Source organism: Saccopteryx leptura, chromosome 3 (genome assembly GCF_036850995.1).
Source record: "Saccopteryx leptura isolate mSacLep1 chromosome 3, mSacLep1_pri_phased_curated, whole genome shotgun sequence".
Taxonomy (NCBI): domain Eukaryota; kingdom Metazoa; phylum Chordata; class Mammalia; order Chiroptera; family Emballonuridae; genus Saccopteryx; species Saccopteryx leptura.
Genome location: NC_089505.1, coordinates 8957215 through 9100466, shown reverse-complemented (window position 1 = coordinate 9100466; position 143252 = coordinate 8957215). Strand labels below are relative to the sequence as shown.

General features: G+C 49.5%; 1 protein-coding gene across 2 annotated transcripts; it reads left to right on the top strand.

Annotated features, from left to right (window-relative positions):
- Positions 1-33803: 33803 nt before the first annotated feature.
- On the top strand, positions 33804-126412 carry FNDC1 (fibronectin type III domain containing 1). 2 transcript variants are annotated; one of them, XM_066372915.1, is made up of 23 exons: positions 33804-34128; positions 63417-63611; positions 65834-65920; positions 66353-66421; positions 80134-80340; positions 83176-83274; positions 84776-84893; positions 86826-87013; positions 87737-87844; positions 90365-90553; positions 92478-95015; positions 97277-97377; positions 99325-99436; positions 100352-100771; positions 107003-107071; positions 109263-109406; positions 111657-111887; positions 113730-113838; positions 118382-118461; positions 120148-120177; positions 120926-121087; positions 122392-122514; positions 125623-126412. In XM_066372915.1, the coding sequence occupies exons 1-23, from the start codon at positions 34020-34022 to the stop codon at positions 125736-125738; spliced, it is 5604 nt and encodes a 1867-aa protein (XP_066229012.1). In that variant the 5' UTR covers positions 33804-34019; the 3' UTR covers positions 125739-126412. The 2 variants fall into 2 exon arrangements, with proteins under 2 accessions (XP_066229012.1, XP_066229013.1); XM_066372916.1 differs by lacking the exon at positions 107003-107071.
- The last annotated feature ends 16840 nt before the right edge of the window (positions 126413-143252 follow it).

Genomic DNA, 143252 nt, shown 5'->3' with positions numbered 1-143252 from the left:
TTTTTATTACAGCATGGGGAGAAAATGGCTCAAGTCAAACCCACGGGCAAGATAACTTATTTCAAAGGGAAGTTTCCCTCTGTCTGTGGCGTAGAGGAAGCAGCCCTCTACCACCCGTTCTTGCACACCTACGAAACACAGGGCCCTTCAGTCATTCCTATAGTCAGCCTCTCCCTAGCTGCCTGCAGGACCCTGTGCGGACTCTTGTGTGGGGCGGTAATGGGGGGGGGGGGTGGCGGTGGGAGAAACGAGGCATATTCTTGTCCTCAGTGAGCTACATAAAGAGTAAGTACCCGACAGGCAGCATTGGAATAAGTGCCCAGCTGCGCAAAGACCAGTGTGAGCACATGTTCAGAAGAGGAGGAGTTTGATGGATTTGAAAGGTCAGGGAGAGCTTCCTGGAGGAGGTGACTTATGAGCTGGACCTAGAAATACCAGCAGGATGGGAGCAGCCCGGCCACAGCTTGACTGGGAAACGGTCTGGGCACGCTCACCTCCAGGGAATAGATGAACAGCCTGGCTGGAGGGGGAGATGGAAGGACAAACTGATAGAAAGAAGACTTTCTGGGGACCATATCCCATGTTCAGGAGGTGACACACAGGCTCAGCTGGGTGGATACATTTTAGCTCATTTGCAAAGAAATCAGAATAAAAAAAAAATACATGTATCACCCGCTACAAACCCAGCTTTCTCCTCCAGTGTCCCTGCTCCAGCCCCTCTGCTCACAGCCACCCTTGGCATCATGGCCAGTTCCAAACAGGTGATGGGCAGAGAGGAAGGTGCTGTCAAATGTTCCTCCAAGGCCCTGGCCGGTTGGCTCAGTGGTAGAGCGTCGGCCTGGCGTGCAGAAGTCCTGGGTTCGATTCCCGGCCAGGGCACACAGGAGAAGCGCCCATCTGCTTCTCCACCCCTCCCCCTCTCCTTCCTCTCTGTCTCTCTCTTCCCCTCCTGCAGCTGAGGCTCCATTGGAGCAAAGATGGCCCGGGCGCTGGGGATGGCTCCTTGGCCTCTAGCCCAGGTGCTAGAGTGGCTCTGGTCGCAACAGAGCAACGCCCCGGAGGGGCAGAGCATCGCCCCCTGGTGGGCAGAGCGTCGCCCCCTGGTGGGCGTGCCAGGTGGATCCCGGTCGGGCGCATGCGGGAGTCTGTCTGACTGTCTCTCCCCGTTTCCAGCTTCAGAAAAATACAATACAAAAAAAAAAATGTTTCTCCAATGTAACCTTTTCCAGAGTCCTTGTGGTGACCTTTATAACCTGGGGTTTTCTTGATATTTATAAACATACTTCACCCTTTCCCCCTAAACTGAATTCTCTATTCCTGGGCTCTGTCTGGAACGTAAGCTATCCACAACCCTGGAGGTTGAGCGCCTCATTCTGGTGAGAATTGGTAACTACAGCATCTGAATGGCTAAATGGACATTTTCCCAGACATTTCCAGGGTATAGAAGCCAGAAGAAAATTGGTCTTGAGGTGAGTAACTGTTAACATTACTGAGTGTTTTCTATATGCCAGGCACCTTCCTGGGGCTTATCTGGACTGAGTCATTTTTTTCCTCACAAGAGCCCTATGAGGTCGGTCCTGGTATCCCCATCAGACCCCAGAGGAAACTGAAGCACCAAGTTCAGAAAGCGCCCAGGCTGACACAGGCAGGAATCAGCCACCGTGCGCCTGCTGACATGAAGCTGACTCGGCGCTAGGATGCAGGACTTAAAGGAGTTCTAGCAATGGAAGTTTGTGCCATGGTCATCCTAGGTGTTTAAGGAGCTAATATTAAAATTCAGTTGTTTGGAAGTGTGCAAATTGTTCAACTCAATGAACTGGATACCAGAAAATGAAAGATGATGTTGGAATAACAGTTACAATAACTCACAGTGAGTTATCGATGCTAACACGTATTTAAATAATCACAATACAGAGAGAATGTTCTAGAACAGCAATTTTCAACTGGTGAGCTGCAAGAATTTTTAAAACATGCAACCCCTGACTAGTCAGGAGCACTCTTTCCCCTTAGATTATCAAATAAATTTTAAAAAATGACAACATCCAACACAACAATAGCCATTTGGTGTGAATGAATCAAAATGATACCTATTTCTTCTTCTTCTTTTTTCTTTTTGTCAAATCAACTATATATATATTTTTTGGTGTGCCACAGAATTTTAGTAATTAGCTTATGTAATTGGCCATGAGATGAAAAAGGTTGAAAATTGCTCTTCTAGAACAGGGTCGGGAACCTATGGCTCGCGAGCCAGATGTGGCTCTTTTGATGGCTGCATCTGGCTCACAGACAAATCTTCAATAAAAAAAATGATAACTTTAAAAATAAAAAACATTCTCATGTATTACAATCCATTTATTTCCTACCACTTATGTTCATGGTTGCGGGTGGCTGGAGCCAATCACAGCTGTCCTCCGGGACAACACCAAATTTTTATTGGATAATGCGTAATGTACATGGGTCATTGTATGGCTCTCACGGAATTACATTTTACAATATGTGGCGTTCATGGCTCTCTCAGCCAAAAAGGTTTCCAACCCCTGTTCTAGAAGAATGCCTTGAACACTATGGGAAGAGAAGGAGGAAACTCGATCTCTGGTGTGGAGTGCGGACTGATGGCAGCAGCAATGCAGATCTGACAGAATGTTCTAGAAGGGTGCCCTTTGAGCCTGGCCAATGATGGAGTAGATGATGGAGGAGGTGACCGAGATGGTGGGGGGGTGGGCAGGCGCATGCTTGTCGGTGGGGGGGCAGCACTAGCAAAGTGCACAGGACAGCAGAGGGGGGTCGGGAGGCCATTGGTGGGGAAGGCCGCTTGGAGCTTAAGTGGGAAGAATGAAGTGAGATTAGAAAATGAAGATGGGCCAGCTCCCTAAGGAGTTAAGAATTTCACATTGTGTGACGAACACTGAAAATCTCGGATCAGGAGAGTGCTGAAAGCAACCAATCTGATTGTGGGTGCAGACACAGTTGTGAGCAGAGCCAACGTTCAAGAAAGGTAGGAGGTTACCTAAGTAGCAGGTCACACTTGCAAGGACCCCACAGGGCGCTGTAAGTAGAACATCCACACACACGGTGATGCTTGACCAGTGCGGAGCAGCACACCGGGTCTCCAGAGCCCCCCGCCAACCTGACACTGCAGCTAGACTTCAACCCTGAGCACGCCGCAACACCGAGACTGCCTGGTAAGAAGGCCCCCGTTAAACTGCACCGTTGCTTTGGAGGCGCAGAACACAGGGGCCACGAACACGTTCGTGATGATGGGGATGACCGTAATGTCACCTGACAGTCATAAACCAGTTCCTCTGTGGGGCAGTGCTGCTGGGGTGATCTACAGACTAGCTTATCTTCAGCACAATCCTTTGCCGTAGGTACTATTATTAATTCCCCCATTTTACTGAGGAGGAAATTGAGCCCGAAGAGTCCAGACAACTAGGAGGTGGGAGAACTGGAATGTAGCCCCGGGTTGTCCGTCTCCCGTGTGCCGTGGGCTTAGCTACTGTGCCAGGTTATCGGTTTCTAGCGATAGCTATAGACCAGCAACAGAAGCAGGGCCACGAGGCGAGCACCACAGGCAGGTACATTTCAGAAGGACACAGACAGAAAATCCAGAATAGGACGGCTCTTAGAATGGTGGGTAGGTGCAAGGAAGCTCCAGGGAGCCTGGGGTGTCTGACGGGGGTCAGTGTACGCGCAACGCGTGTGCCGTGTGTGTGCAGCATGTGGGTGTGTGAACAAGGCAAGGTCATAAGCTTCCCAGATCGTGAACTCCAGAGGGCAGAGCCATGTCTGTGTGGGGGTCATTGCTGTTTGCTCTGATTGACATGTCCTGGATTTATATTTTATCCGGTCTGGTTCAATCTGAAATTATATTTTTCCTTAAAAGCATATTTTTTTATTCTAAGGGTCTTACTGTATTAGTTTAGTTAATGGACACAAAAATCTGTAAGTAAACATATTGGGGGTCAGATCAGCTAGTGTTCATATAACATACAAAATGACAATAATATTAAAAAAGACAACTTAAAATGTAGAGAGGTCACTTGGTTGGCCTGAGGTCACAACTATAAGTTATGGAAGACTATAGGTAGTTTCCTATGTCCTGAGATTTAATGGGTCTTCTAAATTTCCCATTTGAAATTCCCATTACCATATGGTCCAGCAATTCTACTCCTAGGTATAGACCCAAGAGAAATGAAAACATATGTCCACATGTAACCTTGCGATGAATGTTCACCACACCATTATCCACAACAGCCGGAAAATGGACACTATCCCAATGTCCGCCAACTGATGGAGGAATAAAACGTGGTCCACCCATACAACGAAATATTATCCAGCCATAAGAAGAAATGAAGTACTGATCAGTGCTACCACATTGATGAACCTTGGAAAGACTTTGCTGAGTGAAAGAAGCCAGTCACCAAAGATCGTATGTTGTATGATCTTGTTATATGAAACGTCCACAGTAAGCAGAGTGCGAAGCAGGTCAGAGGCCTCCAGTGGCTGGTAGGAATGGGAATGACCACTAATGGGTATGGAAATTCTTTTGGGGATGAGAAAAATGTTCTGGAATGGGGTTACAGTCTTCATGTCTTCCTTACTAGTCAGTAAAAACGCCCCTGCCGAAGGGGCGTTCGGTGGCCCAGGTGATTACAGAGCATCCCGGATGTTCTTTTGTGGCTTCCTGTGGCTTTCCTCGTGACTGCCACGGCTTTGGTTTCTTATTCTGAGCGCTATAGGATATCATAATGGAAAGAGAATGGCCACTTATGGGAAAAGACAGAGATGAGAGTTTATTATCAAAGAAAAGCACTGAGAAAGAGCAAGCTCTCCCCTGGAATCCGGTGGTGAGAGCGGGTGTGGGTGGAGGTGGGGTGGAGTGTGGGGGGGTCACAGAGCCCCTGCTGAAGGGTGAGGACCTCCTTCCTTCCCAACTAAACAGGCTTCCATACCCCCAGCATCCACATATCTTTTCTTCCAAAATCTGATACTGTTGCAATTTTGAGGTCATTTCCCTTAACAGAGAAATTGTTTAAAAAGCAAAGAAGAGAAAGTAAACATTTTGGCCATTTTTGCTTCCACCTCAAATATTGGGAATTACAGGGGTCCCCAAACTTTTTACACAGGGGGCCAGTTCACTGTCCCACAGACCGTTGGAGGGCCACCACATACAGTGCTCCTCTCACTGACCACCAATGAAAGAGGTGCCCCTTCCAGAAGTGCAGCAGGGGGCAGATAAATGGCCTCAGGGGGCCACTAGCTCATATTATTGGCCACATACGGCCCTTGCTTTTATAAGATGACCAGAACAGTGGAACTCCAACAAATGATTTTTTTTTTTTTTAATGTTTAGTTAGTTATTAGTTACTAATCAGTTTATTTACTTTTTTCCCCCGAAAGGCTTGTGCCCACCCAACGCCAGCGCATCTGATTCGCTGCCATCCAGTCTATGCTTTCACCAGAGTTACCGCTGCAAAAGGAAGTCAGAAGTGATACTATCTCTCCCCGGCATCTGACATGGGATTTTTGCTTTTGCAGAATAATCCTGGGGCTGGCCATGGAGATTTAGATACCCAATAAAAATAAATTATTTTTTAAGCCCCCCTAATAAAGTGACAGTAGTTCTTTTGACACTGGTTGAAAAACACAATATTCTTTTAGCACAGAAGGTGAACTTTTCATTATATACCCAAAGTTACAAATCAAGAATGATCATTCAAATACGTTTGGCTGGCTTAAGTGTTTAAAAAATACACAATAACAAAACTAGGAGAAGTTAAAATAACCCTAGGCTTTGTATATATTTTCTTAATTATAACAGCGCCTACGTGCACTCACAACACACAGGATGATATAAGAAGGGTGCCCACCAATCACACCCCAGTCCGGACGGCACGGCTGGGTTCCAGCAACTCTACTCCTAGGTATAGACTCAAGATCTTTTCTGCCACACCTTGTGCCTCGCTGAGAACCCAGGCCCATGGTCTGTCTGCTCTATTTGGGATTTTCCAATGATCAAGAGAATCACCTCATTGGTGGCATCCTGCCATCCCAAAGAAGACACTTGTTTCCTAAAACTAGGGGGCTTGTCATGGTTACTTTCTGTCACAGGCTGAATGGTGTCCTCTCCCAAAATCATGTTAAAGTCCTGACCCCCCCCCGCACCTCAGAATGTGACTGTATTTGGAGATTGGGCCTTTAAAGCGGTGACTGAGTTAAAACGGGGTCATACAGGTGGGCCCTAGTCCAATGAGATTGGTATCCTTCCAAGAAGAGGTTAGGACACAGACCTACACAGAGGGACGACCACGGGAAGACACGGAAAAGACGGCCCTACAAGCCAAGGAAGGGGTCATCAGCAGAAGCCAAACCTGTCGCCACCTTGATTTTGGACTTCCAGGCCCTGTATCTCTGAGAAAACAAACACCAGCTGTTTCCGTCGCCCCGGTCTGCGGCTCTTTGTTACGGCGGCCGAGCGGACTCATTACCCAACCTGACCTGCTCCCAGGAGACCTCAATGGGCGAGCAGAGCGGCTGGCTCCTCCGGTTCCCCTGCTGCGCTCTGCCCACCCCCAGGTGTGACTTATGAGCCCCATCTTCTTTGGTATTTCCAGCAGCTACTCCTTGGCATCTTTGCTGACTAGCGAAGCATGATTTTTGCCCCTTCCCCTGAAATGCTAAGTGAAGACGGGCAGGTTTGAGGAGCAGCCCGCCCCGCCTTCCTCTGGATCCCTGTTCAGCCTTCCCGGGGCACCGGATGCCCTTATTTACGACTTATTTGTGGGCGGCCCTTCGCTCTCCTGTTTGTGTTTGAATGTTTCCTATCTGAGACCACAGGGCAGTATCTGCATCTCTCGTGGTCCCTAGCTGTCTTGAATCATGTGATATGAAATAAAAGTCCCCACTACCATGGGAACAGAGTGCTGCGAACCTCTAGTTGTGGTTTATCTTAGACATACACACACATGCTTTTTGGTCAGATTATGATTTGTGGATGTGCCTGCCTTCCCTCCACAACTCGCTGAGCTTTCTAGGCTGGGGACTGTAGCTCCCGGCCTGGCAGGATGACTGGTATTTTGTAGATGCATGATCTTTTTCTTTCCTAAAAGGGAGGATGGATGTACAACCATGAGGGAATGGAAATTCCAAGTTTATAGAAGCAAAAGTATAACTTTTGTTCATTTAACATTACCAAACTTTCCTACCCCAAGGCAGAACTGATCTCTTGATGCAAAACATTGTGAGTAAACTTGGTCATTTGAAGTCACTCCTAGATCACTTGCAGGCACCCTGGATTGGAACGCCACCGTGATTTCCGTTCTTCACTCTTTCTCTTCTCTTTGCACTTGGCTCCTGTCATGGGGCCCAAACTCCGGTCAAGGACAGATTCATTTACAGTATCCACAATCAACTGTGTCCCCAGGGTCACACAGAAGTGCATAAGACACTTCGTGCTTCCTCGTGTGCTAAATGGGGGTGACGTTTTGTTTTGTAGCAGAAGGAGAGGAGAGGGGGACAGAGGAGCCTGGGTGGAGGGGGACATGCGCAGTGACAGGCTGTCTCTGGGGACAGGTCTAGAGAGAGGTGCTGTGGCTGAAGCTGGCAGTGGGTCAGAGGAACAGCTCTGGGAGTCCCGGGCTATTGCGTTTCAGCTTTGGGGACACAGAACGCACAATCTCCCAAAGATCATGGGAAGCCTTCTCGTTCCCCTTGCTGCCTGCCCTGTGCCAGGCTGAGCAGGAGGGAGCAGAGGGCACATGGAGTGAGAGGGCTCTGACACTGTGGCAGGTGGCCTCGGGGAGGATGCCATCATGCACATGGTGGGCGGGGCACACACAGGACGGTCAGTTCACGCACAGTCCACACGGGACACCCCTGGGGTTCCAGTCACACGAGGGAGAGCCCGTGAGGCAGGACGGAGGGGTGACTCCCGACTCCAGGGGCCTCGCTCTTCACGTCAGCACGGCGGGACCCCGGGGACGCTTCCCTTCCACGGGGGTGTGGCTGTTTTGTGTTTCAGGAGGGCCAATCAGTCTTGGCGATAGATCCGATAAAGCCACAGTATATCGTTATGAGGGGGCTGTATTTCAGTTATTATTTCCCCCTTTCCTCATCCCCTCCCAGGCCTTCCCCGTGTCCCCGTGTTCATAATAAACAAAGAGTTCCTCCTCTCCTCCCAACTCCTATTTCGTTTGTTTTCTACTCATGTCTTCACATTTTTCACGCCCAGTGTTGTTTACTCAGCCAGGGGAATTTGTTCTGTGAGGATGGGCAGCTGATCTCCCTTTTTTTCCAATTCCCCAAACACCGACCACATCCTGAGCGCTGACACCGACCACAGCCTGGGCGCTGCGCTGGTGTTCCAGCAGGGCTGGCTGCGTGGAAGTCTCAGAACACACAGCGATCTCCCGCCAGGGTGACCCCGAAGCGGAAGGCCCTGGGTGCCCCCACCCGGGGGCAGCTGCCCCTGGCACTGGCCTCTTTGCTATTTTCAAATGCTGGGTCCGTCTTTCTTCCCACGGAGTCCGTGCACTTTGCGGGGAGCCCAGCCAAGAAACCTTGAAGGGAGACTCTCTGAGAACTGTCGACCGGAATTAGATTAGACGTCATCTATTTAGAATTCTATGGGCAAAATTTTCTTTTCAAGTGTCTTTTTCTTGCACATGGTGGGCACTAGAAATGTGTTCAATAAATACAGAGAAATGAATAAAAATCCCTGTTACTTCAGATAAAAATGCACTTGTGACTCCAAAGGCGAGAGAAGTGAAGGCAAAGATAAATGAATGGGACTACATCAGACTAAAAAGTTTTTGCTCAGCAAGAGAAACTGACAACAAAATAAACAGACAGCCAACTAAATAGGAAATGATATTTTCAAACAACAGCTCAGATAAGGGCCTAATATCCAAAATTTACAAAGAACTCATAAAACTCAACAACAAACAAACAAACAATCCAATAAAAAAAATGGGAAGAGGGCCCTGGCCTGTTGGCTCAGTGGTAGAGCGTCGGCCTGGCGTGCAGAGGTCCCAGGTTCGATTCCTGGCCAGGGCACACAGGAGAAGCGCCCATCTGCTTCTCCACCCCTCCCCCTCTCCTTCCTCTCTGTCTCTCTCTTCCCCTCCCGCAGCCGAGGCTCCATTGGAGGAAAGATGGCCCGGGTGCTGGGGATGGCTCCTTGGCCTCTGCCCCAGGCTCTAGAGTGGCTCTGGTCGTGACAGAGCAACGCCCCGGAGGGGCAGAGCATCGCCCCCCTGGTGGGCAGAGCGTCGCCCGTGGTGGGCATGCCGGGTAGATCCCGGTCGGGCGCATGTGGGAGTCTGTCTGTCTCTCCCCCTTTCCAGCTTCAGAAAAAATACAAAAAAAAAAAAGGGGGGGAAGAGGACATGAACAGACAGTTCTCCCAGGAAAAAATACAAATGGCCAACAGATTTATGAAAAGATGCTCATCTTCATTAGTTATTAGAGAAATGCAAATCAAAACTACAATGAGATACCACCTCACACCTGTTAGATTAGCTATTATCAACAAGACAGGTAATAGCAAATGCTGGAGAGGCTGTGGAGAAAAAGGAACCCTCATTCACTGTTGGTGGGAATGTAAAGTAGTACAACCATTATGGAAGAAAGTATGGTGGTTCCTCAAAAAACTAAAAATAGAACTACTTTATGACCCAGCAATCCCTCTACTGGGTATATACCCCCAAAACTCAGAAACATTGATACGTAAAGACACATGTAGCCCCATGTTCATTGCGGCATTGTTCACAGTGGTCAAGACATGGAAACAACCAAAAAGCCCTTCAACAGAAGACTGGATAAAGAAGATGTGGCACATATACACTATGGAATACTACTCAGCCATAAGAAATGATGACATCGGATCATTTACAATGAAATGGTGGGATCTTGATAACATTATACAGAGTGAAATAAGTAAATCAGAAAAAACCAAAAACTACATGATTCCATATATTGGTGGGACATAAAAACGAGACTAAAAGACATGGACAAGAGTGTGGTGGTTGGGGGGGGGGAGGGGAGGGAGGGCGCGGGAGGGAAGGAGGGAGAGGGGAAGGGGAGGGGGAGGGGCACAAAGAAAACTAGATAGAAGGTGATGGAGGACAATCTGACTTTGGGTGATGGGTATGCAACATAATTGAATGACAAGAAAACCTGGACATGTTTTCTTTGAATATATGTACCCTGATTTGTTGATGTCACCCCATTAACATTAATAAAAATTTATATTAAAAAATAAATAAAACAAAAAAGCAAAAAAAAATGCACTTGTATTATTTGCACAGCTATCCTGTGTGTAGCTGGGATGAACTGTCTTATCTTGAGGACCCACAGGAAACAATGGTACACTAGTGACTAGTGCACTGAGCTCTGCTCACGGGAAGGGGGAGCTGGTGGCCGGTGGCCGGTGGCCTTTTCTTCTCTTCACCATGGTGGGTCTCTAGTTCCCTCTGGTGGCAGACCTGTGCACTGCTGTGGGTATTTCTAAGGCTCCCATGAGCGTTTCGGTTTTGTTTTTGTTTTTTTCACAGACAGAGTCAGAGAGAGGGATAGATAGGGACAGACAGACAGGAACAGAGAGAGATGAGAAGTATCAATCATCAGTTTTTCTTTGCAACACCTTAGTTGTTCATTGATTGTTTTCTCATATGTGCCTTGACCACGGGCCTTCAGCAGACTGAGTAACCCCTTGCTTGAGTCAGCGACCTTGGGTTCAAGCTGATGAGCTTTTGCTCAAACCAGATGAGCCCACGCTCAAGCTGGTGACCTCGGGGTCTCGAACCTGGGTCCTCCACATCCCAGTCTGATGCTCTATCCACTGCTCCACCGCCCGGTCAGGCCCATGAGCTTTCATTGTAGTCAGATGGCCTGTCAAAGCTTGAAGGGTCCACAGAAGTTTTTGATTCCATGATTTCTCCAGCTGGAGTGTTGGGACCCATTCTGAAAAGCCTCTGAATTCTCTATAAGCTTAAAACTTTGTTTGAATTTCGCTGATGATCTAAAATATAAGCATATCCTGGGTTGCACGCACGGATGGCCACTTTCTAACACAGGCTGCTCTGAAATTCTGTCTTCTCCTTTGCATTTGTGCTTGTGGTCGACTGGTGCTAAGTGCTACTAATTCAACCACCAAAGGAGGCCCAGGGGGGCTCGGACTCCCTGTACCAAGGACGGTTGTGCGGTTTGAGAACCACATGCGGCACACACTAGTATCAGCAAGCCCCGTGCAAAAGGCCTGCCTGTCACCACTGCAGGGAGGGGGAGGGGGAGGGGCAGTGTCATTCAGAAATGTGACATTCTCTCACATTAGTTTTTTTTTTTTTTGTATTTTTCCAAAGCTGGAAACGGGGAGAGACAGACAGACAGACTCCCGCATGTGCCCGACCGGGATCCACCCGGCACGTCCACCAGGGGCGACGCTCTGCCCACCAGGGGGCGATGCTCTGCCCCTCTGGGGCGTCGCTCTGCCGCGACCAGAGCCACTCTAGCGCCTGGGGCAGAGGCCGAGGAGCCATCCCCAGCGCCTGGGCCATCTTTGCTCCAATGGAGCCTTGGCTGCGGGAGGGGAAGAGAGAGACAGAGAGGAAGGGGGGGAGGGTGGAGAAGCAAATGGGCACTTCCCCTATGTGCCCTGGCCGGGAATCGAACCCGGGTCCCCCGCACGCCAGGCCGATGCTCTACCGCTGAGCCAACCGGCCAGGGCCTCACATTAGTTTTTTTGCCAATTGAGTCCTACCGATTTGTCGTGTTGTTATTCTCTATTTCAAAAATGTTTTTTAAATGTGCTTTGGTGACACTGAAGAGCTATAAGCCTAAATGGTTTACACCTTACCTTATAATTGTGTGTATTTATGAATTACAGTAAAAATGAAGCAACCCAACTGTGCAGGTCTGCAAAGTTTTCCCTAGAAAAGTGGTCCAAATCTTGCCCATGCCGAGATGATGCTACGGAGGCCCAGGCAAGGGACGTCGTTCCCCCAGCGTCACGCGGGCAGTTGGTGGCAGAACTGGAAGCGCACAGGAGGCAGGGCTTTGAGACCCGCAGTTCTGCGTTCTCTGCCCGGGACCACCTGAGCTATATACCTGGGTGTGAAACCTCTCCTGTGACATCCATAAACCCTGCTTTGCCAGTGAAGACCTGATCTGTAATCACTTAAAAATATACTGCTCACAAAAATTAGGGGATCTTTCAAAATCACTATGAATGAATATAAAAAAAGAAGCATTTGATTTTTTAAAAAATTAAACAAGAACATCAGAAAGCAAACGACAAGTCAAAGAAAGTTCAATTATGAAAATGAGATGCAAAACCAACTTTTATTTCCTTGGTGGAAATGCACTGTCCAAAAGGCTGAGAGTACTGGAGTGTCTGCACGTCCCCGATCCCCTCATTTTTTTTTTCTTCTTTTTTTGTATTTTTCCAAAGCTGGAAACAGGGAGAGACAGTCAGACAGACTCCCGCATGCGCCCGACCGGGATCCACCCAGCACGCCCACCAGGGGGCGATGCTATGCCCACCAGGGGGTGATGCTCTGCCCCTCCGGGGTGTCGCTCTGTTGCGACCAGAGTCACTCTAGCGCCTGGGGCAGAGGCCAAGGAGCCATCCGCAGCGCCCGGGCCATCTTTGCTCCAATGGAGCCTCGGCTGCAGGAGGGGAAGAGAGAGACAGAGAGGAAGGAGAGGGGGAGGGGTGGAGAAGCTGATGGGCGCCTCTCCTGTGTGCCCTGGCCAGAAATCGAACCCGGGACCTCTGCACGCCAGGCCGACGCTCTACCACTGAGCCAACCGGCCAGGGCCCCGATCCCCTCATTGTTGTGAGCCGTGTAACAGATGGTGGGTAGGGACTCCCTGTCAGGCTGGCTCAAGTCACAATGCATTCCACCTCGCTCGTTGCACTTTTCTTAGCACTGTAAAATATAACGTGTGATTCTTGCCCAAGAACATTTCATAATCAAATTCTGAAGAAAGGCGTAGATGGGATTTTTACATTAAGTGCAGCAAGGTAACGCTACAAACGAGCGGTACACTGTCACCTCTTGTCTCCCGGCCAGGTGTCCCTTAACCTCCGTTCTACCCTTGCATCCGGGCAGTAACCTTCCGGGGAAGTCTCCTAGGAAGGTGAGAGGGACCCCACCCCCTCGGCATCTCAGCTGTCTCTATCCGCCCAGGGCGTGGGGGCCTCCACGCCCGTCTTCCCCAGTGGCCCAGGAGAACGCCTCGGGTCCCGGGGGGAATGGGGCAGCTGGCCTCCCGGAGGAGCTCGGCCTCTGCTGAACAGGCCACTGACACGTGATGTTGTGAGCGGAGGAATCCAGGGGGGAAGGCAGGGTGCCTCCGACCGAGAGTTCCTTCTTCATCAGCAGTTTCTGTGCCATCAGCTCAGGCCGTTCGCCGGGCTAAGAGCAGCAAGCTCCCTGAGGTTGGCCACTGGCCCTGTCACCCCTGGGGCTGCACGTGCCCAAAGCATCGTTTCCAAGGAAGTTTGTGTGTGGGGGGGTAAGGGCAGCGTGTGCACGTGCCTGTGTGCCTGCGTGCACGTGGGCACATACATATGCACGCTCACGGGCGGCCTGGTGGTTCCAGCCATTATAGGGAGTGGAGCAGCGCTAGGTCAAGTTTGGGTTTTCTGGGGCAGTGAGGGATGCTCCACTGGGGACCCCGAGAGTCATGACGGGGGTACCCCTGACCTAATATGGCCTTTCAGAGAGGATATGACTCCAACCCAAACCCCCAAACACAGGTGTGTGGTGTTTCCTAATTCTAGGCTAGGTAGCTATGAGCCCAGGGCGTCCTTGGAAGGTCTATACATCCTGTATCTCTAACACAAGGAAGCGTGTAAGCGAAGGTGACAGAGCCTGTGAGATCTAGGACAGTCCCCATTCATTTCAAGTGTAAAGGGTCCATTAGCCTCCAAACAAGGGCGTTTTACTGTTTCTTACTGCTCCGGGTGAGCTGGGCCAGCTGGTTGTGGCCCACAGTGGGGCGGTGTCACCCTGACCTTCTGGCAGGTGGCCTGGGCTCCTTCACGAGGCACCGCTCACCTTTGCGGATGTCCCCTTGGCCCGGACACATCACAGGCCAAACCCAGCTTCAGGGGGGGAGGGGGAGTAGACACCACCTGCAGGCACAGGGGACAAAGAAGCTACAAAGTCACATGACAGAGGGCATGTATGGGTCAAGGGACTGGGGACTTTTGGGGAATCTCATGTCCAAAGAGCAAAGATGTCCTAAGAGGCACTGCCCCCACCTTCTTAGGATTCAGAGTCTGGGTGCCCATGACCCAGTGTCAGCTGGAGGGAACCCAAGGAGGCCTGTGGTGGGCAGAGGCCGCCAGCGGGCCGCCCAGGGAAGGTGACCCCGCGAGCCCCACCAGCGCCCCGAGAGGCAGGGCGGGTCTGCAGCACTGACAAAGCTGCACCCGGGGCAGGAGAGGCAGGGCGGGTCTGCAGCACTGACAAAGCTGCACCCGGGACAGGACAGGACGCGGTGTCCGGGCTGCGGGGACGCTGAGGTGGAGCCTGGAGGGCTGCAAGGAGAGGTGACAGAAGAGGCCACCGGCTCCCGCTCACCTGACGTCGCTACGGGAAAGGTGGGGCCACAGCATCATTCATCCTCAATCTTACATCCTTGCTCAGGTGACTCCCGAAACTTTACTGATAGTAGCCCTTGCAAGTGTATTAAAGTGTCGCACAACTCTTGCCCCCGTCCCTGGCATTTACCGGTGTGACACCATAGAGTGAACATATATGGATGAATTTATATCACTAGTCTAAGGACGGTTTATTGAATCCTTTTCCGATTTCAGGTGCATGCTGATATTTCTGTGCGCGTTACCCTTCTTGTCTCAATTATATGGTCGAAGGAAAAACACATTTAAAAAATTTGTAGCTGAGGTGGCTGCAACTTCAGCTTTTTGGATGAAATCTGGCCCCAGGATTCTGGCAACCCCGAGCCGAAACTGCTGGAGATGTGTTTATTATGGCCTGCAGCCACTGCAGCCCAAGTGGAATTCTGTTTGAGGCTGCAAAGAAGAAGGACTGGAGATTTACGGAGGCCCAGATTGCACGGGCACCTCCACGAGGGGACCGACTGTGACGGGTGCTCTGGGCGGTAGGGGCGCGTGGGGGGGCAGAGATTTATTTTGCTCTCTGCTCCCACGAGATCCAAGCCCCTCTGAAAAGTGCCTGCCCTCCTTCCCACCTCCCCCTCTCATTCTCCTCTTCCTTCACTCTCTTCAATTTCCCTCTCTGTTCCATCCCTCTCTTCTTTCCCCCTTCACCCTAAATGAGGAGCTAGCTGTTCCCGAACCCTTGGAAGCCCTGCCAGCAAACTGAATAGAGCAGGGATGGGACCCGCCTTGTGGGTCAGTCAGGGTAGGAAGAATGATGGGCTACGTTCCCCGAGGGGCAGGCAGGGGTCTCTCTCAGGACACACGGGGAAATAAGGCCGCGGCTCAGACGCTGGAGGGTTTCACATCATCTTGGAAACTATAGACTTTTACATATCATCATTTTCAGTTTTGCAACCTTCTCCTGCCGAGTTCCTGGCATCTGTTCTAGGGTTTGGCACAGAGTGGTGAAAAGGGAGAGAGAAAGCTGAGGGGAGGCGGCTTCCTCATTCTCAAAGCTTCTGTTTGTTTGAGAGAAACAAGGAGGGGTGGAGAGAGGGAGGGAGGGAGGAAGGGAGAGAGAATGAGAAAGAAGAACAGAGAGGAGCAGAGAGAATGAGGAGGAAGAACAGAGGGGAGCAGAGAGAATGAGGAGAACAGAGGGGAGGAGAGAGAATGAGGAGGAAGAACAGAGGGGAGGAGAGAGAATGAGGAGAACAGAGGGGAGGAGAGAGAATGAGGAGGACAGAGGGGAGCAGAGAGAATGAGGAGAACAGAGGGGAGGAGAGAGAATGAGGAGGAGGAACAGAGGGGAGGAGAGAGAATGAGGAGGAGGAACAGAGGGGAGCAGAGAGAATGAGGAGAACAGAGGGGAGGAGAGAGAATGAGGAGGAGGAACAGAGGGGAGGAGAGAGAATGAGGAGGAGGAACAGAGGGGAGGAGAGAGAATGAGGAGAACAGAGGGGAGGAGAGAGAATGAGGAGAACAGAGGGGAGGAGAGAGAATGAGGAGGACAGAGGGGAGCAGAGAGAATGAGGAGAACAGAGGGGAGGAGAGAATGAGGAGAACAGAGGGGAGGAGAGAGAATGAGGAGGAGGAACAGAGGGGAGGAGAGAGAATGAGGAGGAGGAACAGAGGGGAGGAGAGAGAATGAGGAGAACAGAGGGGAGGAGAGAGAATGAGGAGGAGGAACAGAGGGGAGGAGAGAGAATGAGGAGAACAGAGGGGAGGAGAGAGAATGAGGAGGAGGAACAGAGGGGAGGAGAGAGAATGAGGAGAACAGAGGGGAGGAGAGAGAATGAGGAGGAGGAACAGAGGGGAGGAGAGAGAATGAGGAGAACAGAGGGGAGGAGAGAGAATGAGGAGGAAGAACAGAGGGGAGGAGAGAGAATGAGGAGGAAGAACAGAGGGGAGGAGAGAGAATGAGGAGAGCAGAGGGGAGGAGAGAGAATGAGGAGAACAGAGGGGAGGAGAGAGAATGAGGAGGACAGAGGGGAGGAGAGAGAATGAGGAGAGCAGAGGGGAGGAGAGAGAATGAGGAGAACAGAGGGGAGGAGAGAGAATGAGGAGGACAGAGGGGAGGAGAGAGAATGAGGAGAGCAGAGGGGAGGAGAGAGAATGAGGAGAACAGAGGGGAGGAGAAAGAATGAGGAGGACAGAGGGGAGGAGAGAGAATGAGGAGAGCAGAGGGGAGGAGAGAGAATGAGGAGGACAGAGGGGAGGAGAGAGAATGAGGAGAGCAGAGGGGAGGAGAGAGAATGAGGAGAGCAGAGGGGAGGAGAGAGAATGAGGAGAACAGAGGGGAGGAGAGAGAATGAGGAGAACAGAGGGGAGGAGAGAGAATGAGGAGGAGGAACAGAGGGGAGGAGAGAGAATGAGGAGAACAGAGGGGAGGAGAGAGAATGAGGAGGAAGAACAGAGGGGAGCAGAGAGAATGAGGAGAACAGAGGGGAGCAGAGAAAATGAGGAGGAAGAACAGAGGGAGAGGAAGGGAGGGAGGAAGGCAGGCAGGAGGGGGCGGCCATGCCGGCAGAGTCAGAGGCTCTGAGACAGTGCTCCGGCCGGCACGGTGCATTTTGTGTGGAACGAGGACTGTATAACTGGGGAAGGAGGTTTGCAATGCGTCTATGTACTCAACTAAGCAGGCAGAGGTGTTAGTACAAGGATGTTCAATGCAGCATTGTTTAGAATAATGAAATGCTGGAAATATTCACATATGCAATAGTAAGGCAGTAGTTGAAAATTGTGGTTTTTCTTCCAATGGAGTACTGTGCAGGCATTAAAACAAGAGGTATTAAAATGTGGACCTTTACCTATTGACATTAAAACATATCTATGTTGTAAGGAGGACACTTACCATGATGTCAGGAATGTAACTTACCATGAAATAGGATTGCTACTCGCTTGTCAGACTCAGACTTAAGAAGCATGAGCACTCCATTACTCGTCCCTCCCCTGTACCCCCGCCCCCGTGATTACTCGTCCCTCCCCTGTACCCCCCCCCCCCCCCCCCCGTGATTACTGTTTCCTCTGAGTAGTAAGGCCACACTCCGCCCTCATTTGCAGGCCTTGCACATTTTGTGCGGTGCTTTGAAACCCAATTATCTCACTTATTTGTTAACAGGAAATCGTTACCCCAGTTTTAATAGTGGGACACTCAGCAAGGTCAGGCACCTGTCCGAACTTCCCAGCCACAGCACAGTTACAGCACAGCTGGAACTCGGTCTCCCGAGGCTCGGTCCAGTTTCCCTTGCAGAACAGTACCATGTGACCCGTTGCTCTGCATGATTGCATGAAACTAAACTATGGTGCTAACACTTTTTTTTTTTTTTTTTTTGCATTTTTCTGAAGCTGGAAACAGGGAGAGACAGTCAGACAGACTCCCGCATGCGCCCGACCGGGATCCACCCGGCACGCCCACCATGGGGTGACGCTCTGCCCACCAGGGGGCGATGCTCTGCCCATCCTGGGCGTCGCCATGTTGCGACCAGAGCCATTCTAGCACCTGAGGCAGAGGCCAAGGAGCCATCCCCAGCGCCCGGGCCATCTTTGCTCCAATGGAGCCTTGGCTGCGGGAGGGGAAGAGAGAGACAGAGAGGAAGGTGCAGTGGAGGGGTGGAGAAGCAAATGGGCGCTTCTCCTGTGTGCCCTGGCCGGGAATCGAACCCGGGTCCTCCGCACGCTAGGCCGACGCTCTACCGCTGAGCCAACCGGCCAGGGCGGTGCTAACACTTTTAATGAAACAAGTTACTTGTAGATGAACCTATTGAAATATAGTTAGTTCTGCTATAATGCAACATATATGTCCCTAAGGGGGGGAAAATATATATATATATATATATATATATATATATATATATCTTTGTGCTGAAATCGCAATAAAAACCACAGGACTTGTGACAAAAAAGAAGAATGAAGAGGGCATCACGCCCAAAAACCTTGTCAGTGATGTTGAATAAAAATGTATAGGAACTTAAGAGAAGTTGCAGCACAGTTTTAAACACACAGTGCACGGCTAAGTGGCACGTATATTCTGGAGTAAGGATGGCATTCACCTGGAAAATGAATGCGTGTGGACCTGGGCCCGAGGAGGCGTGTCTGAAGCGGAACAGGAAGCGGCGGCTGCTGACACACACTCCACGGGCTAAGGTAGCTGGCGGGTTTGAGACGTGTCTGCATGTGCGACGTGTGGATTCCCGAGTGGCTGGGTTGCCCGTCTCACCTAGTTTTTGGTGGATGACACAGCACTTGAGCAAGCATGAAATCTGTGTTATGCTCAGATAGTTTCCTGATGATCAGTTGTGCCGTAACAAGTTGTTTGAAAAACAAGCACGATCGCAGACCCGAGCGTACGTGGCGGTGTTTGGTGGGCGCTTTTGAAACACACACGTGGCACCGGATATGCGCACGGGTACCGCGCAAGTTGCTCCATGCGCCTGGCAGCTCCTGCCCTGACAGCACCCTAGTTTCCTCGATTACTGCGCATTCTTTTACGGAAGGGACATATATTTAGCAGCTCTCCTATCTCTGGAGATCGAGTCCTTTGTCGTTTTAAACCTTGTGAATATTGATAAAATAAACATCCTTTTAAAAAAAAAGTATTGTTTTGAAAATGAAGTCCGCTTGGTGCCTTGCCTCCGTGGAAGGTTACGTTTTATGAGAAACAAATAATTTGAAGTTAGTAAGTGGGGCCCTGTTCTGGGTCTTGGCTTCTCTTTCTGTAACGTGATGTTAAACTCGTGGGATTGGTTTTCCCTAAATCCACGGTTCTCACCCTTCAGTGTGCACCGAGCTGCCCGGGGCGTGTGAGAACCAGGCTCGCTGGGCCAACCCTGGTTTCTTAGGCAGCCTGTCTGCTGGGGTCCGAGAACTCGCCTTTCTAATGAGCCCCCAGGTGGGCTGACCCAGTGGCACTTTGAGAACCAGAGGCAGCTTTAACCAGGGGCACCGGGCACGTGCCCTGGGCCCTGACTTTGGAAGGGCCCCACAAAACCCCAACTTTACACTTTTTTCTAATGACACCAAGTTTGGTTTCGTATGTGCAATTTAAACATGACTAGTACATAACATTATTTATTTAAAAATATGGTTAACATGTATTTTTATTTTCCCTGCCCCTCTCCCCTTTTTAAGGGGCCCAATATTTTCTTCTGTGCCTGGGGCCTCAATCAACTTTAGTCCACCTCTGTTGAGAACCATCAGTCAAAGTGAGAAGTCACAATCTCCTTTCCAACTTGCCCAAATTTTCTAGAATAAGCAAGCATCCCTTTAAAAATTCTGCATACAAAAATTTCTGAATTTTTATGAGATCATTCCCCCCCCTTAAACTATGCACGACATCTGTATGAATCAATATTCTAAATATAATAGCCCTCCAAACGCCTGTAAATTGGACTGCAAGTAACACCAACTCTCTACCGTGTGTCATGGTATATGCCAACTGACATTGTTTGTATATTATATTGGCAACACTATTTGCATTGTGTAATATTTTTGCAGTTCTATTTGGTAAATTCTTGTCCCAAACCCATTGTGCCAAAAGTCACAATATTGCTGACATTGTATATTCAGAACTCTCAGTGAACCAGAGGGGTGCACACTCTTGTTTGGAGTTTTTCTAAACATTGTTTTTCTTTGTCTTACATGTGCAGCCACTGAGTGGCGGCATGCACGGGACGTCCGCTCAGGAGCTACCTTCAGAAGTTCGAGCCTCACCTGTCGGGTCAGTGGGGGGCACTGCACTACCGGTCAGTGCTCAGGCTCTGCTCAGATCCCTGGGACTCTGTCTCACCATGTCTGTGTGTCCCCACCCCTTTTTAAAGAACTGCCCTAGGGCTAGGACAGATCAGCCCCAACGCCCACAGGATCCAGCTCAGCTCCTGCGGGGTACAATGTATCCTCCTAGGTCTTGCTGCAGGGCCAGGCTGCAGATGCCTCCGTGGGCTTTGGCTGGAGACCGGGCCCTCGCAGGGGGCCCTGTCTTGCCTTCCTCACTTCCCGGTCAGCCCTGGGAGCGCTGCTTTCATCATCAACGCACCACCTGAGTCTTCCTCCCAGGGTCCGCTTCTGGGGAATTCTGACTGAAAGCATAGGTCCTCCATAAGGTGACGGTCGTCAGACGTACCTAAATGTGCACGATCTACAGAGGATCACTGTCAACAAGAAAACGTCCCGGTGGGCACTCTGCTGCCCAGGAAGGACATGCAGGAGTATCAGGCGAGACTGATGTTCTGGAAGGATCCCACTCTTATTGGGGAGAGGTAAAACTTCTCCCCGTGTAATAATTCCTGAGAAAAGAGTATTATTTGAGACCTATTCGCCCATGGTTTCCACTTCAGGTCATCCTCTGCACTCCTCCCCTTCCCAGGGGTGGGGGGTGCTCAGCAGCCACGTGGTCCCTCTGTTCCTTTTCTTCTCTTTCCTTTTAGTGGGAAGAGCCAACAGAGAGAGATGAGAAGCATCAACTCATAGTTGCGGCACCTTAGCTGTTCAGTGATTGCTTTCTCATATGTGCCTTGACTGGGGGGCTACAGCAGACCGAGTGACCCCTTGCTCAAGCCAGCAGCCTTGGGCTCAAGCCAGTGACCTTGGGCTCAAGCCAGCGACCATGGGATCATGTTGATGATCCCACGCTCAAGCTGGCGACCCCGCACTCAAGCCGGATGAGCCACGGAAAGAAGAGGGAGACTCTGGGTAGACTGAGATCACCTTCTCCTCACCGTGGCAGGATGGAGAGTCAGAAGACAAATCCAGCGGAAGCTCTGAAACAGGAGCTGAGACCCATGCCCACCGCACACCCAGGGTAAGGGCCAGATTGGCGGTGTGGGAGGCAGCGCGTGCTGTTTCACATGCACGGAAACCTTCACGAGGCCAGAGAGGCTGGGCTATGCATGCGTCCTCTTATGTAAAGTGGCTGATACCTTAGACCTTCAGGGAAGTAAAAGAGTTGGTGAAACGAAGAAATAAGGAAAACTTTATGTAAAATCACACCCTCATTTTATGCTTTGCTTTGACTTGCTTTACTTTTAAGTTTGCCCAAGGCCAAGTATTATAATAGCCAGTTCAAGACTGGTTAGGACTAAGCTGAAGAGTCTGAACAAAGCAGAGGGATGTCAGCCTTTTAAAAGCAAAATATTCAAGGGATTTAATTTTTTTTTAAGTAAGAGGAGGGGAGAGAGAGAGAGAGACAGACAGACTTCCATATGCACCCTGACTGGGATCCACCCAGCAACCCCCATCTGAGGCCGATGCTCGGACCAACTGAGCTATCCTCAATGCCTGGGGTGGATGCTTGAACCAATCGAGCCACTGGCTGTGGGAGGGGAAGAGGCACAACACCGATCTATCTTCCAGGTCCAGGTGTCAGAGAGAGCTACCAGAGATACACCACCGGTGGAGATTCTAAAAGAGATGGTCAAGAACTGGCTGAATGATTCACTTACACGAAGGGTGTGATAAATTTAATTTTGCAGATGAGAGAGCATTTCTCAGGAGGGTCACTTTGGAAAGATGTAACTCCAGTTGCTCTGAGTCCCAGCACTACCTCTTAGGGTAGGAGCAGAGCAGTGATTTCCTCTTGATCTCAAGTCAGCAGGAGCTTTAAAGGGGCCGTTCGGAATGCAGGTCTAGCATCAGATACACAGCTAAGTATGTAGAGAAGAGGCTTTTACTCTCAGCCCAAGGCAGCTGGGGAGAGAGGGAACCTGAACTCCCTGGAGGTGGTCCCGAATTCAGAGATGGTGGTGGGGAGGGAGGCAGGTGGGTCATGGGTGTTTCTCGAGGACCAGATGTGGACCACGCGGGAGGAAGAGTTGGCTACTTAAAACCCCCTCCAAGGACTGCCCAGGGTGGCAAGAGGTATCAACCGAGAGAATCTCAGAGAAACAGGCAAGAGGGGACCAGCCATCTGGAGGAGGAAACGTAGCCAACATCATGCACAGTGCCGCTAACGGGTTCCCGAGGAGGCCTGCGGAGAACCCACAAAGGCGCCTGGGACAGAGAGATGCCCGGCGGGCAGGAACTCTCCTGCTCCTTTCTCGCTGCGTTCTTTACCCTGGACCTGGCTGGCGGGGTCAGGATCCTTTAGCAACGAGGGCTGCGAACACCCCGGGGAAGAACAGCGGGCTAAGCAGCCTTCAGCATCCGCCTGCCACTAGGTCCCTATCACGTTTGGAACTTTTATTACACACGATGGGACAGGTTTTGTCATTGAATTGACATGATGTTTACGACTCAAGGCAACCATAGGGTTTGTTTATTACCTGTAGGTTCACAGAAGCCAGGAGGCTGCTGGAGTTTTGTCCCTGAGGCAGAGGAGGAGACAAAACTAAGGAGGTTTTCGTGATGATGACGGCTTACGACACTCTATTGTTCCACACACATCTTTTAAGTTTTTTTTTTTTTTTTTCTTTCATTTTTCTGAAGCTGGAAACAGGGAGAGACAGTCAGACAGACTCCCGCATGCGCCCGACCGGGATCCACCCGGCACGCCCACCAGGGGGCGACGCTCTGCCCACCAGGGGGCGATGCTCTGCCCATCCTGGGCGTCGCCATATTGCGACCAGAGCCACTCTAGCGCCTGGGGCAGAGGCCACAGAGCCATCCCCAGCGCCCGGGCCATCTTTGCTCCAATGGAGCCTCGGCTGCGGGAGGGGAAGAGAGAGACAGAGAGGAAGGAGGGGGAGGAGTGGAGAAGCAAATGGGCGCTTCTCCTGTGTGCCCTGGCCAGGAATCAAACCCGGGTCCTCCGCACGCTAGGCCGACGCTCTACCGCTGAGCCAACCGGCCAGGGCATCTTTTAAGTTTTTACGCGGCCGCTGTTGCACTTTATGTGCTGCTCTGAAACTTCCTTTCTTCACTGACCACCACTGTGTGTGGGAGATCCACAGGCCAGTGTCACTTCACCCCGTGGACCTTACCGGCCGCCAAGAATCCCAGTCTGGATATTCAACATTTTCTTTAACTGGTCCCTTATTGAGGGGCATTCCTATTACTTCTATTATTCACCCTTAAGAATAACATTGCAAAAACATTGCTCACCAGCTGTGTGATGAGGAGCAGACTCTTTGGATACATACACTGATGTGGAACTTCTGTTGGGAGACAGGACTTGGCTCCAGTCTCCTTTCTGATGGCAGCACCTCTATTTTCCTTCCAAGAAATGGAGATGTAATAAGAAAACATCTCAAATGTTTGTCTTCTGCTGGTTAAAAAAAAAATCCAAAAACGAAAACAACACAGTGGGGCCAATGCTTGTGGGAAAGGGAGTCATGTGACCCAACTGAGCCAATCAGGTGCTCCTTCCCGGGAACTTGCATCTTGGGCAGAGTGACACAAAAATGGAAAATGGTAGGACATGATTTGTCTCGGAAAGGGTGCCATCGGGAAGCTGGCCATAGTTTCTGGCTTGGAGCTCTTTCCTGAGACCTTGCTACCCAGCTTTTTCTTCATCCAGTGGACTATTACTCATTTTGCTTCTGTTTGTTTTTTGCTTATCCTAGCCTGAGTGTTCCTCTGTTGTCAACAATCTAAAGAATATGCCAATTTAATATTTTGGCAAATGCTCCTAGTTGGCCTCCAATCCAAGGTAGCAGTTTAAACTTCCGCCAACAGTTGGAAGTTTCTGGGCTTCTTTTTATATTGATTTGCTTGACATAGTTCTGTGGTATGGATGAGGCTTCTTTTATTTAATTTTCCTAATACAGTACTACTTTGATTTCCTGATAGAGTGATCCTGTCTACTTGTAAATAACTGCGATGTCATTTCCTACAGGGGGCTTGGCCAATAACTAACTCATTTATTATTGCTAGAACACAACTGGTTTGTATGAACTTGCCAGAGGCAGTTGATGACATGGCTCACTGTCAAATTAATTTTATTTATAAGCAGAGCGGTTCACAAGGACAGGAGCCACAAACTTGGACTCTAAGTATTCCAGAACTGAGCATTCTCACATGATCCCCTTAGCAACTATAAATAATGATGTAATTGTGAAACACCAGCAAAAAGAAAAAAGAAAAAAAGAAAGAAAAACAGTGAAGCATGCGACAAAAAGTTCCTTCAACACCATATTTACCAACAACTTCATTCTTAGTTTAAATATATCTATATTAGAGAAAGCAGCTGTTGAATTAGAACAATGTTATTTGAATTGAGGACATATGAAGAAGTCAGATTCTCCACCAGGCATATCCCATCATTAAAAGTAATCATGCAGGGTTTACTGCCCCATATGAAGGAAAATGTCCAGGTTATTTATGGACAGTAGGGACCATCAATAAAGATGGACAGTAAGCGCTTGGTCACCAAAAATTGTGTGTGCTAGGGAGAGTATGGAGAAATTAAATCACGCCCACCACCAACTTCCTGACACCCTTCTTGCAGTGCGAATAAAGGAAATACTGTACACTGCTGACTTCTACCTCCCTTGCTCCACCTACTTGTGCTGAAATGTAAAGAAGAGTGGGAAAGGACCAGAGGAGGAAGAATGCTAATGGTGGGATCAAGGGTTTTGAAAGGTTCAAAATTAAAAGTGGGGATGCTATTCAAAATATTTAACAGCCAGTATTTTAATGTAAATTATTATGCAAACCAGAATTAAACTGATTACCACCACGTGTTTTGCAGGACCTTAGAAAGGAAGATTACTTAAGTAAATAAAGTTGTGTTGTTTTGTTACTAAGATACGTGGAAAGAATTGCCTCTCATGTGCCAAGCAGAGCAACAGACAGTGGGAGAAATTGCCAAGTGCCTGAAATAGATAGAGGCGGGTTGTCAAGGCCCCCAGTAGGGTGGGCTGATGAGGGTGGGCTTCTCAAAATCTCAGTTAAGAGGGGTGTTTGCCATATGTAGGTACATTTAATAGATACTATTCTTCAGTTTATGCAGTATCTCTTTGTGTTTTGAATTTCTTAAAAAAAAATTTTTTTTAACATGAGGGGGATGATGGCCCTGGCAGATTAGCTAAAGTGGTTAGAGCATCATCCCAAAAAGCCGAGGTTGCAGGTTCGATCCCCGATCAGGGCACATACGGGGAACATGAGGGGGTGATGAATTCTATCCGATAGTTTTCTGAATCAAATAAGAAGACCACATGGCTTTTCTCCTCTCATCCATTCATGTGGTAAAACATATTCATTCTAAGGCTAAACCTCTCCTGATTTCCTGGGAAAGAGCAAATTTGGACAAAATATCTTTCTTTTTTTTTTATGTTTGGCTAGATTCAGTTTAATGTTGTTTAGGATTTCTGTAGCACTGTTTACCAGTTAGAGTGTAATTTTCCTTTATCACATCATCTTTGTCTACTTTTGGCATCAAGGTTACATTAACCTCATGGAATGTTACCGGGGGAGTAATATCTGCAGTTTTCATCTTTTAGAAAACTGGAACAAAATTTTTTTAAAAGTTATATAGAATTTTCTCATAAAATTGACTGGGCTTGCTATTTTATTTATGGGACAATGTTAAACTACTGATTAAATTTCTTCAATGATTGTAGGACCACTCAGGCATTCTTTTTCTTCTTAAGTCAAGTTTTCACCAGGTTATAATTTTCCAGGAACATGTTTATTTCATAGAAGTTCTCAAATTTATTGCCCTGGCCAGTTGGCTCAGCAGTAGAGCATCGGCCTGGTGTGCGGGGGACCCGGGTTCAATTCCCGGCCAGGGCACATAGGAGAAGCGCCCATTTGCTTCTCTACCCCCACCCCTCCTTCCTCTCTGTCTCTCTCTTCCCCTCCCGCAGCCAAGGCTCCATTGGAGCAAAGATGGCCCGGGCTCTGGGGATGGCTCCTTGGCCTCTGCCCCAGGCGTTAGAGTGGCTCTGGTCGCGACAGAGCGATGCCCCAGAGGGGCAGAGCATCGCCCCCTGGTGGGCAGAGCTTCACCCCTGGTGGGCGTGCCGGGTGGATCCTGGTCGGGCGCATGCGGGAGTCTGTCTGACTGTCTCTCCCCGTTTCCAGCTTCAGAAAAATACAAAAAAAAAAAAAAAAAAAAAAAGAAGTTCTCAAATTTATTAACATAATATTTATAAGCAGATCAAGTAATTATTTTGACCAGATAATACAATTTATATTTATATCTTTCCTTTTAATATATGCTGTTTGTGTAGTTGTGACTGTCTTCTATAACTATTAGTTTTATTTGCGCCTTTTTTTGTTGTTTTTTTCTTGATGAATCTCACTTAAGATTTGGTTATTTTATTATTCTTTTAAAAAAACCAAATTTTCAACATTTTCTCTTAGTTTTAACTTTGTGTTCCTTTTCATTAACATGTATCCATGACCTTATTATCTTTTATTTTATTTCTTTTAATGAGTTTATCCTCTGTTCTTCCCCTGCTAACTGAACATTCAGCTTACTTTCAATGTTACAATTTTAAATAGAATTGTTAGGCTATATGTTTTTTCTCAAATATAAGTAGGTGAGGGTATATATTTTTCACCATTGTAACACCCTACAAGTTATGATGTATAAGAGATTTATTATTGTTCAGTTCTGAGCATTTTAAAATTTCTATTATAATTTTGTCAATCTTGAATTTCCAAAAACATGTTAAAAATTATTTTTGACTTTGACTTCTGATTTCATTGTACTATGGTAAGAGAACATAATCTGTATGGTACCTATTTTTTTTTGAAATTTAATATGTTTTTTTTATGGCTTAATTCATTGATAATGTTTATAAATGTGCTGTGTCTGCTTAAGAATAATGTGTATTTGATATATGATTATTAACTCAAGCTTTATAATTATGTGATTCAAATTTCTACAGCTTTACTACTTTATCTGGTGTATCTATCTATAATTGAAGAAGAAATGTTGAAATTTCTCCTTCTGTTGGTTTAGAAGCTATACACTATATTTTCAGTTGTTACTCTTAAAAATTTTGTTACACTTAATTTAAAATTTAAAATTTAATTTTCCAAACTCTTTCCTCAATGGTAAAAAGTCATTTTAACAATTGTAACAATGATTAAGATTTCATTATTTTGTAATCGGTATCTTAGTTGTCTTTTTTTAACTCCATGATTAAACTCTACTTTATTATATTATACAACTGGTGTTTGTTTCAATTTACCTGTGTATTTCCAAATTCCTTGGCTCACCACTCCCCTTTGGATTGCAGACCTTTATTCTGAGTTCACTGTTTTCTTCCTGAAGTACTTTTAGAAGTTCCTGCAGTAAAGGTCTGTAGGTAGTAAGTACTCCCAAATTTTATTTATCTGCAAATGCCTTTATTTTACTTAATTCTTGAAAAATAATATTTCTGAGCACACAATTCTAGATTTGCAGTTATTTTATCTCAAATTCAAAAATATTGTCCCACCATCTTCAACATCCTGTGGTTGAGAAGACTTCTGATAAATTTAGTCCTTTTGTAGGTAGTCTCTCATCTATTCTTGGTTGCTTTTAATCATCTCTTTACATTGTGTGTTCTCAAAATCAGCCACCTTGGTATTTGTTTTGCTGCCTATTGCAACGGATTTGTATATTTCATCATTTCTCAGCCATTATTTCTTTGAACACTGCTTCCTATCTATTTTGTTTATTCTTTTCTTCTTGGATGCTTTTCTAATACATATTTTTCTTTCTTTATACATATTATCCATCTCCTTGTATCTCTGTGCTGCAATCTTGGTAATTTCTTATGACTAGTTTTCCAGTTCTCTAATTTTCTCTTCTGCCATGTCTAATCTACAATTTAACCATCCACTCAGCTTTTATTATCTATGGTAGTAGTTTTTTTTTTTATATTGTATTGGGTAGTATTCAAACCATTATTTATTTTTATTTATTTAAACATATCATATATAATTATTTTATATTTTGAATCTAATAATTGTATTATCTAAAGCACTTACGAGCCCAAAACTTGTTTCTGCTGACTTCTCTTACGGCATTTGCTTTTTTGGGGTTTATGAGCTTATATTTGATTGATCTTAAGCTGTAGAAATCTTGAGGGCCTAAATTGGGGATTCTTGCATCTGGAGAGGTTTTGTTTGTTCTGCCGGGACAGAAGATGTCTCTGACCTAGCTCACTCAGGACTCCAGGCGGATACAGGGTTTGGGAGTGCTCAGATTTAGTCTTTGCTGTGTGGGAAACCCAAAGATTAGTGATGGGGCCCACTAGAAGCCACTCTGCCATCACACATATACCGCATTCTGTTTCTACCTCTCAGTATTCTGTCTGTGGATTCATGTCTCTGCTGAAGCTCCCATTCAGGACCTCAGGTCTCTCATCTAAATTATTTCAGTAGCCTCCTACCTGCTTCTTTGCCTCACTCCTTCCCTATCCAATCAATTCTGCAGCCAGCTCTCTAATTGATCTTTCTCAGACAAAATTCTGATGTTTACCATGTAAATCCCTCAGGTTTGCAGTATTTGCCACCTTTTTGAAAGTACTACCATGGCCCTGGCCAGTTGGTTCAGTGGTAAAATGTCAGCCCGGCATGTGGAAGTCCCAGGTTTGGTTCCCGGTCAGGGCACACAGGAGAAGTGACCATCTGCTTCTCCAACCCTCTCCCTTCTGTCTCTCTCTTTCTCTCTCTCTCCCCTTCCCCAAGCCATGGCTCATTTGAGCAAGTTTTCCCTGGGCACTGAGGATGGTGCCATGGCCTGACCTCATGTGCTAAAATAGCTCGGTTATTGAGCAACGGAGCAGTGGCCCCCGATGGGCAGAGCATCGCCCCATAGGGGGCTTGCCAGGTGGATCCCAGTTAGGGCACATGTGGAAGTCTGTCTCTCTGCCTCCCTGCTTCTTACTTAATAATAATTTTTAAAAGGAAGTACTGCCACTAGGTTATCTAACTTGCACCTCACAGTAACTTTATGAAAAACAGCCAATAAGCTTTCCTTTCCAGTGGTTTCCTCTTGCCTTCAGAGCAAATCCAAACTCCCAGTGCTGCCTTAATGTCCGCCTCTTACTAGTTCCATCCTCCCTCGGAGACAGCATCCCCTGCTAATCCCTTTCCCGCATCCTATAGTCCAGCTGACCTGAACCTCTCAAGCCTCTCCTTTTCCTTTCTCTCACTGGTCCCTCTGACGAGCATGTCCTGTCATTATTTTTCCTTCAAGGTCTGGCTCAAATGCTGACTCTTTCAGGACACCTTTCATTTATCTCCTCAGCTAAATGTGCTCTATCTCTCTTGGGCATTAAGTAGTTCACACACACACACACACACACACACACACACACACACACACAGATGTATACCTTCCCTCAGGAATTAATTGCTGTGCACTTGGTCTTAGAGTTCCTTTCCTTCTTCCCTGCTGCTCTCAAGCTGCTTTTTAAGGTCAAGTTCCATTTCATCTTTGTAGCCAATCCCTGTTTCATCCCTTCCCACCCCGTCTTTAATGGTTCTTCAACCATTATGATAGAGGGAGCATGGTGGAGACCCCCCTGGGAAGGTCATCGCAGCTGGTGGCTCCCTGAAGGCTGTCCACATGGAGGGTTGGACTGGAAGTGGGTGTATTCACTAGAGCATTCAGGGGGCTCAGTTCCTAAGAGCTGACAGGCTAACAGGCTTTCCACTGATGTGTCCTTCACATGGAAAAGAGGAAAAAGAGGCAATCTTGCACTAATGTTTCTGTCTTCCACGATCGGCTGGCAATGGCCCCCGACCTTATGCGGGTGTCAGCGCGCAGGCAGAGGGCTGACCGTGCGGGGAGGGGCCCTCAGTCCTTGTCACAGGATCGAACTTCCCAAGGAGGATCTCTCCCTCGCTCACGGGCCTGCCAGTCTCTCTTCTTGCACAGCCTGTCACAGTCACCTGAAGGGCTGAAGCAGGAACAGAGAACCCCTTCCCCCAGAAGGGAGGTGACCTCTGGAACAGCGCAAGTCCACTTTTTTCTTTTTGAGAACATCCCATCAATAACGACTAAATCCAGTCCGTGAATTCTGGGAGAGAAGCACGTGGATTTGCTTGGTGCAAAAATCACAGAACATCTCTCCCTGGATGTCAGCTTTTGTGCAGATTGTAAAGGATGCAAGGCACACAGATGGAACTCTGCTTCTCAGATGTGGCCTGTGGTTTTAACGCTGATGCAGAAAGTGGAGGCTTTTCTAAAGTCAGGAAAATCTAAGTGCAAACAAAGAGACCTTCGTCCGAAATGCCTCCCTGCTGATGTGCCTTTGCTGCTGGCTCTGCCCTGGAGAACTGTCCTCCCACTGGCCCGTGGTGCCCAGAGCCCCGAGTCTGCACGGAGCACCAGGCTTTGCCTTCGGGCTCTGCCGCTTCCTGACTGCACAGACACGGGCTAGGCATGCCCCCTCCAGCGCGGAAGCCTTATCAGCCTCTCACATCTCAGCTAGGAGATGATCGGACCCTCCCTTGAAGGAATGTTGGATGGGCGGGGAGGCAGAATGCCAAAGGGCGCAGTGCCTGGGTAAGTGGTACGAGAGGACACCACCCAGAAGGAAAGGGGCTGGGGGGCGCCACAGATAAACTGTCCTCTCTATCACCTTCTCCAGGGCTGGTGATGCTGAGCGGCACGTTGCTACAGCCAGAGGTGGGTGTGCTTCGAGAGAGAAAGGTCCTGCTGGGCACCAGGATTTCACTGGATCTTTCTGTGGCTTGCCTGGGGGCAGCCCACTGAGCCACTGATGGCAAAGCTGTCAATGCAAATGGTCTGAGACACGCGTGGCTGGGGTGACATGCTCCATGCGCAGCAGCTCTGCGCCCCGTGCCTCCGGAGGACCCGCTGACCAGCAGCGGGCCCTGCTCTCCCCACAGGGGTGGGCGGGCGGGCAAAGGCAGGCTGGAAGGCAGCCAGACGTGTGTTTTCCCAGCACAGCGCCTGGGCCAACTTCTAAATCTGCCAACTGCAACGTGAAGACTGAACATTCAGAGATCTTGTCCCACCCTGATTTATGAATGCCTCCTCCCCAGACCGAGCTTTTTAATTCCACAGCGTTAGAGTGAATGCACCCCGATGTCTGCCTATAGAAGTACACACACGGTTAAGAGAGTCCTGGGGAAAAGAGGGAGTCAGAGAAGAGACAGGCAACATTTAGAACAGTTCCCATAAGCTTCACGGCCTAACAATCATGGCCATCTAGGGGGCGTATTTCTCTGTTACTTTGTGAGCTCTTGGAGGCAAGAGCTGCCCGAGTCTCAGTCACATTCCTATCCTCAGATCCTAACACATTGCTTGACACAAAAATAGGTGTTCTGTAGGTCATGTAAAGGAACAGTGCCCATAGACAAGCCCTGTGCCCATAGACAAGCCCTGTGCCCATAGACAAGCCCTGTGCCCATAGACAAGTGGCAGACGACAGAACAGGACTACCTAGCAGCTTCCATTGCAGGGCGCCTGGACCCCACGGCAGAAAGCGAGGCCGCAGGCCTGTGGGCTTTTACTTCATGGCAATAGACACATTCTCAATTTGAGTCCTTAACAGTTCATATGCTGGGCTGGGTATCTGACATCTTAATCCTTTAGGTTTCACTAATTCCCAGTGTATTTGTACAAGAGAACTTGCCTTGGCACTGCCTGGCAACAAGTTAGGACTTCTGTGCAGAGGAAGCGTGTTTCAGGCAATGATGGATTTATGGCAGGGTTTTTTCTTTTCTTTTCTTTCTTTTTTTTTTTTTTTTTTGAGGAGCACCATTTCTTTCCCACACCTTCCAAACCCTGCGGGAGATGAATGATGTGATACTGAGGTCTTGTGTAATTGTTGCCAGGAAGGACCGCTCACTGTTTGGATGATAAGGACGTGCTTCTGATGAGTCTGAACTGGACACGGGGCACGTGGAACATTCCCGCGCTCTCTGCCTTGACCCTGGGGCCGCCATCGAACATCTGAGAGAGAAGCGAGGTGTGGAGGTGCCCAGGTGCCACGGCAGCGGACGTGCCCTCGGAGTCAGAGGGTTTGCCCTGGCCTCCCTGGTCTCTCGCCCTCACCAGCCCCTGCTGTTGGGGGGACAGGCCATCCCACCTCTCCGGGACTCGGCTTTCTCTTCGTAAAATCAAATTAGCCCCTCAAAGGGTGCTGTGAGGACCAGAACAAAATGGATACCGCTCAAGAAACTTTTAGTAAACACGATTTTATTGTACTGCTGGTGAGAAGCAGTCTGTGTCCTTTTCTTCTCCAGGGTCAAACTGAAGAGTGCATGCCTGCCTCTACCTTCTCTTTCCGCCTGTCCCCTCTGTTCCCGGAGTCCAGAGACGGCTTCCCTCCGGTCCCGTTGTGTCTGAGTCAGCGAGTTTCCCCGGGCGCTCGGGCTCGGTGAGGAGTCTCTCTCCCGTGCCACTTTAAAAGTTCTGTGCACATCACCACGTGTGTATGATGTGTTCAAACGTGATGCTTGAAAAGGAATTAAAGAACCACCAGAGCCCCACTGACGCCAGAACAAGATGATGTCAGCTGACGGTATGAGACACGTGCTTTCAGGACGCTGCTGGAGTTTTGAAAACCATTTGCACTTGGTTTTCATTTTTCCACATGAAGCATGAGAACAGCATTCAAATCTGCCCCACCACGTAGAAATGCCATGCCCGTCACGTGTATGGAGAGTGCTGAACCCCACGTGGAACTCCAGAGGCGCCCAAGGCGGGGAGCTGACCTCAGACAGGTGGGATCCCCGGAAAGGGAGACCCTAAGGCAGCGTTAACATCAGAGGAATCGGAGGAAGCAAGGCCAGCCGACTCCTCGGCCTGGACTCCTCGCGCGTCCTTAGGGACGGCTGCCTCTCAAACCAGTGGATGCACTCCACTGACCAGACAGCAGGGGCCACAGCCTCTAGGGACCATAACACCCTCTCCTGGGTGCACTGGGTGTGGAGGAGGCCGGGGGAGCCCAAGGAAATACCGCAACGTGCAGATGGAGCGCAAGGGTCCTGACCCCTGGCCCCAACGTTGAAACCAGAGGTATTGATTTAAGCCTTAAATTTTAAGGGGACACATAGGCTTGGCAGCGAATGGATGCGATGGGCCATTTTCCAAGGCAGAAAAAGACAGAGGTTAGTCAATGGAAGGAACTTTCCCGGCCACTTCGTCCTGAACAGCAGTCACGGGATTTTCAGAAATGCCAAGCTGGGCCGAGGCGGGGGGTGGGGGTGGGGTGGATCGCGCACTCTGAGCCCCGGCCGCCGCCGTGCGCCCTTGCCACCCCCGCCGCCCCGCCGCCGGCAGGGGGCGCCCGCATGTGGCTAAAAGGCGCGGCGGGTGGCTGGCGGCCTCAGTGCAGAGCTGGGCGGCTGGGACGCGGGTCGGGAGAGATCAGCTCAGAGCGGGGCGCGGCGGGCACAGCGCGGAGCGCACACCCCTACGCGGACGGCGGGGACCCGACGGCAGCGCCGCAGCACGCCTCTCCCCGACTCCGGCCCAGCGCCCCCAGACCCGCCGCCCCGCCCCGCCCGGCCCGCCGTGCACCCGGGGCTCCCGATGGCGCCTGAGGCCGGGGCGCCCCCGCGCGCTGAGCGCCTGCTGCCCTGGGCGGCGCTGCTGCTCCTGGCGGCGCTGCTGCCCGCAGCCTCCTCGGCGGGGGCTCCAGGTACGCGCAGCCCGGGCTGGGCTGCCCGGCTCTCCGCGCCTCCTCACCGCTTCTCTGTCTGCTCCGTGCACCACCCACCCCGTCTGTCGCTGCGGGGACTGCCACCCCGCTCTGTGCTGGCTGCGTGTCCTGTCGTGTCACTAACCTGTGCGTCCTCGTCGCTCGTGGGTCAGGGCGCGGAGGGGCCGCTGTAGACACGGAGTCTGGGCACTTGGAGCCGCTCGCGCGCGCGGGAGGAGGGAGCCGGGACATCCGCCATCGGCGCCAGGGGACCTCAGTGCCCGCAGTTTAAGCTTTGACAGGAACGCCCAGGGGCCGGGAGACTTTGCCGTCTAACTTCCCGGGGAGATTCAGGCAGAAGTGGGGTGCGGGGAGGAGAGGCCGGCGTTGTGGCGGAGGTGGGCTGATGCTTTCCTTTGCCCAGAATTTCCCCGCGGCATCCTTCTCTGCTCCCGTCCACCTGCCCCGAAGCTAGGGTGCCCGTTGGTGGCAGAGAGGCAGGACTGTCCCAGGAGCGCGCGGGGACAGGCATCGAGCTGCGGCGGGCGGGTGCTACCTTGGCGCCTAGGGAAGCCGCGCATTTGCGTTTACGGAGTCAGCGTGCCCGGGTGGGAACTCAGGGGCCCCGAGGTAACGTTTGCCTTGAGCGGAGAGAGGAGGGTAGGACAGTCCGGTGAGGAGAAGCTCACCCTTCCCCCCGGGAAGGCTGAGGCTGGAAATGGGATGGATGTGTTTGCTTCTGGGGGGCGAAATGTGAGCAACGCTTTTCAGAAAATGTCAGGTTTCTTGTGCGTCTCCCGCAGAGACACGAGCTGGTGGTGGTTCTTTTGTAATCCCGGAGACATTGGCGGCCCTTGCACCCACTCCCTGTGCAGGCATTTTCACACTTGAAACTGTGTGGCTTTTAATCATGTCATCGGTTTGCAGGAATGCAAGAAGTCGGGCATTTTTGTCCATGCAGTTCCCTCCCAGCTGGGTTATAGAGATTCAGATGTGATTCCAGTGAGGACTTCTTCTTTTTCTTCTTTTTTAAATGATGCTATTTAGTGTCCCTGTTGCTCTCTTGTTGCAGGGGGAAGGGGGAAAGTTGGGGATCGCATCGCCCTGTGATTCTTTCAGGGGGGCAGTCATGCACAATGCTTGCCTCGGGGTTAACGGCCAGGTGCTAGGATGCCAGGTGCCACTTTCTTCCCTGAAAGAGTTCCAGGGGACGGTTTTGTTTTCCTCTCGATAAGCAGTCTCTAGTAAAGCAGTCACTAAATATTTTGTACAGTATTTAACAAGAATAAAACTATTTTAAAGTCTTTTGACTTCCCCACCATGGCTCTTGTTATTTTTTTCTAAATTAAAAATTTCTGAATGTTGTAAAAGCTTTTGCTTCAGAAAAGGGACTGAGACGGAACCAGTGCCAAGCGGGCTCTGTGACGATTACAGCTGCCTGCCCGTTAGCCCCCACTGCCACCTGCCTGGGGCCGGTGCCGCGTGAGCGCGCCGTGTCAGGGTTGGGGTGACGTCTCCCGGAACCCGGCCGTTGGGCACTGTCCCTTCCCTGGCCTTCTGCTCTCCGCACTGCTGAGCCGTGAAACGTTGCAGCTCGAACTCCTGTGGGCGCTTCTCTCCGGTGTGTTGACGTGGGATGTGCAGTCAAGTGATGACCAGACTAGAAGTGGACAAAGGGAGAAAAGCACATTTTGAAGTGAATAGTTACTGTGTTTAGATGAAATAATCGAAGGGAGAAACAGGCGTAACCTGCAGAGAACTCTGTGAAAGAGATCATGGGGCAAATAAGTTCTTTCATCTGCTGCACTGGCAGGCTTCCTGCCTGATTCCGAGTCTGACAGCAAGGCCACGGCCACAGTGCTCTCTGTCTGACTTAGTGCATGGACTCAGCAAGCTGCTCGAATCAGGCCACCCCCCGACCCCCAAACCTTTGGGGCTAGAATCCTTGTCACGAAATCACTTAGAGCCACAGTAATAGTGACAGACCACCACAGTTCAGAGGGACATTCCTTAAGACAGATGATTTGCAGGACATACTGAGGATCTAAATAAACCCTTCAACTTGGTGGTCAATTAAAACATGAAACTAAATAAACAAGGGATGCCCCCCACCACTCCATGATGTTGCTTGCTGGGAAACATTTTTCTAAAAATATATGGAGATACACACATTCAGATACATTTAGAGCAGATACATTAAGATACCTTATTTTAGTGTAGTTATAGGTGATTTTAATTTTTTTTTCTTTAAAGCTTAAAGACCCTTTTAGGGAATCTGCAAGGTCAAACCTGTTTTCAAAGTAATACTAAGGTACTTTCCAACAGGTTGACATTTGCAGAGAAGGTGTAAACGCTTGGTGGGTAAAACTGCTGGTGTTTTAACATGAATCTAGTCATTGACACCACAATGAACTAGAGGGCATCTCATTTTCAGTCTTTGAAGTTCAGAAAAGATATGCCAGTTTCAATTAAGAATACCCTTAGTGCAACAGTAAAAGTTATTATTTTCTTTAGTGAGAGAGACAGAGAGAGGGACAGATAGGGAAAGACAGACAGGAAGGGAGAGAGATGAGAAGCATCAATTCTTTGTTGCAGTGCCCTAGTTTATTGACTGCTTTCTCATATGTGCCTTGACTAGGGGGCTACAGCAAAGTGAGTGACCCCTTGCTCGAGCCAGCAACCTTGGGCTTTATGCCAGCAACCTTGGACTCAAGCCAGCAACCATGAGGTCATGTCTATGATCCCACGCTCAAACCAGCGGCCCCGCGGCTCAAGCTGGTGAGCCAGCACTCCAGCCTGATAAGCCCGCATTCAAGCTGGCAAACTTGGGGTTTCCAACCTGGGCCCTCTGCATCCCAGGCCAATACACTATCCACTGCGCCATCGCCTGGTCAGGCTAAAAATTATAAAATTTACCAAATCTCTACCCTAGAATGCACGTCCTTTTAATATTTTGTGTGAAGAAATAAGACACACAAAGCACTTGGGTGCTGACTACCCAAGTTCAGTGGGAATCCCAAGGAAAAGCACTTGTTTGATAGTTTGAGTTGTAAACTGAACTAGCTCCAAGAACACCATATTTACCAGAAAAAATGACTACAGACAAGCCAGTTATTCTGACTTGGGCATTTGGCAGACAACGTCTCAAAAATGAAGAAAGCGGGGCTTGCCACTTCTAGTAAAATAACCGCTGGTTTATCTTGCCAGTGATAAAATTTGAGCTTTCAAGTGAAAATTAGAAATTTTGCCATCTCTCACATCATACATTTGAAAGCTTTTTAATACTTAAAACCTTTTGCAACAAGATCCGTGGTGATATAAACGAATGTGATTTTTAAATACTGTGTTACAAAACACGTCAACATTTAAGGGATCTGCATGACCAAGTAAACCAAGTAAAGCCAAGTGACCAAGGCAGAGTGTTACAAAATCTTGGCTGGCTAAATGACCCATCCAAAGTTCAAGGGAGCCCAGTGGATTTTTAATATAACAAAATGTGAAATAATTTTTCACAGGGTTTCAGGTTCTACATTGTAACTAACCTTGAAGAAACTGCTCCTTGATGAATTTTGGTGTAGCATCAAAGATTTCCCCAGGTCACCCATAGGCTGTGTCAGTATTTTTCCAACTGCATACCCCTGTGAGGCCAGATTTTCTTCAGGCGCTTTCACCGAAACAACACACTGCAGGAGACTGAAGTGTCTTCTGTCTCCTGTTAAAGAGATTCGCCAAAGTGCACAACAGTGACACCTTTCTCATGATTTCTTTTTGTTTTGGAAAGCAGCCATTTTTTATTTATTTATAAAATACAGTTGTTGTTTTTTATATGTCAACATGTAATGGTTTACTATTGCTCTTTTAAAAATAAATGAATGAACACTTCTTAGTTTTAATTTCTAGTCAGTAGTTATTGAGAGATAAAAACCCACATGAACACTCTCTGTAAGATCCTCATTAGTCTGAGAGTAGAAGGAATCCGGAGAACAGAAAGCTGGATGACTGCTGGTTTCCGGAAGGGAAGTCGGTTCAGCATCAGGACTCCGGGGTTGAAGTCTTGGCGCTGACCTTCCCCTCCATGTGGCCTTTGGCCCCGTAGTCCGTCTCCACTGGACTAAGCCAATGGGCAGATTCCTTCCATCATTAGACGCCCTCAGGGGCTTTCCCGTGGCCCAGCCTCCCTCCAGCTCCATAGTGTTCCCTCCTATGTCTGTTCTCTTTGAGAGGAGGGGTGAATATGCCCCTTGTACTCTGTGCATTGGAGCCCACCCAGCTGAAAGACCAGTTTTATTTATCAGCTGAGCACACAGTTCATCACTGTGGAATTAGAGGCTGTCACAGAATTGCAGAGAGACAATTCATGCCCAGGAAAGCTATCACTGGACAGTTCCAGAGCGTCTTACCAAGACCATGCATCTGTCTGTTTAAGCCATAAAGGCCCATTCCCTGAAATCAGGCAGGGGAGACGCGAGGGAGGGGAGGAGGGAAGGGTGGAGGCTGTATTAGTTTCCCATTGCTGTTGTAACAAATTACCACAAACTCAGTGGCTTCAATCCGGACACACTTACTAGCTTTTAAAGTTTGAAATGGGTCTCAGGGGGCTCAACTCGAGGGCTGGCTCCTTCTGCAGGCTCGAGGGGAGAGCCCAGCCTCCCCATTCCCAGCTGGTCGAGGCGCCCAGGTGGCCCCACTCACGACCTGTCAGCGGTCACTCCACTCTGTCCACGCCTCACCTTCTCTGGGTCGGACTTTCCTGTATGGTCCTTCGTGTGCAAGGCCCCTTGTGCTGGCACTGGGTCCGGGGACAATCTTCCACCTCCGGATCTTTAATTTAATCTCACCTGCCGGGTCTCTTCTGCCGAGTGAGGTCACTTTCACAGGTTGCAGAGACAAGGACGTGCACATCCCCGGGGGCCCTTGTCCTGCTATCGCAGCGTGGGGGTGGGCTTCGGAGACGAGCCCCCTAGCGCCTTGCTGGTCGCGGAACAGCAAGAAGTCACTGTTCCCTGTGGACTTCGGGGGTTTCTTGAGTTACAATGAAACCTCTCACCAGGAGCTTTATCTTAAGTAGAGAGTATAGAGGTGAGTGTTTACAGGCAGAAAAATAAAGCAGATCAAAGACTAGCCATGTATCTACTCACTAATGCACGGAATATTTCGTTAGGGTGTGTCAGAACCTCAAACCTCGGGTGTCTCTGAGGAGGGGGAGGAGCTGGGGGAGGGAGGCAGACTGTCTCATTACTTCCGTCACCCCCTGAGTAGATGTGTGCTCGAGCGTTTGGAACCCGGGAGCTCATCCATGTGAGCGAACACCCTCTTTTCCTTTCTTCTAGAAGTCATCCTTGTCTTAATAACGAGGACTATGAATTTAATCCATTTTTCTTTGGAATTGTGTTATTACTAACGAATTAAGAAAAATTCTCCGCTATGGGCCAGATGGTTAAACTTTAGAAATTCTTGATACAGAACTTTGTGATGTCATGTGGAGAGCAGTTTTTTCTCCCAGATGTGTCCCTGTCCCTTTTCCGTTCCGGCCCCAGCGGGCAGCAGCGCTTGCGCCCCGTAACCCTTAGAGGGCGCTCCTGGCTTTCCGGCGGCGTTTCCACCTCCCTCTGACCCCCCCCCCCCTCCCACCCCGCCCCCAGGAGCTTTCTAGAGTCAAGAAGAAAGTTAGCGAACTGGGATGTATTCGTACTGTCTGATGGGAAAAAGGGAAAAAGAAAAAAAAAAAAAAAAGAAGAGAGTTAGGTCAAACGTTCAGTTATCTGCTTTGGTTTTCCCTTAATGTTTGCCTTTCCTTTTTTGTCAGTTTTCCTAACGTGTTAGTAAATTTCAGCTGATCGTTGGTGAGAAAACCTAAACCCAAAGCTGGGTCAGCAGCCCCTTAAGCAGGTCCCTGGCTGAAGCTGCAGCCCCTGGCGGAATGTGGAGGGACAGGGGACACCCAGGGCTGGCAACTGCCTTTTGAGCACTGAATGCCAGTCTTCAGTGAGGCTTGATTACTCAGTCTAAGTATCCCCCTCCACCCTCAGAGCACTCTCTGTATCTGGGGAGCTCAGTGCAGATTCTAAAGCAAAATACCTGCAAAGAGGCTCAAGCTGGTGACTCACAGTTCCCTACCGTGATCTCTTGTATGGAGAGAAAGTGGTAAATGACAAAAATATAATAGCATTCTAATCTATAAGGCACAATCTACTTAACTTTATTTTTATGAGGTTTTTTTTTAGGTATGCATCTTAACTTCTTTTTAATAACAACTAGCAGTTAAAAGTGTCACACGGGTTTACCGTTTCCCTGTATGGCATTTCATTTCATTTTCACGTTCACAGCAAGCTTGTGAAGTAGGTAACAGTCTCGGTTCAGGGGCTGAATCGGTGTTCCCAGACTCAGAAAGCTAGCGTGCGGCAGTCCCAGGATTTGGACCCTGGTGTTCTGGATCCAAACCCCAGGCTCCTCCTGCGGAGGCTCCCGGTTCTTCCCATTAGTTTGGGCATTTTGTGTATTTCCCTTGCTTTTCTTATTTAGGCTGGGGTGAGGGGCACCACCGTCTCTGATTTGCTCAGGACGTCCTTCTGAGTCAGGTGCTCTCTTCCCGTTGCCACTGGCTGCTGAGAACGGGTGTGTCGCCCTCTGAAGCTGTTCATCCCGAGTAGGGCTTAACTTAAGGTGAAGTTGGAGTCAGTCTTGTCCCTTGTTACAAAATATATTTGGCATTTGGATATAAGCAAGGTCCTCACTGGGGGAAGTGCCCTTTGCTTAGCGGGTCCTGGGGCAAGTTTGCCTGCCAGGCCAGTGCCCTGGGTCTAGTTTGTTGTATAAACCCTTCAACATTTTATACAGCGGTTGTCTGAGAATGTTTGATCCTCATGATGGAATTCACAACTCTGAACCTGCCAGCCTTGTGTTTTTAACCAGAATTCAAGTTTGTTTTTTGCAGACTATTTAAATCCGGGGCGGAGGGTGGGGGAGAGGATGGAGACAGTGCGGTGCACGTTAGGACAGTGCCAGGGGGAAGCAGGCTGGACAGTCCAGGACAACGATGTTTGAGCTGGGTTTTGACAGTGGCTGGGCATTAGTCGGAGAAGGAAGGCCGGGAAGGACATTTCAGGAGGAGGAACAGACCGTGTTGCATGCGTGAAGGCAAAGAAGCAAGAAGCCACGTGACTCGTTTGAGACACAGGAAGTTCTGGGTGGTCCCTGCAAAGTGTTAGCCTGGGGTGACAGTGGCATTCAGGGTTGGAGGGGTCAGCAGCTCAGGAAGGTCTTAGAGCTTGACCAAAGCAACCGTCATTACCGAAGGAGTGTCCATGGTGTGGCACATCACTGGGTTGGTGGAAGGTCACACGGGCCCCGAGGGGAGGACAGCTCTGGAGTCAGGCCAGATGATGCCTCTGTCCTTCTATATCTGCTTATTTATGTGGGGTTAGGGGAGGGGTCCTTCATTCCAGTACAGACCCAGCTGACTGTCTGTACCTTCAGTCCTGTCGGAAATGGCCCCTGTATGCTAGAGCAGTCCCACTTTGGAATGGGCTCCAGGGAATGGGAGTCCCGTGCAGTCACACGTGGGCAGACTGGCAGACTTGGCAGCCAAAGAGCACTGAACAGCACAGTAAAGGCTTTGGGGTCTGTGGACAGAACTCACTGTGGTTTCTAAGGAGAAAACCCTGAGTAGCTCTGGGTGCTAAGTCACTTGCATTACGGAGAAAATCAGTGGACATAATTTATGTAGATTTTGACAGTCTGGATAGCGATGCTCCACTCTGAAGCTCACCTAAAAGTCAACTCATTCCAAGGTTCAGAGCTGTTTGGTCACAGACAGACGGCCGGACAAAGCGCTCAGACCCCGCCGGGGATGAGCCTGTGCTGTCCTTGGGAGAGAGGTGGCCAGTGGGTCCCCTGAGTACCAGTGTTGCAGCTGGAAGCAGTTAGCATCACAGTCCACAGTCTGACCAGGGTGTGCATCTAGGGCGCATAACTGGAGCTGACACCAAGGTGGTCTGAAGATGAACTCTCCGGTGGCCACGACCTTCAGGGCTGGGCAGTGTGACAGAGGCCCAGGCCCCGAATGGAAAGTGTGGCCTCTGAGGAGCTCAGAAGCCACCTCCTTCAGGTCAGGCTGCTGGGCAGACGGGTCCCCGTGTGCTGCACCCTGAAGGACCAGGCTTGGGGCTGCTGATGACAATGGGCGGGTCCTCTGGTGACAGAGGGAAGCTGCCTCGTGGCACAGTTTCATGAGGGCAGTGCCACCTCTTCCTCACGTTTTATAAAATGCAGCTCGGCCTCTCTGGACCAGTGAGGGCACCATCGTGCAGTCCTCACTCTGGTGCTCCTCACTGCAGGTGCGAGGCTGGCGTGCCTGTCGCGGGAGTGGGCTGCTCCCTGTGTTCGCCGTGGGTCGGGTTCCGAGGGTGCTGAGGGTGACCATGTGTCTGGCCTCTGCTCTGGGGCGTTCTTTCCCCAGGCATGAGGGCCAGGGCTTTTAACTTCGCTGTCGGCATAAAAGATTCTTTTCCAAATGGTTTTTTAATGTTTTTGAGATAGCTGAAGATTCTTGTGCCTTCCACTGGTTTCTCCCAGAGCGAAACCATATAAAATCTCTTATACCAACAGTGTAATAAATACCTCAGTCAGGAAGCTGGCATTGTATGGTCCATTGTGTGTGTGTGTGTGTGAGAGAGAGAGAGAGAGAGAGAAAGAGAGTGTGTGTCAGGAAGCCAGCACTGGTATGGTCCAGAGTGTGTGTGTGTGTGTGTGTGTGTGTGTGTGTGTGTGTGTGTGGTTCTCTGGGATTTTACCCTGTGTAGATGTTGTTTTCTAGTCAGGACTTGTAGGTGGTGTGGTGAGGCGGCCTCATTCTCCCAGAGAACATGTGACTCTTCCAGATGTTACGCTGTGGGAAGCCGCCATGTTCTCTTCTGCTGGCCCTGCTCTGATTTAAATACCATTTTCTACCCCACCCACCAATTTCCTTCCATTATTTTCCGATTGGGAGAGGTGAAGCATCTCCTGTGGTTATGAACTCTCCGAGTCCAAGCAAACCAAAGCCAAAGAGAAGAGAAGGGAGGGGCTGAGGCCAGTAGCTCCCGAGCCCCAAGCTGGAGCTTGTCACGCCGCGTCACGGCCACATTGTGACTGTAACACCTGGGGAAGGGGGGGTCTGGGAGACGAGACTCAGGCTGTTGTCTGATCAGACTGCATGTCTCTCTTACAGAACATGAAGGATTTTTGACTTGGGGTCTCTGGGGTGAGTTCCACAAAGTCCGCTGATGCTCTGAAGTTGTCATTGAATTTTCATCACAGGAAGCAAGTCAGAGGATCCTGAGGGGAAAGGGTAGGCTGGGTCAGAGTCACAGAGAGGGCTTGCAAGAATGTCCTCTTGAAATTCAAGCCCTGGAAAGCAGTGGCCAGTCCTCCTCCTTGAATCCCCCCAGTGCCCTTCCTCTGGTCCTCCTGGCTGGGGAAGACCTCCCGTCCCCACCTCTCCGACACCCAGTAGCACCAGCTGACAGCAGGTGTCCACACCCTTCCTCTCCGTTGCACGTGCCAACACACTGCCTCCCTCGGAGACTGAAGACCTTTGCCTTTCTTATACGTCTGTGGTTGGTTTGCTTGTATCAGCACCTCTGTGTCGCCCACCTGAACAGCCCACTCAGAGATGTTTACCTTTGAAGGTGGGGAAGACGTGTCGGAATCTGCTAGAAGTGTCAGTCCAGCTTGCAAAGTGCAGAAGACCTCAGTGGAGAGGCGGACCGGAGAGGGGCAGCTGGACTGGGTTGTCTCAGTGTCCTTCCAACTCTGAAGATGTCAACACTCTAACTTACAGTGTATCTCCCACGACTGAGGAAAAGGAGGACCCCAACTCTGAAGATGTCAACACTCTAACTTACAGTGTATCTCCCACGACTGAGGAAAAGGAGGACCCCAACTCTGAAGATGTCAACACTCTAACTTACAGTGTATCTCCCACGACTGAGGAAAAGGAGGACCCCAACTCTGAAGATGTCAACACTCTAACTTACAGTGTATCTCCCACGACTGAGGAAAAGGAGGACCCCAACTCTGAAGATGTCAACACTCTAACTTACAGTGCATCTCCCACGACTGAGGAAAAGGAGGACCCCAACTCTGAAGATGTCAACACTCTAACTTACAGTGTATCTCCCACGACTGAGGAAAAGGAGGACCCCAACTCTGAAGATGTCAACACTCTAACTTACAGTGCATCTCCCACGACTGAGGAAAAGGAGGGCCCCAACTCTGAAGATTCCAACACTCTAACTTACAGTGTATCTCCCGCGACTGAGGAAGGGAGGACCCCAACTCTGAAGATTCCAACACTCTAACTTACAGTGTATCTCCCACGACTGAGGAAAAGGAGGACCCCAACTCTGAAGATGTCAACACTCTAACTTACAGTGTATCTCCCACGACTGAGGAAAAGGAGGACCCCAACTCTGAAGATGTCAACACTCTAACTTACAGTGTATCTCCCACGACTGAGGAAAAGGAGGACCCCAACTCTGAAGATGTCAACACTCTAACTTACAGTGCATCTCCCACGACTGAGGAAAAGGAGGACCCCAACTCTGAAGGTGTCAACACTCTAACTTACAGTGCATCTCCCGCGACTGAGGAAAAGGAGGGCCCCAACTCTGAAGATTCCAACACTCTAACTTACAGTGTATCTCCCGCGACTGAGGAAGGGAGGACCCCAACTCTGAAGATTCCAACACTCTAACTTACAGTGTATCTCCCACGACTGAGGAAAAGGAGGACCCCAACTCTGAAGATGTCAACACTCTAACTTACAGTGTATCTCCCACGACTGAGGAAAAGGAGGACCCCAACTCTGAAGATGCCAACACTCTAACTTACAGTGCATCTCCCACGACTGAGGAAGAGGAGGACCCCAACTCTGAAGATGTCAACACTCTAACTTACAGTGCATCTCCCACGACTGAGGAAAAGGAGGACCCCAACTCTGAAGGTTCCAACGCTCTAACTTACAGTGTATCTCCCACGGCTGAGGAAAAGGAGGACCCCAACTCTGAAGATTCCAACACTCTAACTTACAGTGCATCTCCCACGGCTGAGGAAAGGAGGCCCAGAGCCGCTCCGGCCGCGGGAAGAGGGACGACTGAGGAAAGGGAGGGCCCAGAGCCCGTTCCGGCCCCGGGAAGAGGGACGACTGAGGAAAGGGGGGCCCAGAGCCCGTTCCGGCCGCGGGAAGAGGGACGACTGAGGAAAGGGAGGGCCCAGAGCCCGTTCCGGCCCCGGGAAGAGGGACGACTGAGGAAAGGGGGGCCCAGAGCCCGTTCCGGCCCCGGGAAGAGGGACGACTGAGGAAAGGGGGGCCCAGAGCCCGTTCCGGCCGCGGGAAGAGGGACCACTGAGGAAAGGGGGGCCCAGAGCCGCTCCGGCCGCGGGAAGAGGGACGACTGAGGAAAGGGGGGCCCAGAGCCGCTCTGGCCGCGGGAAGAGGGAGGTCGGCTGAGAGCCCAGGCCCTGGGCACCGTGCTGGTCATTCGGGATGGGGTTTTCACTGGTGCCACTGCTCTCCTGTGGCCCTTCTTCCTCCCACTGTATCTGACATTTGTTGAGTGGTTTATGATTTTTTTTTCACATTTTATTCTTACATCCATCCTTTGAGGGCCGCTGTAGAGAAGAGCCTGGTTAAGTTTGAGATTTGCAGAGAGAAACCTCGGTGGCATATCTGCTTTGGTTAGGGGCTGTGAGTGGTGGTGGGCACTGTCCTCATTATCAACAGAGAAAAATGGGTTCTTCTCGGCCTCCACTTGGTTCGACGGCTTCCTGAAAAGCTCTCTACACCGGTCTCCCACGATGCAACTCGTCTCCTGGTTCTCCTCTTGATCCCTCATATTTCAGATTTAAAAGGCCTTCTCCCCAGTCATGCCCCAGACACCTTTGCTCTTCGGGTCCCACTGGAGACGTCAGGTAGACAGTGGACACACTGGAGCTCTGAGGGAGAAACCAGGGCCCGAGTCAGAGCACATGCATGGTATTTGCAATCCTAGGCCCAGATGCGCTTGCTCAGGGGGGAGCCATGCAGGAAGAGGGGGGGCCCGAGCCTGGGCTCTGAGCACTCGGATGTTTTGATTTCTGCCAAAGGAGACCCAGGATATGGAAGAAGGGGAGCAGGAGAAGAGAGGCTTCCAGGAGGAGAAGCCCTCAGTGCTCGTTGGAAGTAGAGAAAGTCAAGGACCAAGAGATGAGGATTCGGCAACATGGAGTCTTCTTGACACGCACACAAGCTGGTTCGGTGCGGCGAGCTCGTGCGTCCCTGTGAATGGATTCGCCTTCAGCTGTTGACTTCCAGCGTCAGACCTTTGCTTCTCATTTCTCTCCAGGCCTACATTTGCCCCTTCTAGTGAAAAGGACAGCTGAGAGACAACAAAGTATCATAGAAAGAGCACAGTCTATGATTTCAAACAGGCCTGGGCTGGACTGCTGTCAGTGACGAGCTCTGTGCCCTCGGCAAGTCGCTTAGCTCTCTAAGACTCAGACTCCCCGTTTATAGGGCACCACAGCACAGGGTGGGAGACTCAACTGACAGTTACGATAATGTGGAACTATTTAAACAAAATTCTTCCCATTGATTTGAGAGAGGAAGGGAGAGAGAGTAGGAGGGAAGAGAGAGAGAGAGAGAGAGAGAAGCATCAACTCATTGTTCACTTGGTCATGCCATTTAGTTGTGTGCTGATTGATTGCTTCTTGAATGTGCCCCGACCGGGGGTTGAACCCGCAACCTCTGGTGTGCCGGGTCTAAGCTCCATCCACTGAGCCACCACTGATCGTTTTTAATCACCTCTGGATCCCCAGTGCTTTGGCTCAGAATCTTCCACATAGCAGGTATTTAATAAAGACCCTGTTTGAGAAGGCAATGAAACGGCTGGCGTGTAGTAGGTGCGCAACACATGTGCAGTCTCCCTCACTCCCCTCTCTCTCTGGTTTCCTTCGTCACAAGTGGCCCGACTGCAGAATCTCACCTCTTTGCTCGTCAGGTGTGCCGTGCATTTCCCCTTTTCATTCAGAGTTTATTTGTCTATGTCCATTCATAACCATTAAGTGGTTACCGGAAATATTTTTAAATTTAAAAAAATATTTTAAAAAGTGATTTTTTTTGGTTAGGAATCTGAGTTGTCACTGGGCCCATGTGGCCTGGCTTCTGGTCCCGTCGGGTTCATTTACCCTGTTTCATCCCTACCTCGCCGCAACACTTGCTTGGCCTGTCTTCTAAGGATATTTTTTCAGGGAGCTTTCTGAGGAAGATGAGTGGTGATTTTAGCGACAGTAATGCCCAAGTGTTTAACATAGTTAGACAATGACTTTCACATTTTGGGAAAAGGAATGAACTTTTAGGGAGTTTTTTTTGGCGGGCATGTCAGGCAGTTTATAAGTAGGCTGAGTTTAAGCTGGACCAGCAAACAATGGTAATTCTTTAAGAAACTATTTCTCAATTGCGAACTGAATCTGAAGAATGTGCAAAAGATCCCACAGAAACCTGGAAAGTACTGGTTTCTTGTAGGGTCCCCGGGGCTGGTCAACAGCAGGCATGAGTCCTGGGTTCCCGTCCCGTCCACAGGCATTTTCTCTTTGGGGCCCCTTGTTTTCTTTCTTTTTTTTTTTTTTTTTGTATTTTTCTGAAGCTGGAAAGGGGGAGAGACAGTCAGACAGACTCCCGCATGCGCCCAACCGGGATCCACCCGGCACGCCCACCAGGGGGCGACGCTCTGCCCACCAGGGGGCGATGCTCTGCCCCTCCGGGGCGTCGCTCTGCCGCGACCAGAGCCACTCTAGCGCCTGGGGCAGAGGCCAAGGAGCCATCCCCAGCGCCTGGGCCATCTTTGCTCCAATGGAGCCTTGGCTGCGGGAGGGGAAGAGAGAGACAGAGAGGAAGGAGGGGGGTGGGGGTGGAGAAGCAAATGGGCGCTTCTCCTATGTGCCCTGGCCGGGAATCGAACCCGGGTCCCCCGCACGCCAGGCCGACGCTCTACCGCTGAGCCAACCGGTCAGGGCCCCTTGTTTTCTTATTGTTGGTCTAAATAAATATATCTACGGAGTTCCTCCAATTTTATTTCCCTAAACCATTCTGGGAAGTTCATGGCTCCGATGGGAAATAGGCTTTTTTTTTTTTTTCCTTCTGAAACAGTAGTTTTTGAATAAAATGGCCAAGAGCTTTACAACCTTAAGTCCTAATGATCGAATTCTTCCAGCTCTGCTGGTGAAATTCACTCTAATTTCTGGCCGCATCCTTCTCTGGACAGATGCACTTACTCAAGTCCATGGCTTAATGACAACGAAAGCAGTGACATTGTCAAAATGAAATCCCCAGAGTGGGTCCCTTAGAAACAACACACAGAAAGAAAGAAAAGTTAAAACAAAGCAGTCCTCATTTAGAAACTAAGAGAAGAGGTGACTTGGCTTTATGGGTCCAGATATGATGACTCCAGGTAGCAATGCTGAGAATATAGCAGCTGAGTAACAGTGGCTCTCCAAGCAAGGGAATTGCTCAGTCACTCACAATGACCCCGGGAGCAGAGGCTCTCGGGGCCCCAGGACCTTTCCAGTTTTCCTCTGTTCCATCCCAGGCCAGGTCGTCACTCTCAGGCTTGTTACTTCACGTTCCAAGATGGCCACCGCATCTCTAGGTATCCTGCTGACACCCCAGAGAGGGAAAAAGGGAGACGATATAAAAGGTCAAAAGCCCACGACAGCAGATTCTGACCCCTTCATATGCTTTTCTGACAGTGGCAGTAGCAGTAGCTTCCTCATATGTGTCACTGGCGGGAACTGATCACATGACCACCCCTAGCTGCAAGGGCAGCTGAGGGCCATGAATATTTGCATCCCAGCTGCTATGTAGAAGGAGGCAAGGGAAGAAGAAAAAGCTGGGGATGACCCCGGGGTACCCCAAGCCACAGTGTCTACCATGGCAGTGTCTGAACTCGACCCAAGCTGCTAAACTATTACACATTAGTTGGGAAGCTTGACCTGAATGGGACTAATAAAAACTTCCACTGTCTTGGAAAACATCTTGAGGAAGAAGGCAGATTCATTTTAAGAGTATCCTTTGGGCCTGAGAATTTGATTTTAGTTTTGCCATTTGTTATTTTGAAACAGAATTCCATACTGCTTTATTTTATTGTCCATCTTTGTGTTCTTCTGCTTTGTAGATCTTTCCCCTGTGAGGGGGTCGGGGAAGGAAGGACAGAAGGTAACCAAGGGGAATGCAGCGAGGCAAACGATATTAACAAATATTGGGTCTTTCTCTCTTCACCTGCTTTCCCCAAACACACATAAACCACCTAGAACCTAGAACATTCCAGGCAAACTTTGTCCATGAGGAGCCTTTAACCCTTCGGTAAGGAGAGAGCATTTGGAACCCAGTCTTGGTTTCCCAGCATCACAGGGTTGTGGCTGCGCTGGGGGCGCTTTGGGTGTGAGGCTGGGGGCCAACTACCGAGGAGAAGGGGACAAAGGAGAGAAAGTACAACGTCGAGGCTCTTTCCTTCGGAAGTTCCCATGTGTCAGCAGGAGTGCCTGGTGGCCTTGGGCACGGCCAGCGTCTGAGCAGCACCAGGGGAGTGGTTTCCGGAAGCCACGTGCGTGCGAGGACCACCTCTTTCCATGACGCACATGACGCACATGACGCACGGCCACCTGAAGCTCCCCCAGGTGGAGAACGCCTGTACAGAGATGGGGGAGGGGTGGAGTGGTGCTGGTAGTCTGGAGAGACGGGAAATGGACTCACACAAACGGTGCGTAAGGATTTTGGCTCTTTTGAGCTGATGGAGCAAAAATGTAATTCACAATTGTATTCGGTGACCATCTAGTGCCCTTATAAGCACACTGGCATGTCTGCATGCTAAGCTGCCTTTTTGTGTGAATAAATGACGCTTTGTTGTTATCAAAATGCTGGAAAATGCCTGAGGGGTCAGAGACAACCACGGAGCTCAGGTTTGGCGGAGGCCACGGCAGAAGTGAGCAGGAGGACACATGGCGGCCAGCGGGCCAGCTGGTGCCCCTTTCATTAGGGAAACGCTGAGGGCAGCCCAGGGCATTCAGAGTCTTCTAGCTTCTCGCTGTACTGGCTTACAGCCTTAGCAGGTAAACAGTACAGGACACTTTGGGCCTGGGGACAGAAGCCAGTGACAGGGGGAAATTGATTGGGTTTTGAGGAATGTGGACCAGGGATAAAGTCTGGAGAACCCTGGCTGCCCCTGGTCTCTGGAGGCACCAGGCCATCTGCTCGCCTTGATGTTTCTCTCTGATGGGGGGGGGAGTGCTGGGTGGCCTTCCAGTGGTGGGGTCACGGGTTCTGTTTGCAAAGCTCTTCCAGCACCCTGGAGTGTATCTTTAAGTTTAAAGACTCCAAAGACTTGGGTTTTGGTTTGATTTTTTTATACTGTTATCTTTAGAGAGCCATGCCAACTGTGGAAAGCACTTTCACAGAGCCCCATCCATCCTGCGAAAAGGTCAAAGAAGAGCCAGGCCCTTATTTTAATACTTGGACTGTATCTGTCCAGCCCAACCTTCCCGGTGGAAAATGCAAGGGGCCATCTGTAAAGTTCACTAGTATCAGTTTTATTTCACAAGTTTGCAAAACAACCTCTCCTTACTTTCTCTGTTTCTTTTTTCTTTTCTTTCTTGAGGGAAGAGTCATAATTATTTGGCAAATATGATCCCAACGTCCATTTGAAAAATTATTTAAAGCTCTGTCACTTCAGTGTTTCGCTCACATGTTGCCAACCATCTGGACGCTTTGACATCTTGGAGTATGCCTGTGCTGTCTGGTGTCTTATGGACAATAGCTGGATTTTCCCACCTTGCCCCGGAATCACCGTCTCCAAGTGGAATATCACATTGGTTCCAACCAGTGGAGGCCGAGCGCCCTGCAGGCCGCACTGCAGTTTTGGTGCATCCTAACCTCTCCTGGCTTATCGATGGGATTTTTGGTCAAACACTCATGCTTTTGCTGAGGTCTGTGTTTTTCTTCATTTCAGAGTCTGGGAAGTATTTGGCGGTTTCCAGTGGAAAGTAAAACTTGAATTTCAAACAAAGATGAGGCAGAGAAGCTTACATAAACATGAGGGTTTGTTGCATTAAAGAGCCATCCTCGGTATACTTGAGAAATGATTTTTGAATTTTTGGGGTTTTAAGGGTCTAGCTTATTTCCAAAGCCCTCACATTCCCGTGGGGGTTTCCTCCTCGGCCAGGGCTGTCCTCTCTTGCTCCTTGGCCTGACTCCTCGGGTGGGCTGCACGGGCGCTCAGTGAGGAAGGGCCGCCACCCCGGCTGGGCTTGGCCTTCATTTCTTTGGGTGTGTCTGCTCCTGGCAGCCCTTTGTGACCAAATGAATTGGCTGCTGGGGTTGATTCAAAAAGTTATTTTTGACTCTCATAGACGATCCTGATTAATAGTTTCTTTGTCCATCAGGGTCTGGCTGCAAGGGGCAAAGCCCAGCTTGAACTAATCTAAACCCCAGAATTCCTCGGCTTGTGGAGCCGCGCACTGAGAAGGGCAGGGGCACAGCTGGCCCTGGGGACACCTTGAACCAGGACTTCGCCAGGTAGACAAAGCCAGCGTGTGTCCTGTGCCCAGCACGCGTAGGATATGCCGCCACAGAGACCTTAGCGTCTCGGGGCCGTAAGAATTTAGGCAAGTGGGAGACTTTGGAGTCAGCTATTTTAGTTCAGGGATCCGGAAGACTCTAACCCAGTGCCAGTGACAGGGGGCAGAGACGCGCCTGCTGAGGGGACCCTGGCTCCAATGCCAGTGACAGGGGGCAGAGACGGTGCCTGCTGAGGGGACCCTGGCCCCAATGCCAGCGACAGGGGGCAGAGATGCGCCTGCTGAGGGGACCCTGGCCCCAGTGCCAGTGACAGTGGGCAGAGACGGCGCCTGCTGAGGGGACCCTGGCCCCAATGCCAGCGACAGGGGGCAGAGATGCGCCTGCTGAGGGGACCCTGGCCCCAATGCCAGCGACAGGGGGCAGAGATGCGCCTGCTGAGGGGACCCTGGCCCCAATGCCAGCGACAGGGGGCAGAGATGCGCCTGCTGAGGGGACCCTGGCCCCAGTGCCAGTGACAGTGGGCAGAGACGGCGCCTGCTGAGGGGACCCTGGCCCCAATGCCAGCGACAGGGGGCAGAGATGCGTCTGCTGAGGGGACCCTGGCCCCAGTGCCAGTGACAGTGGGCAGAGACGGCGCCTGCTGAGGGGACCCTGGCCCCAATGCCAGCGACAGGGGGCAGAGATGCGCCTGCTGAGGGGACCCTGGCCCCAGTGCCAGTGACAGTGGGCAGAGACGGCACCTGCTAAGGGGACCCTGGCCCCAATGCCAGCGACAGGGGGCAGAGATGCGCCTGCTGAGGGGACCCTGGCCCCAGTGCCAGTGACAGTGGGCAGAGATGGCACCTGCTAAGGGGACCCTGGCCCCAATGCCAATGATAGGGGGCAGAGATGGCGCCTGCTGAGGGGACCCTGGCCCCAATGCCAGTGACAGGGGGCAGAGATGCGCCTGCTGAGGGGACCCTGGCCCCAGTGCCAGTGACAGTGGGCAGAGACGGTGCCTGCTGAGGGGACCCTGGCCCCAATGCCAGTGACAGGGGGCAGAGACGGCGCCTGCTGAGGGGACCCTGGCCCCAATGCCAATGATAGGGGGCAGAGACGGCGCCTGCTGAGGGGACCCTGGCCCCAATGCCAGTGACAGGGGGCAGAGACGGCGCCTGCTGAGGGGACCCTGGCCCCAATGCCAGTGACGGGGCAGAGACGCGCCTGCTGAGGGGACCCTGGCCCCAGTGCCAGTGACAGGGCAGAGACACACCTGCTGAGGGGACCCTGGCCCCAGTGTCAGTGACAGGGGGCAGAGACGGTGCCTGCTGAGGGGACCCTGGCCCCAATGCCAGTGACAGGGGGCAGAGACACACCTGCTGAGGGGACCCTGGCCCCAGTGCCCGTGACAGGGCAGAGACGGCACCTGCTGAGGGGACCCTGGCCCCAATGCCAGTGACAGGGGGCAGAGACGGCGCCTGCTGAGGGGACCCTGGCCCCAATGCCAGTGACAGGGGGCAGAGATGCACCTGCTGAGGGGACCCTGGCCCCAGTGCCAGTGACAGGGGGCAGAGACGGCGCCTGCTGAGGGGACCCTGGCCCCAGTGCCAGTGACAGGGGGCAGAGACGCGCCTGCTGAGGGGACCCTGGCCCCAATGCCAGTGACAGGGGGCAGAGACAGCGCCTGTTGAGGGGACCCTGGCCCCAATGCCAGTGACAGGGGGCAGAGATGCACCTGCTGAGGGGACCCTGGCCCCAATGCCAGTGACAGGGGGCAGAGACGCGCCTGCTGAGGGGACCCTGGCCCCAGTGCCAGTGACAGGGGGTAGAGACGGTGCCTGCTGAGGGGACCCTGGCCCCAGTGCCAGTGACAGGGGGCAGAGACACACCTGCTGAGGGGACCCTGGCCCCAGTGCCAGTGACAGGGGGTAGAGACGGCGCCTGCTGAGGGAACCCTGGCCCCAGTGCCAGTGACAGGGGGCAGAGACACACCTGCTGAGGGGACCCTGGCCCCAGTGCCAGTGACAGGGGGCAGAGACACGCCTGGTGAGGGGACCCTGCCCCAATGCCAGTGACAGGGGGCAGAGACACACCTGCTGAGGGGACCCTGGCCCCAGTGCCAGTGACAGGGGGCAGAGACGCGCCTGCTGAGGGGACTCTGGCCCCAATGCCAGTGACAGGGGGCAGAGACGTGCCTGCTGAGGGGACTCTGGCCCCAGTGCCAGTGACAGGGGGCAGAGACGGCGCCTGCTGAGGGGACCCTGGCCCCAATGCCAGTGACAGGGGGCAGAGACACACCTGCTGAGGGGACCCTGGCCCCAATGCCAGTGACAGGGGGCAGGGACGCACCTGCTGAGGGGACCCTGGCCCCAATGCCAGTGACAGGGGGCAGAGACGCGCCTGCTGAGGGGACCCTGGCCCCAATGCCAGTGACAGGGGGCAGAGACGGCGCCTGCTAGGGGACCCTGGCCCCAATGCCAGTGACAGGGGGCAGAGACGGCGCCTGCTGAGGGGACCCTGGCCCCAGTGCCAGTGACAGGGGGCAGAGACACACCTGCTGAGGGGACCCTGGCCCCAGTGCCAGTGACGGGGCAGAGACGCGCCTGTTGAGGGGACCCTGGCCCCAGTGCCAGTGACGGGGCAGAGACGCGCCTGCTGAGGGGACCCTGGCCCCAGTGCCAGTGACAGGGGGCAGAGACGGCGCCTGCTGAGGGGACCCTGGCCCCAATGCCAGTGACGGGGCAGACACACACCTGCTGAGGGGACCCTGGCCCCAGTGCCAGTGACAGGGGGCAGAGACGGCGCCTGCTGAGGGGACCCTGGCCCCAATGCCAGTGACAGGGGGCAGAGACGGCGCCTGCTGAGGGGACCCTGGCCCCAGTGCCAGTGACGGGGCAGAGACACACCTGCTGAGGGGACCCTGGCCCCAATACCAGTGACAGGGGGCAGAGACACACCTGCTGAGGGGACCCTGGCCCCAGTGCCAGTGACAGGGGGCAGAGACACGCCTGCTGAGGGGACCCTGGCCCCAGTGCCAGTGACGGGGCAGAGACGCGCCTGCTGAGGGGACCCTGGCCCCAGTGCCAGTGACGGGGCAGAGACGCGCCTGCTGAGGGGACCCTGGCCCCGTCTGGGCAGGTCAGTGGTCCCACTGGCTCAGGAGAAATAGAATCAGTTTTAAAGCAAAGAAATGTGGACTTCAATCTCTCTAGGTTAAAACTAAGCCAAGACTTCACTCTTGGACTTTAAATTTTCCCTGGGAATTTTATAACGGAGGGCCGTATACTGAAATCAGGATATTTTTATACAGCTGGCATTACGTCATCAGGACACCTCTGTGCTGTCGTTCATCTCATTGCTGAAGCCTGGGGGGCTGTTCTGGATGGCAGGCACTGGGTGAAACGTGAGATTGGACTAGGGCGGGCCAGGAGTGGATTTTCAGCTTAGAGGTCCGCTTGACTTTGGAGTTGGCTGAAGAACAAGTCTTCCTCTTTCCAGAGCCTTTTGGAAACCAGGGGCGGGGCATCCCCACCTGTAACCCCAGGAGGACCTATGGTCGGTCAGTGCACAGTTCTGGGGAGGCTTTGGCACACCGAGCAGGTAGTCCCGATCCTCGCTCTGAAGGGCAGCCACAGCGTGGCCTCGGGCGGATGCTCACACCCGGTGGTGTCAGGAAACAGACTGCAGGGGATGTCAGGAAACTTCCATTCTCTTCTCCTCGTGTTTCACTTCCAGCCTCTGACCCCGTCCCATAGTTCCTGCCCTCCACGAGGCACGAGGGTGAGTGCTCAGAGTCCAGCGTCCCCTGGGTCCACTTTCTCTCCCGGGTGGCATGAGGGATGAGGAGACGCAGGATCGAGTCTGCTCTCCTCCAGGTCTGTCTTCCTGCAGGAAGGCTGCGTCTGGCCCCACTGCTGCCCACAGGGCTGGACGCTGTCGCTCCTGCCCACCTGCGAGACGGCGGTCCTCCCTGCAGGCTGAGCTCCCCGTTCTGTGCACACACCGGACGGTCCGGACTGGGGGGGGGGGCAGGGAGCGTGATGGAGGTCACACGTTAGATCTGTTCTCCAAGTCAGCCCCGTCAGTAACAAACCTGGGAGTTTGTTTTCAGACTCCTCTACATAGTCTCTCAAACTGGGTTTGAGCTCATGGGTTCATAACGAGCACCTCTGTGCTCCGTGCTTCACACTCAAGAAAGGCTACTTCATGCCTGTCGTCAGGTGAGGTAGGATCCACATGAGACTGGGTATTTATCGGCTAAGGAAAAACAACGAGCCTCTTTTTAAATAATTTTTTAAAATTTATTTTTATTTTTCTGAAGAGAGAAGCGGGGAGGCAGAGAGACAGGACTCCTGCATGCGCCCGAAGGGGATCCACCCAGCATGCCCACCAGGGGGCGATGCTCAGCCCATCTGGGACGTTGCTCCCTTGTGGCCGGAGCCATTTTAGCACCTGAGGCGGAGGCCATGGAGCCATCCTTAGTGCCTGGGCCAACTTTGCTCCAATGGAGCCTTGGCTGTGGGAGGGGAAGAGAGAGAGAGAAAGGAGAAAGGGAAGAGTGGAGAAGCAGATGGGCGCTTCTCCAGTGTGCCCTGGCTGGGTATCGAACCCAGGACTTCTACATGCTGGGCCCATGCTCTACCACTGAGCTAGCTGGTCAGGGCCGAGGCTCTTTTTTGAATAGTTTGTTTAACTAGATCCCTTTGCTATTCAACATAAAACACAAGGGTGTTAAGGATCTCTAAATTGTGTAGTACAAGTATAGTATGACCAGGAGTTTTTAGATCCAAATCTGGTTTTCAGATTTGATTTTCAAGTCCAATCAAACTGATATTTAATGACTGAAATAATTTTCTTCAGTAAGTCATGCAGGAGAAAAACAGAAGGAGAAATAACATTTGTGTTTCTTTTTATTACAACTGTTACATCAATTATGGCCTTATGATTCAGTGGTGTAGCATATTTGTCTAAAATCAGTCAAATGTCAAAAGCTGTGCTGGAGAAGATACAGCAGGAGCCTGCTAAGCGGGGCAGCCCCCCTGGTCTCTCCCTGGGTGGGTGAGGGTGCTCTCATAACTTCCCTCTCCCACCTGCCACTCGTCTATTGTCCGTCGTTCTTCCTCTTGCTGCAAATCGGGGGACTGTAATGAAGTAACTATACGCCACTTTTAAAAAGAGAAACGAAACAAAGACATCAACAAGCAAAAATAACAATTTGGATGCAGAAAGATTCAGTTGCTATTTTGAATCCAGTTTTCTCTCCATGAATGGTCTGATTTGGGACTTAACGTTTACCGCTGACTCATTCTATGAACTGATTCTGAACTTTTCGTTCTCTGTATTCTGAGAAATAGCCCTTGTCAGAGTTGCCTTTCTAGGAACATATTTTTTTTTTCTTCCATTGTGGATATGCCCACACACCTAAGGCTGAGTGGTGGTGTCTGAAGTGAGGTAGCAGGTCGTAAAATGCCGTGTTTCATTTTGCACATATTCAGTTTGGAACTCACATGGCTGGGACTGACGAGGCAGTAGGGACTGTCGGTCCGGAACTGTCAGACCTGAGCTAGACATGTAGAAGGCTGTTGGCTTTGCTGGTGGTTGAAGCTTGTATGTAGCATCTTACACTTCCCGACCCAAAGCCATCCTAGGTTGGGTCTTCCTATTGCCTTGGGAATCAAACCAGGTTTTTCAACCTTTGGGTCTCTCAGGGAGCTCGTAGAGACGAGAGGTAGGGCATGAGTCTCTGAGCAGATCTGTATCTAAAGCCTTCAGGAGCAGGGAGAGCTTTGGTTTCAGTTTTTCGGAATCTGACATTCATCTTGACCTGTAGACAATTCCTCCTGGGCCCCAGACTCCCAGAGGGTCCTCGGGACTGAGATAGGACACTGGGAAGCTGTTCGGATCAGCAGCTGCAGGGGTCCTGGCCAGTGGGCATGTGTGTTTCCTCACACAGTCTTTTTAAAAAGTTGAAATAATCACCAACTAGTATAAAATCGGGAGATTCCATACAAAAAAAAATCAGGATTTCTAGCTTCTTAGAACCACCCTCCACCCCCAGAATATTGGACAATACGACTCCTCAATTTCATTTGTCAACAGGTACCCCCAAACTAAATTGTGCCTTAGATGGAGTGCACACTCCTTGATATACTTCTCACAAAAATTAGGGGGTGTTCTATTGCTTCACATTCATTTTGAAAATATCCCCTAATTTCTGAGTGGTGGTGTCTTGGTCTTTCTGGTCCTTAGTGCTTGGTTTGGAGATCCTGGGTTGACCTCCTTTGTCTAAATCGTCCTAACATTCTTTTTCTTGAATCCATCAGCATTTTAAGTGAGTGCCAGGTATGTGGTTACACTGGGTGCCAAGAGAAATGCCCGATTGGGAAGATGAGGGAGGGGCAAGTGAGGGACTGTGCCCCCATCTACCATGAGGAATGGCCTTGAAAAGCTTGGTCAGGCCAGGCTGGCCTTGGGGACCTAGCTTTGGACTCGGGCTTCTGGGGACAATTGTCAGCCCTGGTGAATCACCGGAGGCCACTCTGTAGAAGCTGCAGGTCCTCTGAGGACAGACACTGCAGAGGCATTGGAGCCCTGAGTAGACACGGACCCTGAGTTGACCCTTGGACCTAAATGTCCTGCTTGGATCAAACCTGGAGTTTGGAGCTCGGTCCAGCGAACACTCTTGATGCACACTGTGCCCTAATGTCCCATTCCCAAGCAGATCAGTAGAGGTCTCATGGGAGCCATGGCGTGACGCTCTCTAAGCCTGGCCATTGCCAGGTATCTGAAGCATCACCAGAACATCATTTTGTTACTCGGTACCTGGCACAATATTCCTGAATCTGAATAGAGGTCACTGGTATGAAGCATAGAGGGACTTTGTCACAGTATGCAATGGTAGACTCACTGGTTTCCTTCTGTCTGGGGCACCTTGGCATCTGTCTCCGTTCAGAGACAGCCTTGAATGTGGAGAGATGGGGGAGGACACAGACAGGAAATTCTTGCCACTTCACCTAAACTCCCTTCGGCTGCAGCTGAAGCTCATTTGCTCACTTTGCGTCCCGTGGAGGTGAAATCACAGCTTGTCATGGCCCTGCCCTGCCAGACACGCTCTGTGACCAACCTCCCAGCATTCCCTCTGTCGGGCCATTTACCTCCTGTGGCATTGACTCTGGGCTTGTCCTTTTCCTCTTCAGAGAGGCAGTTCATGGGCTAGAGCGCACTGGGGGACGCACTGGTGTCATCCTCAGAGGAGAATGCCGAGTGCTACCGCAGAGTCATAGCCTTCCTTTATCTAGCAGTGAGGCAGGCTGTGGCCAGTGTCCCAGCACACGTAGGCATAAATAAGGAGCCACTCTGTCGTGACCAGAATGTGGACCCTGCCACACAGAGCCCGGAATGCAGCCCGCAGACCCCAAGACCCACTTCAGCCTCCTGATGCCTTTACTTCACATGGAAGGGATGAAGTCATGAGACCTGCGCAGTATGACCAAGAACAGAACACGCTGTCCTGTTTACAGCCCCAAGAATAAGCTTTTGTAATCCAGCTTCCCGCAGCTCGACCTGTGCCTGCCTGGATCGGTTGTTCCCAGGTAGACGCTCATGTGACGAATTCACTCATACCTCAGGAATGGGGGGTGGGGGACGTCTGGCTGAGGCCGGACCGCGGACAAGAGTGCCTCCTATCTGGCCTTCCTCTTCTTGTCCCATTCTGCTCTGAGCAAGGCATGGACGACATTCACTAGGAAGCATCCGTCATGACATCGTTCTTAAATATCAGAGCCATTGGGAATCCAGGGGAAGAAACGACCTCCTGCATGTCACGGTCGTGTCTTCTTAACTGGTCCAGCTGGAGTGAGCTGGGGGTCGGGTAGGAGGGGGAGGCAGGGGTATACTGGCTCAAGGCCTCTACAGCACCTTCAATTCAGAACAGACCATACAAGGAGACTGACCCTAAGGTGGCCATGAACGTATGATTTCAAGGCTCCCCAAAGGCCTTTGTGTTCAAAATCGACCTTCATTTGGTTAGCTCCATAAGGCCTAAAACGTCACTGTTGGGAAGTCATTCCTCTAAGGTTTTGTCGTAAGAATGCTGGTATCCTTGAGAAAGCATGTCAGTCACTTACTCCAATTCCCCCGGTGGGGGGGAGGGGGAGGACCCTGCGTGGGGAGAGGAGTGTCCCCCAGACAGGAACACGGCGTGGGAAGGCAGGGCGGACTGTAGAGGAAATGGTTAACACAACCACGGAGGCTTCACAGTTTGGTTTAGGATAGCAGTGGCTTCCTAGATTAATTGATTTTCTGTGAATGTGGTCATCGGTCCTTCCTGAGCAAGGACAGGGACGGAAGGGCTGGGAGTTGTGGGAAGACTGGCGTAGAGCTGGACAGAGCAGCCTTGGCCTCTGCCCACAGTCTGGCACAGCGGTGAGGGTCTGGGCAGAGCTGGACGGAGCAGCCTTGGCCTCTGGCCGCAGTCTGGTGCAGCGGTGAGGGTCTGGGCAGAGCTGGACGGAGCAGCCTTGGCCTCTGGCTGCAGTCATGCGCAGCGGTGAGGGTCTGGGCAGAGCTGGACGGAGCAGCCTTGGCCTCTGGCTGCAGTCCGGTGCAGCGGTGAGGGTCTGGGCAGAGCTGGACGGAGCAGCCTTGGCCTCTGGCTGCAGTCCGGTGCAGCGGTGAGGGTCTGGGCAGAGCTGGACGGAGCAGCCTTGGCCTCTGGCTGCAGTCCGGTGCAGCGGTGAGGGTCTGGGCAGAGCTGGACGGAGCAGCCTTGGCCTCTGGCTGCAGTCCGGTGCAGCGGTGAGGGTCTGGGCAGAGCTGGACAGAGCAGCCTTGGCCTCTGGCTGCAGTCTGGTGCAGCGGTGAGGGTCTGGGCAGAGCTGGACGGAGCAGCCTTGGCCTCTGGCTGCAGTCCGGTGCAGCGCGAGGGTCTGGGCAGTCCTCACCGGGCTCTCCGGCCCTGCCTTCCCCACCTGCGGCGTCCAAGTGTGTGTGCTGCGAGCACCTCCTGCAGTGTGTGCCCGGACCTGGGTGGCAGGTGGCGGACACGCAATGCGACCTCTTTTCTTGCCCATTTCACTTGCCCGCCCGTTTCCATGTGCTGAGAGTCGTTTCCACCATCTGGCTCGCAGGCACCTGTCAGGTTGAGACACTGCCTGATGGTGCTTGCTCACTGGCAAGGGGAGAACAAACAGACGCGTGTGTGGACACACACAGGGCCTGATGACTAAGCGGACAGCCATTAGGCCTTGGCAACCCCACAGTACTTGCTCCTTGCCCTCTTTTCTTTCTTTGTCTCACGGCAGCCCCGTGAAGGGGCTGTCTCTCCTCACTGTGGCTGATGCCGCCATCTGCGTGTGGATTCTCGTGTGAGTTAGAAATGTTCTACGTCGTGTCCAAGGACAGATGCAAAGCACTGCAGGGAAGAACGCTGAGTGTGTTTATAAGAGGTTCTTCTTTCCAGATGTCGGTAATGAGAGTAGCTGGTACTGACTGAGTCACAAGTGCCCGGTAGAAGGCGTGAGGGTGTTGGGGTTTCACGGGTCTCGCCCTGCAGACGGTGCTTCCAGGATCAGACTTTTCCTAGGGAGACTCGGACGTGAACCGGAGAGGAAAGCGTGACTCCCACAGTCCCCGTTTCCTCCCTCGGGAGAGTTGCCCACCCGTGCGTGGGTTTCCCTGTGTGGCGTCCGAGACCGCCCCGTCTCCAGTGTCTGGGTGGGTGTGAGGCCTCGGATTCCTGGAACGACTTCTGCTGTGTCGGGAGACAGGGCTGCATCGAGGAAAAGTTAGTCGACAAGCTGGCAAAGGAGGAGGAGAGGTTTTTGTAGTGAAAGCCTCAGGAGACGCACAGGGAACTGAGGAAGGGGAACCCCGGTCCCCGGCCCCCCCGCAAAGGAAATCCTGATGTTTCCCGCAGGCGAGGAAGGGTGACGAGAGCGATCGATGGCAGCCGTGACCGCTAACGTGACGTGCCCAGAAACTCACCGGTGTGCCGTCTTCGCGGTCCCCTTAACCAGACTGCCCAGCTCGCAGCGGGTGTCCCGGTCCGAGACCTTTCCCACCACGGATCGGTTCGCTGGACCCGCACCCCTGAACCGCTGTGCGGGTCTCCATCCACGCCCATAGCCCGCTTTCCTCTCCAAAGTGGACTTTCTTTCCCAAACGGCTTTGAAACAAACATTTTCATACTTAAAAAAATAATTCCTTGCCCTGGCCGGTTGGCTCAGCGGTAGAGCGTCGGCCTAGCGTGCGGAGGACCCGGGTTCGATTCCCGGTCAGGGCACACAGGAGAAGCGCCCATTGGCTTCTCCACCCCTCCGCCGCGCCTTCCTCTCTGTCTCTCTCTTCCCCTCCCGCAGCCAAGGCTCCATTGGAGCAAAGATGGCCCGGGCGCTGGGGATGGCTCCTTGGCCTCTGCCCCAGGCACTAGAGTGGCTCTGGTCGCAACATGGCGACGCCCAGGATGGGCAGAGCATCGCCCCCTGGTGGGCAGAGCGTCGCCCCATGGTGGGCGTGCCGGGTGGATCCCGGTCGGGCGCATGCGGGAGTCTGTCTGACTGTCTCTCCCTGTTTCCAAGCTTCAGAAAAATGAAAAAAAAAAAAAAAAAAATTCCTTGAGTTTCTCTAGCAGGGTCGTAAGCGTTCTCTCCTTTTCTAACTGTTTTTCCCTCGAGGCGGTCGGGCAGTTTGGGGAAGGATAAGTGACGGATGTTAGAATCAGCCGTACTTAATTCTGGGCAGAGTTTTCATTCAGTATGAAAATCACATACTAACCAATCTATGTGTCATCACGAAACACTCTCCCTTCCCTTTCTTCTCCTGTGAGTGTCCGTGTTCATTTTCCTTGCTGTTACTAAGTTTAAAGGGTTCTGGGTGTTTTTCACTCCCACCCCACCCTCGAGAAAGCCTTGCACCACTAAATAATCAGTTCCAGATCCCAATGTGTCCCCAATGTGACTGTTGTATGACTCTTTGGCATACACGTATATCATGTTCCCCTGTAACTTCGGTTCTGTGATATGTTTCACTTTGATTATTTTTGAAAACCAAGAATGCTTTTTTAGAACCTCAGAGCTGAAGATAAAAATTTAACTGTGCTTCTTAATAACTTTGTTTTTCTTCTTCTGGGACAAAACAAGGGAACATTTAAATTAGCTGCCTGCGGGTCAAACCACAGGTTCACCTGCCCTTTAAGGTGCCGATGGGTGTCTGGCCCGTTGTCGTTGTGGAAATGAACGCTCTGCTGCGTCATGGGGGACACGACGGACGCTCTGCCTGCTTAGGAGCGTTTCATGTTGTTCTCCTCAGAGGTGATTTATAGATGGTCCCCCTGTGCCATGCAGAATACTAAGGACTTGTTTGATGCATGAATGCCTCTGGAGAACATATCAAACTACTAATTTGTCATTCTTGCACTGGCAAGGCAGCCTGATCAAACCAGAGAGGATGCCCAGAGTGTATTTTGATTTGTTTCACTTTGCATTTAAATTTACCACCCACAGTTATCCAAAACACATGAAAGCCTGTGGGTTTGGTGTGTTTGTTTTGCTGTCATACTGTAACGATGTCCAACCACGACTGTGCTTACAGTCCTCGGGATCAGATTAAAAGCCATCTGCTCTTTTGCTAACAATATCAGAGAACATTGGATAAAAATAAAAAAAAAATCATTTTCCCAATCTGCCATTCCCCTAAGTTGATAGTTGCGCTGTTTGCATAGCTGACCACCCACTGAAGCCAAGGCATGTGAAACTGCTGTCCACTAAAACGGGCCTGAAGGTCACGTGGGACCCACCCAAAGATGCTACCAGTAGGCCCGTGGAGCATTACAACATTGCCTATGGGAAGTCACTGAAAAGTCTTAAATACATCAAGGTGAATGCGGAGACACAATCTTTCCTTATTGAGGACGTGGGTAAGTGACACCCTGGTCTTGTTCCCTGTGTTCCCAGTTTCAGTCGTGAGATGACTGTTTGCGAGACAAAGGGTGGCCGGGCCCACGTGGCTCCTGGGGACTGGGGAGCCAAGGTCATGAGTCTGCTGCTTAACAGCCTTCGTCCCGCCGACGGGCTTTCCCGCCTGCCTTAGAACTCCCCTGTTCCTGGATCTCTCTCCAGACTGACGTCGGAAACAATTCTTTAGTTTCCGAATGTGTTGGTTTGTCTCATAGACCCTTGACTACTGGGCCACTTTGTAGTCTAACCCTGAGATTTCTCATTTATGAACCCATCTTTTAATTAGGGATTACTCAAATATCACGTCCTTGTCAAGGTGTACGTGGCATACATGCTTAGCTACATGTGGTTCAAAGATGGAACATTCCCCCCCAAGCACTTCCGTTCTGGAAGTTTGGAGTATTTTAACTTTTGCCCAAACATACTGTTTCATACGTGCAGGTGGAGAGGTTTGGGACCTGGGCTTTGGGTGGCCTCCTGGGGGTCCCCTGTCTCCTGCTTGTTTGAGCCCAGGAGGCTGAAACCCCGTTTCCTCAACAATCACCGCATGGTCCAGCCTCAAGCTGCCCCACGAGGAAGCGACAGTGGTCGTCCCATGCGACACCCAGGTCCCCTCGCGCCATGCTAGCGTCTGCCACCTTCCCTCAGTGGGTCAGAACCGAGGCGGCTGCAGCTCCTTCTCCGTCTCCGAGTTAGAACGTTAGGCTTTCCGAGTAGCAGGGCAGGAAGTGCACAGAAGGAGGGTCACGGGGGCCCGGTTCCCCGCCTCCTGGCTCCAGCCGAACTCTCCTGTCTCTGAGTCTCTTCCCCATCCCGATGGGCCCACAGGGTCCGACTGTGGGGTGAACTGGAGGTTCTATTGGGCCAAAGGCACGAGCCAGGGCTACGTTCACTTGTCCAGAGCTGGGGTGGTTGTGACTGCTGCAGAGGACACGCGTGCAGGAGACAGCCTGAGAGCTCCCTGAAAGGTAGTGTCTCCCAACAGCTCTGCTGAGCTAACTCACCGGGAGGCGGAGACATGTGGGCTACATCTCCCCAGAAGACAAATCCGCTCCTAGCGAAGAGAGAAACGGCCTGGCAAAGTCTAGTTTGACGTTCTGTCTGAAACCGAAGCCTTTCCCAGTCAGGCCACCAGGCCCTGCCATAGTCAGACAGAAGTCCTAACAGTCTCGAGCACCGCAGCTGTCCCAGACGGTATCGGCCCTGCCGCCGGGTCGCCGGGCCTCTGGCTCGGGAACCGAAGTCCGCTAGAGGAGCACTCTCGCTCGGGGTGGACTCGCCAGCACCGCCTTGCACAGAACTCACGCTCCCCTCAAACGCCTGCCCCTCAAACACCTGCCAACCCTCATCTCCTCAAGGGGCCCGCACCTCCACTCACCTTTTCCTAAGATGATCATTCCTTTGGAGGAAAACCAGCACCAGTCGAGTTTTGCTTTTTAAAGTGGCAAGTTTCGGGGTGTACTCACCTTGTAACCTGGGGTCTTGGTTTCCTCTCGCACCCCAACAATGTCAGGAGCTCAGCCAAAGAGACCGCATCGCTATTTGACCTGGACCCCAAAATTCAAGCCAGAAAATAAAGCCCAGTTATTTCCAGATTATTAACATTTTGTAGATTCCAGGAAATATTTTTTTCTAGATATTTGTTGGAAGAGTCCAACACGCAGACTTAGTAAGGGGAACATTTTACTGTGGGAAGGAGAAAAATTCTTGAAGTATTAGTTATTGCAGTGAAGATTTCCCACATGCTAAATTTTGTGTTACATTGACATCTTCTAATTATTTTTTGAAGATTTTCATTTGGAGCTGTTATTTGTAGTTATGGACACTGTAGGTTAAAGCATCTATTTAGTGGACACTGTGTTCCTATTTCTTACACTGATTTCACATGAAAAAACTTAGAAGCTTTTTTAGTTGACCTCTCACGAAAGCAGGTGTATTTCACATGCCATGTCCTTTGTACTAAATATTCATTTTTGTGTTCTTTGCTCAGGTGCATTTCAGTGGCAGGGGAGGGATGTTAGCATTTTAATGAAAAGAAAAAGAGAGAAAGCGATAGTGAGACTTGTCACTGAATTTAAATTTTTATATTTGGTTGTAACTGGTAATAAGGAAGACGTTAGCGAATCAAACTGTCACTCTTGGCGATTTGAAACGGTGGCTTGACGTGAACCGTGTGTTTCAGAGCCGGGGGTAGTGTACTTTGTGCTGGTTACTGCAGAAAACTACAGTGGAGTGAGCCGTCCTGTTTACAGAGCTGAGAGCCTGCCCGGTAAGTCTGACCCAGAATCGGAGGCTGTCCTTCTGTTACTTGGATTGGGAGAAACATCTCTCCTTGCTTCTCTAGGCCAGGACAAGTTTAGAATCATTAAAGAGTTCCTGAACAAAAAGTTTTGTTAGACTTGCAGAGCAAGCTAGACAACTGAAGGCCAGGAAAGGTTTGCCCCTTCTTTTAAAGTTGTTTAATGTAGGCCGTTAGCGTTTTGTTTTAACTGTCTGAGTACTCACTAGAGTAAGCCACGTGCAAGAGACTGAAGGGATGAGTTGTCCATACAGCTTAGGAGCTGAGTCACTAACATGGCCCGAGCCGATCCCTGTGAAGCTTGTCGAAAAGGCTCCTTAAAGATTTGTTAGGGATGTTCTGACATGTGGGGAATCCTCTAGTCCTCATTTCTAACTATCAGGTTGCATTTTCCTAATTTAGGAGGTGAATGGATCAAGATTGATGGTTTTCCCATTAAGGGTCCAGGACCATTTAATGAAACCGTCACAGGTAGTATTCTGCTCCTTCGGTTCATGTCTTCACTGAAGCACCGTCTCGCAAGAGGGTCGTGCTTCTGTCACACCCATGTGCTCACAAACCTTCATCCAGTCCCCATCGCTACACTAACACACATGCCGCTCAGTGTTGGTCGATCTGCTGGGCACCTGGTGGACCCGACTGCAGCTGGTGTTGCTCATTTCTCACTGTTCTTTCGTGGTCTGGTGTGGGGACGTGTCTGTGTCTGCACCTGGGGGCTCTGCTGGGCTGTTTCACAGGCAAATATGGCGGCTGGGATGGCAGTGTTAGCCTAATGAGGATGTCTGCAGCTCGTTCACCTGTGGCTGGCGTAACCGACGGGGACCCACCCAACGGTGGCTTTTATTGGCTAATCCACTGCACCATGTCTTCCTTTCTTAAAACCATGGATATTTGGGGATATACGAGATTACCTGCCTTCCATCTCTGCTCCATATTTGTATATGTGTGTGTTACCATTTGGCTGTTGATGTTGTCCAGTGTATTGTTTTACTTGTTGAGAGAAGTGCTGACATTTCTGTGTGTTCCTGGAATATCTTTAACTAATAGTAAAAAACGCAAAATGAATGCACTTATTTTAGGGTGCGTTGGCTACTCTCCCAAGTCAATAATAGGGAGAGGAGCTGGGTTTTATTTTCATGAGCCATATTTTTAAATTCATCCATCTTGCATTCTTGTTGAAAGGAAGGTGAGTATGTTGGCAATGATGAATCTAATCTACTTCTCAGATCAGATTTGTTGTGTATAGGCAGTGGTCAAAGTCCTTTCATGTGAAGAGGGAGGGAAGAACAAGACAAGCAGGAAAGGAAACTGGCTTTGGAGAAAAGATATGTTCTTATTCAAAAATGGTGGACTTCAGGTGGCCCTGGGGTGTTGTGATGGAGACGTCTGTAGGCAAATGGGGATGAGGGTGCAAGCTGAGCAAGGCCAGAGGTAAACATGGGGCTAGGAGTCACGCTGTGGGGTGAGAACTGAAGAGAGTTGAGGTAGAGAGAGTCCAGGAGAGGGCAGGGATCGGGAGAGAGGAGTAGAGGGCTGGGAGCGAACCTTGGAAGGCACCAACGGGAACAGAGTCAAGAAGGCAGTACACCAGCCAGGGAGCAAAACAGGACACGAAGTTTATTTCAGAGGCTGTCTACCCTTGAAGACACACATGTGAACATTCACAAAGACACATAAATCTCTTGCTGATATACGTACTGCGCCTGGCGTCTGAACTTTACGTTTTGTATTTTAAGTGACCATTTCATCTTTATCATCTTCCTGATAAGTTTTTTTAATGACTGTCATTTTAGAACAAGCAATTTTCTTGCTTTTCCTTAATTGATTTTGTATGCCTTCTTTAATAGAAAGGTGTGTGTGTGTGTGTGTGTGAGTGAGCAGGGGTGACAGGAAGCCTGGAAACGGGGCATCAGAGACAGTGATGTCCCACTCTGGGTTGGTTTTGCAGGCTGTGAAAGTACTTCCCCTCTCTCTGCAGCAGCCTCCGCAGGCCCTCTGCTGTAGTACAGGACACTGCACTTGTCATGTATTATGATAAAAAAGATACTGGGAGAAATTGCTAGTTGAAACCGTTTGCAACATAGGATAAAAAGCAGATTTATTTTTTTTAAAAGAACGAATAAATTTGGTTACTGTGCTCCAGAAAAATTATTACATTTATTGATAATTTTAAAATAAGACTAATGTGTGAGAAACAGTTAGTGATAAACATGTATCTAGGTTTGTTTGTTTTTTTTGTATTTTTCCAAAGTGAGAAGCAGGGGGGAGGCAGTCAGACAGACTCCTGCATGCACCCAACCGGGATCCACCTGGCATGCCCACCAGGGGGCGATGCTCTGCCCATCTGCGCATTGCTTCATTGTGGCCGTGGCCATTCTAGTGCCTGAGGCAGAGGCCATGGAGTCGTCCTCAGCTCCCGGGCCAACTTTGCTCCAATGGAGCCCTGGCTGTGGGAGAGGAAGAGAGAGACAGAGAGGAAGGAGAGAGGGAAGAGTGGAGAAGAAGATGAGCACTTCTCCTGTGTGCCCTGACCAAGAATTGAACCTGGGACTTCCACATGCTGGGTTGATGCTCTACCACTGAGCCAACCGGCCAGGGACCTATCTATGCTTTTTATGGAGCTTGGAAATGTGTTTTGCTCTTACTGTGAGGATGTAATAATCCTGTCAAGGGAAAGAAGGATTCTCCTCCACCCCATGTGTCTTCACTCACAGGAAGGGATTTGTCCTGAAATGTAGACTTTGGCATCAGCACCTGGTGGAAGGCCCCAAGAGTTTGCTTTAGTGCTTTGACTGTTAACACCTCAGTTTTTCCAGGGTTTTATTGGGAATCAGAGGAAAAGCCATTCTGAAATAGTGGTTACAGTTCAAATTCCAGAAAGCCCTGTTTTGCTGGCTGAGACTATCTTGACCTCATTGTCTTTACTTAAAGATATAGGACTTTGTTTGATCCACTCACTCAGCACCTGCGGGTTTCCAGGCTCAGGTCTAGGTGCTAGAGATACAATGGTGACCACGATGCACAAGGGCTTGCCCGAATGTAGACTCTAGTCTAGTGTGCAACAAAGGCGATGAGCATGTTAGCAAAAAGTAATGCAAATAATCTGTGTTGTTTTGCTGGGGTTGCTGTAGCAAAATGCCATGGACTGGTTGGCTTCGATGATAGAGATTTATGTTCTCACTGTTTGGAAGCTGCCAGCCCAAGGTCAAGGTGTCAGTAGGTTTGATGTCTCCTAGGGTTACTCTTTTTGCTTTGCAGATACCCGCCTTCTTTCTGTATCCTCACATGGCTTGTCTTCGTGAGGCACACGTCCTTGGTGTCTTTGTGTGTTCAAATTTCCTCTTCTCAAGGGGATGGGATCAAAGAAGGTGAAGGGACTAGCTAAAGTCCCATATATATAATGCATATACACAGACAACAGAGTAGCAATAGCCAGAGGGAAAGTGGGGGTCGGCTTAGGGGGAGGGGAAACAAAGGAGGGGAAATGGGTGTGGAAAGACACTTGGCATGGGGGGGACCTGATGCAGTGTGTAGCGGGTGTTATACTGAGTGGGACACTTGAAACCGTGTCAACACAATAAATGAAAAATAACACAAATTTCCTCTTCTCATAAAAACACCTGTCAGCTTGGATTAGGGGTGAACCCTAAAGGCTCCATTGAACTTCATCGCCTCTTAAAATACCCACGATCAGGGTAATGGTGGTGTAAGAGAGACCCTTGATCTCTCCTGTTGACATTTTAACAAATTAAATAGCTATCATGAGTGAAAGAACCCCATCTGGGCTTACAGGACTGCCTGAAAAGATCCCCAGGTGAATCCACTAAAGGCGGGAAGGGTTGAGAAGGTGGCTGAAGAGAAGACGCACTCATGGTTGGCTCTGGAGAGGAGAGAAACCCGGAGTGACTGGGTCATCTTCCAGAGAGATAATAAACCAAAACTGCAGCAGAAGGAGGGGTCACAGCCAGCATTCCCGTGGTTTTCTGGCAGCCTGCACTTGGCACAGAGACAGAGAAAACCAAAGTGCAGCCACCCAGCTTCCCAGATCCCATCTCCCTCCCCTCACGGGTATGGAGAGCTAGAGAGACTTACTTAAAAGCTAGTTCTCCAGAGTCACCTTCTCCCCTGAAGAACACAGGTGTTCCATGTCTGGTTCCTTGGTCTGATAGGATGTGGGGAGGAGGGCCTGGAGGCCTGAGATTGCCATTGCTAAAGCTGTAAAGCCGTATGCTCTCACAACACACCACGTCCATCATCGTGACGGCAGTTCCACCTACATCATTGTGACAGCAACATCTCAGCAGAGGTCAGCCCAGGAATTTCACACAGATCAAGCTTGTAATACAGCACCACCTGCTGGAAGAAAACAGAAAACCTCTCAAAACTGAAATCTTTTTTCTTTTGAATTTTATGCTTTAACTTTTATCATTTTTATTCTTATTCTTTTGTGGGTAGTTTGTTTGCTTTTAAGTTTTCATTTTTTAATTTTGGATCTTTGCTTTTCTGTGGTTTTTATTTTTTACTTTTCATTATTTTAAAAATATTTCTATTTTTAATTGTATTTTTGTTTTTACTCTTTTTAGTTGTTTTTTGCTAGCTTTCTTAACAATACCACTCTCAAATGCCATAAAGGAAGAATAAAATAAGTATACAGGAAAGAGACACAGTTCAGAAAGAAAATGAAAAGCCTCCAGATAGCAATCTCAATCACATGGAAACCTTGGAGTTAAATATTAAGAACTCAAAACTGAAGTTCTGAAAATATTCAATAAGATGCAAGAAAACACTAATAGGTAATTCAATGAGTTCAGAAAAACAAATTAATAAACAAAATGAGTACTTCACCAAGGGGAATGAAAGTTAAAAAATAGAGATGAAGAACCCAATACAAGAATTGAAAAATAAGGTAGAAAGTTTAGCTAATAGAACCAGCCAGATAGAGGAGAGGATCAGTGACATCAAAGACAGGCAACTAGAGATGCTACAGAGAGAAGAATAGAGAGATTCATGAATTTAAAAAAATTGATAGAGATCTACAAGAATTGTATGACTTCATCAGAAAGAACAATATAGAATAAGAAGAAGAAGAGAGGGAGAAGGGAATGGAGAGTCTTTTCAAACAAATAATTGATTAAAACTTTCCAAGCCTATGGAAAGATTTAGAGCCTCAAATCCAAGAAGCAAACAGAACACGAAATTACCTCAACCCAAACCTCAAGGCACATCATAATAAAATTGTCAAAAATCAATGACAAAGAAAGAATCCTCAAGACAGCTAGGGAAAAGAACATGACATATAAAGGAAGGCCCATTGGGTTTTCATCAGACTTCTCAGCAGGGATGCCACAAGCCAGAAGAGAGTGGACCCAAACATTCAAAGTACTGAAAGAGAGGAGTTACCAGCCAAGAATGCTATATCCATTAAAGTTATCCTTCAAATATGAAGGAAGGAGAAATAAAAACTTTTCCAGACATACAGAAGCTGTGGGAATTTATCACCAGAAAACCCCCACTGCCGGAAATACTCAAGGGGGTTATTCTACCGGAATCAAAGAAAACAAAACAAAACAAAACTATAAGTAAAAGCTCCAACAAGGTTACAATAAAACAAGGATAATCTGTGATAATAATAACATAAAAGGGGAGAGTAGAAAGATCTGTAGTAGCAAAGGAGGATGGAGTGCAGAAGCACTAATAAGAAAAAGGACCCTTGTACCTATGGTCATTTTTCTCTTAATAACCTAATGGTATCCACTCATGAAAAAAAATATTGAAACACATAGTATAAAAAAAGAAGAAATGGGAAAGAAGTATGGAATACCACCAAACAAAAACTGACAAACACAAAAGAGAAGAACCAAAGGAGATACAGAACTACCAGAAACAAAAAATAAAATGGCTATAGGAAATCCTCAGGTGTCAATAATTACAATGTAAATGGACTGAACTCACCAATAAAGAGGCATAGAGTAGGAGATTGGATCAAAAAGCAAAATCCAACTGTACACTGCCTTCAAGAAACATATCTATGCTACAAGGACAACAGTAGAGTCAAGGACAATGATTTTCTTAGCAAATAATACCCCCCAAAAAAACAGGTATAGCCATACTAATATCTGACAATGCTGACTTCAATACAAAAAAGGTAATAAGAAACAAAGATGGGCATTTAATAATGATAAAGGGGTGCTATATCAAGAAGACATAACACTTCTTAATAAATATGCACCAAATCAGGGAGCACAAAAATATTTAAGACATCTACCAACTGATCTAAAAATCAAAACAGACAAAAACACAATCATACTTGGAGATCTTAACATACCACTAAAGGCTTTAGATAGATCATCCAAACAGAAAATCAATAAAGAAATATCAGGCCCTGGCTGGTTGGCTCAGTGGTAGAGCATCAACCTGGTGTGCAGGAGTCCCAGGTTCGATTCCTGGCCAGGGCACACAGGAGAAGCGCCCATCTGCTTCTCCACCCTTCCCCCTCTCCTTCCTCTCTGTCTCTCTCTTCCCCTCCCACAGCCAAGGCTCCATCGGGAGTAAAGTTTGCCCAAGCGCTGAGGATGGCTCCAAGGCCTCTGCCTCAGGCGCTAGAATGGCCCTGGTTGCAACAGAGCAATGCCCTAGATGGGCAGAGCATCGCCCCCTGGTGGGCATGCTGGATGGATCCCGGTTGGGCACATGCGGGAGTCTGTCTGACTGCCTCCCCATTTCCAACTTCAGAAAAATACAAAAAAAAAAAAAAGAAATATCGGCCTTAAACAACACACCAGGCCAAATGGACATAATAGGCATTTATAGGACATTTCATCACAGAACATCAGATTAAACATTTTTTTCCAGTGTGCATGGAACATTCTCAAGGTTAAACCATATTATGGGTCACAAAACTAACCTCAAAAAATTTAGGAAGACTGAAATTATACCAAGCATATTCTCTGACCATAAGGCTTTGAAATTAGATTTCAACTGCAAAAAGAAAATAAAGAAACCCACAAAAAATGTGGAAATTAAACAACATACATCTAAAGAATGACTGGGTCAAAGAAGAAATAAAAGCGGAGATCAAAAGATATATACAGACAAATGAGAATGACAATATGACATACCAAAACTTCTGGGATGTAGTGAAAGCAGTAATAAGAGGGAAGTTTATATCATTACAGGCTTATGTCAAGAAACAAAAGAGATCCCAAGAAAAGAACCATAGCATCACAACTTAAAGAACTAGAAGAAGAACAAAGGCAACCTAAAGTCAGCAGAAGAAAGGAAATAGAGCAGAACTAAATGAAACAGAAATTAAAAAAAAATAGAAAAAATTAATACAAGATCTGGTTCTTTGAAAAGATCAATAAAATAGAAAAGCCCTAGGCTAGACTAAGAACAAAAGAGAAAGGACTCATATAAACAAAATCTGAAATGAAAGAGGAGAAATTACCATAGACATCATAGATATACAAAGGATCATACTAGAATACTATGAAAGATTAAATGCCATCAAACTTAAAAATCTAAAAGAAATGGATGAGTTCCTAGAACTATATAATCTTCCTCCAGGGGTCCCCAAACTTTTTTACACAGGGGGCCAGTTCACTGTCCCTCAGACCATTGGAGGGCCACCACATACAGTGCTCCTCTCACTGACCACCAATGAAAGAGGTGCCCCTTCCAGAAGTGCGGCAGGGATGGAAAATGGCCTCAGGGGGCCGCATGCGGCCCACAGGCCATAGTTTGGGGACACCTGTCTAGACTGAGTCACAAAGTATCATAGAAAACCCATAAGCAGGGAGGAAATAGAAATGACTATCAAAATCCTCCCCTCCAAAAAAGTCTAGGACCAGATGGCTACAATAGTGAATTCTACCAAACATTCAAAGAAGATTTGGTACCTATCCTTCTCAAAGTCTTCCAAAAAAAAAAAAAAAAAAAATAGAGCCCTGGCTGGTTGGCTCAGCGGTACAGAGTCGGCCTAGCGTGCAGGAGTCCCGGGTTCGATTCCCGGCCAGGGCACACAGGAGAAGCGCCTATCTGCTTCTCCAACCCTTCCCCTCTCCTTCCTCTCTGTCTCTCTCTTCCCCTCCCACAGCCAAGGCTCCATTGGAGCAAAGATGGCCCCGGGCGCTGAGGATGGCTCTGTGGCCTCTGCCTCAGGCGCTAGAATGGCTCTGGATGCAACAGAGCGATGCCCCAGAAGGGCAGAGCATCGCCCCCTGGTGGGCATGCCGGGTGAATCCTGGTTGGGCGCATGCGGGAGTCTGTCTGACTACCTCCCCATTTCCAGCTTCGGAAAAATGAAAAAAAAGAGAAAAAAAAAATAGAAGACGCTATACTCCCTAACACATTTTATGAGGCCAATATAAGCGTGATACCAAAACCTGGCAAGGACAACACACAAAAAAACTACAGACCAATATCTCTAATGAATACAGATGCAAAAATCCCAAATACTAGCAAATTGAATACAATAATGCATTAAAAAAATAATACATCATGACCAAGTGGGATTTATTCCAGGAGCACAAGGATGGTTCAACATAACATAAATTGATCAATGTAATACACCACCTACATCAACAAAACAAAGGACAAAAATTATATGATCCTATCAATAGATGAAGAAAAGGCACTCAATAAGATACAACATCCATTTGTTTAAAACACTCAATAAAATGGGCATTGAAGGAAAGTACCTCAACATAATAAAGGCCATATAGGACAAACCATCAGCCAATATCATACTAAATGGTGAAAAGGTGAAGGCTTTTCCTCTAAAATCAGGAACAAGACAAAGTTGCCCACTCTCTCCACTCTTATTCAACACAGTACTGGAAGTCCTAGCCAGAGCAACCAGGCAAGAGAAAGAAATAAAAGGCATCCAGATTGGGAAAGAAGTAGTAAAGGTGTCACTTTTTGCAGATGACATGATCCTGTATATAGAAAATTTCAAATACTCCACCCCAAAACTACTAGAAACAATAAACCAATAGTAAAGTTACAGGATACAAAATCAAAATACTGTACAAAAGCCTATGGCTCTCCTATACACTAGCAATGAAACTCCAGAAAATGAATCCCCCCCAAAACCAATTCTGTTTACAACTGCATTAACAACAACAAAATAATCCTAAGAATAAATTTAACAAAGGATGTAAAGGACCTATATACTGAAAACTATAAAACATGATTAAAAGAAACTGAAAAAGACAATGAAATGGAAAAATATTCCATGCTCATGGATTGAAAGAAACAATATAATTAAAATGCCCATAGTACCCAAAGCAATACACAAATTTAACGCAATTCCTATTAAAATTCCAATGTTATTTTTTAAAGAAATAGAACAAAAAAATCACCAGGTTTGAATGGAACCATAAAAAAACAACAACAGAACTCAAGCGATCCTGAGGAAAAAGAATGAAGCTGGAGGTATCATACCTTCCTGACTTCAAATTCTACTTCAGAGCCACAATAATCAAAATAGGGTGGTATTGGCAGAAAAACAGACAGACCGACAGCCACATCCATACAAGCAGTGGTAGAACCTCTTCATTCTTGCTCAGGTGGCAGGGCTTCCCTGGTGTCACTAGTGTAGTGCTGGCCACTGCCTCCAGACGACAGGGCATTTGGCAGCCACCTGCAGCCTGAGTCCTGTGGGTGAAATCAAGGGCACGACGTGTATAGTTTTCACTGATACTCTTAGTACTCCTGGGATCCAAGCCAGCTGCTGGTGACATTCTGGAGGACACCCTGACGCTACCAACGTGCCGGTGGTTCTCACAGCTTCTCAACCCGGGGTTTGCAGAACTTGGGAGAACAGGAGTCCACGAAGGTGCAGGCACACTGGCCACATCCAACGGGAGGGTTTTCTTAATGATCGGTCATTTAAGATATCATTTTTTACTTTAAAACAAACACCAAAATATCATGGCGTAGTCCATAAAATTCAAATGCCACGTTGAGATAAAACTGAGATGATGACTAACTGGCCATGTGCTGGGCTTCTGGGGTAGGGCTCCTTTCTCTACCTGTGAGGGAAGCTTGGCTGGGAGTTCGAGAATTCCTGGTAAGTGGGGAAGAGAATCAGCACTTCGGTGAAACAGAAAGGCGAATAGAACAGAGCGGTGAGATCGAGTGGTCCTGGGATGGCTAGTGGATTCGTGGTGTTCCTGAGACAGCCCTGCTGGGTTTGGTGAACTACGCTTGGGATATAAAAGCTGGCAGCCTTGTGCCCACCTCTGGGGTTGGCCTCAGACCGCACCGTCCCTGTCTATACTCCACGTCCTGGGGCTTCCACTCCACAGTATAGACTTCACCTTGTCACCCTAGAAAGCAGGAAATCAGAGGCTCTGTGAATCCTGGACGGGTCCAGGGAGCAGTTGAAATCCTGAACAGAAGGCACTTAGACTTGTTTGTTTTCAAAGGTAGTTTTAAATGCTTTGTAAAGGCTTCCACAATCTGTAATGTTTTTGGTAACTGGCACTGATGAGCCTGGGGAGATCAAGGTTCTTTTCTCCTGTTTTCTTCTTCCTCCCCCCCCCCCCCCCCATTTAAGACCTTCTCTCTTCTCCCAATCCTTGAAAAGGCAGCAAGAACTTATTAACTCCAGCCGATGGCTGAGGAGGCTGTTCTGGTGTCTCTGAAGGATGGTGAGATGTCGTGCTAATTTTCTCCTTAGTGTCCTGACCTGCTTCCTAGGATGAGTCATTGTCATCAACAAGGGAGTCCCCAAAAGGAGTCACTTACACATGTTTGTATCCTTCCATAATGCCAGGTTGATTAGGGAAGATCTCCCCAATAAACCAATAGTGTCACATGCAGGTTACACAGAAAGAGGGGAGCTTATGTGAGAAAAGTGAGTTGTGCCCTGGCCGGGTGGCTCAGCAGTAGAGCGTCGGCCTGGCGTGCAGGGGACCCGGGTTCGATTCCCGGCCAGGGCACATAGGAGAAGCGCCCATTTGCTTCTCCACCCCCCCCCCTCCTTCCTCTCTGTCTCTCTCTTCCCCTCCCGCAGCCAAGGCTCCATTGGAGCAAAGATGGCCCGGGCGCTGGGGATGGCTCCTTGGCCTCTGCCCCAGGTGCTAGAGTGGCTCTGGTTGCGGCAGAGCGATGCCCCGGAGGGGCAGAGCATCGCCCCCTGGTGGGCAGAGCGTCGCCCCTGGTGGGTGTGCCGGGTGGATCCCGGTCGGGCGCATGTGGGAGTCTGTCTGACTGTCTCTCCCCATTTCCAGCTTCAGAAAAATACAAAAAAAAAAAAGTGAGTTGCAAGTGTTGGCACAAAGTTCCTGTCACTGGTGCATCCGGCGTCTGCAGGTGGAGAGGCAGGCGTTGGTCTCGAGCCAGGCGGCTGCAGTGGCAGCATGCCTCCCGTGGAGTGGAAGTCCTGCAGGGCTGCGAGCCAGGCTCGGGAGTTGGTGGTCGGAGCTCTGAGTTCTTACAGCCCACCAGGGGTAGAGCCCCACTCATACAGGTGTCCTTTCCAGAGTGTCCAAACTTATGGTAAGGGCGTTCCCATTACACCCCATTACCTCAGTCTTGATATAACACTTGACATGACTGTCATGGCTGACAGAGACTCCATACTGGATTGTCAGCGGTGTCCAGAAAGTCCTCTCGGCTTTTGCTCTGTACAGTCAGGCAGCCGGGCTATCGGTGTGGCTGACCAGGGTTCTTCCTCAGATGGTCTTTCCTTGGAGCACTGCAACACAAACACCTTTCAGGGGATGAGTGTGATGAGTGGGTCCCCAGGGGACAAATGGACTGACTTCCCCTGAAGAGCACCAGGCAGGCATTTGGGAACTTAGCTGACATTTTCTGTAAGTGGGTGGCCTGCAGCCCGAAGTCTGGGACACTGATTCCAGGTGCTGCAGGCCAGATCCTTTGCTAGAGGTGTCTGCGAGGCACCAGAGGGCCCTTCCAGAGCACACACCTGCTTATGCCACAATATGGAGGCTGGTGACACAACTCTGCAACGGGCGTGAGCTCCCCAACAAGAGTGACGTGGAGGGAACGTGTGCTGCAGAGCCTCAGACCTGGTTCTGGTGCCAGCTGACTGCCCACCCACTGGGCTTCCAGATTCTCCCTAACCTTTCTGAGCTTTGCTTTCTTTGTCTGTGAGTGCGGTGTCATTGTGTTCCCATGAGGATGTTTGTCAGTTGCCTTCGAGCTGGTAGGGATCCAGTAAATTATGAAGTGGGTGACGTTCTCCAGACCCTACGGCAAACTAAAGAAACGAGACTTTTTCTCCGTATTGTTAAATAGCTGGGTCTACCCAAATCTCCTACAAGAACTCAGTAAGTAGTTAAAAGTATGGGGGTGGCTTATTGGAGACAAAAATGTGGCGTTCAAGAAAGACGTTCGAGTAAGTATTGCAAATAGTGGCGTGTGGAAGCCAAGTCCTGTGCGTCCTCCGCAGGTGTGTCTCGGGAAGGCTGTGTCACAGCTCACTCAGGAAGGAGCCCTTCACAGAGAGAGGTGGGGGAGGCGTTTGCGAGCCTACCATAGAACCCAGTCCTTCAGCTCAGAGTGAGGACAGTGGAGCACATGTCCCAGCTGTGCTCCGGCTATGACCGCTCACTTGTACCCTTTTCCAGCTCGTATTCCCCATTCCACCACCCTTCTCATCCTCATCCGGCCTATTCATCCAAAGTGCACCTGAGCTCCGGAGTCTCGCCTGGCCCAGTACCGGTGGGAGCGGTGACTGACGCACAGGGCATCAGTGTGAGGACCCGTGCTGCAGCCGTGTGAGCTGGGCCTGCCCCTGCCCGACAGGCCAGCATCCCGCCTGGTCCTGAGATGTGAAGTTTAGGGGTGGTGAGGGTGATGCCTAAGTCTGAGCATGGGCGAGCTGAAGGCCAGTGAGCACGTGAGCCGGCCTCTTCGAGGAGGGATTACATTCAGAACAGAACCAGGTGTCTGGCTTTTAGAATAGGCAACTCCAATGGCTATTGGTTTATGTACTGCATCATTGAGAGTCATACTAACTCATGACGTTAGATTGTGTTTTTATGTCTTAGCCTAGTTGGGAATTTCCCAGTCTGATAAAATTAGCACTGATGAGGTAGTGGAGGAAGATGCCAGTGGGGGTAAGGGGCTGACATTCCTAGAGAGACATTCACTAGCCTATGGGGTCCCCAAAGAAGAGCACAGATGTGATCCACTCTCAGCAATGGACAATGTAGTCGCCCCAGGGTCTACAACCTTTATTCCCAAACTTACCAGCTTTTCATTGACAGAAAAGCAAAAGTTTAAACATTAAGTACTGGCCACCAGAATGCACTGCTTCAAGAAAGCTTAACACTGACAGCATTTCTTGAGACTGATCATTTTAGTAAGAGGATTTCTCGAAACTGACTAGTTTAGCAAGAAGGAAACAGCACACTGACCTGTGGTGGCGCAGTGGATAGGGCGTTGACCTGGAAATGCTGAGGTCGCCGGTTCGAAACCCTGGGCTTGCCTGGTCAGGGCACATGTGGGAGTTGATGCTTCCTCCCCCCTGTCTCTCTCTCCTCTCTCTCTCTCTCCTCTCTAAAATGAATAAATAAAATTAAAAAAAAAAAAAAAGAAGGAAACAGCACAGACTGAGGATAACAGCAGTGGTGGGTGGCTGGGGTGGGGGTGGGGTGACCAGGGTTTGTGTGGAGGCAAGACTTAGACATCAGAAAAATTAAGATCCAAACCAGCAATCAGGTACTACTTAGCCCTTAGTGAATCACCACAAAGGCCAGGAAAGCCTGTCTTTTCAGCTATATGATAAGATGAGAAAGCTTCCTAGAGGCAGTTAGAAACAGCACATAATGTGTGTTTGCGATATTTTTACACTGACTGTTAGCTCTCCCCAGAGAATATATAGTTCAAGACTTTAGGGGGCAAAAGAAAGAAGCTGAAACAGGACATTTGTAAAACACTCAAGATTTCTGTCTGGCAGTCTCACACATGGTGTGTTTCCATTTTAAGTTCTTGAGACCTCTTAGTCCAGAACACGGGAGTAACACGCGTATGCAGGGTGGCCGCCCTTGGCGGGGAAAATGTTCTTAACTAGAATTGGAGTCCAAAATGGATGTTGAAGCCTAGCTCTTAACTGTCGTGGTTCAGTCTTTGGATGGACTTTCTATATGCACGGGCGGACTCTAAGGCTATATACTGTGTAACAGTTTCTGTGTCGTGTCCTCTTTAAGAAAAGGAAGTGCCCAACAAGCCCTTGCGTGTCCGAGTCCGATCCTCAGACGACCGGCTGTCCGTTTCGTGGAAGGCGCCACGCCTCTCTGGAGTCAAGAGTCCACGCAGATCACGGGGTTTTCTTCTGGGCTATGGGGAAGGTGGCCGGAAGATGAACTACGTTCCTCTAACCAGAGATGAGCGAACACATGAAATTAAAAAGCTCGGTGAGTTTTGTGTTCACTAGCATTTGGTGTTTGCTGATCGGTCTCGTCATTTCAGCATTGAGAGGCTCATTCGTGACCAATGTTGTATTTTACTTGTGGTGTTCACATCCCAGGCGTTCCAGTTATTCAGAATTATGCTCTCTGTCCTGTCCTCCGCTCATGCCCCCATCCTTAACCTTCAGCCAGTGGCAGGGCAGGTCCGCCTCCGGGGGCCCACCAGCCGCTCCCTGACCCCCAGCACGGGTCTCTTGAGTTGGGCCATTTTCCTGGACCTGAGACGGGAGCTAATGCTTTTGGTGGCTTGGCTCTGTGTCCACCGTCTCATTCTTTAAGCTCTGTCTCCGATCCTCCGTTGCTGGACCGCGAGTCCCAGCATCTCCCACTTTGCAGACCCTTATCGGGCGAAGGGAGCCTCAGACACGGAAGCTGAGGGAACATTCGCAGTGGCCGGGAGAGATTGTGTGCATCGTTCTAGTCCAGGTCCCCTGCTGACCTTTGCTGGCCTTACTGGTGGACGGGCCTGGACAGTGCACACAGGTCAGGCTCTGAGAGGCCCGGGCGCTTCCCTGCTGTGGGGACAGAGCACACCCCTGCCTCCTTGCCCCCCAACCCCCACCCCTGCCCTTTACTTGATGAGTTTGGCAGGAGGCACTGGGGAGGTGTGGCCTGGCCCCTGTGTGTCTCCCCTCCTGGGGGAAGCCAAGCTGCCGAGTGCAGTATTCCGCTCAGCACCTCTGTGCCCTACGTCGCGTGGGGCCCAGGGCCACTGGGCAGCAGCTTTTGTCCGACTCTGCAGTTCTTAGTCACGGGGTGCTTGTCCCCATGTCTCCTATTTAGTTTGCACAGTGAATGCTTTTGGCCCATGAGATCCACTTGGCTAAAGGCACGGCCACACAGTGTTCCGGAGGCTGGACAGCAGCGTGGGCTCCTGGGCTGCCTCCCTAGCTGTCAGGCACTCTCTGGGCTCCAGGGGCCTGGGTGGGTTAGCTCTGGGCCCTGCCCCCGCCTCACCCGCATTGTTAACAGCCCCCGGTTTGGAGCCGTGCACACCTGCTACTTGCTGCATGACTTTGGGTAGATCCTCTCACCTTCTGTGAGAGGAGACAGTGCAGACAGCTTCCTCGTGGGGCCTTTGTCGGGACCAAATGAGGAAATGACGGGAAATGCTTGACATAGCAAACAAACAGACTTGACCCAATCTCTGGGAGCTGTTACTCGATTCCTGCAGTACAAAACGTTTCCTTCACAATCTTGGGCTGAGGTTAGTTTAGGAAGCTCAGCAAATCAAGAATCGGGACGTAAAAAAAGAAAGGAAGGAAGGAGTAAATAAATTTAAGAAATATATTGCAAGTATGCAAAAAAAGGTCGACTGTGGGAAATTATTCATTTCCTGATGGCTCTTGGTGAGCGTTGGTTCACCGCCTCTTGGGTTAGTTGTTTCGCGTGCTTCTGAACTGTGAGCACAAACGGCTGCGTTTCTCCTTTGATGACTGTTGGCGTGTCTCCATCGTCAATGGCACCAAGGAAAGAACAGATCCGAGGGGAGTCCTGTTTAGTGTAGTTTGATGTTCTGTAAGTCCAGGTGTTGCAGACTCGATTCCTCCCTTTCATAAAACACACATTTCAGCCTTAGTAACTCCTGCTGCAGTGTGTCCCCTGCCCTCTCTTTAGAGAGCAGGTTGTCAGATGTGTCCCCTTCCCTTGAAACCTGATTAGTCTCCAGACGTTTACTTTACGTAAACAGCTCTGTGTGCGAGGTTTCTGAACACGGGTCTCCTTTCCTGTCTGGCTGGACGAGCAGTTTGTAAACACAGAAAGTTTCTACTTCCCACTGCCATGTGAGTGGGTCATTCCTGGAAGGAGGACTGTTTGCTGGGTGAGAAGTTTTCTGTAGGATCTGGTATGCCCTTTGTTACTTCACGTAGCTTTTACCTGTTTAGAAATCAGGTTTTCAATTCAGGCTTTGCCTGCATTAGAAATCCACCAGGCTGCCTCGTTTACACTCTCGCATTGATTAAGGCTGCTGTTGGGCAGCTCCGTCCACAGAGACTGGAGTCTGGTGCTAGGGAAGACTGTGCATCATTCCATTTTTATGGCTGCATGTCCTTATTTGTAAAGTAAGAAGGTTGAGTTGGAAGATAGCCAAGGTTTCCCCTGGGCTTCAGAATCTATGATTGCCTGGTACTCGAGACTTAGATGTTTTATGTTATCACTGTAACTTTTTTCCTGAATAAAGTATTCAAACTGAGGTTAAGTTAGATACTCGTGGGCCCAATGTACAATTTGGGGGGTGGGGACCTAAGGGAAAGAACAATCTGGAAATGAAGGATACATTTAAACTTGTCCAAATCTGCAGAGCCTCCACCTGAGGATTCTGGTTGGCTGTTGGTTTCGAAGGGCAGGCATCCCGCTGGGGCTGCTGACCTGGCACGGTGGCTGTTCTTGTCCCCTCTCCCTTCTTTCTGATGACAGAGAATATCAGAGTCACTCCCTTCTCCATCTTAGAAATAAAAAGAAATTGGGGGACGTACGTGGGTAAATAGGCTATCCCTTTCTTTTTAAAATGTTGTTCATCTTTCTCTTAGCATGCGGATGAGATAGAAAACCATTTATCAGGAAATTCACAGTAAAAATCACCTCCCTGTCTCCTAACCTAAAAAGTGTTCTTCTTGAGTTTAATTCCTACCGTTCTTGGTCTCCTCGTTAGTTGTCCAGAAGAGACAAGGGAATGCCCCAGAACGATGAGCTGGGAAGGAGGGAGGGGCAGGGGGCAGAGAGATGTGTGTTCTGGGGAAGCCCACCACAGAGCCTCATTGCCTGCTTCTGGGTCCGCAGCCTCCGAGTCGGTGTACGTGGTGTCCCTGCAGTCCATGAACTCCCGCGGGCAGAGTCAGCCCGTCTACAGGGCCGCCCTGACAAAACGGAAGGTTTCAGGTAAGGATGCTTCCGGTCTCCGGGGTCTAGCGTGAATTCAGTGCTGTTTCCAAACGGTGCTGTCTGTCTGGGTGACCGATTCCATGGATTTTCCTGAGTGTAAAGGAAACAGCGGGGCGGACTGGGTTGCATTTCGGATACAAGTGTGTTTCTCTTATACTTGGAGGCTAGAGTATTCTCGTGATGGAAGGTACTTCTCTGTATATCCGCATGTCCTCCCCGCACAGTAGGCGGGCCACAATAAGAGCAGCCGAACATTTATTCCAGGTAAGGGTGCCGAGGGAGCCACACCGCCCCCGCCCCCCCTGCCCCCCCCCCCCCCCCCGGCAGACTGAACAGAGAGAGGAGCGGCCAGGTGGCGTGCGGGATGGCAGTCGCACGTGATTTCAGCTAAAACCCAGTAAAAGGGGCGTTGAGGGAAAAGATGTAGAGATGCAGTCGTGGCTTGGGATCGCCTGTTTGCCAGTCACGTGCCAAGGGATACTTTTTTCCACGTCTGTTCACAGATACGTTTTATAGTACTCGCATATGAACAAATTACATACACCTTTTCAGGATCCTGTGCCTTATTTAAAGAGGCAACCTATATATAGCATAATTAGTTTCATGAACTTATAATTTGTTAATTATAATTTTATATTACATATTATTAAAATTTATATTTATTATAGTTCTTTACATTGTAAGACAGAAGGCCCGCATACATACGTTTTACTTTCATTAGTCATTAATTGCTGCTCTAGAAATTCCTGTATCACTTTCCTGACAGGCTAATTAATGACTTCCACCTTTCCCTACTGGTGGTTAAAGCCACAAACAAGGTCCCTGAAAGTTGAAAAAAAAATAAAGAAAAATATTCAAAAATGCCCAAGAGACTCAAAAGCAAAACTAAAGACATCTTGTGAGTCTCAGCTTATGTTAGAGATGGAACAAAAGCTGTACGCTCTGTGGCTGTGATTGTTCTATTGGAAACGGGCGGACGGGACTCGGCTTTGTAGCGGAATGTAACCGTTCATCGGTCTCAGAATCCCGTGCTCTGAAATGGGAGGCCAGCGAGCCCAGTGTGGTCCTGCTGCTGTCTGACCTCAAGTTTTCACTTCATGCCGTGATTGCCAAGGAAATGCTAACTCGAGCTTTTCTTCTCCTAAAGTTGTGCTTCTAGTAAAAATTGCATTATTTCCCCTGGCTCACTGTCTATTGAGAAAACACTGAGCTCGCTGGAGCATCTCTGACCAAGGCAAAGCCTCCCTCGGCCCTACGCTTTCTGGGGATCGGGCCGGGCAGCTCGATCAAGCAGACGGCCCATTTCTGAGAGAAAGGCAAGAGTGCAGAGTTAGGCTTCTCTACATCAACCAATCGAATAATTGCTAAAATTTCTACTTATCTGATCTACATTGAGCATAAGCAACTTAATTAAAAATGGTGCAGGGTGAACACTAAACTCTGGGGGAACTGGGGCAGAGGTGAGGGACAGCCTTCCCACGCCTCACTGTCATTTCAGAAGAGGATGAACTGGACGTACCTGAGGACATCAGTGTTCGGGTTATGTCGTCCCAGTCCGTGCTCGTGGCCTGGGTGGACCCTGTCGTGGAGAAGCAGAAGAAAGTTGTTGCATCGAGGTAGTCTCCCTCCTTCGTCTGTCTCCCTTGTGTGTCTGAGAGGTGCGGTTTTCCTGGCCCTGAAGAGACATGTATGTATCTGAATCATTTTACTCCCTGACATATACGAACGCTGGCCTCTTCTGTAGCTGAACAATAGACTACCCTACAGCAATCTAGCTAGTCCTGAGTGTGGTCACGCATGTCCCACCGATAGATGCTACCGGGGCCTCGTGTGGGACGCACACAGCGGGACCGCACACCGCGCTTGCTCAGGCTTAACGTGTGTCTGCAGATGTCCTCGGTCCCATTTCTTTCTTCACCCCCAGCTGAGTTTGCTTTGCCTCATCAACGCTGTGTTCACGCGCAGAGGGTATGGGCCGCCTGAGGAGGGGCCTTACCCTTCCTTCCGTCATCCGTGAGGAGTGGCGGGGGGAGGCTCTTAGCAGGGTGGCGGTCCCCTGTCTAATGCCCCGCACACAGCGCTTCCTCCTTAGACAGTCTCCAAGCCCCAGACTGCTTCATGTGAGGCTCACCTGTGCGTAACAAGTGAATCAGATTTTTTTCTTAAGACAGGGCGTTGTACTGTTCTGCTTTTTATATTGGCTTGCAGTAGCAATAGAAGGAAAACTAGTCACGAGGTTAAAATATTTTTTGTGTTAAAAGGCCACGGGTGACCTCATTTCTAGTTAGTGGCAGATGAAAATAGCCATCAAAAGTTTCATATTACATGACTTAATAGTTTATATAACCAAGAGACAGCCACAGCTCTGGTGATTTACTCATTACATATTAATTTTTTAACCTGTCTGTAACCAGGAAAAGTGAACGTCCTTTAAAAAAATGAATGAAATATAACTCTGAGAAATATATTATATAACTACATATTATATAGACTGTTATTTGATTTAGATATAGCTTTTGTCACTGCCTGCTAGTAAAAAAAGACATCTGCTTCCTTCGAAAGACCTCAGTTCATAGTGATTCTCTCCTTAGCCATGTGGCCCTCTCCACATGAACTGTTCCTGATCACCCGTGGACTTTGATTTCCAACATCTTGACGAAAACAAAAGAGGGTTTGCGTTTTCCGAGCAGAACTCTTGGGTTAATTGGAGTGCCACGTCCACAGCTGAAGTCCTGTCCTGACTTAGTAACTGTCCTGACGAACAGCACATTTTTAGTGCATCAGATGTTTTCTATCGCCAAGCGTCCACAGCGATGGCTTCTTGGAGAAGGACGGCAGTGGATGTCGCCCGCGGCACTCAGTGTCGAGGACGTGTTCCGTCTGGGACCGTGGCACTCGGCCTTGTTCAGTCACCCTGTGTTTCTCTCCTTGATAATCTCACACTCGAGTTGTTTTTTTATCGGCTCCTTTGTCCTGCTCTGTGTGTGACACATTTCTGCCCGTTTTCAGGGTAACAAGTCCACTCAGAACCACACGTTGCCTTCCCCCTGAACTCCTGGGAAACATGCCCGATTCAGCATGACATGAGTCTTCTTTTGTCTTTCTTTTCTGGAAAGCTGGGATACCTTGGGCCAGTTCTGATTCTTAACATTGCTCTTCCCACACCGCACACATGCACGCACACACGCACACGCTCGCACGCACGCACACATGCACAAACGTCCCTGATACAGCCCTTCCCTCATCGAAGCCATCCCTCTCTGAGCCCCACCCCTCCTGAATCTCTGCTCCGCCTTCTAAGCAGGGAGACTTTTCAGCTCCTGAAGAGTCATCTTTCCTGGCCTGCTTCAGACACCTGTGCCTGTAACTTCAGTCGATTCTTTGAGCCGACAACATAGTCAAAAGTGTAGATTGTCCTCCTCTCTGCTTTCCCGATGTACCTCCCAAAGTCGTCACTTCTGGGGAAGGAAGAACACCAAGGAGCCTAGGGCTCGGCTGCAGAGAACTGGCATCCGGCTGCATTGTTGTTGCCCTGTGTTTTCTTACAGACAGTACACGGTGCGCTACCGAGAGAAGGGGGAATTGGCGAGGTGGGATTACAAGCAGGTCTCCAACAGGCGCGTGCTGGTTGACACCCTGATTCCAGATACCATGTATGAATTTGCAGTCCGCATTTCCCAGGGCGAACGAGACGGCAAATGGAGCACGTCGGTCTTCCAAAGAACTCCGGAATCTGGTCTGTATTGAAAATGGCCTTTGGACGGTCAATTTGGGAATAGCTCTAAAGTAAGATTTAAAGGCAGGTTAGCCCAAAGATCGCTGGCATGGACTTTTTTTTTTAAGTAACATCAATGCTGAATTTTGGTAGTGTGTTTATGTATGAGCACAAAGAAGTTAAGGAGCTATTTCCTTTGGGTCCATGTTCTGTCCTTCACCGGCTGTTTCTGGTGCAGCACAGTAGACCCCGGTGAGGAGCATCCATGAATCGCCACTGTATGCGTGCATGCCCTCGGAGCATGCCATGGCTTTGGAGTGCAAGGGCGACTCCTTCCCTTAGGCTGGGCTTGTATTTGATTCCTGGGGATAATTCTGCTCTGTTTCCAAAGTTACAATTATTTTCTTTTAAACCATGTCTTTATTTTTACCGCCCCCCCGCCATGTCTTTATTTTTAAAAGCCTAAATTTTAATCTTCTTTGTCTATTTCAATATTCAGCAATGAGAGAAATTCTGAATGCCTAAAAGCATTTCTGTAGATGTATCTAAGCCCACTCTAGAAGCTGGTGGGATGGATATAAATCACATCACACAAGAGCAAATGTAGAATTCTCTCTCATTGTAACAAAAATTAGCACAGTAGCTCTTCAATAGAAGTGTACATGGCCGACTGTATGCCATTTCCTTTTAGAATATGCCCGAGGACATTTTTTAAACCTTGGATCCTTGACCTTCCTTTTGTAGCTCCGACAACAGCACCTGAGAACTTAAACGTCTGGCCAGTGAATGGCAAAACGACAGCCGTCACGGTAGCGTGGGACGCACTACCTGAGACCGAGGGCAAAGTAAAAGGTAGGAACCACACTGCATAAAGTATAAGGTGCGTGTGGGACTGAAATCGCCCAGACACACACATGTGCACTGACCCTGACAGTCATGGGCCTGGTGGGACTGCCCAAGAAATAGGGAGGCAGCATATGTCTATGAGATGCTACTCCGACAGACAAGGATATTTCATGGAGGGTTATTTTCTATTGTCAGTAAGATTTAGGTAGTCATGAAGATGACTATCACCTTCTGTATATGCAAGAATTTGGGTGCTGCTGGAAAACTCAAGATATGAAATGGAAATTTTTTTCCACCTATTTTTCAGCCTTGTTAATGAATTACTTGTAGAGGAAAATATGAAGTTAAAATAACAATACTATAGATTTAAAAATAAGATAAAATATTCACAAATACTTAAATTTTAAAAAGTCTGTTGAGAATACTAAATAAAAGCACAGATCTTTTCTTCTTAATGTACAAACATTCAAAACCTTTCAGAAGTCTGTTGAAGATATTTTAAAAGGGAGTACTGAGGTTTCTGCTTGCCATCACTTTATATAAATGTACCCTAAGGGTACATTTTGTTGTTACACAATTTTGGAAGACAACTTTAAGTCTTCAGAAACTATGAAAAGTTTGTGTGAGCTTAAAAAGATCCAGAAAATTACCACTGACGTCCTTTGAGAATTTAATTGAAAAAAAAAAAAAAAAAAGGAATGATCCTCTCTTGTATTCAACTGTTACCTATGTTGACCTTCCATCAACTGTTATCTTTGTTGACCTTCCAAGACCTTTTCATGGAGCAACAGAAGGAAGGTAGACAGGAGAGTCTTTCCTAAACTTCACACTTTCCAGATTTTTTAGACAAATATATTGTACTATTCTTGCCATTTTTCCCCCCAGTAGAATAAATTAGAAACAAATGAAGAGAAGAAATATTTAGTTGGCCCTTTTGAATAATTCTTTTCATAAAAATGTGATCGTTGGCTCCTTCTGAATGAAGTATTGTTGTGCTGCTGCAGGGGCCTCTGGAAAAATGAATAAGGATAATGTGGGGCTGACTACTCTTTTTAGTTACAAAAACATCCATCATTGCTCCTTTACTGACATTATGACCATGCTACTTGTTTCCTTCTCCTCTCCCATGTCCTCGTTTATATTTCTCTCTCGTTAGTGAAAGAAGCTCCCTGCTCATCGATTCAATATTATCAGAAATAATGATAGCTACTGAGTTTTTATGTCCAAAAACCCCACAGCTCTGCACCCTGCATCGGGCAGTTTTCATAAGGGTGTAGTGATGGGCTTGAAAACTCATAATTACACTGGACATTGTTTATGTACGAGAGATATAAAACGCAATGGAGGACTGTACTTTGCCATGGTTAAATTTTGTTCAGATGAACTGAATCCATAAAAAGGAAAGTCAGAGTGACGAAATTTCATTCACAGTACATTCTTTTAATTCTGACTTTGGACCACCACAAATGACTAGTTTGTTCACTTTCCATAAGAAAAGAGTATGTTTCCCCACCCACCCACACATACACAGACACACAAATGCTGCAAAGGCAGTTTTGGTTGAAATTTTTAGAATTTATGAACTTTTTAAAGATTAGATCTTGAGTAAAAGAGAAGATCTTCCGTGCTCCCATAGGAAATATGTTAATTGCTTAGTTTTTCTGTAATTCAAATTATATTTTTGGTTAGCTCCTAGTCATATAAATTTGATAAGTTTTGTAAATCTTGAGTTCATTGGGGGAAAAGGGGCGTGACAGTGTTTAGTTGAGGGTGAACCTGTGCTCTGAAGCCACTTCAATGATAGTATTTCCATATAAACATAGACAGTAGATCCTTGGGCTGAATTTGCTATGACTTTTAATCAAAGACATTAGATGTTTATAGATGTAGTCGATTAAAGATAGAGATATTAGATATTGCATGAATCCATTATTTAGCAACATTTCCTCACATTTTTAAATACTGTGAAATATCCTTATCTGCTTATATTAAGAACTTTTATAATTCCAACAAAAGTGAAGTTCAGTTCCAAATATGAAATTTAACTGGCTTAATATGCAAATCAAAATAGCCAGGTTAATTGACCAGAACTCTTGAAGATGTCAGCAGCTCTTCAGAATCAGCTCTTAGCATTAGTCATTTCTTTCCCATGGTGTCTTGCATTCAGGATATATTAATTCTGTCATAGTAAATTAGTATATAACTCCAATGAAGAAAAGACCCAAACACAGTATAAATAAATTTGGTAAACTGTATGAAGCCTGGCCCCTCGAGTTCCGTTATGTTGAGCTTGCTGAGACTGGACCATTGCTAGCTACTTAACGACGCCGCCCTGTCCCACAGCCTGAGTGAATGCCAGCTCACCTTCCCCTGTGTCTTTACGCTCCGACTGCTGCCTTGGCGTGCATTGCTGGCGTCTTCATCCTAGTAATGCACGTTCTAATTCATCCTGCCCATACAGTCTGTCTGCTGGACACAGGACTGTTTTCAGTTTCCTCCTTCCAACCGTCTGCCAAATCATTTCAGAATACATTCTCTCATACGCCCCGGCTCTCAAACCATTTGGAGCAAAGTCCCTCACCTACCCGGGAGACACCACCTCTGCCCTAGTGGACGGTCTGCAGCCTGGGGAACGCTATCTTTTCAAAATCCGGGCCGCAAACAGGAGAGGAATGGGGCCCCATTCCAAAGCCTTCATCGTCGCCATGCCAACAAGTAAGCTCTGCAGATTGTGTCTGTTCCTTCCCCTCTCTCTGCCACGTGTGGCGTGTTACTGTGAATCATGGCTCCTGGGTGTAGAACTGCCCCTCTGTCGCTCTTTTGGGGCTAAGTCCTCACAGTGACTTCTAAGGTATCTGTATAGTCCCTTTAGAAGTCAGTCTCCCCAAAAACTAAAACTGCAATTGATAACTGCAAATAACATTCATTACCATGACAATATTACAGACACACGAAAGTATGAATTACGTGATTAATCTTGTGTTGCTGTGTTGTTTGGGGTTTGTGCTGACGGGGAAAGAACATTTTTACAGGTGTGATACGACACATTCAGTCATTAGCTCCCTTCAAGGTCTGAGATAGCATTTGAAATGTTCAGTTTATGTCCCATCATTTTTGAGGGTGGCTTTACTCAGAAGAATTTCAGTTACCTTGTTTAGCTGGTCAATATCAAAACCAAGCACATTAATGAAATCCCCAAGGGGAGAGGGGTGTTTTTTGGATGGCGATTTCCTTCCCCCTCCCCCACGTCCACACCAGATCCCGGGAGTGGTCGCTCTCTCCTTCATTAGACACTGTGAGGATCCCCAGTGTGTCCCCACGTCACACAGTTCTGCCCTGGGAGAAACTGCAGTAAGTGAAGTTTGCTCCCTCCCTTCGCTGCATAAATTCCCCTCCCCGACAGCATCCCTTTCCTCACTCAATGCTGCTCTCCAGACAGGGCATATTGTAGGGTACACTTAATGTTTTGCCTACTTCGGGAGTCCTTTTATTTTTGACCCTATTTTGGGATTACAAATGTACCCATTATTAAAGAGATTTTAACAGAGAAGGAGAAAGCGAGTAATGGCATGTTAGGGGAATAAGGGACTCTTTGTGATGCCTCAGAAATTACAGTTTTGCTGCCCACGCAAGTCACTTGCCAGCCACACACTATGTCCCTGTATCGTCAAAAGTAGAGATCATTCAATATCATTGTATACCAGGTGTCCACGAATGTCTTGCCTACATTGTCCAGAACGGTTATAACGCATTTGTAACACACTGAAAAAGTTTCATTAAGAAAATCCTATGTAAGATCTTGCTTTTGCAAAATCAATGGATGACTTCAAAGTACTCATTTGAGAATTCCTTCAAATATTAAGCTAAGACATAACCTAATTCACTTTACAGAAACTTAATCCGCACATATTTTCTAGAGCTATATCTATTTACTTAAAACAAGAGGACTGTAAAGGAGATTGCTGTAACTGAGAAAATGTGTCCCATATTCTAAAGCAGGGGTCCCCAAACTACGGCCCGCGGGCCACATGCGGACCCCTGAAGCCATTTATCCGGCCCCCGCCGCACTTCTGGAAGGGGCACCTCTTTCACTGGTGGTCAGTGAGAGGAGCACTGTATGTGGCGGCACAGCAAAGCACGGCGTCACTCACGTACAGTACTACTTCCAGTGACGCAGGACGCACGCCTCACGGCTCTGGAAGCGCATCATATCACTTGATATGGCTAGCAGTGACAAATATGGAACCAGACATTGACCATTTCATTAGCCAAAAAAGCAGGCCCATAGTTCCCAATGAAATACTGGTCAGTTTGTTGATTTAAATTTACTTGTTCTTTATTTTAAATACTGTATTTGTTCCCGTTTTGTTTTTTTTTACTTTAAAATAAGATATGTGCAGTGTGCATATGGATTTGTTCATAGTTTTTTTTTATAGTCCAGCCCTCCAACGGTCTGAGGGACAGTGAACTGGCCCCCTCTGTAAAAAGTTTGGGGACCCCTGTTCTAAAGAATGAAAAGTTGCCCATTATCATGATCAGTTAGTTCTAAATGCCTCCACTGGTATCTTTAATGTTCATTTTGTGTTGCACAGCTTTTGAATTTCTTCTCTCATGGCAAATTCTTTAAACTCTATTCCAGCCAGAAATGATGAGTCTGTCGTTCAGCAAAAAACAGACAAGGAGGATAACTGGAAATCTGAAAATGCAGAGCCTCCCTCTTCCTCTCCCAAAGCTCCTGCTTCCTCCAAACACACGCTCCTGCCTGTTTCTCCCCACAGTAGAAATGTCAAGACCCCTCTTCCTGACTCAAGGAACAAGATACTGGCCAATGGTGGGGTGCCCAGGAAACCCCAGTCAACAGAGCTCACAGACGGGGGAGAGCTGGCATCCCAAGGGGACCCACCAATGGCAGCCTCTGAGACCCAAGACCAGAAGCGACAGCAGAGGCCACCCAGTAGGTCTGTCCACCCAGTCCTTGCTTCCGGAAGGACTCCAGTGAGAGTCCGAACACCAGTGCTGCCCAGGAAGGAAATTGTCGATAAGCTCGGCTCCTCACTGCCCTCCCACCCTCGTCTGGGGACATCCCCGTGGGCCTTGGCTTCTTCTGTGCCCCACACTCCCACTGAAGGCAGTCTACACCGCCAGGCCCACCTGCCTTCCAGCTCTTCTGACAATGACTCGCTGGACGAAGAGGAAGAGCCAGCAGCGGGCTCCCCACACCACAAAGACGCCTCCTCTGAGCATCTGCGGCCCAAGAGCGCAGCCCCAGCCCGGCCAGCGCTGTGGCCCAGCCGCCAGTCGGCCTCCAGCACCCTGCGCAACCGAAGCCCGGCGCACCATCACGCCAAACCAGCCTTGCCAGCACGGAGGGCTCCCCATTCTGAGGCTGGGGAGGAAAGTCCACCCTCGAAACTTTCTCCACACCATGGGGGATCATCTGGGCTGCAGCCCACTGAACCACACCCCAGGCCTCCGCTTTCCAGAGGCTGGAAGGATGGTCAAGACGCCCCAACCGCTAAGTCCAACACGCCATCACGCCCTCCCAAGTCTTCCTCAGTCTCTTCACATCTTACCTCCAGGGCACACGTCCCTGAGAGGGTGGATGCCCCTGATGGCGATGGTGACAATGACGCAGACGAAGAAGGGAAGCAGGCAGAGGTCACTGCCCAGACGCTTCGGACCCGGCTGCCCGCAGGAACCCCGGTCTCTGGACATCTCAGTTTGCACAGAAACAAGCCCTTTGCCTCCCACGGTAGATACCCAAACAGGTTTGGCAACGGCCGAGGACCTCGATTACAGCCTTCCAGGTCCCCGCCCTCCACCGTGTCCCCTAGAGTTCACGCGAGGGGGGATTCTCACCCAGCTTCTGACCTTAGGCGTGGCTTGGGTATCCAGGATGAGGAGAGCGAAGTAGAAGATGAAAAGCCACTTCCGGCCACCGTGGTGAATGACCACGCGTCCTCCTCCTCCTCCAAGCAGTCTCCCGGCCGGGGCGTGGACCATCTAAGAGGCCCCCAGAGGGGGACTAGTTTTCAGCGGAAGAAGTCCCTGGCAGAAAACCCCAAATCTGCTGGGACCCGGACAGGTGCACACCTACAGGACAAATCTCTGCCCCCTGTGGCGCAGGATGTGCAACAGAACACGGATTCGGATGTGGCGGAGGGTTTTCCCAAAATGCAACTGTCCTCCGCCCGGCAGCCCGCCACGCAGTCCCAGCACCGCCCCGGGCCTAGCGCGCCCAGGAAGAAGCACGCATTCCCCCAGGCTGGGCGTCCCCACCCTGCATTGCGGCAAAGCACCTCCTCCGACCCTTACACTTACTCGTCCAGAGGCAGTCAATCCTCCCTCCCGGGGAGCTCCCGAGGAGTGCCCCCTAGGTCTCCCCAGAATCAGAAAGAGGATTCCGAGAACAGATATGGTGGAAACCACGGCGACAGCACAGAAGCAGAGACCCCAGGTGACCGGGCACCTGCACATTCGGCCGGGGCCAAGGATGCCACCCTGGCGCTGCCCAAGCACCGCCAGGTGGAGGCTCCCTCAGGAAGCGCAGGCGACGGTCACCACCGCAGACCCCCAGGTTCCTCTCCGAGGCCCAGCTGGCCCTACGCCCACGCCCGCACCAGGGTCCCCATCCGGACAGGGCCCCAGGCGGCCGGGAAGAAGGACGGGGCATTCCAGGCCACACCATCCAAAAAGGAGGCCCTGACCTCTAAATCTCAGCAGTCTGTCTCCACTGAGGAGGAGGATGAAGACACGGGGTTCTTTAAAGGCGGAAAGGATGAGGACCCACTGTCTTCTTCTGTTTCAAAGTGGCCGTCCTCCTCGGACTCCAAGGTCGGCAAATACGCGGATTCCAGCAGCGCCGAGACAGAGCCTGCCACTGTGCCTGCGCCCCGCGGAGGGAGCTCCCGCCAGGATGAGAACCCCTCTCCCGTGCACCATGCTCCTCCTCCAGGCAGCTCCCCAAGAGCCTCGCACCTTCCACCTAGACACCCCTCCCGCAGCCCTGGCACCCCCAGCACCCCGGTGGGCGCCCCCGCGCGGCCGCGGTACACCACGCGCGCACCGCCGGTCTACGCCTCCACCACCCCCATGCTGTCCCTGCGACAGCGCATGATGAACTCGCGGTTCCGGAACCCTCTCTCACGCCAGCCTGTGAGATCCCCTTTCAGACAAGGTACTTTGTTTTTAACTCGCATTGTCCTTATGGTTTTCAGCAGTGCTCATAGCAGTTCCTGAGAAACTGCTATGTCACCGAGCATCCCCTGTGCCCAGGCACTGTGTTAGCAGCTCTGCAGCCGGCACGCGCTTTATCCTCTTCACCCTCGTGGAGGGTGTGCAGGGTCCCTCCCGCTATTTAGACGGAAGGCTGGCGCTGAGGAATCCGTGTGGCTTGGCTTGCGGGGGATCAGACGGGAACGGCTGAGCTGCAGTTCTGATGGCAGCACTGAGCTGCAGAGCCCTGGCCCTTCCGCCATCCACTGCCGCCCTCTGTATTCCTCCGCGTCCGCTCTTCCCGTGACGGCTTGTCACAGCCATGATGTCAAACTCAGTTCCTGTATTTGGCTTATTTCTCGTTGTTCGCTTGCCAGCATACATTTAAGGGACGGCAGTAAAAAATTAGATACTTCTTGGCCCTGCCCGAGTAGCTCAGATGGTTAGTGCATCCTCTGGATACACCAAGGTTGCAAGTTCAATCCCCAGTCAGGGCACATACCAAAAAACAACCAATGAATGCATAAATAAGTGGAAAACAAATCAGCACTTCTTCCGCCTCCTCCCCCCCTTCCTCTCTCTCTCAAGTTACTTAAAAAGAAAAGGAAATTAGGTACTTCTTGTGTACCTTGATCATGTTACTGTCGATTCTGCATACAAAACTCTCCACTGAATACGCCACGAGACAAACTCAGATGTTTAGGCTATGAATTGCTTAGACATTGCCCTCCGTGAATGTTGTTTAAAACCTGTAGAAAAATATAGGTTAAAGATGATTCGTCACACAGAGTTGTAACAGGCAGATGTGTGACTTACACTGAAGGCAGAACTTAGACAGCTATGAACTGTGCGCTGGAGTCCACACGGGCCTCAGGGCAGGACCGAAGGTATTTCCTGTAAGTCAGCATTCAGTGAAGTGGCGCCTTGCACTGTCCTTGCATGGAATCGGGGCTTAATAAAACTTTTCTGAACGAATGTATAAGTATTTGTTAATCTGCACAAGGTATTGTTAGTTTCACCCAATGTAAAGACAGAGAACACATGCCTTACATCGAGGTCACTTTCCCATTGACTATTTTAAGCAAGCTTAGGACCCTGATAATAAACGTACAACTCACATGCCCTTGTGCATAGTACTCTGTACATATTTAATTTTCATGGACTATTTGAGCAACAGAAATAAGTCTCTGACCTGCACATCGCTGTCAGAAAGTCCCAGCACTCGAGCCCACAGAGGGGCTCGACCATAGAGTGCTCCTGGCGGAGCCTCCTACAAACTGCCGCTGAGAAATGACGCGAGATGGAGAGGAAGGGCAGGCGAAAGGCGCAGACAGAAAGAGCAACCGGAAGGCCACTCAGTGGGCCTTGTACTTCCTTCCTCCCTGGGCAGGGGCTTGCTCTGTGCGCAGGCCCCTCCCCCAAAGCCCCACAGAGCCCCCAAACTCTGAGTCAGCCCTGTGTATGTGCACTGTGCGCCTGCGGATGGGGACCTGAGAGGAAGGGAAAGAGTTGCTGTGTTTAGCAAATCTGTTGAGGGGAACAAGACAGCAGCTAGAACAGCAGCTAGAACATTTTAGAGACCATCTTCTCCATCCTTCTAACCCTGCCCCCACCAACTTCCAACTGGTTAAAATAAAGCAACAGCTACTAAGGTCTTTAATCTTCATCTGATAATGACAGGAGGTACTCAGGTTATGACAGTCTCGGCATATGACCTTTCGAGTTTACGACACTCCTATAAAAACTTTAAAAAAGTGTTTTGGCTTACCCCATATGGACGGAGGGCGAACTAGTACAGTTGCGTGTGGTGGAAGAATACGCAGTATTCTTTTTCCGTGGCTTAGTTGTGTTTTGATTTTACAACTGTGTTAGGATAGGTGAGTGTAGGCTAAGGTGTATGTCAACTTACACCAAAAATTAGGGTTTATGTCACTGTTGTAGGAATAGAACTGTGTCGTAACCTGAGGACCCCCTGTATGCTGAACACTCCCATTCCCCCAATACAGTCAGAAAACTGTGACTTTACTCTTGATTGACATTCCTAGTTGTCACGTAGAAGTGACAGCTTAGACGATTAATATCTCATATACATGAGCTACTGGCTTAAAATTCTGTTTAGTGTCTCTGTTTGAAATGAGGTGTTACTACTTACAGACTAGTATGAAGCCAGCTTTTCGGGAATGTTGACTTGACCAGGTTGTGTTTTTCTCCTGCACTGTGTAGGTTACAATGGCAGACCGAGTGTAGAAGGGAGAGGACTGCCTGGTAGTAACGGAAAACCGAGTGGACAAAGAATTATCAATGGCCCTCAAGGAACAAAGTGGGTAGGGTAAACTTCTTTACACACATCTCACTGGTTCTCATGCTGTTGAGAGGAGAAAAATGGTGGATACTGTGTAACAATAACAAAGTGGCTTTTTGTTTGTTTTTCTCTAGTTTTAACCACTCATCTGTCAACATGCTGTATTATATATACATTTCTTCCAGCAATCAGAAAGATCTTTGATTCTCCTGAGTCACTAGTTTTTCTTCTCATAGCTCATAAGATAAGGCAAGGCCTTTTGTTTTTTGTTTGCCTTGACTGGTTAGGGAGCTCACACAAAGGTAGGGACTAACCACAGTAACATCGAACTCGATGCCCTCAATGAACTTCTGTTTTTCCCGCTGATTTTTTTTATTGTTCAATTAAATAGTACACAAATTTTCTGTACATTGTTTCAAAACCTTTGTAAAAGGAAGCAGGGTAAGAATAAATGAACAAACAAGAAAAACCTGAATCAAATAGGCAATCTTGATCAGACCCCCTTTTGAATTTCCCAATAATTGTTGTTTGTCTAAAGTAAAAAATAAATATTAGTATTATATGTACATTTAAGCTAAATGACTAACTTCCTAGAGTTAGAATAAATGTTTAGGGATTTTGGGTGGGTTGAGAGTAATGGGTAGAACACTTTACAGTGTTCAGAGATTTAAAATACTGTTTCAAGGAATCAAAAAATTAATCATGGTGGAATTCTCAGTCAACACTTCCCATTTTTAACAATAAGGTTTAGAAAAACATATTGGAGGACTTCATGAAATGTCCTGTCATTTCTTAATCTAAAGATGCATCTCATACTTTCTCACAGGAATAGAAATTTATTATAGGAAGAATGCATATTAAAGCAAATGTCATGCAAGCAATTTTGAATTGAACTCTATGGGTAGATTTCAAAAGTAGAGTTTATATCGAGGAGCCTCATTTTAATTACTGAGACAGGAGCCAACAAGGTGGCCTGCCTGCAGGGGCCCCTTTGTCGGCCTGACGGTGCAGAGTGGTGGTTCGCAAACACTAGTGAGCATCAGACTCACTGGGGATTTGTCAAACACAGTCTGGGGTCCGGCCAGGTAATTTGCATATCTGACAAGTTCCCAGGTGACACTGAGTCTGCCGGGCTGGGACCATACTTTGAGAACTACTAGTGTGGAATATCAGTTTGTTCTTTGACAGAGATAACAACGCCTCTTTTTTAAGTTGTATAATTCCCTAGAATAGAAACTTTTTTGCCTATATACTATATTGGGCAATTTAATTCCAAATTAAGTTGTTTCTGTTAGAGCAACTTTGATTTTTAACATTACCAGGAAAATGGAGACATTTCATGTTTTTAATACACTAGCAATCCATGTTCATTGCAAGAAGTGAAAACAGTTCAGAAATACATGAAAAAGACAATGAGCATTCCGAACCACTTTTCAAAGATAATCACTGTCAACAGTTTGGGATACATTCTTCTAGATTATTTTTTCTCTCTTCCACTTTAAGCTTATAGAGACACATTACTCTGTTTTCAGCCCTGCAATCTCAGTTCGTATCAGTATATGCCAATATACGTGCAATGTCTAAATCCTTTCCGCTGGCTGCGTAGTATTCCAGTCAGGATGTGCCATGAAGCATTTCCTCTCTGCCCTCCATCAGTGGACACGCAGGTCGTTTCCTGCTTTTCAGCACCACACACAACGTACTAAGTGGTAAAAAGTATTTCGAACATCTTTTATGTATTTGAGAAACTTAGAGCACTTTACCTACTGCATGGGCAAGCAATTATAATACAAAACATGGCTGTTTTACACTTTATTCTTATTAAACCTTCTAAAGGATGCTGACAAAAATGTTTCCTACCCACCTCTGGGTTTCCTTCTGTGGAAGCTTCAGCATGTGTTCCTGTAGTTGGATCGGTGTGAACATCTGAAATGTCCAATCTAGTCTCTCATCTGTGTCGTGGGTCTAGGTGGTGGATCTCGACCGTGGGTTAGTACTGAACGCAGAAGGAAGGTACCTCCAGGATTCCCATGGCAACCCTCTTCGGGTTAAACTTGGAGGAGATGGTCGCACCATTGTGGGTAAGTGAGGATGGCTTTTAAGGAACGACAGTGTCCTGACTTAGCTGTTGAATAACAATGTCTTTTCCTCCTCTCCCGATTTTGAACGGGTGCCCTGGGCCCAGTTACTTTTGGCCATGGGCTTTTTCCCTGATATAAATGCCAGTAATTCTCTCAACAGAATCCACCCTTTTAGAAGAGGTGGCACTCAACTTTGTTCCAGAAGTTGGCAGCCTAGAGCAGGAGTTGGCAAACTACTACCCACAGGCCACACACCACCACCCCCCCCCCCCCGCCCATCAGCTGTCTGTTTTTTGTATGGCCTGTGAGCTCAGAAGAATTTTTACATTTTTTAAATGATTGCAAAAATAATCAAAGAATACTAATATTTGTGACATGCAGAAATTGTATGAAATTCGCATGCCGGCATGCCCACACAAAGGTTTATCGGAACATGGAAACGCTATCTGTCTGTACTGCCTGTGGCCTTTTTGCCCCGCAATGCAGAGCTGAGTAGTTGCAACAGATGCTGGCTGGCCCATAAGACTGAAGGTGTTTCCTCACCAGTGTTTTACAGAAAATATTTGCCACCCCTGGTCCAACGTAACACTTTTCCTCCTTAGGTGTAAGAATAAGAAAGAGGAACGCGTTCCTTCCTTACTAAAGACTGAGTTATTTCAGGGCAGTGGGGCATACTGATGAAGAAGTCATCGATTTCGGTCAGGTAGCACAGCGTAGTGGACAGTATCGCGAGTCCAGACATTTCTGGGTAGCGGCAGGGATTTCTACCTCAGCTGATACCGTTTTACTTATTTCTCTGCCTTCTTACTGATTAAAATATGAGAATGCGTAAGTTTGAGAAGACACTTCCTACTTGCCTGTCCTTCCCCTGCTTGCGGCCCCTCCCTGCACAGACCGTATCTGATTTTGTTCCAGATCTGGGAGGGACGCCTGTGGTGAGCCCCGATGGGCTCCCCCTCTTCGGGCAGGGGCGGCACGGCAAACCCCTGGCCAGTGCCCAGGATAAGCCCATTCTGAGTCTCGGAGGGAAGCCCCTGGTAGGCTTGGAGGTCGTCAGAACCACCACCCGCGCCCCTACCACAACTGCAAGACCCACCACGACCCCCCGGCCCACCACGACCACCCTACGGCCCAGGACCACCACCCGCCAAACGACCACCACCAGGCGTCCGACGACCACCATCCGAACCACCACACAGACAGCCACCACCACGACCACCCCTGAGCCCCCCACCCCCCTCCCCACCTGCCCCCCTGGGACCCTGGAGCGTCACGACGAAGATGGCAACCTGCTGATGGGCTCGCGAGGGGTCCCGGAGTGCTACCCTGAAGAAGGTAAGCGTCTTTATTGGAACGGCACCCACGTAACCAGCATGCTGCAGTTCCCGGGGCAGTCCGAAGGTGCGGGGAGGGGGGGGGGAGGTCTGCGATGGACAGAAGCGAGGGGTCTTTCTCACCCTACAAGGTTTGCTCTCAACAGTGCCGTCTCACAGCTGGGGTAGACAGATTTAGCAAATAGAAATAGCGCACGGGACATAAAAAGTCACTTGCCATTTACCTAAAATTCAAGTGCTTCTGGGCATCCTGCGTGTTATCTGGCGACCCTTTCCAAAACCCAAGTCAAAAAGTTAGCTAAAACATGGGACATTATTAGTTTGAACCAGCATTTCCAAAGTGTGGCCCACTGGGTATTAGATAGATAGATAGATAGTAGATAGATAGATAGTAGATAGATAGATAGATAGATAGATAGATAGATAGATAGATAGATAGGAAGGTAGATAGAATCTATATTATTTACGTATTTAAAGGTCCTGTGATTAGCTATGTGATTTAAACCGAGCTGAATGCATTTCTCACTGCTGGATCATTTGGATCACTGAATAGTCTTCCAGTGAATTTCTAAGAAAAGCTGTGTTTCCCGGGCATGTTTGGCCACAGAGCACTCTCGATCAGCATCAGGGACTTTCCACTGGTGGGGGAGGGGGCTGCACCATGTCCATGTTTGGGGTCCCCAGTCAGGGCTGCCCTTGCCCTTGCCCTTGCCCTGTCTTCCTTCTGAGAACGGCCCGCTCCCCCGAAAGAATGGAGCTAGGACACTTCGCCAGGTCGTGGTGGAGCTGGGACACCGTCACCTTGGCAGCGGAGTCCCCGTTCCAGCTGCTTTGGAAGAGGTCGCCCTGCATCCGCGTCGGGCTTGGAGGAGGCGAACTCCCCTTCTCTCCCTCGGGCTGAAGTGGATGGCGGTGGCGGCTGTAAAGCTCACGCCTTTCTAAGCTAAGGCAGAGTGAAGACCCCCGTTTCAGGCATCGTTCGCGGGCCCGGAGTTCTCACAGGGCGTTGCTGACCGTCAGCAGCCCCGCCAGCGTGCCCCTGAATGCCGTAGAGATGGGCATCCCATCTGAAGTCTGTCTTTTCTGAACAAGTTCGACATAAACGGGAATATTTTACACATCTAAAAAATCCACGCCAGAGAGCAAGGAAACACCTAGCAGGAGGCGCGTCGGGAAGACAGGTCCCACCCTGTCCGCTTGCCCAGGGCATACAAGTGAGATTGCACCTTCGGATTTCCGGCACAAACGTATGACGTACTTTCCTTGACCTCTTCTGCGTATATATGAACAAGTTCGTTATTTTTTTTTTAATTGAACTACGATTAGAATAAATGTTTACTTAATAATTAGTTATAAACGGAAGAGTGACTATTTTGGATTTAGCTCTAATTACTATTATTATTAATATTTCGCATTTTCTTTTGTCTGCTTTTATGTAGGCTTTAGAGATGTTCTTTTCATTTACTTTGTTATTTTGGCCTTTTATTTGGCGTGAAAAGTCAAGGTTTTTCTTGGCATTTTTTTTTCTCCTTTTCTTTTCTGAATCATGGTATATCTACAGGCATGGACAAAAGTAGGTTTATAGTGGTGAGTCCACGAAACAGAGTTTATTCTTGTATTATTATTTGTATTACAACTGTAAACCTACTTTTGCCCACCTGTGTGTATGTATTTTCTTCCCCCTTGTCCATTGTCCTGATTCCCTTGTATCCAAGTGTTTCTGATAACATGCCTCTAGGCAGCATTTTCAAAATAAGTACAAATCAATACAAAATCCTGGGGGGAAAAATTAAATTTAAGGAAAAGAACATATCTTCTTTGAACAGCATTATCATATAGTATAATTCATTATTTTAAAAATATATATAGTTGACCCTTAAACAACACGCATTTGAGTACACAGATCCACTTAAATATAGACTTTTTTTCAATCATAAATGAAAATATATTTTCCTTATGATTAAAAAAATTTTTTTTAAGTCAGAGGAGGGGAGATAGACAGACTCCCACATGCCCCCTGACCGGGGTCCACCCGGCAACCCCCGTCTGAGGCTGCTGCTTTGCCCATCTGGGACCATGGCTTTCTTAATAACAATTTCTTCTCCAGCTTACTTTATTGCAAGAATGCAGTGTATCATATGTATAACCTACAAAACATGTTCATCGACCGTTCATGTTATTGATAAGGCTTCTGGTCAACAGTAGGCGACTAGTAGTTAAGTTTTTGGGGAGTCAGAACTTATACTTGGATTCTTGACTGTGTAGGTAGGTGCTCAATACCCCTGACCCCTGTGTTGTCCAAGGGTCAACTGCAATCTGAAAGTCAGCATCAAGATTACCCTCGAAAATCCTATCCGTTGTCTATAAAATACAATAGTTTGCCATTTCTCGGTTGAACACCTTGCAGTGGCCTTGGTGTGCCAGCACACTCTGTAAGTGACCCTCAGAGCGGAGAGAGGCTTTAGGGAGAGGCTCTGATGTTGGCAGAGGGGCAGTCTAGGTCCCCTGACTCTGCAGACCGCCCGTGGCACAGCTCCTGGCCGCTGCCTCTGCCCCCAGGTCGGGGTTGCTCTCCTGCTCTTGTGTTGTGTTTAGTTTAGGTCCGTCCACAGTGTACACTCCCAGGGCCTGGGGTCCATGTGTGCACAACCAGTGTTTACCAAGCGGCGTTGCCCGTGGCACTTTGCAGCCTGGTAGCCAGATATGTTTATTATTGTAGTAGTTATGATCTAGAACCGGCATTAGTGATCTGTGAATAAACAGCTGTCCTTGCAAGCCCTCGCCCCCACCCAGCCCTCATCTGGTCGACATTTGTCATAATGCGCCATTGCCAACATCCTAGAATTTAGTTTCTAGCCTTCCGATTTTAAAATCATCTTTTCACATCTCAAAGTCTTGGCTCCCCTGGTTAAAACATGCGCCCCCTTTTCTCCTTTAAAACACTGCTTTAAAGTAAGGTTCTATAAATAACCTTGTATCGTTTGGTCATTTCAGTATTTGGAGTGCATTTATGTACTTTGCATTTGTTATGGATGCCACCCTGTGTGTATCTTCCTGGGGGCATAGGTGCCCATTACACGCTTGTTTCCACTGTGCTGTGGCTTTCCCCCTCTCCTGCCCTCTCTTCCACACACACACGCTTACACGCACACAGACACTTTTTGCATGCTCTGACTTCCCCATAAGATAACGAAGTCCTTGCAGTAGAGAGAGTGTCTTCCTGTTTTCCTCCTCCGGGCACATGACCCCTCACCTACGGGTTCCTAAACAGGACCTTCAGCTACCGGCATTCTCCGTGTTCTGACTGAGAAGTAAAAGCCAGTGACCCTTGCCTTGCAGGTTCCGTTTCCACGGCGGACCTGAGGAGGTCACGCATGTTCGGAAATGGGATGACGCCCAAGCTGAGCATCTTCAGCCACCTGTGACACGACCGTGGGCCTGTCTCAGAAGAACCTCAGTCGTTATGGATGGCCCCACGCCCTCTCAAGGCAGAAGGACAGAGGGAATAATTAAAATCCACTCGAGCTGGACCAGGCGTGCACTTTGCAGAGATCTTTGGGTCCCCAGTGGCTGTCACTCACCTCCTCTCTGAACTTCCACTGAGAACAATTTTTCTAGTTTTTAAAAACTATCTCAGGAGTGAAGGCCCTAATATTTTGGTGATATTTTACACTCATTTTTTTTTTTATGACTATTTGAGTGAACCACTCAAGAGAATAAACCATATCACCGTGGTCGGCGGCTGACAGTTACTTTCCTGTGAAGAAGGAGAAACTTTTGACATTGATGCAGGATTGGCTTACAGAACATCCAGTTGCATGTGGTTCCAAATGGTGTAAAAGGCATTCATTCAGATGGGGCAAATTCTGATGGTCCGCTTTAAAAACAAATTGTAAATATAATGCACTTCATTACATCTTGGAAGTAACTTTTACTTGGAGTCAAGAAGGTGCGATTTTAGAAAAATATGCCTGACTTTATTTGGTCTTTTAAAAAGAAGAAGAAGCACTAACTTACTCAGAACTATGTTTACTCTTGCTGGAAGACTTAACTGTCACTCAGTGCGAGAAGTGACCCCCATGTGCAGGTGAAAAGGCATCATCTCTGGGACCCGCTGCCACATCCAGGAATTTCAGCCCCTCCAGGAGTTAACCCCCGGAACCCACCAAGGAAACCCTTCTCTCATTCACTCTGAGATGCAAAAATTGTACCATTTATTCATTTTTGACCTGGCCAAACATAACAGTGAAAAGAAACGGATCTGAACGGAAATGAGGAAAGACAAGACTATGCTCTTAACAGTCCCGTTGACGAGGGAAAGAAACCGGTGTTCCAGGAAACAACGGCAGGATAACCCCAGACGTTAGGTGTTGTGAACCTGAAAACGGCCTGACTGGAGCCTCCAGCCCAGAAGCAATTCCTCTTGGATCCGGGGCTGCTGACATTGGCATGACTGAAGGAAAAATTATGTCTTAATAGCTTTTCGTGCAATGACTGTTGTGGCCCATGAGGTTGGATAAGTCGCCACTTCTCTCTTGAGGACGTTCAGTGGCCCCATCAGAACGCGCTCAGTGTTACCCCGCAATGGGAAAGTGGGTGCTGGGCATCTCACAGGGCCCTGGCGGCTTCGGGCTTGGCACTGTCTTCCTCGGGAGAGCGGAGAGCCAGTGCGAGGCCGCCAGCGCCCTCCGCTGGTGGGGTTTGTTTTGGCGTCGTTATATTCATGGTGGTACCCAAACTGGGCTCAAAATAGAGCACCTGAAGGTTTGTAAGAAATTTTACTGTTTAAGTTTTGAAAAGCGGAGGCAGTTTTATGAAAGATAAAGTGCGCAGTCCTTGGAGTCTGAGGGTTTGAGGTTGAAGTTCAGTTGGGCTCTGTCCTTCGCCAGCTGTGTGGCACCAGGCGCACCTGAAGGCTTGGTGTCCTGCTCGCAAAGTGGGTAGAAGCCCGTGCGGGTAGCTTAAGACTCTTCTGTGAGGATGAACCCAGACAGTGTCGTGGTGCAGATGCCTGATGCCCGGACGGTATCTGATGCCCGGTTGTCATTCCTCCCTGGCTGCCCGGCCCCTGCGCTTTCCAGGGCGCACTGAGTTTAGAGTTCGGTATAACCACCGTGGGCTTCAGGTCAAAGGAGGTCAGAGAGATGCTTCTGGGCTTTTCTGAGTTAGAACATTTTTTGCATCAGCTACAGAGAGACATTCTCTTCCTCTAACTGCATCAGCAGCCCCCCTCCAAGTAGAGAAATAATACACTGATTTGCTTGCACCTTCTCAAAAAGACCCCTGCTCCAAACACCCAGATAATGGGGGCAACACTGAGATTTTCCGTGTAAATCGCTCACCTGGCTTAACCACGTTGTTACCTGTGCTCATAATATCAGTTCCATCATTAAGGTGGCCATTTTAATAATGGTTCCTATAATCAGGGCTTCCTGGAAGACCTGGGGGGGAAAAACCACATATGAAATCCTTTATCTTGCCTCTAAAAGATAATTGTTCAGTTATAATAGATCCAGTGGCTTTGTACGAAAAGCCCAACCCTGTTTGTAAAGAGAACTTTGTAATCGTATGCAAGTTAGGAAGTCTGATTAGCCCAAGTTTATCTCCGGAGTCGGGGGGCGGGGATGCGAGGTTAGAGCCTGGTAAAGCCCAGGGAACTCCCGTCGGTGTGGTCTGCAGAGGCAGAATGTAGGGGAGGCAGGAAATCACTCTGCCTCTAGAACACGCGAGAGGCAGGAGGGAGTGGAGGAAGGAAGGTGCGGTGAGCTCGCCGGTGGGGCACAGCTGAGAACCAGATGCCCACTCTCTTCCCAGAGTCCTTGCTGCCTCCTGAGAATGCCTGTTCTCAGGCCTGTACCAGGGTGGGCCAGGGGACCTTCCCCAGCATGCGGGGAGCCACCTGGGCTCGTGGGGTGAGGGCGCTGAGGCGGCAGGACCGGGTCAGAAAGAGCTCGCTGTGCTGGAGGACCAGGACGCTGGGCAGGGACTGCCCTCTGATGGCGGGGCCGTCCGAGTGCCCTGTCCGGAGCACGAAGGGGAGGCGGTCTGGGCTCTGCCCAGTGAGGATGCCTGTCCTTCTGAGCAAGCACAGGGGCCCTGGCTTTGAGGACTTGAACCTCATTCCCCAGGAACCTGCCAGGGGGAATGCACCTCGTGCCCCGGACACGACTCTGAGACAGCGGGGAAGAGCGCGGGGCAGGTGGTGACCCTCTTCCCCCTCCTCCTTCGCCAGACGATTTCTCGGGATTGGAGACCGACACGGCCATACCCACGGAGGAGGCCTACGTTGTCTATGACGGAGGTACCCTTACTTAAAAAGCATATTGTTTGGATAATTTTTTTCCTAATGGGAGGATCTTACTGTAGTCACTCAGTGGGTGATCTGAACTGCAGTTTCCTTCAGAATGCTGCGCTGGATGGCCATGCTCAGGGAAGGTGCTTGTACCCAGGCTTCTGAGTTCCCCCCAGAACATATTTGATCCAAAGGAAAGGCGTGCTTGACTGAAAACACAGCTTCCAGTCAGGCGCCCTGGGCTCCCATCCCACTCTTCCCTTCCAGCCCTCCTTCCTCCAGAAAGTTAGGAGTGGCCGGGTCGGAGACCCCCTCCACCACGCTCTGCCAAACCAACCAGCATCTCAGCTTCCCCTTTTGGCTTTTCTCATTCATCCCCTTTTTTCTCCTTCATTTTAAAATTACACTGAAAATTCAATGCTACAGATGTCTTTTTTTTAAATCATAGAAACTTTTTATTTTATTTTTTATTTTTTGTATTTTTCTGAAGCTGGAAATGGGGAGAGTCAGACAGACTCCCGCATGCGCCCGACCGGGATCCACCTGGCACGCCCACCAGGGGGCGATGCTCTGCCCACCAGGGGGCGATGCTCTGCCCCTCCAGGGCGTCGCTCTGCCGTGACCAGAGCCACTATAGCGCCTGGGGCAGAGGCCAAGGAGCCATCCCCAGCGCCCGGGCCATCTTTGCTCCAATGGAGCCTCAGCTGCGGGAGGGGAAGAGAGAGACAGAGAGGAAGGAGGGGGGGGGTGGAGAAGCAAATGGGCGCTTCTCCTATGTGCCCTGGCCGGGAATCGAACCCAGGTCCCCCTCACGCCAGGCCAACGCTCTACCGCTGAGCCAACCGGCCAGGGCCCATAGAATCTTTTTAAGTAAGGGTAAGCTTATGAGATTAAGGATACAGAACACCCTGAGTAGCATCTGGAACTGTTTCTCAGTGAATGGTAACTCACGGTGCCGACATGCTTACGACCCTGTGACTCTTCCCTGTGTTTTATAAGTGGCCTCTGCAGCTGGAGAAGTTCACGTGGGCATCTTGTCCCCACCCGAGTGCCATCCTCTGGTACTCACAAGGTCCTCACTTCTGTACTTCACCTTGCCACCTGCTGCCGTATTTGTAGCTCCCAATGGTCTTAAGTCACAAGTGTGGAAGTAGTGTCACCTTTGATGTCATCGTAATAAAATTTGATGTGTTGGTTTAATCTTTCAAACAAAAACGGACCTAAAAGAAAAACATCAGATGTCAGAGAGCAAAGGAAGATTTCATAGCACCCTTGAAAATACCATGCACCTGTCTGTCTTTGAGCAGTTGAAAAGGGAGCAGGGTTCCTATTTTCTTTTTTTAAATGTTAAAGGATTATTTCTCTTAGAATTAATCCCACCTCTTCCCCAGAATAAAAGCCCAAAGATGATAATTTTTTTTTATTAAGTGAGAGGTGGGGAGGCAGAGATAAGACTCCCACATATGCCCCAACCAGGATCCATAGGGAAAGCCCCCTACTCAGGGATGCTCTGCTAATCTGAGCCTTTGATCTGTTGCTTGGAAACTGAGCTATTTTTAGCACCTGAGGGAGGCCATGGAGCCATCCTCAGTGCCCAGGGCCAACTTGCTCGAAATAATTGAGCTATGGCTATAGGAAGAGAAGAGAGAGAGAGAGAGAGAAAGAGAAGGAAGAGGGAGGAGGAGGAGTGGAGAAGAAGATGGTTGCTTCTCTGGTGTGCCCTGACTGGGAGTCAAACCTGGGACTTCCATACACTGGGCTGGAGCTCTACCACTGAGTCAACCAGCCAGGGCCCAAAATTGATAAATTTTTTTAAAAATCAAGTTTCTTTTTTTATATGAATTTTTTATGGCTCTAAAAAAGAAACTAGAGGATGGCCTGGGACCAGTAACAGGAACATATGAAACTGGATGAATTCTAAGCTCTCCACAACTTTAATTCTAAAATCTCATGTTTCTGGTCATCCGTGTTTCTCTTTTCCCTTCCTCTCTTTTCTCTGCAGCTTCTTTTCTGAGGGGACTCGGAGGGGTAGGGAAATACTGTTTTATCAGAGACGAGTCGTGCTTAGGCATGGCATTTACTTCAGGGAAGGCGTGCGCATGCTTTAATCTAGAGTTGAATCTTAGGAAGGCTTCTTGGAACTGCAAATAGTGCTCCTTTTCAGGAAGTGCCCGATCACAAAACCTTCCTATCATTTCAGATTACGAATTTGAGACCTCGAAGCCACCGGCCACCACCAAGCCCTCCCCCACGGCTGCCGTGCCCAATGTCATCCCACCAGAAGGCACCATTAGTTCCTTTCCTGAAGAAGAATTCGATATGGCTGGGAAGAAACGATTTGTTGGTAAATAGATGAATTCTAATTTCTTAATCAGAGAAACATGGGTTTCTTAACTTTCGTTCTTCGGAGAAGAGCGTAGCTAATCTCTTGGCCTGGCCAGAGAGGCACATTTGGAGCAGAAACTTTCCCAGAGTGCAGTGTCCATGTGAGGCGGCTCGGTGAGGCACTCCTGCTCAGATGCCCAGGAACTTGCCTCATGCAGACGTCAGGGGAGGGGAGTGTGCAGGGGGCATCTGGAATTCGACAGAGTAGGGATTAGAGAGGCTGTCTGTGTCACCTAAGAGGAAGGGCCACTTAAAACCCCTCTGGTCCAGGGAACATGAGAACTTTTACTGCAGCCGACCTCTCCCCGGGGAGACTTCCCCTGGCGGTGGCTGCACGGAGCTTGTCCGGTTTTCCTCGAAGATGGGCAGGGGGCGGAAACGAGCCCCCTGCTCCCTCTGCCGTCACAGGGCCGAGCTGTCTCTCCTTGTCACTCCCCAGCATTTTCACTGGCCTCAAAGACTTGGCGTCTAGAAATTTGTTTTACTCTTTTTTTTTTCTTTGTCAGTTATGCAAACAAGTGCGCGGGGAAATTCTGTTTGGCTAAATTGTGTTCCACTCCCTTTGGGAGTCTTCTTTTCCTGCGCCCTGAATGAACTCCGCTAATGAGACAGATGAATGTATTACTAAGTGGGAAAAAAATAATATGTGACTAAGTAGAGAAGGGCAATAGCTTAAACTAAACCAATGATCTGCCATAACCAGAGAACGGCCGGCTGGCCGGCCAAGATTGTAGCATTGCGTGTCTACACGACGCGTTCGGGTAGAACGAGCATTTGACCGAGGCAAATGCTGACGCTGGCCCGTGGCATTCGACAGCCTGGCTGTAGTCACCAAATCTGACTTTCTCTCCAGCTCCACGACAAATCTGAAATCCTTTAAGCACTATTATTCGCTCTTCCAAAGAACTCTTCTGAAGACTGAAAGGCTTGCCATTGTCTGGCTAATTCTATGTCCATACTATATAAAGCAGAGAAGATTACTCCCCCAAAACCTCCTGATGAGATCCATGGATAAGCTCTAAAGACTTAATTTTATACAAATTACAGTGGTACCTTGACCCATGAGCACTTTAAATCACGAGCAATTTGAGATGAGCAGGCACTTGTGGGATTTTTGCTTTAAGTCACAAGCGAATAATTGAATCACGAACTTCCGCTGCCCTTCACTAGATTTGACACACAAGCAAACTGAGTCACGAGCTCGGCCCTGAAACGAATTAAACTCGTGTGTCAAGGCACCACTATATTGGAGAATATAGCAGCGAAAAATCGTGTTCAGTTGTCAGGCCCCCGGGAATGTGAGCCTGTACCAAAGATGCAATGGAACATTTAGCAAGTACCAGAGATCAGTCACAGCACAGCACTCAGGAGTCTTGTCTGTATAAAGCCCAGCTGATTCACTGGCGTTTCTGACTTCTTTTAGACTGGTGTAACAAAAAGGGCCGTGGGCTGGGCGTCCAGTCTCCTGTCTGACCCTTGTTTCGTGGGCCTCCGCTCAGTGGCAGTCGGCTCGGCCGGGGCAGGGGACATCAGTCCCAGTCCTGCCTCACTCCCGGTGCCCTTGAGCCCGCTGAGATGCTGTGCGTAAGGAAAGCTCGAGCCGTTCATCCAAGTGAGCTGCCGTTACTGTTCTGAGAAGAAATGTTGTGTAAGGCTGCTCCGGCCTGCCCTGTGCAGACATTACAGGTGGCTCTGAGGTCCCTGAAGCCCAAGGCAAGGCCACCCAGGACTGAGGCTAGGATATCTAGATCAGTATATATATCCGAGAGGTTGGACAGCTTGATCAGTATATATTTCTTTCTGGTCCCAAGACTGTCTAAGGAATGGAGTGTGTTCAGAGAACCCCAGCTGGGCCTGAGTCACACTTTTCCAAATGTTTGATCGTTGGGATGATAAAATACTGCCGACCTAACTTATGTTACATTGACTGCAGTTTGGGGATCTTTTGAAGTCACTTTGAGGCCATAGTCATCCATGTTAAAGGGGCAGTAGGACCTTTTGAAACCACCAGATTAACCTCTGAATATGCGTGGATCCATTAAGGAGAGCTAAAGATGCACGTCTGAGTTTGGCATCAGGGCCGATGGCCTTGGAACCTCTGTCAATCAAGGAGAGACAGAAGGCCTGGTCTATTCCATGGAGCAAACATTATGTTGCTGCCACCAGAGAAAACCTTCAGCCACCTGACTGGGAATCTGTTCTTTTACAGCGCCTTACGTGACGTACCTAAGTAAAGACCCATCGGCCCCTTGCTCTCTGACTGACGCCCTGGACCACTTCCAAGTGGAGAGCCTGGCTGAGATCATTCCAAACGACATGAGGAAGAGTGAGCTGCCTCCTCAGCACGCCCCCCGCAACATCACCATTGTTGCTGTGGAAGGCTGCCACTCATTTGTCATTGTGGACTGGAACAAAGCCACTCCAGGAGACGTGGTAACAGGTGCGTCCAAGGCAGAGGCTCAGAGTTCCCATCATTACTGTCTGAGGTGGGAAATACAGACATTAGTGGGTGGACAGATGAGGGATGAATGGGTGGATGGGTGGAAGGATGGATGGATGGTTTAGGTTGGATTGGAAGGAAGGAAGGAGGGAGGAAGGAGGGAGGGAGGGAGGGAGGGAGGGAAGGAGGGAGGGAGGGAGGGAGGAAGGAGGGAGGGAGGGAGGGAGGAGGGAGGGAGGGAGGGAGGGAGGAAGGAGGGAGGGAGGGAGGGAGGGAGGAGGAGGGAGGGAGGGAGGGAGGAGGGAGGGAGGGAGCTTGGAATCTGCTCCTGGCATGCCCACTGGTCAGCTGTGTGAATCTAATACATGCTGTTTATGCCACCAGAAAGCTCTTGTGAAGGTAACCTGCGATCATGGGTTGCTAAACAAAGCAGGCTGCCTACTGGACGCGCTGGTTGCTGGTCTAAGACCTTCTCCTCCTTCTGGACTTGTGATCTGATTCTCTCAACCTCTGAGTCCCTCTCACAGGCTGGTCCTCTTCAGCCCAACGTTAAATGTTGGGCTTTCTCCAGGCGTGGTCCTAAGTCCTCTTTTCTTCTTGCTCTATCCGATCTCCGCCAGGATCTCCCTCGGGCACGTGGATTTAATTCATCTTGGAGATGAATCATTGATTCACAGCTCAAGGCCCAGCCTGCCTCTGCTCTGCACCTCACACAGTTAACATGTGGTGCCCACTTGGCATCATCACAGGACATCTCCAAAGGATCTCAGTCCGGAGTATCCCAAACCAGACTCGGGGTCCTTCTTGTCCCCCAAACCGGTCATCTGGGTTCCTATTCCAGAGCATGGCCCCAGGCCCCGCCCACTTTTGCAGGCCTGAAGCTTTAGGGCCATCCTCCACACTCCTTTTATTTCCCCTCCACGTTCAACTAATCCCACCGGTTTGACCTTCCAGGTTCCTCTGGGACTCCTCCGTTTCTCTCCATCAACCCCCTTGTCACTGCACTCTCACCTGGGTGCTGCACGGTCGTCTGGCTGGACCACCCCATCCACACCCACACTTGATCCGTTCTCCTCTCTGCCCTAGACAGAGTCACTGAAGACGGCCTGGGGATGTCACCCTCTCGTGTCCTCCCCTGTAGGGATGAAAAGCAGAGGCCTGTGTGACCTCGGGGCCCTGCGCGTTTTCCATCCTGTGCTTCTTGTGCCGCATCTCCGAGTGTCCCCAACTCGCCTCTTTGCGGCCCCGCCTCCTGGTTCTCCCTCGTCAGTGTCCTCGCCCAGGTCTTCCTGGAATGACTTCCCACCCCCTCCCATGCACCTCTGTGCTTCCCAGCCTTCAGCTATCAGCCCCATTTTGATGGCCCTCCCTGCCCAGGGCCCCTCCCCACCCCTCCGAACTAACTAGCGGGCAGATCCTCCGTGGTTCCAATCACAGCTGAGTTATTCGCTTTGTCCGTCCGCTCTACTGCTCCTTAAGATTTTGGCCACTATTTCATCTTCAGGACTCAGTACGGTTATCTGACCAAGGATAGGAATGCCATAATTACCTACTCAATGAATTAGTAAATGTGAACTTGAACAAGATAGTGACCTCTCTCTAAGACTCACTTTTCTCGAGTCAGATGTGGATGGGAGATTGTCACCTGCATCTGGAGTCACCAGAAGACGCCAATGGCATACCTCTCCTCACTCCGCACGCGGCTTGCTCTCTGTGGAACCGTCCCGCGGAGGCGGAGCTGCCCCTGGGCCTTGCCCCCTCTCCACCGCCCTCCACAGGCCACGCCTCTGTGTGGTGTGCTTCCTTGGCCCTCACTGGGTTCTTCCTTCTCTCTACGTGCAGGTTACTTGGTTTACAGTGCGTCCTACGAAGACTTCATCAGGAACAAGTGGTCCACGCAAGCCTCCTCAGTAACTCACCTGCCCATTGAGAACCTGAAGCCAAACACAAGGTATGATGTGTCCGTCGCTGAGAAGCCGAGAAATGAGACCTGTGTACATGCTTACAGATAGCCTTAGGTTGAGCATGTAAGGCTCAGTCAGAATGTTTTTATGATTTCTTTTGCATTCTGTGCTTAGTTCTGAGAATATCAACAAACACTTACTGAATGACATGTACAGTATCTTTCTTGGGAGAAATTACTACATACTACACATACTGTAATTGTTAGTCCACTGTATTGATATTCTGTTCCCTAGTTTCCAGAGACTAAACTACCTACCACTGGGGAACACAAGTTGTTCTGTGTGTGGAAAGGAATTGATCCATTGGGATAGCATTAGATAGCGTAATCTTCACATGGGACATTAATGGAGCAGCAATGGCTAAACATTTTAATTAACTGGCACTCAAACTCCATGATGTAAAAGTCTAGATCATTCAAGGAAGATGCATTTTACACGTTAATATATATCGCAACCACATCTTTCTAAACTGGGCCAGTAGCTGGCTGGCCAGAGGGCTGGCTATCTGGGAGCCCGAGTTTGTAGCCTTCAGTGTGAAATATGCAAAACTTGTTCCCAAGGGTACGAGGCAGGGAGTGCTCATTTCTGCTTTTACACTATCTGGTTTTGATGGTAATGGCCATCAGGAAAGCTTCCCTGGTGGGTGAACATGGGTGCAGCACCAAACACGTGATGGTTGAGCAGTGGTGTGCTTATAAACCAGCTGTCTGGGAAGAAAACAAAATTCCCTGGAATTTGATGTTTGCCAATTCCTGTAGTGTAAATACTCCCACCACGGCCAATTCCAAGCTGCCAGTGAGTATTCAGAATTCCTTAATATTCAATGATCGCCTGGCTCAAGCCTGTACAAATGGCTCCAGTGCACCCTGTCACGTCAAGCCACCCTATTTATGTAGCAAATGACATGACTGTGGTCCCAAGGTCTCCCATTTTCTATATAGTCAGAGGAACACAGCGCAGGTTGGAACAAAATACTGTCCTTAAACAGAAATGGACTAAGTTTCTGTTCAGGAACTGGACGCCAGCCCTGGGTAACCGGACACTGCCGCTGGCCGGGGCCTCTCCTCGGGCGTCTCAGCACGCGCCCGGGCTCACTTGAACTGAGCTTAGAAACTATCGTGAATTTCAGGATTGGGGCAGATAAAAAGCAAGCAGCAGATTAAGAAGTTGAGGAGAAACACTTTATTTTTCCCTGATAGTGATGAAAACTAACTAATGGAAAGAAAGCGCAGAGCGAACGGGTCGACCCCCGTTCTCTGGCGTGTGCAGCAAGCATGCCCTGACCACACGGCCGCCCCGGGCGCTGCTCTGCCCGGGCCCCTCGCTCCGGAACGGAGTCCAGCCTTCTGGGCCCCAGCCCCAAGTCCGGCGGTTTTTCCACAACTTTTGCTGCCAGGCTGACGCTGAGTTTTGAATCACGTCGGGAGATGGTTATGCAGGATGAAGGTTTACTCATTCTTTCAACACGTGTGAATGAGCCAGGATGCACTGAGTGCTTACTGCTTGCTCTGTGCCAGGCACCACCCTGCGCGCTGAGGGCGGGCGGGGAGGGGGAGCCGGGCCGGGTGGTAAACCACACCGTGGTCTGGTCCTCCCGCTGCTCAGTCTGGCAGAGGAAACACTGTTTGGAAACAGCATAGACAGGGGTCTTGTTTCTGAGCTGGGGGCTGAGGGGTCAAGGGGTCGGCCTCACTGGGGAAGTCAGATAAGCCGCTGTTAACCCAGAGGAGGAGGGAAGGGCGAGGCCAAGCGGTTCCAGGCACAAAGGATGTTCAGAAAGGCGGCCTTCTCTGGGAAGGCAGGGAGGCCCGTGTGGCCGGAGGGGTGAGAAGGCCCAGGGCTGGACAGGCTGGTCCCAGAGGGCCTGTGGGGTCCCCTGTGGCTTCTGTCCTAGCCTCCGCCCATGCTCAGCTCCCTGGTGGGCGGACTGGGGACAGCAGCTGCTGTTGAGGCCTCCCCAGGGTGCCTTCCCGGGGCATCGGTCACCCTTTCCGCCAGGCATGCTGGCTCAGGTGCGGGCCCTGGCACCTCCTCCCTCTGTCTCCTCCAAACCCCTCCGAATGGCTGCAGAACCTTTCCAGCGAGGAAAGGGTCACTGTGGTATAAGGATGCTGCTGTCCCCCCCACATGACCCTCCTGCAGCCGGGCTCTGGTGGGCTCCCTTTAGGAACCCGCAGGCTCCCTCCAGGGGTCTGTGTCCTCCCATTCCCATCGCAGACCCCAGGGCTCCCCAGGGGCCGACGTCAGAGTCCCCTGCCGAGGAGACACAAGAAGTCCGTGGGCTCAAGAGGAGCCAGAGTATGGAAACCAGCCGTGGTCCTGTTTAGTTGGATCTTGCTTTTGACTTCACGTGGGCACGCTTCAGCCAACTCCGCGCCAGCTCACTTTCCAGGGCCCGCGTATTTTAATCCACACTTAAAAGGACAAAGATTTGTTGCTGTGGAGTCCATTCAAAAGAAGGGCCAAAGGCTGTATAGCAAGAGGCAAGGCATGGCTTGCCCCTGTGACTTGGACGAGGCAGAGACGCTTCTCAGAGGATGAAATATTTCAGCTCATAGGAAAAGCTTAATGTGGCTTTTGAAAGTAGGAACTTGACATTTTTTTATCACCACTCCGTGTTACTTTTCAGCTCAGCCTGTTTCAGTGTACTTTGACACATTAGGTGAAGTTCAAGCGAAATGCGTCTTTGGAAACGGGGCCGCGCGGGCTTTGTGGAGGTTAGAATGGCGGTGCGGACCGGGCGGGCAGGCTGGCAGCATCCTGAGGTTTCGGTGGTCAGGCACACTGCTAGAGCGGAGGCCGGACAAGCTTCCCCAGAGCCCCGGGCCACCCTGCTTAGCATCCCCTCCACTGCACGGCGGCTGAACTCGGAGCTTGGGGGGAGGGCATCAGGCTGGCCCCAGCGCTGGCTGGAGAAACACTCAGTAGAAATGTCCCCTGCAGCCTCAGAATATAAGTGTCATTCATTAGGTTTTGATTTCCCCCTTTTTAAGGGGAAAAAATGTATCTGTCAGCTCAGCCAGTATCACTAACATATGCCGACCCCACCGCTTGAGCTGCCCACAGAGGTTTGCTTTCAATGACTCCGCAGCGCTGAATGGACGTGCGCGTAACCGGGAAGACCGCGAGGGGGTCGCGATCTGGAAAGCCGTGCACTCTTAACTGTGCACATCTTTTTGTTCTCGTCAGTGAAACTGTGAAAAGGATTCTGCCCTTAGGAGATGTGGATGACTTTCTTGAAAGGCTAATCGAAGACTCATTTTACCAAACGCCTTAATCGTTTCAGCCATTTCAGCCAGCTCCGAGTTTTAGTCAAGTGCGGAACCCCGTGCTCTCTGTCCTAACGGTGGGGCCGCTGGTCCCCTGGGTGAGCACCGGAGCTCAGAGGCTTGGTGCCCAGACAGCGGCACGGCAGACATGGGCCTCTGCTCTCTGAATGTCAATGATTCACCTTTTAAAAAGTTAGTGCATTTTCATTCGTGCAGATGATCTGTGTGCCCGACTTAATCAAGGAATTCCGTCACCAGGACGTGTAGCTCCCGCTGGCCGGGAGCCACAGGGACAGGCTTGTCGTGAACTCTCCGGCCTGGCAGAGCCACGCCCACGGGACTTGGCCCGCTTCCTGGCCTCTAGGTAGCTGAGGCCTAGGAGAGCATGGGCGCGGGGGGGGGGGGGGTGAACACAGCGCTCCACGGTAGTTCTCGGCCCCCCCTTAGTCCTGTAGCTCCTGAGAAAGCAAAGCAGGGTGCTCTGGGGCTCCCCACCCAGGGGACGTATCGGTCTCCCTCTGAAGAAGCTGATTCAGATGCTGTGCCTTCCAGCAGGTCCTCCGTTCCAAGACAAGGGCTAAACCTACAGCAGAACCCCCCAGCCCCCCCCCACACCCCCTCGCTGGCCCCGCCTCTGCTTCCTGGAGGCCCCGGGCCCTCGGAACTGTTTTAAAGCTCCGGAGCCAGCCCCGCACTGGTCACGCACCCAGCATGCCGTCACGTGAGCGCCACCGAGGACACCGACCTCTGCCCGGTTCACGCTCCCTCTGCCAACAACCCCAACTGGGTCAGACAGCCTGCTTTTTCCCACGGAGACCAGCGATGAGAATTAGGTTAAAGTGTGAATCTGCTGCGTAAGCGGCGGCGGCTCCGGCCTCTCCCTCTCGAGCTGCGGGCCTCGAGCTGCGGGACCGGAGCAGGACACGTGTGCGTGGGGAGGGGAGGTTCATCCAGGGACACGTCCCACGGGGCAGGACAGCCCGTGGTGCCCACTATCTCTGAGTGACTGATTGGCCCAGTACACCCTTTCCGTTCCCATGAGCCACATGTCTATGCTGTTAATTGTATTATTTTGAAATGTTATGAGAAAATGAGAAAGTTCAGATAAAAATATGAAGAAATAGCTGTGATGTATGCATTAGTTTAAAAAAAAAAAGTGGTGAAACTCTGCCACAGAGTAGATGCTCGGTAGCTTGGGAATCTGTCTCATTACACGGAACTAAAGCTTCTACCTTCAAACAGCGTTTTCTTCCAATTTCAGGTATTATTTTAAAGTTCAAGCCAAAAATCCTCATGGATATGGACCCATCAGCCCTTCGGTCTCATTTGTTACAGAATCAGGTACGGCTGACTTATTTTTTTTTTTCCTTTTCTCAAAAACAAATGATTTGAAATACTTACTGACCACAATAGAAGAAAAACTGAAGACATAATATCTCGACTTTTCTATTTAATGAATTCACATTGGATACTGCTTTACAAAACACACATTGTTTTCTTTCCACTAGGTTAAACCTTGGATCATAAAATTAAAACTAGTCATTATTGGAACGGCCTGGAAAGTAGAAAGGTCAAATTCCAACGAAAACTAGGGGAAATCCTAGTTTCCAACCATGTGGGAAAGAAAAGTGTGACTCTATCTGTAAAAGATGTAGGTAGTTGCAGAGATAATTGTTTTACTGCCAACAGCTGAAGAGCTTCAATATCAGGAGGCCTGAGAGGCAGCCGCTTCTAACACTGCGTTGTCTTGACTTAACGCGCAGAGTTTAATGGAAGTAGGGTCTCACACGCAGTGTCGCCCACAGGATGTCCCTGCTGGGGGAGGCTGGGTGCTCTGAGGCCCTTCAGTAAAAGGCTCCTGTGTTCACTGTCGGAGGCAGCACATGGAGCTGACCGTGGAGACAGTTGCTGGGTTAGCAGCCTGGCCACGTGGGAAGCCACGCCCACGCCGGAGAAAGGGGGCCGGAGGCTGTCGGCCAGGCCGCCTTCGGACGCGCCGCTGAGCCAGCTCCGTGCTGAAACAGAAACTCCAGCTTCCCTTTGGTTACTGTATTTCCTACATGGAGCTCGAGTCCAGGGCACTTCTCATTCGGAGATATTTCTAAATGGAATGACCCCGGAAATCTCCCGAATCAGATAAAGTGGAACAAAAGGAAATCTTCTGTTTCCAGTACAGAGAAGGTGCTCTACTCTGGAGACGTAGACAAAGGGCCGCCACAGCGTGTGCACCTGTGTCATCGATGAAGCGTGTCTCCCATCGGTAGCTAAGGAGGGATAAGGGAAGAACCGCTATCGGTGGCTAATGCGCCGAAGCTAGGAGCATGTCTGGGTTTATGGCCACATTTCCTAAAAAACAAGGCGGACTTTTGGCAATGATCAGAATTAACATGAGAAAGATCTATAGAAAAATCCCCACTAATTCAAATTTAAGCATCTATCAAAAAAACTGAGGAAAACTGAGGTCCTAAATCGGCCCGAGCGTAGGAAGTTACAAAGTAGTTTATTCTCTTTTACTACTTATCAGTGTTCTATTGTACGGTCACAAGTCGTTCATTCTCTCACCTGTTGATAGACATGGGATTGTTTCCGCTTTCTGGCTATTAACAATAGAACCTCTGCAAGCATTCATGGGTAAGTATTGGTATGGACACATTTTAATTTCTGTCCGATAAATACTAGAGTACAACGGATGGATCGTGTAATGGACACATAGTTACCTTTTTAAGAAACCACAGAACTGTTTTCCCAAGATGGACACATTTTAAGACACAGTGCGAGTTTCTAATTATTTTGTCATACCCAATGCCAAAATATTATTTTCAGAGACCCAGAGCATCTATATAAATAGTGAAATGCTTACACAATGAAAGCTAAGGAAAAATGTTGTCAAATATTGTAAACCTTACCTTTTTTTTTTTAACCTGTTCCAGTTTGGGCAGTAGCCCTTTCAATTAGAATAAACATTTCAGCAATCGTGTGGTTGTGAACTGTGATAATGATGTCAGTTATTTCTTTTTCATTCTACAGACAACCCTCTGCTTGTCGTAAGGCCACCAGGTAAGTCCCTCAACTTGATAAACTTGATATTTTAGTAATCAAGTTTAATATTGAATATGAGATGGTTACAATTGCAAGTAGAAATGCTGGTCCATTTTTGCATTTTTTATAATTTTATAACAACTTATACGGTCTCTTTTCACCCTTTATCCTAATCCAGGGAACAGAATATCTGGGAATTTTTTTTTAATAGGGCCGTAGCAGCCAATATCTATAAGACAACCATTATGTGTGTCCAATATCTATGAGAATAGATAAGTTTATTTGCATTCAACCCCCTTTGAATCTTTTAAGTTCTTAAGAAGAGAACAAAATGCATTAAGTATACAACAAAATTTTACTTAAAAAAAAGCTGAGAAAGCTCTATTACTTAATTTAAGTTCAGGACAGGTCTTATGAGTGACAAGAACAGTAGGAGTCTATGTTGAGGGACTTGTGGGGACAGGGGTCGGATGGCATGCCCCACAAGATCAAATTTGCTACAGTTTATTTTCCTTGAGGCTGAAATCCCTTTCCGTACTCTGAGAATCCCTTCACTATGTTCAAGTAAAAGGAATTCCCCAATTGTATTCCAGTCCTAAGAAAGAAAAAGAAAGAGGAAGAGGATGCCCATTGAGAGGCGGGAAAGCTTTGCTCAGAAAAGCCCTGAGGAAGGAGGAAGGCCCAGCGAATCAGTCAGATTTACTGGTGCTTTATGCAACAATAAACACTGTGGCATGCCACAACTTGGTGTTTTTCTGTTGTCAAGGTGGCGAGCCCATCTGGATCCCGTTTGCTTTTAAACATGACCCTGGCTACACGGACTGCCACGGCCGGCAGTATGTGAAGCGGACGTGGTACAGAAAGTTTGTGGGGGTCGTCCTCTGTAACTCACTGCGGTATAAGATCTACCTCAGCGACAACCTGAAAGGTAGGACCCCGAGGCTGGCTGGCTGGCTGCCTGGCTGCGGGAGAGCATGAGAAATTTTGATTTTATGAGATATTAACTTGACATAGCAGGCGCATAAAAATATATTCAGGTCTGGCTCAAGTACAAGCCAGTTTCTGCAGGCTGTATTTTAGGGTAGCTAGTTTCTACACTGGTACCCAGAAATATATGTATTTTTAAATATACTACAGGTTAGAAATGAAATCCAAAGTTCTGTTATAAACTCAAAGGCCAGTTTTTCTCCATTAATTCAGTAGTAATAGGCGCAAGAATAAACTGGAAGAATTGAGTAAATACCTCCTTCATTCCCTGCCATTGGCGCGACTTTGCAGAGAAAGAGATGGTGAAACATACATCGCGGCACAATTTGCTCTGTGTCCAAATAAAATTACATTGTTCTCATCATGGGTATGGATTAAAACAAAGAACGACGCACACACTGTACCTACTAACATTTCACAACGCCGTGCTGACTCAGCTGCTTCTGACTCACCCACCTACACAACTTGATTTTTCTTTCAAAACGTGCACAACTTGAAATTTCTTAAAACATACAAATTTCCTTCAGCTAGTTTATGTTTTGTTATGTTTTTTTTGTTATTGTTGTTGTTTTTCTTGCTTGCTTGCTAGTGGTATCATTTCAAGATAACGTGAGAACAAAGTCTCCCTGACAATCCCACTCTGGGAGTTTCTCACTGTGGATGCCTCTCTCCACACCCGCCGGCTGTTTGCTTCTCTCTCTCCTCTTTCTTTTCTCTTCTTCCACTGCCCCCCCCCCCCCCCACCGTGACTCAGAACTGTTAGGGGAGGTTACAGAGCCCTCTCCAGGATCCCAGGGTCTGCCCTACTGTGCCCTGGGGTTCAGCACCACGGACAGTGCCACGTGCACAGACACACTCTCCCGGTTACGTATGAAAACGGGTCCTTCTATTTTTATAGCTCGTCATGCCTTCAATAATTATTTCATAATGCATTCTTTGACTAGATTTGTTTCACCTATTCCTTAAAAAAAAAAAATACAAGGAGTAAAACGTGAAACGGCCTGTAATATTAATAGTCTCCATTTAATGAACAGGTGTTGACTATGTAGCATACGCGATCTCTCTGAGGCCTTTCACAACACTCTAGGTTGGTGTCATTAGCACCATTTTTCAAACATGGGAAGTATGACACACGGGGTTTAAGGAATGTACCCAGTTCAAATCGTCTCCGGCACCTGTGCCCACTCCTACGCCGGCGGTGGCATTTTTTGAGCTGTCATTGACTGATCTCGTTTCTCCCTGAAGACACATTCCACAGCATTGGGGACAGCTGGGGAAGAGGCGAGGATCACTGTCAGTTCGTGGATTCGCACCTTGATGGGAGGACGGGGCCTCAGTCCTACATAGAGGCCCTCCCGAACATTCAAGGTAATGAGAACAACTCAGCATGTTCCTTGGGGGCTGAGGGAGGAAGGTGAAGGCATGGAGATGTTCACCCTGGCCCTGCCGTGGGGTTGCCATTCCAAGACAGGTCGGTGTCGGCAGCATTTCGGATCATGCAAATAAAAAACCCAACAGAATACTCCTTCCCTGTGCTGGGACTGGGGTGTGCCCGGGAAGGCGGGGATACAGTGGACTCAGATCTTAGCCCGTCTCTCAGGAAGAGGGCTCATTACTGGAGAGGGGAGATAAATATACTGCTCGCAAAAATTAGGGGATATTTCAAAATGAATATGAGGCGATAAAACAAAGCATTTGATTTTTTTTTTATTAAACAAGAACATCAGAAAAGCAAACAAGTCAAAGTTGTTCCACTATGTAAATGAGATGCAAAACCAGCTTCTCTGTCATTGGTGAAAACGCACATACAAAAGGCTGACAGCACTGGAGGGTGTGCACGTCCCTGGTCCCCTGATTTTTGTGAGCAGTGTATATGAAGGTAACTAACGGTGTCCAGTGAAAGGGTAGATGATGACAAGAGTTCTGTCACGTGATTGTCCTGTTGTCAGGTAATTGTGCAGATGACAGTCCCTGTCTGAGTTCAAGGGAGGCAGGCCATCTGAGGCCAGTTAGAAGAGGTTTCAGAAGAGAGAGTCTGGGCAAGTCAAAAGGCACCTAGACGTGCACAAGTTGGAGGGACTTCCAGGTGGAGATTGGCAAGAACAGGAGTAGAGAGAAAGAAAAAATAAAAAAATTCAAACCAACCATGATACGCTTCAGGAAGCAACCAACGGAGCAACTGTATTTGATTAGGGCATTATAAGGCAAGAACAAGTATATTCACCTCCAATGTGAACAACTTGCATATGTTACCAACTCCCCCAGCAAACAAACAAACAAACGAAACAACGGAGTGAAGTCCAACACTTTCCCCTCTACACACTCAACATAAAGCAATCTGGCCTTTTCGAGACATGAGATGTTCCTGACCTAGCAACTGTTTTAGCTTGGGGAAAAAAGTGGTATAAAGTTACTCATTTTCAAAGAAATAAGATACAATAAAATACACCAAACAGTAAAATAAGTATAGCGAGGGTTTTCCAGAAAAACAAAAACAATGGGGGTGGCGATGGGGAGAAAGATTGGTATTTTTCAAGAAATTGGCTCATGATGGTAGAGTCTGCAGGGTAGACCAGCAGGCTGGAGACCAAGGGAAGTCAGTGTTGCAGTGTGAGTCTGCTTGCAGAACACCATCCTTTTAGGGGGTGTTAGTCTTTTTGTATTAGGGCCTTCAACTGATTGGGTGAGGCTCACCCACATTATGGAGGGTAATCTGTTTTACTCAAAGTCTGTGGATTTTATTGTTAATCTCATCTAAAACACACTTTCACAGAAAGACCTAGAATAATATTTGAGCAAATATCTGGGTACCCATAGCCTAGCCAAATTGATACAGAAAACTAACCATCAAACTAAAGATGCTAAATTCACATTTTTTCAGGATCTTACAGTACCCCAGGGTTCCTATCCTGTGCATTATTTATATTTCAGTGAGTTCAACTGTCATCATGGTTTTGGCTCTAAACAAAGGTGCCGGCTAATCAGTACACTCACTGGTAGAATGGCAGGTGCCCTCTCACCTGGCAAGGGTAAACAGGACCACAGGGTGAGTGCTATTGTTGGGCTGCCAAAATAATTTTTTTTTGAGGAGGTTGGAGCATCACTTGTATTTCAAGGGATAAGAGGTCGTAAATGCTAAAGCACTCCTTCCTTTGAGAAATTTACTTGAAAAAAATCTAAGCATCTGCCGCAGACTCCATGAAGTAAACCTTGGGGACTTGGGCTTGTCACCAGGCCTCCAGTTCTGTGAGGCCCAGCTGGGAATCTGGCCCTGTGGTGAGTGCTCCATAGCAGTTAACTGCGTTGTCTTCTCTTGTGGAGAGAGAGAAAGAGAGAGGGTGTTGATGATCACTTTTCCACCTGTATGACACACAATTATTCCCACAAATAATGCTTGGGATAAGCCTCAGAGGCCACCGTGACCCTACCCCAAATGGTTGTGTTTATTTGGAAGTACATTTGTCACAAGAAAAACTTATCAGAGGTCTTCCGTCTGAACGAGGTCGTACAGATGAGAATTTTTCCTGTTGGTTTGGGCACTTTTAATGCTATGATTCTAATACCAATTCCAAGTATGGGTTCCCCACACATGCCACCAAGCAACTCAACACCAGGTGAGTGTCCTACAAGTCAACTCAATTGTGACACTATCTACCTGGAGCAGTATCAGCTCCCACAGGGTAAAGGCTCAGTCTATACCGTCGGAGTGCCTCTTCTCACCTTCTTCAGACACTAGTCACAAGTCCAGGTCGTCACCTGAGCTTCTGGCCTCTTCTCACCCTCTTCAGACACTAGTCACAAGTCCAGGTCGTCACCTGAGCTTCTGACCTCTTCTCACCCTCTTCAGACACTAGTCACAAGTCCAGGTTGTCACCTGAGCTTCTGACCAGTGGCTATAGAGCCAAGATCTCCACATTCCCCTTGGGTTCTATTAACTTGCTAGATCAGCTTACAGAATTCAGAGAGACCTTTTGCTTGCTAGATTACCAGTTTATTGCAAATGGATGTAACGCAGAAGAGCTAGACGGGAGAGATGCACAGGGCAAGGTTTGTAGGAGAGGGCATACCCTTCTCCCCAAATCTCCATGTGCCCCCAACCAGGAGCTCCCACGCCCGTCTCACTCCTTACATAGGCATGGCTGATGAGGTCAGTGGTCACTGGTGACTGAACCCCTCCCCAGCGCCCTCCCTCCCAAGTCCTCCCCTCTTATCACACGGTTAGTCCTTCTGGTGACCAGTCCCCATCTTTAGGTGCTTTTCGAAAGTCACCTTATTAACCTCAACTCAGGTGTGGTTGAAAGGGATTTGCTAAAAATATCCAGACACCTTCACTTGCTCTTCTCACTTAGGAAATCCCCAGGGTTGTAGGAGCTCTGTGCCAGGGTCAGGGATGAAGACCAAACCCGGGTTTCTCCTTAGAAATCACAAGTGTCACAGGTGCATTTTCTCTCCCTCCCGTCCCTTCCGCCCTTCCAGGCTACTTCCGCCAGTACCGCCAGGAGCCCGTCAGCTTCGGCAGCATTGGCTTTGGGACCCCCTATTACTACGTGGGCTGGTACGAGTGCGGGGTCTCCATTCCAGGGAAGTGGTAACCACAGGGTGAGCCCACTGAAAGCTCGCCCTGCCCGGCCCCGGGGACTACCTCGCACTAAGGGCCGTGCACAGTGCACAGGAAAAGGAAGACGGTGTCCCAAGCCCCTGTGCCCCCCGGTGTCAACAAAGCCACGAGACGGACACTGGAAACTGGGGCATCTTCAGTCTGGAGTTCAGCCCCACGTCCTGGCCTAGATCGCACACAGGATTCAACGTCGCCATTAACTTTGCTTCTCCATGCGGTTTGCTTGCAACAGAACAGCCCAGAGATCATCGAAACGCGGGCTGCAGGGGACGCCCGCTGATTCAGGGCGACTCTCGCACTCCTGGGGCACGGACTTCAGACCCCCTCGGCACCTCCAGGAAACGGCAGGGGCTGGCTTCATGGGACGCTACACGCTTTCTTTTTTCTCCTTGGACTCTTCCCACACCAGCTGATTCTAAGCTTCGGGTCTCTTTCCACGCCATAGAACTGAATTGCTAAAACCACCGCCAAAGGAAACATATCCTACTTGAGATTTACCCCCTGTGGACTCACCCACTGCTAGACCAAATGTATCAGATCTTCTCTGTAAATTCTCGTTTTGATATCTATATATATATATGTATATATGCATATACATATTCACACTTGTCTGCGGGAATGTTGATTAAAATCGCTGAATTTGTACTTGTTCACTAGAGAAATGTGTGGGGACTTTTTGGAGCAAAGGCACTGCTCGTTAACTAACATCTGTTTGAAGTGTTCGGTGCATGCGTGCTCCAGGTGAGGTGACAGCAATGGAACATCACGCCTTCCTCCTATGAATGCCGCTGAGCTGGGGGGGGGGGGGAGGGGCGGGGGTGACAGCCGGGACACTGTTGCCGCCGTACTGATGACCAACTCCTTGCAAACTGAGAGCCTTCTAGCTTTCCCTACCCATGGGGAAAATGTCCTACTTGCCTCTTTGGGGACATATCCAGTATGTTTGCAGATTAATTAGGATTCGAGGTCCCAAATGATTTGAAAACGCGGTCTTTCAAAAGAACTCCTTTTCCCTCTCCTGCCAATCTCAGTATCTACTCCTTGACACAGAGGCATCTAACCCCTCCTCCCTGCAGCAGGAGAGGGTTTATGCAAAGACACATTGTTCTAACTCTTGTAGACACACTGTGTCCGTTCCCTGTGCATGGCTCCTCCCAGCCCGCCGCAGCTCTGCCGAGTGAAGGGCATGTCTCCTGACGGTTCCCACCTGAGGGACTCAGGGCTGGGACTGAGCTAGAGGCAGATGCTTCCCGGGGCTCGAAGGCCTCACCGCTCACATAAACAACATCGCAGCACAGTGCAGGCCGGGCTCCTGGAAGCCCCTGGAGGTACCTGCTGTTGAGGCCGGCGCTGTGTGGGGATGAAACCTGACTTGTCTGGGAGGCTGGAAGGTAAACTTGCAAGGAAACCAGTGAGCTCGCAGGTCTTGGCAATGGGGCTGTGATGGCTGGTAGGCACCCCCCCACCCCTGCTCCTACCACCCCCTCTACTGTAAACAATAGTAAAGAACAGGCAGGCGTTGGGACAGCCTGAGAGGATTCTAGATTCTAGGGTTCCCTGGGGGTACAGCTCAGATACCCAGTTCCTATGTTACTCACATTTTCATTTGCAAAATAGGGTAGGAATCTTTCATTAGCTTTTGGGGACTCTTTTATGCATATATTTTGAAAAAGGATGTCTTAAAAAACACCTTATTATTTTACTCTTCTTAACACTCAAACGTACTTCACAATGCCAAGCCAAAGATAAGATCTTTCGCTATTAGTGAATTTTCATGATAAGCACATAACTGGCTGCCTTTGACATTTCCTACCTGCTCCTCCAAACGTCTGTCTGGCTTCAGTGTGCAGCAGCCAGCCATGGGCCATCGGAGAGAGGAGAGAGGAGAGAGGTGCCGAAGAGAGAGGTACCAGGAGGGGCCCTGGTGAGGGGGGCGGAGTGCCCGAGATCTCAATTTCCTGAGTGTCTCCTTGGGTATAAGGAATGCATCGACGTGCGCACGAGAGCCGTCTGTCTATCCGTCCCACAGCCTGCCAGTCCGGGCCTCCTTTGGGAGAGTTGGAGAGCCAGTCAACACACAGGAGCAGGCCACTTCCCCGTCCTTTGCCGTTTGCACTTTTTATAACTAAACGGCTGTCCTGTGCTCTCTAACTAATGAAAGGACACGTTCCCTCCGAAGGATTTCACGCTCAGTTCGCAGAAACAAAGAACTCACTGGCGCTCAGCTCACACAGTGGTTTTCGAGCACTGCCTCAGACCTCAGGCTGTATTTGATTACAGAAACCCGAACTCTCATTAAAGCTAAGTGTTTGCCATTCCTGATGGAAATGACTGCAAGCCCCAGATAACGGAGCAGCCAAAAGGCAAACAAAAGCAGGGGCTCTGAGCATAGGTAGTATTATTCCCATTATTCTGTCCAAATGAGGTGACATCATAGTTCAAACGAGTCCTCATCCATTCCCAGCGCTGTGTGAATTCTGGAGGCCATGTTTTTAGGAAAGCCAGGGCTCTGAAACCCATCTCATGTCAAGTTCAGAGCACATTACTGGGACTGTTTTCGGAAAGACGTCTTCGTGCATTTCAAAGGCTCTCAAGAAGAGTTTGCCAACTCCAGAGGTCGGCAGGAGGCGTAAGTGGGAATTAAAGGGAAAGAAAATGACTCAGTATGACGAAGAGTTTTCAGTTTGACTATCATGTGAGCCTCCTTGGAGCATGGTGATCTGTTTGTCACCGGAAAGCCGGAAGGACCACTGGAAGTGTCTGACCTTGCGACTAAAGGTCCCCGGCCTGTTTTTGCACAGCCCTTGAGCTCAGTATGATTTCTATGAATTTAAAGGGTTGTAAACCAAACAGACAAGCAAACATAAAACCGATGCTCTTCAACAGAAACCATACAGGGTGCACAAGGTCCAAAGTGCTTACTACCTCGCCCTATAAGAGAAGTGTGCACGGCTGTGGGTTAGTCTTCCTGAGGTTCAAGGGCAGTCTGAGCAAAGCCCTAACTTAAAAACTACCACCTACTACGTAATAGATGTTTGTCTGCTTTTCTCGTACTTGAATTACATTTATTTTCTGGCTCTCTGTTGAGTCGTTGGACCAGGAGTCCCATTTTCCATTTGGCAAGCCCTGTGCTTGTACTCTGGGGGGGGGGGGGGGGGGGTGCGGTCATGCTCTTTAAATGGTTTCATGCATTCTGAACATTACCATTTGGTGAAAACATGATTTCCAGGTTTTACCAGGTAAGTTTTTGACTTATTTTTCCCCCTCTTTTGACCTATTCGAGCTATGTATCTTGGTAGTTCGTGAGGGTGGGGAATTTGAGAGTGTGGTGATGCATGGAATTAGAATGGGTTTGCCTCTCTCAGCACGGGACACGATCTTGGTCAGGACACATCAATATAGAATGATCCTCCTGATAGAATCAGCACGTGTTTCTGTAACCCCTACATGTTGTGGATGCCTTAAAATCATCTCCTCGAGAGGCGGCTACTTTGTAACTGGAGGGAAAAAGTGAGTTTTAATAGTAATGTATTTCCCCAGCCGCCCATGTCTCAGTTGTCAGATTAAGCTGAGCTCAGTGAAATGGTATGAAAACCCGGGTGCACCTGTTATGAATGAAGGTCTGGTTTTAAATCTTACTTGTAAGATTATCAATGCACCTAAGATTAAAAAGCACTTAAGGATTTATGATAAATGTTAAATAAAATTAACATAGAAATGGAAACTGATACATTTAACACACACACACACACACACAAATTACTGGTCCAAATTGGGAAAGCAATACACTGTCAAACAGAAATTGTTGGTTGACCAAGAATAGAAATGTACCAGCCCTGGCCAGTTAGTTCAGTTGGTTAGAGTCATCCCTAAACGGGAGTAACCAAGGAATGCACATGCACAACTGAGTGGAACAAATGAATGCTTCCCTTCCCCCTCCTCCCCTTTCCTTTGTCTCTCTAAAGATCAATCAATAAAACAAAAAATGAAGCCCTGGTCGGATAGCTCAGATGGTTGGAGCGTCTCCCAGAAGCACAGAGGTTGCCTGTTCGATCCTCAGGGCACATACAGGAACAGGTCAATGTTCCTGTCTCTCTTTTTCTCCTTGTCTCTCTCACAAACAAACAAAAACAACCAAGAAAAAAAGAAAAGAAAAAATGCCCAAGTGTTAAGTAAAGGGTTTAGTAAGGTTACCCCGCAGCCTCAGGGACAGGAAGCGGTGGGGGAGGGGCGTGGGTGGGGGAGGGGCGTGGGTCCGTGGACGGCCAGTACGCAGCCCCTCGCACGGCACACCCCACACCCGAGACTGACATCCTGCAGCTGCTCTGTCTTCTGCTTGAGATTCTTCCCCACTATTCAGACATATCTAGTCTTTCTCAGCTTAAAGTTTTTATTTTTAGTTAAAAACTTTTTTTTTTTTTTTTGTATTTTTCTGAAGCTGGAAACGGGGAGAGACAGTCAGACAGACTCCCGCATGCGCCCGACTGGGATCCACCTGGCACGTCCACCAGGGGCGATGCTCTGCCCCTCCGGGGTGTCGCTCTGCCTCGACCAGAGCCACTCTAGCGCCTGGGGCAGAGGCCAAGGAGCCATCCCCAGCGCCCGGGCCATCTTTGCTCCAATGGAGCCTTGGCTGCGGGAGGGGAAGAGAGAGACAGAGAGGAAGGGGGGGGTGGAGAAGCAAATGGGCGCTTCTCCTATGTGCCCTGGCCGGGAATCGAACCCGGGTCCCCCGCACGCCAGGCCGACGCTCTACCGCTGAGCCAACCGGCCAGGGCCAGTTAAAAACTTTTTAAGAAAGTGTTTTCATCACCCTAGGTCCCCTTTCAACCAGGTTCCAGGGTCGGTCACCTCGGGTCCACCTCTCTGCCCTCTCCCACCACCACACCCCGGCGTCTGTGACCACTGCCTCGCACACGCCACTGCCTCGCACACGCGGCTCTCCACGCCCTATCTCTCCCAGTAGCTAAATGCAGTGGACACTGGTCAGTCTCTCTCCGTTTGACCTGTGGGCTGCACTTGACAGCGTGTGCCCACCCACCTGTGCTTCTTGAACCTTCTCCTGTGTGGACTCTCTCTCTCTCTCTCTCTCTCTCTCTCTCTCTCGACCCCCAGGGGTAGCCAGGCCCTCTGCCCCCTTGTTTAAGGGGACTTGCTGTCCCAGGGACAGGCCTGAAGGCACTCTCTCCCCTGGCTTTCCTTTCAGAAGCCAAACAGCCTTGGAGCGGTATCCTCCGAGGGCCGGGAGTCGTGGGCTTTGGTCACCAGAAGCCACATCATGTAGAACAGTGTCTGGCACAGATTTTTGGATTCAGTTGACATTTGCTGAGTGAATACGACAGGGAGTGATTTGTCACTTGTGCTGTGTCCGCTGCCCAGGCTTCCGAGCTCCTGAAGGCAAACACTGTCTTGCTTCCTGCCGTGTGGGCTGATATGGGGTCCAGACTGCGGGGAGCTGGAAGCCACCACATGCCCTGGTTCTGCCTCGCTGACCCACCATGGTCACCGCACGCCACACATCACGGAGGGAGGGGAAGCAGTCACCCACAGGGCCCCGCTCTTCATAGCACCCCAAGTGACGTCCACTCATCTTGGGGAAAATGTCTCCTTCTCCGCTGCCCCTTGCATGTCTTCCCGAAACCCCACCACAAGCCCGAATTCCCTCCCCGCCCCGCCCTCACATACCTCCGCGGAATCTGAGCCCGGGCACCTGAGCCCGGGCAACCCGCAACCCGGCAGGCAGGGAGCCCGGCTTCGGCTTCCTCCTCCCCCTCCTCCCTTCCCCTCTCCTCCCCCTCCTCCCCTCCTCCCCTTCCTCCCCTCCTCCCTTCCCCTCTCCTCCCTCTGCTCCTCCCCCTCCTCCCTTCCCCTCTCCTCCCTCTGCTCCTCCCCCTCCTCCCTTCCCCTCTCCTCCCTCTGCTCCTCCCCTCCTCCCTCTGCTCCTCCCCCTCCTCCCCCCCCCCGCCTCCCTTCCCCTCTCTCCCTCTGCTCCTCCCCCTCCTCCCTTCCCCTCTCCTCCCTCTGCTCCTCCCCCTCCTCCCTTCCCCTCTCCTCCCTCTGCTCCTCCCCCTCCTCCCTTCCCTTCTCCTCCCTCTGCTCCTCCCCCTCCTCCCTTTGCTCCTCCCCCTCCTCCCTTCCCCTCTCCTCCCTCTGCTCCTCCCCCTCCTCCCTTTCCCTCTCCTCCCTCTGCTCCTCCCCCTCCTCCCTTTCCCTCTGCTCCTCCCCCCTGTGTCTGGTCCACGCTGCCCCACAGCGCAGCCGCGTCTGGAGGCCGGGAGAGGAGGGTGGAACAGGTGGGCCAGCGGGGAAAGGAGGAGAGCGGCCCTGGGGGGACAGCACCGCCGATGGGAAGCATCGGTGCGTTTCCTCCGTCATGCGTCAGGCGTCACTCCAGCGCAGGCCGGATCCCGGTGAACGCCGTCGAGGGGTGTTTTCAGAGAGTTCATCTAACTAGAAAGGGCCTCCAGACGCTTCTCTTCCTGGAGCAGGTGGAGACTTTAAAGGGTGTCTCCACTTAGTTTAAAACATCAAATCATTAAGGAAACGGAGACCCTGAAACCTGACATAAGCTGCCCCAGCCCTGGACCTCGTTCCCGGCCCTGCTCGTCCCACCGGCAGGAACGACAGGTGTGAGCAGACTCTGTGCTAAAAATGATGGTGGCGACGGTAGGAGACCTGACTCGGGCCGTGAACACACGGTGCAGTGTCCGGATGATGTGTCATCGAACCGTACACCTAAAATCTGTATAACTTTATTAACCAATGTCACCTTGTAATGCGAGTGGTCGAGCCAGGCAGGCTCACACTGGATTGGGACAGAACGCAGAAGAACTGGAGAGCGAAAGGCCTTGGGCCAGGCCTGTTTACTGGATTCTCCTAATGGCGCGAACATATGGGGGAAAACCACCCCAGGGGCAGCAGGCGAGTGATCAGGAAAACTGTCCCCCGGGGAAGGTACCTTTTCTTAATGTTCAGTTTCAGCGCGCAGAGAGAGAGAACATTGATTTGTTCCTGTTCCTGTTGCCCTGACTGGGGATCAAACCCCAACCTCTGTGCTCTGGAGCGATGCCCTAATCAACCAAGATCCGGCCGGGGCGAGCACCAGTAGCCGTATACAGGAGACACACACACACACACACACACACACACACACACACGGACGAGTACCGGTAGCCGTATACAGGAGACACACACATGGCCTTCTGCCCCGTGTTCGCCCACGTACTAATCATGCAGAGTGCTTGCAGCCGGAAAACAGGCCAGCGAGCTTACCCGCAGCTGTTTTCCCCACCCGCCTCAGTAAGTTTAATAAAATTTTTAAATGACAGACAGTCCATCTCATCTCAGAGTGCACGGTCTTCCCTAAAACAGTACATGCTGGGCGGGGCGGGCTCCTTTAGGAGCCTGGGGAAGTGCCTGCTTCCTGACGGGCGCCTTGTGTTTGCTCGTGGCCCCGCAGGCTGTCCTCTCCGTTGTCCTGGCTCCGCGGAAGGTTCTCAGTGCCGCTCACAACGTCTCTGGGTTGCCTCGCTGCATCGGAAATATTTGTTTGGTGACCACAGCTCCGTTCTGTTGTTTTGATGCCGAATTGGAAAATGCTGTTTGTCCTTTGGGACTGTTCTAGTTAATGAGAAACAGATGGAGGTCTGAGAGGTACGCAGCTTGTTGACCAGTCAGAAGGTTCTCTTGCAGCAGATTCAGGGCTTTCTGAAGTCATTTGTGATGACTGAGTGGAAAATAGCTTGTGTCCTGGTTCACAGTTCAAATACGAGGGAAGTACCGTGAGTGCGTCCACGTGGACACATCACAACCGGTGATTGTGGTGGGACCTTCCCAGTGCCAGGGACCCTCCCTGCCAAGGACTGATTCATTCTGAGGGGGGGGGGGGTGTCTAATTTTTTTTATTTAAAAAAAAAACATTTTATTGAAGCATGATTGGCATACAAAAAGCTGTGTGTAATTAATGTAAACAGTTTGATGAGTTTGGAGGTAAGCAGACGCCTGTGAAACCATCTCACAGGGGTCCCCAAACTTTTTACACAGAGGGGCCAGTTCACTGTCCCTCAGACCGTTGGAGGGCCGCCACATACAGTGCTCCTCTCACTGACCACCAATGAAAGAGGTGCCCCTTCCGGAAGTGCAGGGGGGGGAGGGGCTGGATAAATGGCCTCAGGGGGCCTCATGCGGCCCGCGGGCCGTAGTTTGGGGATGCCTGATACACACCCATCGCCATCAATAGTTTCTTCCCACCCTCTAGGTATTATTATTTATGTGTATGTGTGTGTGTGTGTGTGTGTGTGTGATAAGAACACCTAACATAAGATCTACACTTTGAGCAAAATTTCAAGTCTACAATACAGTATGATTAACTATAGGCGCTGCGCTGCTCAGTGGCTCTCTGGGACTCACTCACCTTGCACAACTGAGACTTGGTACCTGTGAGGAATATCTCTTCATTTCCCCTCCCCACCCCGACAACCACCATTCTGCTCTCCGCTCTGTGAGTTTCCTTTAGCTTGCCCAGGGGTGGCGCAGTGGATAAAGCATCAACCTGGAATGCTGAGGTTGCTGGTTCGAAACCCTGGGCTTGCCTGGTCAAAGCACGTAGGAGAAGCAACTACTCTGAGTTGATGCTTCCTGCTCTCTCCCTGCTCCCCCCCCCCCACACTTCTCTCCAAAATCAATAAATAAAACCTTTAAAAACAAAAGGAGTTTATTTGAGATTCCACATGTAAGTGGAACCATGCGATATTTGTCCTCCGGTGACTGGCTTGTTTGACTTGGCACAGTGCCCTCTGGGCTCCTCCACGTTGTCACTATTGGCAGGATTTTCTCCCTTTCAAAGGCTGAATAATATTCCACTGTGTGTATAGCCACACATTTTTATTTACTCTTTAAAAAATGTATATCATACACTTCTGAATTTTGACACATTTATAGTCATGTAAGCATTACTATAATTGAAATAGACAACAGTCCCACCCCTCAAAATTCCTCTTTCCCCACCCATCCTGTCACCAACTGATCTGCTCTTCTTGTCTCTATTATTTTTGCCTCGTTCAGAATGTCAGGAAAAAGGGCAGTTCTAGTTCTTCCCTTCCAGTCTGTATGTATCTACTTCTTTTCCTTGCCCGTCACTCTGGCTATGACGTCCTCGATGAGGCGAGTGGGAAAGGCCTAGCTCCTGATTTTAGGGGGAGAACCGTTTGGTCTCTCACCACTAAGTACAATGTTAGCCAAGCGGCCCCGTGACATGAACCCTCATAAACGGGAACTTCGAGAGGTCGGGCCTGTGTGGTGTGCCGCGTGCCTGGAACAGTGTCTGGCACATAGATGAACGAATACCAGACTCTGGTCCAGGCCATTTGCCTGCACTAAACCCAAGGCATAAGAAGTGAAGTTGGCTCAGCGGTAGAGCGTCGGCCTAGCGTGCGGAGGACCCGGGTTGATTCCCGGCCAGGGCACACAGGAGAAGCGCCCATTTGCTTCTCCACCCCTCCGCCGCGCTTTCCTCCCTGTCTCTCTCTTCCCCTCCCGCAGCCAAGGCTCCATTGGAGCAAAGATGGCCCAGGCGCTGGGGATGGCTCTGTGGCCTCTGCCTCAGGCGCTGGAGTGGCTCTGGTCACAACATGGCGACGCCCAGGATGGGCAGAGCGTCGCCCCTGCTGGGCGTGCCGGGTGAATCCCGGTCGGGCGCATGCGGGAGTCTGTCTGACTGTCTCTCCCCGTTTCCAGCTTCAGAAAAATGAAAAAAAAAAAAAAAAAAAAAAAGAGGTGAAGTAACTTCCCAGAGTTACACAGTAGGGAGGGGTGCAACTGAGAAAATTCCTCAGAAGACTGTTGTGAGGGCTGAGAAAGATCATTTGTGGGAAGAGCTCAGATAGTACCTCGCATGTAGTCAATAGTCAATAAATTGCAACTATTATCTGATGACCAACACAGTCTGCCCTCAGTTCTCTGGCCTTGGAGAGCCAACCTCATGTTCACAAATGCATGCAGTGTCTTGTGTCACTTGCCATGTGATGGTGGATGAACCCCTTGGCTCATATGCTTTGGGTTTGATTAAAATCCAAGTGCATTTACGCAGCCTCTTTCTGCAATTTGAGTGCCTCTCACCTACTAATAGAGACTTGATCCCTATGTTGCTGATCCATCTATATCTCACTGACTAAGATACTATTCAGCTGGAGCCAAAAGGACTGCCTTTTCCTTGTGAAACAAACAAACAAACAACTAAAGACACATATTTGCAACCGAGGAATAAAAAAAAATAATCTGAATTCAGTCTGAAGTCCTAAGCTCACTCCTTTTCAGCGACTTCTGATCTGGGCCAGTACAAGCAGCTCTCCGTTTATAAAAGATGCCTCCTCCCTGGCTTTGTGCTATGATAACCGGCGTAAAGCAAACACCTCGGATTATTTCCCCTCAAGCGCCCCGAGATGCTCTGAGACCTTTGCACAGCGCTCATCAAATATCAATATGTATCACTGATGGAATCTACTTAAAGAAAACCACCTGGATTTTGACACCGTCCTAAGATAACTTCTTAAATGTGGAAATAAGACCTAGGTATATAAGAGAGGAATTCTGAAGTTATGCATGCCTGTTTCTGCAGGAAAATTAACTTCATTACAGTGTCTTTTGGAGAAAAAGCCTGAGTGAATACTGCTTGTATAACTACTTTCGACACGGCAGACCCAGCACGTGGCCGGACCTGAGCACTGGGAGGCGCTTGTATTTGATGAAGCTGCTTGGGGGTGTCTGTCGGAACCGTGGCGGGACCCGTGGCCTGGGCCGCTGTGACTGTGTGAGCAGCAGTGTGCGTGGGCTGCGCCCAGAGCAAGGGGGTGGAGAGACCTATTTAAAAAGAGAATTTGCAAGGACTCCATCTCCCCTTTATATCGGTTTCCTCCTATTTCAAACAATCAAGATCTGTTGCTGAATTTGAAATAAAAACAAACTGCTCACTTTCACTTAGACTGCACAGAAGATGCGAAGCCCGTGGCTCACGACAGGTGCCGAGTTACTCAGCTGCCCCGAACCCCCGACGGCTCTTGTCTGCTGTGCCGCCCTGGTGCCAGGGCCCGTCAGCCAGAGCTTAGGTGGATCCGGGTGTTCAAATCATGGAGCCCTCCCCAGGGGTGTGGCCAGGGAAGTCTGACAGCCCATCAGCTCCAAAGTTTCTTTTCTCTTTGGGAAGAGGAGAAAATTCAGATACAGTAAAGCATGGTGTGTCTTTGTGGAGACCCGGGAGGCTACAGGTAGGAGGTGGGGAAGGAGGGAGGGTGGGAAGGTGCTGACCACTGAGATGTGCTCGTGCTGAGTTGGGTCCATGGCTGGAGGCCTGGACCTGGGTCTGTCAGTGGTTCCTGTGGCCACTGCAGCAAGGTGTCCACAGGGTCCGAGGCTCCTTCCTGTTACAGATATTGTCTTTATAATACACTGACAACGACCACCACCGGGGCTCCTCTGGAACATTCTAGTTCTCCTTTTCCCTAGCCCTTATCCTTCCAGCAAAGGCGGTGTGTGTCACCTCCAGGCAGAAGCATTTAATTCTCCGGAGGGGGGGGGGGGGGCTCCAGCATCCTCTTTTCCTGCTTCAGGTATCATGGAGGCAAAGGTGTTGCCATGAATCCATAATCCTACGTTTCTGGTGACCACAGTGAGCAGAGCGTCCCACCAACGCATGCTGTGTGTGTGGCAAGAGCAAGAGACCAACCTCTGCGTGTTTCCCCTGGGACCAGGGGTGTCTGTCACCACATACCCCTCTAGCCCACCCTGGCTGCCCTCTGCTGCTCTGGCTTTGCCCACATCCGGTTTCTATTATCCAGATAAATGCCCTTTTGTTTTCCCTCAAAGAGACCCACCAGGAGCCCCGCCACTGCCCACCCGATGTGGGCAGAGCGCCCCATCCTCCAGCTCCAGGAACGGGTCAGTGAGAAGAGCCAGGCACACGCGAGAGTGTCGTCCTTTAGGTTCCAGAATGCCCACGGGTCAAGGAGGCCCCTGAGCATCTCTCCACCTGGGATTTTAGGCTGCGAAGGCATGGGTCTCATCCTGCCAGTGACCAGCTCGCAAAAAGAACCCGACACTTGTCAAAGACAACACAAAAGAAAGCAGAGCCCAGAGATGACAAGGAGTGGGGTCCCGGAGACGTGATCTGAACACCCGGATCCAGCTATGGCTAAAATGCACTCTGTAATGTCTAAGACTCTGTATTTAGATCTTGAATGTCCTTTAAAAGATGTTGGACGAGGACAGAAGTCCTTTTCATTGCACATGGGTTTTAAGCTGAGCTCCTGGGACCTGATGTCGCTCTGTTCCTGGGCCATGGAGGGCTCTACGTTTACAAATCTCACACATCTCTCTGCACTGCAGTCTGTATGACTGCCTCAAGAGGAATTCTTTCTTTCTCCCCAATTTAAACTCCCGTTTATAACTTCTGTCTGACTTGAGAAATCTCCAAAAAATCTCTACAAACTTGGTTTGCCTAGTAGTAACCTTCATAGAGAAATGATAAAGTAAAATTAGTAGAGGAATAATATGAGACTACAGAAATATCAAAGTTTTTGGTATAATTTTTTTAAAACAGACTAATAAAAAGATTCTTTTTTATCCAGAGACTTCTTTTAGAAAATATGTGTTGCACTTACTTCATAATGAAGTTGATGCAGAACAACTGTCCCTTGTTTTGGTTGTCTTAACGGATTTGGATACATTTCTGGAGGCCAAATTTAGTTAGTGGTACAGCCAGACGACAACAAACTCATGCACTAATTACCTCAGAAATTTCGCATGAGCCTGGCCCACGTCCCATCGGCTCCCCAAGCCTATGCCACTCTGGCTGATGGCACTGTGGTTGTTACCACTTTTTGTCTGATGTTGACATCCTAAACTTGGGATGCTAGTGTTTAGGAGGTTACATACATGTAAACGAATGATAATCTAACTGGTATAAAGGCTCTTTGAGATGTGATAAGATCAAGATGCACTGTTGCCCAGAGTTAAAAAAGAAAAGGCATGGGAAAGAAAGTGAAAACTCTTTCTATTCTTTTTTTGTTTTGTTTTGTTTTTTGTTTTTTTTTTTGTGGCAGAGACAGAGACAGTCAGAGAGAGGGACAGATAGGGACAGACAGACAGGTAGGGAGAGAGATGAGAAGCATCAATTCTTTCTTGTGGTTCCTTAGTTGTTCATTGATTGATTTCTCATATGTGCCTTGACCGGGGGGCTACAGCAGAGTGAATGACCCCTTGCTCAAGCTGGTGAGCTTTGCTCAAACCAGACGAGCCCTCGCTCAAGCTGGTGACCTCGGGGTCTCGAACTTGGGTCCTCAGCATCCCAATCTGATGCTCTATCCATTGTGCCACTGCCTGGTCAGGCAAGACTCTTTCTATTCTTGGTGAAAGCCTTTCCAATCTCCTCCATTTAATACATTTTGACCTTGCCCTTTTGGAAAACACTGGGAAAGAATTCAGGGTGGAGAAGTGTATTGAAAGTGACTTTCTCAGAAATAAGGTCTCCCTCTGTGGAAGGGAAGGTACAGGGGGGACACAGAGACTGGCCTTGAGAACCCTGTGGGCAGCGGTGACAGGCCGCCAGCCAAGTGTCCTCCATCTCAAGAGGGACAAGCATCAGCAGATGGGTTTATGATGTAACCAGAAAGATTAAGAGGATAGCGAAGGAAGAATTTAATGGTGAAAACTTTTTCTAAGAAATGCTTCATTCTCCTCCAAGGAGATTTCTTACAACTGATTTTCATCTTCCTTTTAAGGCATCACAGAGAAGGACTGGACGAGATGGCTTTAGGAGACACACCCGTGTGCGATGGCGGAGACCCCGGGTGGGAAACAAAGTCACTGTGGAATCACAGGAATTGGCGGCTGGGCGGGCCCTCGGTTCCTCCTGGTCATTACACACTCAGTAACCAAATTTGAAATGACAGGTTTGTTAATGGCTGCCACGCTCACGAGGTTGGGAGCCAGTATCCAGGCCACTGCCAGGAGCTTCAAGGGGTCAACCAACATTTGCTGAATGAATGAAGGAAGAGTCCAACTCTCTTCCTTACACCTGAGGAATCGGAGTCCAAGGACCCTACGCAGCTGACCAATCTCCTATATTTAATACATTTACCTCATGAAGGATTAGCACCCAATTCAACTAACTATAAATCCTAGGCAACAGGGAACTATTTTCTAGGTGGAAATCAGGGCTCCCAAGCTCCGAACGGGTCTCCGGTTCCACAATTTGGACCCATTCTCCAGACTCACCCTAGAAAAACAGGCTGGGGGGAAACCCCTTCTCCAGCACACAATAGCAAACAATCGCCCCTCCGGAGCAGGAAGGCAATCAGCAATTTGCAATCTGCCGCCCTGAGGGCAAGCACCTGGAGACTATACACAGGAGGCGCTGCCCCTATACAAGCTAGCAAACTTAAAAGACATTTGTTTGCCCAGCGACCACTCCTTCCTCCGCTGTGCACGGAGAACAGGAAGTGTTGAGAGCTCAGAACTGAGAGCGAAGGTCTCTGGGAGGAGATCGTTAACTCGAAAATAACATCTTGGGAAGAGGAATCCCATCCTCGTGATGCTTGCAAAGTCTCCGCGGCCTTAGCTCCTTTCTGTGATCTAATTTGTTCCTGTTTGTAATCATTCTTCTAGAAATGTCTGAGCATCAATTTCCCATTATGCACATTCCCAGTGTTTTCGGGACTACTGACGACACAGCAGCCAAGGACAGCACGATTACAAAATACATTTAATTTTGTTTAGATTTAATTTTGTTCCAAGACTCTAGGCTTTGATACCCTACAGACAAACATTTTTTTGGAAACCCTGTGCCAATTTAAACTAACTTGTTGGGAGATAGTCTGAAATAAAACCTAGAATGCTTTTTACTTTTAAGTATTGCTGCAAATATTTTTGGCTTCTGAATAGATGTGCGTTCCCTGTTGAGTGTTTACTTTGATCTTCCTTTGGAGATAAACTGTTTAATCCAATTTGATTGCATTTGATTTGATTTAGTTCAACTCAGCTCACATCCGCCACGGTTATTAGGATATATTAATACCTATGTTTATATATAGCAATTTGCTAGGCGTTTTAGTCACAGTCCCTAAACTTGGAAACTCACAGTCTAATTGGGAAGAGGGGATAGTTCTAAAATAATCTGTAAGCCAAACTATGGTCAGGGCTGACAGAATGAGCGGTCAGAACACGCTCTCGTTCCACATCCATGGCAGACATTGCTAATCATTGCTGCATTATCTTTGTGGCTAGTGGTATCCCAAGATCTTTCTCAGTCACTACCAATCGATCAGCATTGATTGGTATGTTAAGTAAGACTCTTATCCATCCCTGGAATAAATGACACAAATGTTCAGATGGATTACAAACTGGAGAATTTCATCTGGGTCTGTGTCTACAGGCTTTGTGCTTAAGAAAATAAAGTAGCTTGGTAATGACAAGGATGGGCTCGTCTAGAATGAATTAAAACAAAACGAGCCCTGGCAGAATTTTTTCCAGTCGACTCACAGTATGAACTTACACACAACTGCAGAGGCGCTGGGGAGATTAATCAGGGAGTTTTGAAATCTGAAATGGAGACTGAAATTTCAAAACCTGCACAGTGTGTTGAGACTCTGCTGAGCAAGATTCCATTGTCTTTTCCACAATTAATTATGTGATCTTGGACGACTCTCAAGCCTTCTGTGTATTTGGGCTTCATGATGGGTTAAGGAGTGAACTGTTTTGAGAGCATTTTTTTAAAAAATAAAAATGGTCTGGATTAGCACCCTCATATAAATAAGAGATAAAATGCAGCGTGTCTGGCTGACAGAGGCTTGCAGCGGGGGCCCTGACCCCTATTTTCTTCCTCTTAGCTTCTCAATCTTAGGGAGGGAGTCCTCTGGATTTTCTGCAAGGAGCATTAGCGATTGAGGAACAGATTTTGAACACTAAACAAGTGATTTTTAAAAATACTCTTCCAGAGGCCCTGGCCGGTTGGCTCAGTGGTAGAGTGGTGGCCTGGTGTGCAGGAGTCCCGGGTTCGATTCCTGGCCAGGGCACACAGGAGAAGCGCCCATCTGCTTCTCCACCCCTCCCCCTCTCCTTCCTCTCTGTCTCTCTCTTCCCCTCCCGCAGCCAAGGCTCCATTGGAGCAAAGATGGCCCGGGCGCTGAGGATGGCTCTGTGGCCTCTGCCCCAGGCGCTAGAATGGCTCTGGTTGCAACAGAGCGACGCCCCAGATGGGCAGAGCATCACCCCCTGCTGGGCGTGCCGGGTGGACCCCGGTCAGGCACATGCAGGAGTCTGTCTGACTGCCTCCCCATTTCCAACTTCAGAAAAAAAAATACCAAAAAAAATTAAAAAATAAAAATAAAAATACTCTTCCAACTCTATACATGTGAATGAACGGAAATCAGCTGGGTCTGATTCCACGCAGTTGTGCCGGGCGGGCGTCAGTGGAGATGACAGACTCGGAGTCCCGGGTCTTGGGGGCGGGCACCGGAGCAGGTGGGGCGCAGTCAGGCCTCGGCTTCCTTGAGGTCTGTTCACTTCCGCACTCACTCGCGAGGTCCTGGTGCTGGAACTCCTGTGCGGCCCACCTGGTCTTTTTCCCGTGACTCTGCTCCCAGACGTGTGCCGGGGTGAGGTCGCCTCTGCGTGTGCATTCAGAGGGGTGAGTAAGCTTTGAAGGGACCTGGAGACCAGGTTTGTAACTTCAGTCTGCTTTTAGGATTTTGACATTTTCTTCTTGACGCCATTCCATAAAACAGGAAAAGACCTTCCAAGGGTCGTATTTATAAACGCCACAAACAGGCTCCCTGGACCCTGCCTTTCACTGGGCCATCAGGGGTCAGAGTCAGGGCCTCTGAGATGTGGTGTTTGGCCACCTTCTTTAAACCTGGTACATCTAAGAGTAAATACATGTATATATAAAAGTTTGCACTCTAACGGCAGCGTTGCAGGTGTTTGGGGATTCGGCTCTTGCATCCTAGGGTTTCAAGTTGCTGAGCCTTGACCTGGTGAGGGGTGTGCTGGAGAACCTTCGTGGGCCCCTGACATCGTACCCTTTACGGAGTCAGTCCTGCTGGGTGGGAAGCTGACCTCACACAATGGAAAAAAGGCAAATTAAGTCAGTTAGCAAAATCCTGCCCTTTGACGGTTCACTCACAAATAGCTAAGGAGACCTCTAGAACATCCCTCCTGGGATAAACTTTCACAACTAATTTTGCAAGAACTAGGCTCTTAAAGACAGTGGATCTCTCAGAGGGGCCCCAGGGCCCCACACAGAGACTGATAAGAAGAAGAACATAAGGCCAAGCAAGCTTAGCCGACATCCGACAGGACTGGGAACCAACGTCAGCAGCGTTCGCTCGAGCTGGAGGCGGTGAGCAGCAGAAATTGTTTCAAATGGGAATTACCTTTAAAAGGAGAAAAGTCAAGAGAGAATTATAATGTTAAAGGAGAAAAGTCAAGAGAGAATTAT

Bases quoted from the DNA above. Each gene is read 5' to 3' on its own strand.
- FNDC1 (XM_066372915.1), top strand. From the start codon at position 34,020: ATGGCGCCTGAGGCCGGGGCGCCCCCGCGCGCTGAGCGCCTGCTGCCC. The intron at 34,129-63,416 runs GTACGCGCAGCC...CTGTTTGCATAG, and splicing joins CTCCTCGGCGGGGGCTCCAG to CTGACCACCCACTGAAGCCA. The intron at 97,378-99,324 runs GTAGGGTAAACT...TCGTGGGTCTAG, and splicing joins GCCCTCAAGGAACAAAGTGG to GTGGTGGATCTCGACCGTGG.